Source organism: Bubalus bubalis, chromosome 8 (assembly GCF_019923935.1).
Source record: "Bubalus bubalis isolate 160015118507 breed Murrah chromosome 8, NDDB_SH_1, whole genome shotgun sequence".
In the NCBI taxonomy this organism is placed as follows: domain Eukaryota; kingdom Metazoa; phylum Chordata; class Mammalia; order Artiodactyla; family Bovidae; genus Bubalus; species Bubalus bubalis.
Window position 1 is genome coordinate 70,631,270 of NC_059164.1, and position 118,263 is coordinate 70,749,532.

At 43.4% G+C, this 118,263-nt stretch overlaps 1 protein-coding gene across 9 annotated transcripts; it reads left to right on the forward strand.

Moving 5' to 3' along the window:
- Positions 1 to 278: 278 nt before the first annotated feature.
- On the forward strand, positions 279 to 117,521 carry GSDME (gasdermin E). 9 transcript variants are annotated; one of them, XM_044946736.2, is made up of 11 exons: positions 280 to 563; positions 43,058 to 43,161; positions 51,996 to 52,225; positions 57,031 to 57,223; positions 92,106 to 92,277; positions 94,062 to 94,182; positions 100,652 to 100,816; positions 103,593 to 103,720; positions 104,615 to 104,810; positions 111,785 to 111,858; positions 115,460 to 117,521. In XM_044946736.2, exons 3-11 carry the CDS (start codon positions 52,015 to 52,017, stop codon positions 115,688 to 115,690), a joined length of 1,491 nt encoding a protein of 496 aa, XP_044802671.2. In that variant the 5' UTR covers positions 280 to 563; positions 43,058 to 43,161; positions 51,996 to 52,014; the 3' UTR covers positions 115,691 to 117,521. The 9 variants fall into 9 exon arrangements, with proteins under 9 accessions (XP_044802673.2, XP_044802671.2, XP_044802672.2 ...); XM_044946737.2 differs by lacking the exons at positions 43,058 to 43,161; positions 115,460 to 117,521 and adding an exon at positions 112,727 to 112,972; XM_044946735.2 differs by lacking the exon at positions 43,058 to 43,161 and having other exon boundaries at positions 281 to 563.
- The last annotated feature ends 742 nt before the right edge of the window (positions 117,522 to 118,263 follow it).

Genomic DNA, 118,263 nt, shown 5'->3' on the forward strand with positions numbered 1-118,263 from the left:
AATTTGAAGGTACGAGTTCTTAGCCTTTAGTTTATGAACTCAGTGGTATTATCTAGTAGAACTGATGAAATATCTGCATTAACATAATTAATATCCATCAGTGACCGGCAAATCAGGACATCAGGGCCCTAGCTGGTGCCAGTCAGGAGTTTCTTATTATGGACTAATTAGTTGGAGTTCCTTCAGGAAAGAGAAGCCAACTCTATAGCTCAGGAGATTTTAATGAAGGGTCCACTTGTGGGCTATTAGCAGGATTAAAGCATAATAGCAACATTGGAGAGTTGTAATCGCCCTGGCAGAAGTTGGAGCTCTGAGGAGAGGAGGAGCTGTAGTGGAGGGCCCTTCTGTCTGCCAGAAAATCCAGCCGAGTCAGGAAGAACTCTCCCAACCTTGGTCTTCTCCGGCCGCCATTCTCCCTGGTGGCTGAACCCAACAGGGCAGGGAGCCCCAAAGTGCAGTGCTCAGGCCCCAGGACAGGAGGAGGCCCTGGGCCAGCAAAAAACAAGCACCTGGACCTTATGTTTACCGCCATCTTCTAGTATGAGATTTTGGAGGAATTTTCAGTAAGTAAATAGGCTTTGGAACCTTTTTTTTCTTAATATAATTTGTTGTGGCACCCAGTTATCTTCCAAGGATGAATTATGATTAACTGTGCTTTTTAAAAACTGGTTCTCCGTGATGTTATTATTGTTGTCACACTTAAAATGAGTTAAGGGCATCCTCTCTTGTTTATTAAATGCCATAGTTTAAACAGATAGCAACCTGGGAAATACGTATCAGCTAAAGCAGTGATTTTTTAAATTGGCTAATATGTTGGGAACTTTACACACACACACACACACACACACACTCTTTCTCTTTTTCTTCCTCTTCAGCTAAAGCAGTGATTTTTTAAATTGGCTAATATGTTGGGAGCTTTACACACACACACACACACACTCTCTCTCTCTCTCTCTCTCTCTCTCTTTTTCTCTTTTTCTTCCTCTTCCTCTGAGGGTCAGACCTCACATAGTCTGTTGACCAACATTGCTCACCACAAAGCAGGAACGCCACTTTCTAATGTCATGATTGTTCCAGGACTTAGAAAATGGCACGTTGGTAAGCACTGTGTGTTTCTTTTCACAGCGTTTCATGCACTCCTTTTGTACTGTCTTTGGGATGTAAAGGTAGGGGCCCTGACACCTCCTAGGCTGCAGACAGGGATCGGGCAGCCACTGAGATGGATGTTTTCTCTGAAAAACATTTTCTGGCCCAGGAATGGCCCCAGACACTGGTGATACACAGCCTTCCTCCTTGAGAAGCTTCCAGTCTCCTGGGAGGCCAGTGGTCAGTGATTAATCGCAGAGTTTAAGCACGCCCCTGGGTGTGGTAAGAGGACGCCCAAATGAGAGGGGAGCGGTGCAGTGGATGGAGAGGAGGGCGGACCTCAGAGCTGGTGAAGGAAGGAGTGGGCTTGGCGGGCCCGGAAATCAGGGGGAGAGGGCTGGGGAACCACGGGTGACTCACAGCTGCTCTCCGTGCCAGCTAAACTGCAGCGCGGCTTCCCAACCAGCGTCCAATGAGATTTTTGAGGTGTCACAATACGTGGTGTTTCCTCAGCCTGGAGCCATGGGACAAGGGTTGGGAGGAGGCAGGCAGTGCTTAGGCGACCGAGCGGGCCAAGGAAATCCCCCTAGAGGACCCTTCTGCCTCTGCTGCAGAATCACATAAGCCTCCATGTCCCCCTCGCCATATATCCAAACACAGTTTATGAGAAAAAGGGAGGCCAAGCCTGGGAAACCTGAGAGTTTCACCATCTTTCCAGAAGTGACTGAGAATTGCCGGAACAGACTATCCAAATGATCAGACTAGATAATTTCTTTCCGTAGTTTTTTATTGTGGTAAAATATACTGATACATGGGCTTCCCTGGTGGTTCAGATGATAAAGAATCCACTTGCAATGCAGGAGACCTGGGTTCAATCCCTGGGTCAGAAAGATCCCCTGGAGAAGGGAATGGTTCCCCATTCCTGTATTTTTGCCTGGAGAATCCTGTGGACAGAGAAACCTGGCTGGCTACAGTTCATGGAGTCACAAAGAGTCAGACACGACTGAGTGACCAACACACATGCACACACACATATTGATACATAAAAGTTTTAACATTTTAACCATTTCCCCCTAGTTTTATTGAACTTTGTTAGATGTATGACACCTTGTAAGTTTAAGGTGTAGAGCATAATGGCTTGACTTGCATATCTTGTGACATCATTACCATAAGTTTAGTTGACATCATCTTCTCATATAGGTACAAAAAAAGACCCCCCCAAAAAATGTTTTTTTTTTTCCTTATGATAACTCTTGGGATCTACTCTCTAAACAACTTCCAATTTTACCATACGGCAGAGCTAGCTCTAGTCATGTTAGCTATTACATTTCCAGTAATTATAGCTCAAAGTTTGTACATTTTTAAGTGTAAAAGTCAGTGGCATTAAGTGCGTTCACACTGTTGTGTGACCATCACCATTCTCCATCTCCAGAATCTTTTTCATCATCTCCTACTGAGATTCTGTATCTATTTAGACTAAACAAAATGAAACCTTGAATTGTTTTTCTTGCTAACAAATAGGTGAAGGGCTCATGAGGAAGACCACATCAGTTAACCACAAGGTGAAAGAATTAATTTTTCTCACTTCTGATTTATAGTGTTACAGTTTTGCAGACTCACTATGGAAGTATTACCACAGCCCTAGTTAGGCAAGGGGGCTTCTCTGGTGGCTTAGAGGTTCAAGCATCTTCCTGCAGTGTGGGAGACCTGGGTTCAATCCCTGGGTCGGGAAGATCCCCTGGAGAAGGAAATGGCAACCCACTCCAGTATTCTTGCCAGAAGAATCCCATGGACGGAGGAGCCTGGTAGGCTGCAATCCATGGGGTCACAAAGAGTTGGACACGACTGAGTGACTTCACTTTCACTTTCACTTATTTAGGCAATCCCCATTTAATAGAAGTGTTTATTGAGAACCAGAAGTTAAGCAATTTGACCAAACTCTCCCAATTTCTTAATAGCAGTAAGGGGATATGAGTGCATGTCTGGCATGTTTCAAAATCCAGCTCCTCTTGCTACAGAATGAGAGGGAAACAGTGAGATCCCAACACCCTTTTCCCTTCCAAGTCCTTATTCTCTAATTTTAGTCCCAAAGGTCTTTGAATCTGACATAGGGAGCTCATTGAACAGGAAAAGAACTCTGGGATGAGACTTGGGGACTTAATTCTAGTTATTGGTAAAACTTGAGTAGGTCACTTATCCACAAATCTCACAGGGCCCCAACATCAAATGGACAAATTATTACTAAATTTCTCTCTGTGCTGCCAGATTGTGATCTTAAGACTAGGTAGGAATGTTCTTTGGTCAATCAATAAATATTCATGAGCCCCAAACACATGCCAGACATAACCCCTGCCCCCATGGAGCTTACCTACAGATGGGAGAATCTGCCCTAAATTATTATTTTCTATTTTATCCTGAAAATGGAAAGTATTTGGCCACATGGAAGAATTACATTGCTTATTTAGAAAACTGTCAGATTCTGAATCATCAAACTTTTGTAGAATCAAAATGATCCAAGTGTGAATAATAGGCTGCAAAGTCTATTGATATGGTCCTTTGCCTACAGTCAACAATACAGGGAATACAGAAGAGATTTTGAAAATTAAGTTTCTGTTCTTGTGGAGCATAGAGTCTGGTGGGGGCAGAGAGTGGTGGCTGGAGGTGGAGACGGTGAGCTCATAAGCAGGCAGATGAGTGGTGTGACGGATGTAAAAGTGCTATGGAGGAGAATACTCAGAAGAGTCGGGAGGGAAGATGAATCTTTCAATACAAATACAAGTCTGAAGCAGGGATGTGTCTGGTGAGAGGAAGGAAGCCAGCGCAGGTGGAGCAGTGTGAGTTGGGGAGAGGATGCAAATCAAAATTAGGGCAGGGAGGTACTTGGGGTCAGAAGATTTTGTTTTTTGCCAAGTGGGATTAAAAGCCGGTAAAGGGTTTTGAGCAGAGGAATGATATGATTTGACTTATAATTTTAAAAGGTCATCTGGCTGCGTGGCAGAGATTGCAGGGGCCATAGGTGAACACAAGGAGCTAGTTTGGAGGTTGTTGGGCTCATTCGGAGAGAAATAGTGAAGGTTTAGACCAGGGTGGAAATAATGGAGGGGGAGGGAAGCAGAAAGAAACTGGAAATACTTTGAAGATAGAATCAACAGGACTGGCCAGAGTTAAGTTTGGGATGTGGGAGGAGAGAAGTCAAAGATGACTCCAAGGTCTGTGGCCTGAGCCACTAGAAGGATGAAGTTTCTGTGAACTGAAATAAGGAAGACTATGGGCAGAGCAGATTTGGGCGCTCTGATGAAAAAATTAGGTGGTAACTTTTTTCGAGAGTCCTTTTAAGTAGGCAGCTGGATACAAGTGCAGTAAAGGGTAATGCATCAGGCTTGAGTTGTTCACACCCTGTACATTTGACAAAGAAAAGACTGGACCTCAACCATCTCTTTCTTGTGAGATACCCTCTAAGCCCTTGGAATATCCCTGGGACTTTTATATACCTGGGACTTTGGTGCTAAATAGTTTACAGTAAAAATGTGGTTATGGTGGGGACTTCGGGCCACACGGTATAAGTCTGACCTCTGGAAGGGCTGGAAACTATCATCAGCCACATTGGTGCTCCATGCCAAAGTGACCAGCCCTGGATACCAAGGCTTCCCTGGTTGATGATACTCTGAATATGTGGTCACACATTTTTGATAGGGTTGCTAAAGTGAGAAATGCCCGAGAGATTTAAGACTCCTCCACCTCCCTCATGCCCACATTCATGGGCCTGAGTCCTGCCCAGTCCACCACCTGAGAAGTTCCTCTTCCTTACCCACAGCACTGTCTCTGGCCAGCCCTTCCAGAGGTCAAACTGATACAGCATGGCCCAAAGGAAACTTAATGGTTCCTGCCTGGCCTAATGCAGTCACAGTGCCACCTCTCCATCCTCTAAGCCACAACCAGAGTGGTTTTCCTAAGCTCTGGTCACAACATTAATCTCTTTAAAGTACATCTCTGCTCAGAACATCTCAACACAGCATGTGTGCAACACAGCGGTCACAAGTCCAGCCTTTGTAGTCAGAGACTTGGGTTTGTACCCTGGCTCTCCTGTTTCCTCTGTTCTGCCCTGGAGCTCACCCCCAAGGGGTGTTACAAGGGTCACCTGCTGCTGCCATTTACTGATGGCTTACACCATGCCAATCACCACCCTTAAGGTTCCCTAAGTGTCCCCATGTCACTAAGGAGGAAATGGAGACCTAGGCTGAGGAACTTGCTTACAATCTCAGTCTCAGACTTGAAAAAACCATGATTCAAGTGTTCTTAGCCTCTAAAACAGCAGTTCTCAGAAAGTGATCTGGCATCCCTGCAATCTCTCAGTACCCATTCAAGGTGCACAAGGTCTAAAATATTTTCATAATACTATTAAGACACTCTTTTCCCTTTCCACTTTCCCTCTTGAATGTATAGAGGGGTTTTCCAGAGGCTATATGACATGTGAATGTGCAAGGTTAATGCAGAAGCAGACGAGAAGTCAGCTGTCTTCTTTTAAGCCAGACAGTCAGGATATTTGCAAAAATATAAAATAGTGCTATTCTTCCCTCTAATATTTTTTGTGCTAGAGATTCTGGTTGTATTTATTTAAAAGTATGTTTTTATGTTAACATATAATGGTATATTATCCATAGTTTTCAGAATTATTATTTCTCAGTTTCTCAGTTTGAACTTCATCAATAGATATATATATAACCTACATAAATAAAAGCTCTCTGGGGTTCTCTCTAATTTTTAAGAGCATGAAGGTCTTTTAAGAGCATACAGTCTTTAAGAGGATATTTAAACTTGAGACCAAATAGTGTAATAAACACAGCATTATGCTGTACATGATATATATAAATTATAGTGTCTGATGGAGAATGAGGGCTCAATAAGTTGTTTTTACTATTTTATATGGTGCTGTAAATGAATAATATGTGTACTGGCCCATGACGACTATATGCTTCACTTCCCCTCATGCATTATTCTCCCCTGTTTTATTGAATTGCCTATAGTCTCAGATCCCCAAGCTTTGCACAGTCTGTCCCTTTTTGAGAAGGATCTCTCCCACCACATCTACCAAACTCACTTTCTCCCTTTCAAACCTCAGCTTAGGCATCTCTACCTTTTAGAAGGTGCCTGGAGCTGGGTTCTAGAGCTGAGTTCTACCCTGGGTTCTATCTAACCCTGACCCTGACCCTAACCCTAATTTTTTTCTTTATGAGTTATGGCACTGCAGTTCAGTTCAGTCGCTCAGTCGTGTCTGACTCTTTGCGACCCCATGGACTCCAGAACGCCTAACTCCCCTAACTCCCTGTCCAGGACCTTTCAATATACGTACTGACTAGAGCAGAAAGTCATGGGGACTTTGTTGATTTCCTTGAAAGAGGAAGATTTTTGTTACTGCCCATTCACTGCAGTTGAGGAAGAGGCCTTCTTCTGGAACATAGCCATTTCCCATCACCAGAACGATAATTGCAAGATCATGGTCTAGGCCAATGCTTCCCCAAACGTGGCCTAAATCCCCTGCTGAGGTGCACATTAACATTCAGATTCCTTCCCCCGTCCATGACCTACTGAATCACACTCCCTGAGAATATGATTTTTTGTTAAACTTTTTTCTTTCTCTGTATTTGTTTATTTGTTTTAAAATTTTATTGGAGTATAGTTGATTTATAATGTCGATAGTTTCAGGTATATGGCAAAGTGATTCTGTTATATATATATTCATTCATTTTCAGATTCTTTACCCACATAGGTTATTACAGAATATTGAGTGTACTTCCCTATGCTGTACACTGGGTTCTTGTTGGTTATCGATCTTATATATAGTACTCTGTGCATGCCAACAACAAGCTCCTAATTTATTCTCCGCACCCCACCACATTTCCCCTTTGGTAACCATAAGGTGTTTTTTAATCTATGAGTCTGTTTCATAAATAAGTTAATATGTATTATTTTTAAAATTAGACTCCATGTATGAGTAATATCATATGATATTTGTCTTGAACTTCACTTAGTATAATAATCTCTAGGTCCATCCATGTTGCTGCAAATGTCATTATTTCATTCTTTTTTATGGTTGAGTAAATATTCTATTATATATATATGTACCAAATCTTCCTATCCATTCCTCTGTCAATAGAAAATATGCTTTTTTAAATAACAAAGTCTTATTTTGATTTGGTGATTCTTACATGTACAAGGTCTGAGAATCATGAGTTTGAGTAAACTCTGGGAGTTGGTGATGGACAAGGAGACCTGGCGTGCTGGAGTCCGTGGGGTCGCAGAGAGTCAGACACGACTGAGGGACTGAACTGAACTGCAGTGCCATCCATTAGGGAGACAAGGATGACTAAGAATTTTACCACAGTGAGAAAGGAAATAACTTACAGTGAATATTTATCATGCAGGTGATGTTGGACTTGGTTTGAATGGGCATTTTTAGGCAGAGACAGGCAGCAAAGCTATTCCAGGCAAGGAGAATGTCATGTGTAATGGAAAAGAAGCCCAAAATTGTGTGGCAAAGACAAAGAAAGACACAAAACCATCTGTATCCTTTCTTTGATGTTATGTACAACCAAGAAACTTTGGGGATATTAATTTGGCTATTTAACTGCTATGTGCTGGGTGGTAAGCATGAGCTTCCCAGCCATGAGAGAGAGATTTGTGCCTTTTGGACTACAAATCAATAAACTGATTTCCTGATTTGTAAACTGACCTTTTGATTAAGGTGAATCAATACCCCAGGGGCTTCCCTAGTGGCTCAGATGGTAAAGAATCTACCTGCAATGCAGGAGACCCACGTTTGATCCCTGGGTTGGGAAGATTCCCCTGGAGAAGGAAATGGCAACCCATTTCAGTATTCTTATCTGGGAAATTCCATGGACAGAGGAGCCTAGCGGGCTACGGTCCATGGGGTGGCAAAAAGTCAGACATGACTGAGCAACTAAGTACTTAACACCCCAGAATGTGTCAGGTGGCAAAATTCTAATTTTGTTTTCTAATACAGTTTTTAATCTGTAACACTGAGGCCTTAAATGTGAGAGGTACCCTTGGAGGTCAGCCAGAGAAGAGCCAGCTGACCTCATAGTGTCTTGTAGCGGACACGACAGTATACTTTCCAAAGCTGCTATTTTGTCCTCCTTCCTGCTGACAAAGAGCACTTTGATTCTGTTCAGATATGGACAACCTTGTATTTGAAGGGAAGCCAAGCCCCGTCCCTGGCCGTAGCGTCTCAGTCAGACTAAACCGATGTAGCAGTTTCTCCCTCTTCCCAATGACTGACTTAGGAATGGGCTTGGGATGATGAGATGGGGGAAAAAATCTTCTGGCAGCTTGAAACTAAAGAGAGGGTCATTTCCTTTCCATCCCTGACTAGCTGTGTGAATTGTTTCTGTAGTCAACCTGAAACCAGGAAGAGGCAAGTCTGAGGCCAGTACCAGGGGGCTGAGGATGGCAGTGAGAAAAGGCAGAGTCTGCCCTGTAGATGACACCACTGAGTCTCTGAGTTGGCCACCCTGGAACCTCTCCACCTGTGCACACCTTAACATATGAGATGACCAGTGTCCTTATTTGTTAGGCTATTTTAGGGTGGTTTTTTTCCAGCTGAATGTACACTAATGGCACCCCACTGACGCAGACACTCAGACACAACATACTATTGGTTCGGCCAAAAAGTTTGTTCATATTCTATGGAAAAACCCAAACAAACTTACTGGCCAACTCCATACTTAATCACTCCCCTAACCCACTCCAGTGTTCTTGCCTGGAGAATCCCAGGGACGGGGGAGCCTGGTGGGCTGCCGTCTATGGGGTCGCACAGAGTCGGACACGACTGAAGCGACTTAGCAGCAGCAGCAGCAAGCTGAAATTAAAGTGTTGCAGGGAATGTTGTAGCAGCTTACTGCTGAGCCTCTACAAACTGAGATATATTCATGCAACTAGAAGATGATTCAGAATCCCACCTACTTCTGTCGATAAGATTATCTTTTTCTGCACAGGGACAGGTTAATCCCCCTCCTGTGCACCTCTCTGTTGCTACCTCTGCCACTCTGCTGCTGCTGCTAAGTTGCTTCAGTCGTGTCTGACTCTGTGCGACCCCATAGACGGCAGCCCACCAGGCTCCCCCGTCCCTGGGATTCTCCAGGCAAGAACACTGGAGTGGGTTGCCATTTCCTTCTCCAATGCATGAAAGTGAAAAGTGAAAGTGAAGTCGCTCAGTCGTTTCTGACTCTTCGCGACCCCATGGACTGCAGCCCACCAGGCTCCTCCATCCATGGGATTTTGCAGGCAAGAGTACTGGAGTGGGGTGCCATTGCCTTCTCCCTGCCACTCTGCAGTTACCAACAACTTTGTTATTGGATGACCTTTTCTCTCTCATGGCTTCTGTTTGCTCATAGTTTCTGCTGCCTAATTTTTCTCTGGATATCTTTCAGCTTCTGCAACAGACAACTTAATGTATCTGCATTTCAATTTTTCTAGAAAAGAGTCACAGCCCAGTCATATAAGCCATGTCATCCATTGCTGACAACACTATAAGTTGACTGCACTTGGGTTCTAGGTCCAGCCCGATTCTACCTGGTGGTGCCCTGGGTGGATGGTCACATGGTACAATGTGCCAATTTATGCAGAAAGAACCATGTAGAAAGGAATTGTGGAGAATAGGGAGCATCATGAAGTGTTCTCTGTTCAGTACTAGGGCAGCTTGCCAGATGTCCTGCCTATACTAATTCTCCTGTTATTCCAAAATCATAGAAGCTTTGGCCGGATGTGTGTTTACCCAGCTAATGACACGTCCCAGACTCCTGCTAGGTATGGCCAAATGACTATATTCTGATTCAAATACTGTAAGTAGAAGTGTTATGTGCAGTTTCTGGGATGTGCCTTTAGAATGAAAAGTATGTTTCATCCCCCTCCTGGTCTCCCTTCCTGTTGGCTACACATGGAAAGAAGGATGAAAACAGGAGCAGCTTTCTTCCACCTCCAGACGGAAAGAGCATGTCTGGCAAACCAGCAAGATCTATGGACACTGGGACCCAACACTTAGAGTCACCAGTTTGTCTTAGTCTGCCCAGGACAGTTTGGGTTTTAGCATTGAAAATTCCACAAACCGAGGACCAATCCTAGACAAACTGGATGGTTAGTCACCCTACACAGTCAAACTACCACACCAACTCTGGACCATCTACTTAAATTCTTGTTAGAGAGCAAAAACCAACCAGAAACAAAACCCAAACCATTTTCTTGGTTTGCATCACCCTATCCTATCTTCTAATTCATACAGATACATTTGGTCTAATGAACCTTGTTGACCATGGTTTTGCTGTTGCTCAGCCTGACATCTGATGCTGAGGTCTGGAGCTCCTCAGCCGGGCTTCTAGACCCCATTGTCAGGGCTGCCATGTGTGGGTTCCAATCAGAATGGAGGCTCCTGAAGAGGCTGAGACCTAGTTGAATCCTAGCTCTAACCTGGTCCTTCTCCTTGGAGCTCTCAAACACACACAAACATAAATACACACATAAACACACATAAAAACACACATACACGGGCACAAACAGGCACACACATCCACACACACGGTCTCTCCTCTCTCTCCTCTCTCTCTCTCCCCACTCTCTCCCCCAGCTCCACCTCTTTTTTCATACTCAGTCTTTTAGAGGAAGCCTTTATGGGGAACAGATGGGAAGCTGGAGTAGATTCAAGGGCAAAATAGATTTTCTTTTCCTTTTTTGAAATCACACAATGCATGTTCCTTGAAAAAAAAAAAATTAGAAAATGGAGTTTGGTTTCATAAACTTATTTTTAAAGGCAAACTAAATGAGAACAATAAATATAACCCATGAGGATTTAATCCCCTTTGGACACAGCAAGTAACACCACTCTCATATCAAAGGGCAGGAACTTATCTGATTATGCGCGGAGAGAGGAAGGTGCAGGAGAGGGAGGGGGCGTTTCTTGGAAGCAGAGGCCTTCAGGCTCATTGGCAAAATATGGCCTTGCTTCTCCAGGAAGTCGCCTGCAACAATGGCCCCACCAAGAGTCAGTGACTCTCTCGGTGTCTGTTTTTTCCAGGAGAGCCTTAGTTTCAAATATCCTACCTTCTGTCCCTAAGAGCCATCTAACACCAAACTCAGTAGTTCAGTTCCTCAGCTCCATTTCCTATACTGCTTTCTGCTCCCTAAAGCAACCCTAAAACCCTGGGTCAGGCCATGGGTATGGGTTTTGTTCAGCTGATAGGCAAGACCACGTTTTGAAGTCCTGACTATAAGGGCACTTTCAGGGTATCCAAATTTTGTTGATTAGTTAAAAAATTTTTTTCATTTTCCCATTTATTCTGAAGAGTTCAACTTGTGTAGGGAAGCCAACTGTGTTATTTTCCAGAAAGTCTTTTTTTTAATTTCTATTCATGGTGGATGTTTATGTTCATTTTTTAATCATAAAAGTAATACATTACTTTTACCAATAGAAAAATGTAAGTAATTATAAGCTAAAAGGGAAGAATAAAATGGAACGTTCCTGATTTCATACCACCCCCAAAAAATTAGTGCTAATATTTTTGGCATACAATTTTAAACTTTTTAGCCTTATTTCTATTATATACATTTCTGTATTATACACATAAATGAATCTCTGGTCTTTTCAGAAATACAAGGACATGATTTGCATCAGATTGGTTTGGAAAATAAATTCTCTTTGGGGCAGGAGGTGAGAATAGTGACCTAAGAAAAGATAAAGTGAGGCATCTCATCAGGTGCATTTGTGTAATAGTAGTTAATATTGGCTCTAAAAGGTTTCAATTAAGTGATTTATTTATGTTTAAATTTTAACTGAAATGTATTTATGGTTAAATTTTAATTGAAATAAAAGCAAATCCTAGTGAGATGGTGAAAACCTGGTTATAAAATAAAACCTGTGATTGAAGGTGAATGAGAGCTGTTCACCTAGGTCCACCTCTTTGCGACCACATGGACTATACAGTCTGCAGAATTCTCCTCGCCAGAATGCTGGAGTGGGTAGCCATTCCCTTCCCAACCCAGGGATTGAACCCAGGTCTTCCACATTTCAGGCAGATTCTTTACCAGCTAAGCCACCAGGGAAGCCTGGGAAAAAAAAAAAAAAAAAAAACCCTATGATTAGCTTTAAAATAAAATGGTAGTGGTTATGGAGGAAGGAGTGGATATAGATGAAACAGGATTGCCCATAGTTGATAATTATTGAAGCTGGATGATAGATACAGGGAAGTTTATTGTATTACTCTATTTTCTTTGGTATAGATTTGATATTTTTGATAACAAAAAGTTAAGCAACAAGTAAACTCAGCAACTGACTCATAGCTCATTAAAGTCTGACTTAAGCCTTTCCATTTTTGAGACATCACTTTTCTCAGAAGAACCACCATCAGGAACACTGTCTTAGTCACATGAAGTTAGTCACAATGACCACCATGGCCACTCTTCCTTACCGCCATGCATCCTTAGCAAAGGTTACTAGAGACAGGCTGGAGCAGGTAGGCAGCAAGTAGAGGCAGCAATGTCAAAGAGTCCCTAGTACTTTTGTGAGTTTGAAATATCAGGGAATTCTAGTCATTTCACAAATTTGTGTTGATTTTGCAATCTAAACAAAGTGGTTTTTAGGCAAATTATTTCTTCTCAACCTGACACGCAACAGATGGTCCACATTCATCCTCCTTCCTTCTCTTTGAGTTATTAAGAAATCTGAAAGGAGGTCTTTGCCTTCTTAGACTTATAATAGAGTTATAAAGATACTGTGTCCATGTCATCTTTTGTAACATCATGAGAAAAAAACCCCCATAAAACCTAGTATTGGAATTCCACTTAGGAAAGGAACTGTCTTCACTGGGAAAACTAACTTGATAAAACAGTGTGGGTGAAAAATGACACTCTAAGAGTGTGGCTTGGCAGAAGACAAACCACAGAGATTGCAAAATCCCAGGACCTATTATGTAGTTTTTAGTTGCTTGCTTTGCTTTCTTATAAACACTTTCTGTTTCCCCAAGCATTCAGGAACATCTTCCACATACATATGCCTCATGTGGGTGGTATTTGTGTAAATGAGAAGTAGAGGCTGGATTCCATAGCTGTATCTCCTCTAAAGAGAGGATAGACTAGATGAACCTAGTAAGTTTGCAGACCTGGGGTCTTAAAGCTAGAAATGAGCAAAACATTTAAGTCCTGGGAAATGCTTGAAATCTTTGGGGGTAGTCCTGATTCTAGTTTGAGGACTCAGGGGGAGATACACATTGTTGTTGTTTTTTTTTAAATGTCAAGCAGGTAACCATGATCTGTTTGTTTTAAGTACAAATGAGTGCTGCCACCAAGAAATAGCAGGGAGAGATGGAGGAGGTATGAAGGAGATGGAGGATAAGCAGGGCCTGTCAGTCCCTCATAACTCAGACTAGTACCAGACAAGAGTGTCTCAGGAAGACAGATTTTAAAAGATACTTACTCCTTGGAAGGAAAGTTATGACCAATCTAGATAGCATATTAAAAAGCAGAGACATTACTTTGCCAACAAAGGTCCATCTAGTCAAGGCTATGGTTTTTCCAGTAGTCATGTATGGATGTGAGAGTTGGACTGTGAAGAAAGCTGAGCACCAAAGAATTGATGCTTTTGAACTGTGGTGTTGGAGAAGACTCTTGAGAGTCCCTTGGACTGAAAGGAGATCCAACTGGTCCATTCTAAAGGAGATCTGTCCTGGGTGTTCATTGGAAGGAATGATGCTAAAGCTGAAACTCCAGTACTTTGGCCCCCTCATGCGAAGAGTTGACTCATTGGAAAAGACTCTGATGCTGGGAGGGATTGGGGGCAGGAGGAGAAGGGGACGACAGAGAATGAGATGGCTGGATGGCATCACCTAGTTGATGGACGTGAGTTTGAGTGAACTCCGGGAGTTGGTGATGGACAGGGAGGCCTGGCATGCTGCAATTCATGGGGTCACAAAGAGTCAGACATGACTGAGTGACTGAACTGAACTGAAAGAAAGTGGGGTACCTTTTTTTATAACCTGGACCCCACACACTTTCCAAAGGATTTGTGGATCTGAGGGACACACATCTATATAAACAGGGCGGAATTAAAGACAAAAACAGGATCAGAAGCCACAAAAAAGAGCAAGGATCTGGTTGTGTACTGGGAACAAGAGAAGATGATGTGGTTATGGCATCTGAGCCTTCTGGTACTCCAGGAAGTAGATACCCACAGAGCTTTCCATAGCTGACAAAGGGATGGAGAATGCTTGCTTCCAGAAAGAGTTTCTTTCAAGGGATATTTTCATCTATGTATATGCTAATCTCTGCATTTTAGCTCTGCAAAACCCAAGGGACCTTGCTATCACTATTTTAGAAGACACAGTCTCTTATAAAGGGAGCTATGCTGATAAATGACAACATGACTATGACTGTTAACTGGTCTTAAAAATTCTTTAGATCTGCATAATATAACTAAAGCTAAGACTCGCCATAAAACATGAAAATAAGAACCGATGCCAAATCAGCAAATGGAAGAACAATATGCATTGCCATCAACTATGAACAATCAAAATGAATTAGTCATAAACTAGATTAAAATGAAGGCCACAGATCTGTGGATTTATGATTTGCCCTAAAATATGAAAGAATAATAATGGCACTTTATCTTAAGCTATCCAACTTCATTTTTTTCATTGTGCTTCAGGTACTGGCTATAAAATTTGAGATGTCTAAATCATAAAATAGAATTATAGCCCAAATGATTTAAACAGCAGCTAAGACTAAATGCTAAATTTGTTTATACCCAAGAGCATATAAGTGCCTGAATGGAATTGAGTTTAAGAAGAAAATACAGGCACACCTCGTTGTATTGTGTTTTGCTTTGCTGCACTTCACAGATATTGTGCTATTTACAAACTGAAGGTTTGTGGCAACCCTGCCTCCAGCAAGCCTATTGACACCATTGTTCCAACCAGATTTGTTCACTTTGTGTCTCTGTGTTACATTTTGGTAATTCTGACAATATTTCAAATTTTTTCATGGTTGTATTTGTTATGCTCATCTGTGATCAGTGATCTTTGCTGTTACTATTATAATTTTGGGGTGCCACAAACTGCACCCACATAAGATGGCAAACTTGATAAATGTATTTTGACTGCTCCACCAACTAACCATTTCCTCATTTCTCTCCCTCTCCTTGGATATCCCTTTTCCTTGAGACACAATATTGAAATTCAGTTCAGTTTAGTGACTCAGTCATGTCCGACTCTGCAAACCCATGGACTACAGCATGCCAGGCCTCCCTGTCCATCACCAACTCCTGGAGTTGACTCAAACTCATGTCCATTGAGTTGGTGATGCCAGCCAACCATCTCATCCTCTATTGTCCCCTTCTCCTCCCACCTTCAATCTTTCCCAGCATCAGGGTCTTTTCAAATGTCAGTTCTTCGCATCAGATGGCCAAAGTACTGGAGTTTCAGCTTCAGCATCAGTCTTTCCAATGAATATTCAGTACTGATTTCCTTTAGGTTGGACTGGTTGGATCTCCTTGCAGTGAAATTAGGCCAGCTAATAACTCTACAATGGCCTCTAAGAGTTTAAGTGAAAGAAGAGTCACATGTCTCTCACTTTAAATTAAAATCTAGAAATCACTAAGTTTAGTGAGGAAGACATGTTGAAAGTCAAGACAAGCTGAAAGTAGGCCGCTTGCACCAAACAACAAGTTGTAGAATGCAAAGGAAAACTTGGAGGAAATTAAAACTGCAACTCCAGTGAATGCATGAACATTAAGTAGAACAGCCTTATGCTGTTCTGTGTTTCTGTAAAGAAAGTTTTGGTGCTCTGGATAGATCAGAGCAGCCACAACATTCCCATAAGCCAAAGCCTAGTCCAGAGCAAGGTCCTAACTCTCTTCAATGCTATGAAGATTGAAAGAGCTGAGAAAGCTGCAGAATAAAAGGTTGAAGATAGCAGAGGATAGTTTATGAAGTTTAAGGGAAAAAAAGCTATCTCCATAACATAAAAGAGCAAAGTGAAGGAGCAAGTGCTGATGTAGAATTGCAGCAGATTATTTAGATGATCTAAGGTAATTAGGGCTTTCCTTGTAGCTCGGTCGGTAAAGAATCTGCCTGCAGTACAGGAGACCTGGGTTTGATCCCTGGGTTGGGAAGATCCCCTGGAGAAGGAAATGGCAACCCACTCCAGTATTCTTGCCTGGAAAATCTCATGGACAGAGGAGCCTGGTGGGCTGCAGTCCATGGGGTCGCAAAGAGTTGGGCACAACTGAGTGACTAACCCTTACTTATTTACTTACTTAAGGTAATTAATGAAGTTGGCTACACCAAACAGGTCTTCAATGTAGATAAAAATGCCTTCTATTGGAGGAAGATATCATCTAGGACTTTCATAGCTAGAGAGGAAAAGTCAGTACCTGGCTTCAAAGCTTCAAAGGATAGGTTGATGCTCATATTAGAGGATCATGTAGCTGCTGACTTTAAGTTGAAGCCAGTACTCATTTATTATTTCAAAAGTCCTAGGGCTCTTAAGAGTCAGGCTGAATCTACTCTGCCTGTGCTCTGTAAATGAAACAACAAAGCATGGATTACAGCACATCTGTTTACAACATGGTTTACTGAATATTTTCAGCCTAGTATGGAGACCAATTGCTCTCAAAATATTACTGTCTATTGACAATACACCTAGTCATCCAAGAGCTCTGATGGAGATGTATAATGTGATTAATGTTGTTTTCATGCCTGGCTAACACAACATCCATTCTGCAGCCCATGGATCAAGGAATGCTTTCAACTTCAGAGTCTTATTAAGAAGTACATTTCGGAGCTTCCCTGGAAAGCTTCACTTTCCAATGCAGGTGGTGGGGTTTGATCCCTGGTTGGCAAGCTAAGATCCCACATGCCTCGTGGCCAAAAAAAAAAGAAAAAAACCCATAAAACAGAAACAATGTAACAAATTCAATAAAGACTTTTAAAGAAGGGCCTGTATCTTAAAATAATAAAAATAAATACATTTCATAAGGCTATAGCTGCAATAGGTAGTAATTCCTCTGATTTTGGGCAAAGTAAATTGAAACCCCATGAAAAGAATGTATCATTCTAGGTGCCATTTAAGAACATTTGTGATTCATGGGAGAGGCCAAAATATGGACATTAACAAGAGTTTGGAAGGCGTTAATTGCAAGCCTCATAGATAACTTTTAGGGGTTGAAGACTTCAGTGGAAGAAGTAACTGCAGATATGATGGAAATAGCATGAGAACTATTGAATAGAATCATAACTGGAACCTGGAGATGAGGATGAATTGCTGAAATCTTGTGATACAGCTTAAGCGGATGAGAAGCTCTTATGCACGAGCAGAAAAAAGCAAAACAAAACAATGGTAGTTCCTTAAGAAGGAACTTATGCCTGTGAAAATACTGTGACTGTTGTTGAAATAACAACAAAGGATTTAGAATAGTGCATAAACGTAGCTTATAAAACAGTGGCAGAGTTTGCAAAGGACTGACTCCAATTTTGAAAAAAAAGTTCTACTGTAGGTAAAATGCCATCAGGCAGCACTGCATACTACAGAGAAACTGTTCATGAAAGGAAGAGTAAATTCAGCTAACATAATTGTTATCTTAAGAAGTTGTTATAATTGCCCCAGCCTTTAGCAACCACTATCCTGGTCAGTCAGCAGCCATTAAGCCAGGACCCTCCACCACCAAAAAAGATTAGGGCTCCTTGAAGGTTAGATGATGGTTGCTGCTGCTACTAAGTTGCTTCAGTCGTGTCCGACTCTATGCGACCCCATAGACGGCAGCCCACCAGGCTCCCCCGTCCCTGTGATTTTCCAGGCAAGAACACTGGAGTGGGTTGCCATTTTCTTCTCCAATGCATGAAAGTGAAAAGTGAAAGTGAAGTCGCTCAGTTGTGTCCAACTCTTTGCGACCCCATGGTCTGCAGCCTACCAGGCTCCTCCATCCATGGGATTTTCCATGCAAGAGTACTGGAGTGGGGTGCCATTGCCTTCTCCAACTTTTAAATTAATTTATGTACATTTTTTAGATGTGCTATTGAACACTTAATATACTACAGTGTAGTATAAATACAACTTTTATGCAAGTTGGGAAACAAAAAACTTGTGTCACTAGCTTTATTGCGATATTTATTATGTGATCTGGAACTCAACGTACAGTAGCTCCCAGGTATACCTGTAGAATGAAAAAAAAATCTATCACTGACGAGTTTCCGGGAGACCAAGGACAGATTCTTCAGGAATGAAGGTGGGTGAAAGAAAAGCATATGCTGTTGCTGAGTGCAGACTTGTACACCATCTGTGCCTACAGCCTCTCAGACTAGGAAGGCAGTTCAGGTCAAGAGCGTGGTGTTCCTTGAAAATGCAATCCCATAACCTAACCAGCACCTGTTAGCTCTGCCTCTCCCCATCCCAACAGGTCCTTAAAAGCTATTGAGTGTTTCATTGTTTGAAATAACCCAAGTTCCAAGCAATTAGATTCTTCATCTTTGAAGGTCAAGTCTCATCGAATGGCCTCTTTTATAGGTAAAAGAGACATTAGCACATAGAAGGAGAGGTAACTAGCCAAGAAAAAAAAACCCAAAGAACAAATCTATGTGCATGCTCAGTTCTGTTGAATTTTTTGTGACCCCATGGACCATAGTCCAGGCTTCCCAGTAGCTCAGGGGTAAAGAATCCACCTACAATGCAGGAGATGCTGGAGATGCGGGGTCAATCCCTGGGTTGGGAAGATCCCCTCAAAGAGGGCATGTCAACCAATTCCAGTATTCCCATGGACTGAGGAGCCTGTGCTTAGTTGCTCAGTCATGTCTGACTCTTTGCCACCCCATAGACTGCAGCCCATCAGGCTCCTCTGTCCAGGCAAGACTACTGGAGTGGGTTGCCATGCCTTCCTCCAGGGGATCTTCCCAACCCAGGGATCAAACCCAAGTCTCTCACACTGAAGGTGGATTCTTTACTGTCTGAGCCACCAGGGAAGCCCAAGGATCCTGGCGGGCTACAGTCTATGGGGTTGCAAAGAGTCAGACACGACTAAAGAGACTGAATATGCATAAATGCATGGACTGTAGCCTGCCAGGCTCTTCTGTCCATGGGATTCTCTGGGCAAGAATACTGGAGTGGGTTGCCATTCCCTTCTCCAGGGAATCATCATTATCATCACCATACACATACACAATCTTTTCTCTAAGTTCTAGTAATTGGATTTCTGAAAAATTATGGAACTATATGAAACTCTTTTATAAAATCCCAATAACCTTTGCAAAGACATAAAACCAAGTTAGTCATGGAAACTACTAGCATCTGATGAAAAGTATGTCCATGAACTCAACAGCTATCATTTACTAGGCACCAAATAGATGCCAGGCACTGTGCCAATCACTTAATCTTGAATTCATAACACTTGACTTCATTTATTCATCTGTGCATCTGAAAGATACTTCTGGAGTGCGTACTCTGCTAGACATTGTGAAAAGTGCTCAGGAGGCAGCAACAAAGACAGCCACAACTTTCCTTCTTACAGAGCCTGCACCCCAGCAGGAAAACCAGACATTAGATAGACAACCGACTAATTAATTAGAATTGAGAAAATTACTATGAAGGAAGATAGGAGACTAAGATAAGCCTTATTAAATCTGTGGGTTGGGGAATGCTGCCAGGAGAAAGTGAAGTTGAAGCTGAGACCTGAAGATAAGCCAGAGGCCGCCACAGGAGCAGCTGGGGGTAGGGTGGTCCTTGCAGATCTAAGTCCTTTAGGAAGAAGCTCAGCTCTAGAGATGAAACAGAGGCCCAGACGGATCACCTGCCTGTGCTCACACAGCCAGTGGGGGTCAGAAAAGAACGCCATCCTAGTTAAACCTTTTCTACTGCACCAAGGGGCCTGTTACACACTCCAGATAAAGAAAGGCATTATTAATGTGTCCACCATGAATTCCAGTTGCTGTTCAGTCGCTAAGTCAGGTCCAGCTTTTTGCAACCCCATGAACTGTAGCACGCCAGGCTTGAGTCTGCTCAAACTCATGTACATTGAGTCAGTGATGCCATCTAACCATCTCATCCTCTGGCACCCCCTTCTCTTCTTGCCCTCAATCTTTCCCAGCATCAGAGTCTTTTCCAGTGAATCAGCACTTCACATCAGGTGGCCAAACTGTTGGAGCTTCAGCTTAGCATCAGTCCTTCCAGTGAATATTCAGGGTTGATTTCCTTTAGGATTGATTGGTTTGATCCCCTTGCTCACAAAGGGACTCTCAAGAGTCTTCTCCAGCACCATAGTTTAAAAGCATCAGTTGTTTGGCACTCAGCCTTCTTTATGGTCCAACTCTCACATCCATACATGACTACTGGCAAAACCAAAGCTTTGACTATACTTTTGTCATCAAAGTGATATCTCTGGTTTTAAATATGCTGTCTAGGTTTGTCATAGCTTTCCTTCCAAGGAGCAAGCGTCTTTTAATTCCGTGGCTGTAGTCACCATCTGCAGTGATTTTGGAATCCAAGAAAATAAAATCTGTCACTGTTTCCACTTTTTCCCCTTTATTTGCCATGAAGTGATGGGACTGAATGCCATGATCTAACCATAGATCCAGGGAGCTCAGAGGACACAAAGCTGGACAAATACCAAAGAAATTATACCTAGACATGTCATATCCAAACTGCGGGAAGTCCAAGAGAAAGGAAGAAATCTTGAAAGATGAAAATATAATGCTCATCAGATAGTGGTAAATGCTAAGGGGGAAAAGGGGGCTAAGAAATTGTCCCGGGCAGAGGGCATGGTGATTCTCTCCTAGTCACTCTATGGAAAATTCTGAACTTCACCCTACCCCTTTTCTTCCCTTTAATTTTGTGGAAATTTTCAGTTGTTACTGCTTCAGGTATTTCTTCTGGCCCTTTTTCTCTGTCGTCTCCTTTTGGTATTCTCATTGAATAGACATCATCTTTTTTCATTGTCTCACAGTTCTTAGATATTTAGTTCTATCTTTTTCAGTTATTTTGCTCTTTGTTTTTTGGCCTTGGATGTTTCTATTGACATTTCCTCAAGCTCAGAGATGCTTACTTCAGTCATGTCCAGTCTACTAATTAGTCCACCAAAGGCATTCTTCATTTTTCTTATAATATTTTTGATCTCTAGCATTTCTTTCTCATTCTTTCTTAGAATTTCCATCTCTCTGCTTACACTACTCTCAGGTTCTGTCAGGAGTGTTTTCTGATGACAACCAATTCTCCAGTTATCTGATTTTAACAGGGTGCCCAATAATTCAATTCAACTCTGACACCAAGTCCTGAATTTAGAGACATAAGAGATACAGGTTCCATCCTTGGGTCAGGAAGATCCCCTGGAGGAGGGCATGGCAGCCTACTCTAGTATTCTTGCCTGGAAAATCCCATGGACAGAGGAGCCTGGCAGGCTACAGTCCATAGCGTCACAAAGAGTTGGACACGACTGAAGCGACTTAGCATGCATGTATACCACAGGTTAAGGGCTCAGTTCCACAAGATTGTTTCCACTGCAGACACCAATCCAGGTATCAAGGCTCCAGGGTACCCGCAGTTTTGTTTGACTTGACTACAAATTTGGAGAGTCCTACAACTTCCTCCTACAAGTTTGATAATTTTCTAGAATAATTCATAGAAATCAGAAAAACATTTTGCTTACTATTACCAGTTTGTTATAAAGACACAGCTCAGAGACAGCCAAATGGAAGAGATGCATAGGGCAAGGTATGGGGTGAGGGTCATGAAGCTTTCATGCTCTCTCTGGGTGCACCACTTTCCTGGCATCTCAGTGTGTTCACCAACTTGGAAGTTCTACTAACTCTGTTGTTTACTGGGGTTTTATGGCGGTTCTATTACAGAAGCATGATCATTTAAACTGTTGGTGACTGGTGATTGAAAATAATATCTAGTCCCTTTACCTTGCCAGAGGTCAGGGATGTGACTGAAATTTCCAACCCTCTGGTCACATGAGTTGGTATTTCTGGTGCTCAACCTCCGTCCTGAAACCATCTAGGCATCACTCAGCCAAGAGTCATTTTATCAACACAACAAAGACAACATCATCACTCAGGAGATTCCAAGAGTTTTAGGAGTTCTGTGCCAGGAGCCAGGGACAAAGACCAAAAATTTTTTTCTTCTATCACAGTTATCTATGTTCTTATATATTATTTACTTTTAACCATTAGAATCCTTAGCATATAAAATAGAGTAGTTTTAAATTCCTGGTCTGATTACACCACTATTTCTGCCATATTTGAGTCTAGATCTGATGCTTACTCTGTCTTCTCCAGTTGTTTTTGGTTTTCAGTATGCTATGTAATTTTTTGTTGAAAGCTGGGCATGATGTATGTCTTAGGTAAAGGAACTGGGGTAAATAGGCCTTCAGGGATGTGGTGAAGATGGCAAGGAGGGCAAGTGTTCCATGATCCTAGGTTAGATCTCACTCTTAAAGTTTTTTTAGTTGAAGTAGAGTTTATTTACAGTGTTGGGTTAGTTTTAGGTGTACAGCGAAGTGATTCTTTTCTATTATAGGAGATTACAAGATATTTAATATAGTTCCCTGTGCTATACAGTAGGCCCTTGTTATTTTTTTATATACTTGTTTATTTTTTATATACTAGTGTGTAGCTGTTAATCCCAAATTCCTAACTTATTCCTCCCCCCATTTCCCTTTTGACAACTATAAGTTTGTTTCTGTTTTATAAATAAGTTCATTTGTATGAATTTTTTTAAATTACACAAATCAGTAATATATTGCCTATTCATTTTTGTCTGACTTACCTCAGTAAGTATGATAATCTTTAAGTCCATCCATGTTGCTGCAAATGGCATTATTTTGTTCTTTTTTCTGGCTGAGTAGTACTCCATTGTATATATGTATCACATCTTCTTTATCCTTCTGTCTGTCAGTGGACATTTAGGTTGTTTCCATGTCTTGGAGATTGTCAATGATGCTGTTATGAACATTGGGGTATATATATCTTTTCAAATTAGAGTTTTCTGCAAATATATGCCCTGGAGTAGGATTGCTGGATCTTATGGCTGCTCTGTGTTTAGTTTTTAAGGAATCTCTGTGCTGTCCTCCGGAGAAGGCAATGGCACCCCACTCCAGTACTCTTGCCTGGAAAATCCCATGGACGGAGGAGCCTGGTAGGCTGTAGTCCATGGGGTCGCTAAGAGTCGGACATGACTGAGCGACTTCCCTTTCACTTTTCACTTTCATGCATTGGAGAAGGAAATGGCAACCCACTCCAGTGTTCTTGCCTGGAGAATCCCAGGGATGGGGGAGCCTGGTGGGCCGCCATCTATGGGGTCACACAGAGTCGGACACGACTGAAGCGACTTAGCAGTGCTTTCCTCCATAGTGGCTGCACCAGTTTACACTCCCACCAACCGTGTAGGAGGGTTCCTTTCCTCCACACCCTCTCCAACATTTATTATTTGTAGACTTTTTGATGATGACCATTCTGACTGGTGTGAGGTGGTACCACATTGTAATAGTTTTGATTTGCATTTTCAAATAATGTGGAATATCTTTTCATGTGTCTTATGGCAATCTGTACGTCGTCTTTGGAGAAATGTCTGTTTAGGTCTTCTGTCCATTTTTTGATTGGATTGTTTAATTAAGCTGTATGAACTATTTGCATATTTTGGAAATTAAACCTTTGTAGGTCACATCATTTGCAAATATTTTCTCCCATTGTGTAGGTTGTCCTTTCGTTTTGGTTATAGTTTCCTTTGTTGTACAAAAGCTTGTAAGTTTAATTAGGTCCCATTTGCTTATTTTTGCTTCTATTTCTTTGGCCTTGGGGGCCTGTGATTAGCTCTCAGACCTTTAGTGAACCTCTCAGTTTCTTTCTCCTCTCTTGGGTAGGACAGGGTGGCTAGAGTGGGCTGAAGTTGGGATGTCCCTCCTCCCAGGTCAGTTAGTGTCTTGATAAAATCTCACTAAGTTAGGTTCTGGTAAAATAGTTTCTGTCAAAGACAGACCTCTTTGTGAGGAAGCAGATGCATTTCAGAATGATTCCTTTTTTTTCTGCCTGTGCTGGAGGCATGAGATTTCCCTCTGGTACTCACAGTGAGAACCTGGCAGGGCCTGGAGGTAAAGCTTGCAGATGTGGAGTTTCTCACTTTTGGACTTGTCCACTCTGAGCTCCAGCAATTGGTCAATTCAGTTCAGTTCAGTCGCTCAGTCATGTCTGTCTCTTTGCGACCCCATGAATTGCAGCATGCCAGGCCTCCCTGTCCATCACCAACTCCCGGAGTTCACCCAGACTCACGTCCATCGAGTCGGTGATGCCATCCAGCCATCTCATCCTCTGTCGTCCCCTTCTCCTCCTGCCCCCAATCCCCAATCCCTCCCAGCATCAGAGTCTTTTCCAATGAGTCAACTCTTCGCATGAAGTGGCCAAAGTACTGGAGTTTCAGCTTTAGAATCATTCCTTCCAAAGAAATCCCAGGGCTGATCTCCTTCAGAATGGACTAGTTGGATCTCCTTGCAGTCCAAGGGACTCTCAAGAGCCTTCTCCAACACCACAGTTCAAAAGCATCTATTCTTCGGCGCTCAGCTTTCTTCACAGTCCAACTCTCTCATCCACACATGACCACTGGAAAAACCATAGCCTTAACTAGACGGACCTTTGTTGGCAAAGTAATGTCTCTGCTTTTCAATATGCTGTCTAGGTTGGTCATAACTTTCCTTCCAAGGAGTGAGCGTCTTTTAATTTCATGGCTGCAGTCACCATCTGCAGTAATTTTGGAGCCCCAAAAAATAAAGTAAAAGTAAATTGTAAACAGGCAATACAGTTTTTGGTAAATTGGTAATTGGCAATTTGTAATTGGTCAATTACAGTCACGTTTTCCTACCTCAGCACTGGTTCCTGCAGAGGTTTCTGCTCTAGTAAATTGGGATTCTTTCTATCTGCAGGTCTTTTCCTCCAAGATAGCATTTTGCCCTATGGCCTCACCCCTCTAACAATTCTAAGAAGAGCTACTGAATATTTCAGTTTGTTCAGTTTTTAGTTGTTAGGATGCAGTAGTGACTTTCAAACTCCTAAAATGCGAGAGTAGAAATGTACATATATTTCTTTATTTTCCTATTTATTGTCATTTCAATAAAAAAAAGTCCAGTAACCAAGCAAAAATCTACATATGTAGTTCAAATACAAAGAAAAAGATCTGGGGTCTAAATTTTGTTACATAAAGTTAGGGAGTTAAGGGTCCTTGAAGGGGACCATTTGTGCATGTAGCCAATACAAAAGTATTTGTGAAAGGGGAAAGAAACTAGATCAAAGGGGATATTATACAGAAACCTGAGATGGATATTTTAGTATATGTCACCACCCTTTTGTTAATATACATATTATTTAAATAGTGCCATGACAGTCCTGGTTAGACGATAAAGGGTTAAAGGAGGGACTAATGATGTAAGCCTTGACATCTACCCAAGAGTGAGAAAGAAGGTGATCTTCTCCCCTCCCTACTTTAGCTTTGATAATAAATACGTAGCCCTCTTTGTTCTGTTGCCATGAAAACAGAAAAGAGTGAACAGCCTTCAGCACATACCAGCCAAACAGACCTGCAAGAATTAAACAATCTTGGTTATTCTTTAGCTGTTACTATTAGGTTGGTGCAAATTAGGTTGGTGCAAAAAATTAGGGTTTCAGACCATGAATTATAATCATCATAACTAGGTTCAAGCATCTTTAGCAATCAAAATAGGAACCATTACAATCAACACATTTTTGTCAATAAGAAATGTTTGCTTGTTCCTACAGTGTAAAAATTCATGCTTAGGATTCAGTGAACTCTTGGAAAGCATTTTCTGCATCCTGATGGTGTGGAAGCTTTTTCCCTGCAAAAAGTTGTCAAAATGCTTGAAGCAATAGTCAGTTGGCAAGAGGTCAGGTGAATATGACAGATAAGGAAAAACTTTGCAGTCCAGTTCATTCAACTTACGAAGCATTGGTTGTGCAATATGTGGTTGGACACTGTCATGGGGAAGAATTGGGCCCTTTCTGTTGACTGATACCCGCTTCAGGCAATACAGTTTTTGGTGCATCTCATCTATTTACTGAGCATACTTCTCAGATGTAACAGGCAAGTTTGGTCTTGGAGAACAAAATGAAGCAGGTCACAGGCTAACAGAGTTTTGTCAAGTGAGCACACTGGTCATAGCAAACAACATTTTCTAACAACACAAGAGACGACTCCACACATGGACATCACCAAATGGTCAATACTGAAATCAGACTGATTATATTCTTTGCAGTCGAAGATAGTGAAGCTCTATACAGTCAGCTAAAACAAGATCTGGAGCTGACTATGTCTCAGATCCTCAGCTCCTTATTGCAAAATTCAGGCTTAAATGAAGAAAGTAGGTAAAACCACTATGCCATTCAGGTATGATCTAAATCAAATCCCTTATGATTATACAATGGAGAGGGCAATGGCACCCCACTCCAGTACTCTTGCCTGGAGAATCCCATGGACGGAGGAGCCTGGTAGGCTCCAGTCCATGGGGTCGCTAAGAGTCAGGCACGACTGAGCGACTTCACTTTCACTTTTCACTTTCATGCACTGGAGAAGGAAATGGCAACCCACTCCAGTGTTCTTGCCTGGAGAATCCCAGGGACAGAGGAGCCTAGTGGGCTGCCGTCTATGGGGTCACACAGAGTCGGACATGATTGAAGCGACTTAGCAGCAGCAGCACCATGATTATACAATGGAGGTGATGAATAGATTCAAGGGATTAGATCTGCAACACAGAGTGCCTGAAGAACTATGGACAGAGATTTGCAACATTGTACAGGAGGCAGTGACCAGAATCATCCTCAAGAAAAAGATATGCAAAAAGGTAAAATAGTTTTCTGAGGTGGCTTCACAAATACCTGAGGAAAGAAGAGAAGTGAAAAGAGAGAAAGGGAAAGATATACCCAACTGAATGTGGGGTTCCAGAGAATAGCAAGGAAAGATAAGAAGGCCTTAAGTGAATAATGCAAAGAAGCAGAGAAAAACAATAGAATGGGAAAGACTGGAGATCTCTTCAAGAAAGTTGAAGAGATCAGGGAACATTTCATGTAAGGATGGGCAAATAGATGGGGGAAAAGTGGAAATAGTGACAGATTTTATTTTCTTGGGCTCCAAAATCACTGTGGACAGTGACTGCAACCATGAAATTAAAAGATGTTTGCTCCTTGAAAGGAAAGCTATGAAAAATCTAGACAGCATATTAAAAAGCAAAGATATCACTTTGCTGACAAAAGTCTGTATATTCAAAGCTATGGTTTTTCCAGTAGTCATGTACAGATATATGGACATGACTGTCCATATGTGGAGAGTTGGACCATAAAGAAGGCTGAACACTGAAGAATTGATGCTTTTGAGTTGTGGTATTGAAGACTCTGAGAGTCCATTGGACTGCAAGGAGATCACGCCAGTCAATTCTAATGGAAATCAACCCTGTATATTCATTGGAAGGACTGATGTTGAAGCTGAAACCCCAATAGTTTGGCCACCATATGCGAAGAGCTGATTCATTGGAAAACACTCTGATGCTGGGAAAGATTGAGGGCAAAAGAAGAAGAGGTAGTAGAGGATGAGATGGTTAGATAGCATCATTGACTCAGTGGTCATGAATCTGAGTAAACTCTGGAAGATAGTGAAGGACAGGGAAGCCTAGCATACTGCAGTCCATGTGGTCACAAAGAGTTGGAAATGACTTAGCAACTGAACAACTTCTCAGATGTATTGGTTTTGCCAGGATTCAGAAAGTTGTAGTGGATCAGACAGGCAGCAGACCACCAAACATTGACCATGACCTTTTTGAGGGGGGTGCAAGTTTGGCTTTTGGAAGTGCTTTGGAGCTTCTTCTTGGTCCAAACACTGAGCTGGTCATTGCCAAGTGTTGTATAAAATCCACTTTTTGTTGCGTGTCACAATCTGAGAAATGGTTCACTGCTGCATAGAGTAAGAGAAGACAGCACATCAAAATGACTGTTTTTTTTGATTTTCGGTCAGCTCATGAGGCACCCACTTACTGAGCTTTTTCACCTTTCCAATTAGCTTCAAATGCTAAATGACTGTAAAATGTTCACTGATGAGTTCTTCTGCAACGTCTTGTGTAGTTGTAAGAGGATCAGCTTTGACCCTCTCAATTGGTCACTGTCAGCTTCCAGTGGCTGGCCACTACGCTCCTCATCTTCAAGGCTCTCATCTCCTTTGCAAAACTTCTTGACCCACCACAGCACTGTACCTTCCTTAGCAGTTCCAGGGCCAAGTGTGTTGTTGATGCTGCAAACTGTCTACTGCTTTACCACACGTTTTGAACTTGAATAAGAAAATTGCTCGAATTTGCTTTTTGTCTAACATCATATCCAGAGTAAGTAATAAGCCTTTAGCAAAAAACCATAAAGCAAGAAATACACATTAAAATGATGTATAACATAACCACATTTATTGAGAACGCATATCAATATCAAACAGCAAATTTCAAGAATGCAAAAACTGCTATTACTTTTGCACCAACCTAAAACAAACATTTGTAGCTAGACTTGTCCTTCACAGAGCTTCAAAAACACTAATTACTCTCTGACTCCAAAGATTATACTCTGCACCTGGCATTCTTCTCCCCACTACACTCTCTTGTAGCATTCTGCAATTCAGAAAAAAGGTTATGGGCTGATAACTTTAGGGTTACCACACCTGGTTGCTGAGTTGCCTGATGCCAACTGTGGTTTTGAAACTCTACAAGAGAAAAACAATGCAATGCCTTCATGAGGATATAAAACCTCTCTATTCCTGAGAGATGGGGGCACAGTTCCTGAGGCGCTAGCCTGCTGTGTTTCCCTTTTGACTAGCAAAAATCATGTAGGCACTCTTTTCTATTTCCTCCAAACTCTGTCTCTGTGTTTCTATTTGGCATTGATGGGAGCCAAGATTTTGGCAACAGTTCTCAGGGCTCTGCTTCCTTATCTGCTTGCTTACATCTCTCACAAATGTCTTACACTCATAAATCCACTCTTTGCCTATCACTTAGCCCCACATTGAACTGTTTCTGCATCAAGACAAAAGAACCTGAGCTTCAACAAGTCCTGACACCAGGTGACTGGTTTCAATTCAGATAGTAGGTTTGAGTCCTCTTCTAAGTCAGGGATTAAGAGTTAGAGTCCCATCTTAGAGGATTCAGTGAGAACCCAATTCCTGATTCATAGATGGTGGACTTCTTTTTGCTGTGTCTTCAGGTGGCAGAAGGGGAAGGGAGCTCTCTGGGACCACTTTTAAAAGGGCAGCAACTCCATTCACAAGGGCTCTGTCCTCAGTACCTAATCACCTTCCAGTGGCCCCACCTCCATTCACTGTCCCACTTGGAGATTAAATGTCAACACACGCTAGTAAAGTAATGCTCAAAATTCTCCAAGCCAGGCTTCAGCAATATGTGAACCGTGAACTTCCTGATGTTCAAGCTGGTTTTAGAAAAGGCAGAGGAACCAGAGATCAAATTGCCAACATCCGTTGTATCATGGAAAAAGCAAGAGAGTTCCAGAAAAACATCTATTTCTGCTTTATTCACTATGCCAAAACCTTTGACTGTGTGGATCACAATAAACTGTGGAAAACTCTGGAAGAGATGGGAATACCAGACCACCTGATCTGCCTCTTGAGAAATTTGTATGCAGGTCAGGAAGCAACAGTTAGAACTGGACATGGAACAACAGACTGGTTCCAAATAGGAAAAGGAGTTCGTCGAGGCTGTATATTGTCACCTTGCTTATTTAACTTATATGCAGAGTACATCATGAGAAACGCTGGACTGGAAGAAACACAAGTTGGAATCAAGATTGCCCGGAGAAATATCAATCACCTCAGATATGCAGATGACACCACCCTTATGGCAGAAAGTGAAGAGGAACTCAAAAGCCTCTTGATGAAAGTGAAAGTGGAGAGTGAAAAAGTTGGCTTAAAGCTCAACATTCAGAAAACAAAGATCATAGCATCCGGTCCCACCACTTCATGGGAAATGGATGGGGAAACAGTGGAAACAGTGTCAGACTTTATTTTTCTGGGCTCCAAAATCACTGCAGATGGGGACTGCAGCCATGAAATTCAAAGACGCTTACTCCTTGGAAGGAAAGTTATGACCAACCTAGATAGCATATTCAAAAGCAGAGACATTACTTTGCCAACAAAGGTCCGTCTAGTCAAGGCTATGGTTTTTCCTGTGGTCATGTATGGATGTGAAAGTTGGACTGTGAAGAAGGCTGAGCGCTGAAGAATTGATGCTTTTGAACTGTGGTGTTGGAGAAGACTCTTAAGAGTCCCTTGGACTGCAAGGAGATCCAACCAGTCCATTCTGAAGATCAGCCCTGGGATTTCTTTGGAAGGAATGATGCTAAAGCTGAAACTCCAGTACTTTGGCCACCTCATGCGAAGAGTTGACTCATTTGAAAAGACTCTGATGCTGGGAGGGATTGGGGGCAGGAGGAGAAGGGGATGACAGAGGATGACATGGCTGGATGGCATCACTGACTCGATGGACGTGAGTCTCAGTGAACTCCCGGAGTTGGTGATATACAGGGAGGCCTGGCGTGCTGCGATTCATGGGGTCGCAAAGAGTTGGACACGACTGAGCGACTGATCTGATCTGATCTGTGAATGTTGGGGTGATACATTCAGGCTATAGCAATGTGAATTTAATATATCATTTATTATTCATTAGATTATATCATTATATATTATTCAATAATATTTAATATCATAAACATATCATATTATATATTATATATATTAGTATATAAAAACAATATAAATGCTGTTTTGTTTGAACTGATGATAAATAACATTAGCTAAGCAAATTAATTTGCTTAGAGTAGTGCTCCCAATCTTTGTCATATCGTATCGCACATAGAAAATATAAGTATTCATGTATAACCGATTCACTTTGCATACAGTAGAAACTAACACAACACTGTAAGTCAACTGTGCGAATGTGCTCAGTTGCTCAGTCATGTCCGACTCTTTGCAACCCCATGGACTAGAGCCCACCAGGCTCAGCTATCCATGGAATTCTCCAGCAAGAATACTGGGACAGGTTGCCATTTCCTACACCAGGGGATGTTCCCAATCCAGGGATCAACTATACTCCAATAAAAAAAATTAAAAAAAAAGTATTCGTACAAGAACCAGCCAGTAAGTGACTCACACCTCCAGGGCTGAAGGCTTCAATTTTTAGCTCCACTTGTCACTGCATGCTGCACCGTTTGGGAAACTCTTGCTTTAGGGGTAATGTTTAAAGCACTGAAGAGACCAATCTGTTTGACTAGACCTATTGGAATGACTGGCTCCCAAGGCCTAAAGATTGTTGAGGCCAAGAAGGGAAGAAAGTTATGTGGAGAAAAGATGTAATTGACAATTTCTCATTGTTAGGAAAGCCCTTCCCAGTCTGTTCTCAGCCTGTTTTTCCTGTCTCAGGTCCCCACTCCTGCCCCAAACTTCACCTATTACTTCACCTGGCTCAGGATATGATGGTCCCTCTCTCACCTGTCCTAAATCTTAACAATTCTTTGTTAGGCCCCAGGTTATAGCCAGGAAGTTTACATGTCTTCAAATGCAGAATCCCTCCCCCGTGCTTCTGGGATTTTTGGCCTACAGCACTGCATTTGAGCTTCCGACCCAGAATTTTAAAGTTTGAAGTCGTCTTAGAGACTAAGTGCAACCTTCAGTTGCCACGTGAAACACGTGGGGCCCAGAGAAGGCAGAGGGACCGTGGTGCCAACACCAGCTGGGGGCAGCCTTGGCACATGGGTGTCCTGTTTTCCTAGGCTTTCCACTACCTGGTGGTTTCATCTCTCTTATGCTAATGATGACACTTAATAATTTATTAATAGGTGAGAACTGACTCATTGGAGACTCTATATAATCTGTAGCAACAGCCAGATGGTCCTTAATAAAACATTAATAAAGCAAAAGCAGATGGCATTTAATAAAGACTCATATAAACATGCCCAAGAGCCATCAAAAGCATTTTTTTCTGGACTCTAATGGTGGAGAGTTATCAGACAAGACATAAAAGAGGAAATCACCCTCTAACTTGTGATCTGAGAAAATGTTTAAGGTTCTTGTATATATTATGAATAAGAAAATATTTAAAATGTAATTTTATCTCAGATTTCATATCCTTATAATGACTGTTCTGTGGCAATTTTAGAAGAAATGACAAAAGCTTGAGTAGAAACAAAAGGAAGTCCCTACAATTTCCTCCTCCCTTGAAAATCCAGCCAAAGCAAATTTCCATAAAAATAATATATTTTAATAGCAGAGTAATAGAAATCATTGGGTTGCAGAGGTTGTTTTAGGAATCACTATTTCAGAACAGAAGAAATAACAACCTGTTGTGAGTAAGTCAATACTAATTTTCCTGAAGGTGAAAAGCTGAACTTTCAGGATTGTGTTTAAATGTTTGACTTCCTCCCAAAATTCACTTGTCAGGCAGTAATCAAAAGCTAAGGCTTGGACTGAGACTTGAGTTTATTAGTATCAATTGTGCAAGACTTGTAGGCTGCCTCTTGAGGATTTTTTTTACCATCTGGAAAATAGGGATAATAATACTTTATAGAGTTGTACAAAGAATGGATGAAATAATGCTTATAAAGGACCATGCTGGACACAAAGTAAGAGGTCAAAAAAAGTAGCAATTATAGATATCAGAAGCTGGTATCTGCTGTTCTAACTAAACTAAAAGTAGCAAAGTTGTGAAATAGTGGTTTCCTATTTGTAAACCTTCCATGCATCATTCAAAATCCTGATGAAACTCTGTTATCCAAAAAGGATATCAACATTTATGCTTTAACATGCTTTTTTTTTTTTTTTTTTTGGTCTCATTTCCATGTGAATATCTTTAGGAATATTTACATTTCAAACTACTTCTGATTCTAGAATGTGAGGCTTATTTCATAGCTGGGGGAATGTTTGGTATTGCCCTGTGTGGGTAGAACTCCTTTGGTGAGGAGAAAGTGACGAGAAACGTAATCTAGAGAGATTTCAAAGATGTCTGGACTTTTCTGAATCCTTTGCCGCAAGGTCTTGATCAAAGGCTAATCTTTCCAGAACACATTTCCTGATAACCTTCCCTCCCAAGTCAAAATCACCGGGTTCTTTTTAAGTTTTTTTTCACAGATCATTCCCCTAATAGTTGTGAGCCAGGTCAGCGAATGCCTTTATTTAGGCACATAGCAGGCAGTCAGTGATGTTTGAAAATGAAATGGAATTCCAAGGACCCTAAAACTAATGATAGTTACCATTTTGAAGTATCTGCTGGGTGCCGAATGAATCACAGTCACCATATGAGTTAGGTGTTACCGTCACCACTTTCCAGATGAGAAAACTGAGGCTTAGAGGAGGAGTACCAAAGTATGACCAAGTAGGAGACAAAGATGGGACCCAAACTTAGTGATGTGCCAACTCCAAATCATGAAACAGTCCAGTCTTAATCAACCACCTAAGTGACCCTGGAATTTGCTTATTTGGTTGGTTTTGGTGTGTGTATTAGTCAGGGTTACATAACAATATATCTATCATATAGAGATATATCTGATAGATATATAAAATTTTCTGGGACCATTTTTTCTGTATATCTATATAGATATACAGAGATATAGCCTATTGGTTTTGTTTGGTGCTATATACAGATACATAGATTATATCTTTGTACAAGGAGGTTTATTATAGAAATTGGCTCACATGATTTATGGAGGCTGCAGGTCCCAAGATGTGCCATCTATGATCTGGAAAACTGGGGAGGTCAGTGGTACAGTTCAGTCTGAGTCTGAAGGTGGGAGAACCAGGAGCATCGCTATCCAAGGGCAGAAGAAGATGGACGTCCCAACTCAGGCAGTGAGAGTAAATTCCCCTTCCTCTATCTTCATGTTCTGTTCAGGTCCTCAAGAGACTGGCTGATGCCCCCGCCCCCCAACTAGGGAGGGTGATCTTCCTTTCTCAGTCTACAGGTTCAAATGCTAATCTATTTCCAGAAAATCCTCATACACCCAGGACAATGTTTTACCAGATATCTGGGCATCCCTTAACCCAGTCGAGTGGACACATAAACCATCAGAGCATTGATGTTTTTATTATTTTTAATATGAGAACATTAGCAGAGGAAGATGGATTTACCCTCAGAAAGCAAGCCTACCTGAATTCTGAAGTCCCTGTGTATCCGTTTCCTACTGGCTGTCTAGATTCCTCATAGAAACCCAACCTTGCAGGGAGATGACAGGTAATCTGGGGTTGCGGGGGGCAGGGGCGGGGGAAAGAAGCTTGAAGATTTCAAAGCATGTTAGTAGAAAATAAAATCCACTTCTACCAACAGTTTGAAAGAAAGTAAAATCATTCATGGTGTCAAAGATGCACAGAGGGTGGCAGGGGTTGAACTTCTGAAGCTGTTTTCTCATCATTCAGACTGACAAATTTATTGTACTGGCGCTTCTAGCAAACAATCAAGAAGGAATCAGATGCCAAGATAATTTTTCCTTGCCAAATTGTTTTTTCCCATTGCAATTAGCATTTTTAAGGACCTCATCAAATAGCCAATGTGTATTCAATTCCCTCTCTCCCTCTCCAATTAAAATTCAGCTAAGAAGTTGTATCAGTAATAATTGTTAAAGATAAAATACCACCCTTACCCACTCTATCATATTTCTCCATGTTTTCTTAAATATCCTTTAAACCAGGCATAGGATTTTAAAAGGTTTATTTTCTTATTAGTATGCATTATATAATCTGAAAGTAAATTATTTAAACTAAAAGCAGTTCAGCTGTTTGGGTTGCCCTCATTTAGATTCTTTATAAAATCTTTGAGCTCATCCTATACCTACTTGTCCTCTAAAAGCATTTTGAAGCTGAGCCTGCTGCTGCTCTCAGAACCCCATTTCCTCTTTTTATCCTGGGCACAAGGTCTACGTCCTTCTGCCTCCCTTGCAATGAGGGGGGACATGTGGTTGATTTCTGGGCAGAGGTGGGTACACAGGCAAAGTGCCAGGTCCATGAAAGTCTCTCATGAGAGAGTCTCTAGGTTATTTCCTTCTCAGCCTGCTGAAATTGCCCACGCCCAACACCCTTGGCAGCCCTGAGCTGCGAATAGCAGAGCCTCCACCAGACTGCTTCCTGAAGGAACAGAGGGTACCCTTCTCCATCCCTACTTCACACACTCTGAAACTACCCTAGAGTGTTCACTGAGAAAAAATGAACTGCTATGGTGTTTGAGCCATTATAATTCAGGGTTTTATCAGTTTGAGCAGTTAGCTTACTCTGACTAGTTGCCTTTTCCTTGACTGGGCTAGCTTTCCTCCTCCACCATGCTACATGCTCCAGCCAAGCCGTCCTGTGGCATCTGATCATGGAACTTCCCAAACTTCCTCCTTATTGTCTGTCTGCCTTCCCAGACAGACTCTCAAGCTCTATGAAGTCATGGACCATACTTCCCTCGCTCTCCAGTATATCTTCATATAGTGCTTGGTACATGCATGTATATGTGCTCTTCAGTCCTGTCCAACTCTTATCAACCCCAGGGACTGTAGCCTGCCACGCTCCTCTGACCATGGGATTCTCTAGGCAAGAATACTTGAGTGAGTTGCCATTTCCTTCTTCAGGGATCTTACTGACCCAGGGATCTAACCCATGTATCCTGCATTGGCAGGTGAATTCTTTACTGCTGAGCCATTGGGAGTAGATCCTTAATAGTGAAGTGAAAGTCACTCAGTAGTGTCTGACTCTTTGTGACCCCATGGACTATACAGTCCATGGAATTCTCCAGGCCAGAATACTGGAGTGGGTAGCCTTTCCCTTCTCCAGGGGGTCTTCCCAACCCAGGGATCGAACCCAGGTCTCCCACATTGCAGGTGGATTCTTTACCAGCTGAGCCACAAAGGAAGCCCAGGAATAATGGAGTGGGTAGAAGATCCCTTCTCCAGTGGATCTTCCCAACCCAGGAATCAAACCAGGGTCTCCTGCATTGCAGGCAAATTCCTTACCAACTGAGCTACCAGGGAAGCCCTGATCCTTAATAAATATTTGTTAAATTAACAAGATGTTGGATACATGGACTTTGCTTTTCTCTATGCTGGGTACATCATGAGAAATGCTGGACTGGAAGAAACACAAGCTGGAATCAAGATTGCCGGGAGAAATATCAGTAACCTCAGATATGCAGATGACACCACCCTTATGGCAGAAAGTGAAGAGGAACTCAAAAGCCTCTTGATGAAAGTGAAAGTGGAGAGTGAAAAAGTTGGCTTAAAGCTCAACATTCAGAAAACGAAGATCATGGCATCTGGTCCCACCACTTCATGGGAAATGATGGGGAAACAGTGGAAACAGTGTCAGACTTTATTTTTCTGGGCTCCAAAATCACTACAGATGGTGACTGCAGCCATGAAATTAAAAGACGCTTACTCCTTGGAAGGAAAGTTATGACCAACCTAGATAGCATATTCAAAAGCAGAGACATTACTTTGCCAACAAAGGTTCGTGTAGTCAAGGCTATGGTTTTTCCTGTGGTCATGTATGGATGTGAGAGTTGGACTGTGAAGAAGGCTGAGTGCCGAAGAATTGATGGTTTTGAACTGTGGTGTTGGAGAAGACTCTTGCGAGTCCCTTGGACTGCAAGGAGATCCAACCAGTCCATTCTGAAGGAGATCAGCCCTGGGATTTCTTTGGAAGGAATGATGCTAAAGGTGAAACTCCAGTACTTTGGCCACCTCATGGGAAGAGTTGACTCATTTGAAAAGACTCTGATGCTGGGAGGGATTGGGGACAGGAGGATAAGGGGACGACAGAGGATGAGATGGCTGGAGGGCATCGCTGACTCGATGGACGTGAGTCTGGGTGAACTCCGGGAGTTGGTGATGGACAGGGAGGCCTGGCGTGCTGCAATTCATGGGGTCGCGGAGAGTCGGACACGACTGAGCAACTGATCTGTTCTGATCTGATGCTGGGTATAGCAAACTTAGATGCTGAATAATCTTTAAGAATAATGGTAATGGAATGAGAAGAATGTGTTTGGCTATAAATTGTGGTATTTCTGTATGTTTCTAGAAACCTGACCTCTTGTGGATGACTACCAGTCTTCATTGCAAATCTCCTTTATGCTGAGGCTGATATGTGTTTCTACATGAACAGAAAACATAGGATTTTTAAAAAACTGTATTTAATGGCATTCTCTTTCATAAAAATTAGTAGAATAAAGGTATCTGGAAACTCTTTGCTCTTTTTCCCACTAAGAGGTAGAGTATAATTCCCCTGTCTTTGAATCTAGGCTTGTTTCAATACTAGAATGCTGTGGAAGTTACATTCTAGGTTTCCAGGGACCAAATCATAGGACTTACAGCTCCTGCTTTGTTTCTTGGAATACTTGGTTTTTGTAGCCCCAAAGCCTTCACATAAGAAGTCTGACTCCCCCAAGATCACCATGATAAAGAGGCCACATGTAAGCTGTGTGGTTGAGACTACCTTCTAGACCTCCCTGCCAAGGCAACAGACGTGTGGGTGAAGTCATCCATCCTGGACTTCCAGACGAGGCTATTCTCTAGCTAAATTTTGATGAATGATCCTAGCCAATGCAACATGGTATTGAAAAATCATTGAGATAAGCCCTCACCTGAAATTCATGAGATGTGATAAGACAATTGTTGTTTCAGCCCACTAAGTTTTAGGGCAATTTATAGTGCGATAAATAACAACTGAACAGCAAATTATTTTATTTCCGTATTTGTCCAATAACATTTGCTTCAGTTCAGTTCAGTCGCTCAGATGTGTCTGACTCTTTGCGACCCCATGGATTGCAGCATGCCAGGCCTCCCTGTCCATCAACAACTCCTGGAGTTTACTCAAACTCATGTCCATTGAGTCAGTGATGCCATCCAACCATCTCATCCTCTGTTGTTCCCTTCTTCTCCCGTCTTCAATCATTCCCAACATCAGGGTCTTTTCAAATGAGTCAGTTTTTCACAACAGGTGACCAAAGTATTGGAGTTTCAGCTTCACCATCAGTCCTTCCAAAGAATACTCAGGACTGATCTCCTTTAGGATGGACTGGTTGGATCTCCTTGCTGCCCAAGGGACTCTCAAGTGTCTTCTCCAACACCACAATTCAAAAGCATCAATTCTTCTGTGCTCAGCTTTCTTTATAGTCCAACTCTCACATCCATACAAGACTACTGGAAAAACCATAGCTTTGACTAGACGGACCTTTGTTGGCAAAGTAATATCTCTGCTTTTTAATATGCTATCTAGGTTGGTCATAACTTTCCCTCCAAGGAGCAAGTGTCTTTTAATTTCATGGCTGCAATCACCATCTGCAGTGATTTTGGAGCCCCCAAAAATAAAGTCAGCCACTGTTTCCCCATTGATTTGCCATGAAGTGATGGGACCAGATGCCACGATCTTAGTTTTCTGAATGTTGAGTTTTAAACCAACTTTTTCACTCTCCTCTTTCACTTCCATCAAGAGGCTCTTTAGGTCTTCTTCACTTTCTACCATAAGGGTGGTGTCATCTGCATATCTGAGGTTATTGATATTTCTCCCGGCAATCTTGATTCCAGCTTGTGCTTCATCCAGCCCAGCATTTCTCATAATGTACTCTGCATATAAGTTTAATAAGCAGGGTGACAATATACAGCCTTGACATACTCCTTTTCCTATTTGGAACCAGTCAGTTGTTCCATGTCCAGTTCTAACTGTTGCTTCTTGACCTGCATACAGATTTCTCAAGAGGCAGGTTAGGTGGTCTGGTATTCCCATCTCTTTCAGAAGTTTCCACAGTTTATTGTGATCCACACAGTCAAAGGTTTTGGCATAGTCAATAAAGCAGAAATAGATGCTTTTCTGGAACTCTCTTGCTTTTTTGGTGATCCAATAGATGTTGATAATTTGATCTCTGGTTCCACTGCCTTTTCTAAATCCAGCTTGAACATCTGGAAGTTCATGGTTCATGTACTGTTGAAGCCTGGCTTGGAGAATTTTGAGAATTACTTTCCTAGCGTGTGAGATGAGTGCAATTGTGCGGTAGTTTGAGCATTCTTTGGCATTGCCTTTCTTAGGGATTGGAATGAAAAGTGACCTTTTCCAGTCCTGTGGCCACTGCTGAGTTTTCCAAATTTGCTGGCATATTGAGTGCAGCACTTTCACAGCATCATCTTTTAGGATTTGAAATAGCTCAAAGGAATTCCATCACCTCCACTAGCTTTGTTTGTAGTGAAGCTTCTTAAGGCCCACTTGACTTCACATTCCAGGATGAGTGATCACACCATTTTGATTATCTGGGTCATGAAGATCTTTTTTGTACAGTTCTTCTGTGTATTCTTGCTGCCTCTTGTTCATATCTTCTGCTTCTGTTAGGTCCACACCATTTCTGTCCTTTATTGTGCCCATCTTTGCATGAAATGTTCCCTTGGTGTCTCTAATTTTCTTGAAGTAGTCTTTCCCATTCTATTGTTTTCCTCTATTTCTTTGCACTGCCTTGAGACTTTAAATTTGGGCAATTTTGGTTGATCATTTGCTAACCACCAAGTAAGCTTTAGTTTCTGTCTGTTTCTATACCTTGTAATTGAACAAGAGATGGTTTGGGGCACTGAGAGAAATGGGTTGTTAATTCTGGGCCATATTTAACCTATATTAGAATAGTAATTGGTAATATGCATTGGCAATGTAGTCTCCAGTCAAAACAAAACAAAACACACACACTTTGGGGACTCAGGGAAATAAGTTAAATTGGTTTAAAAATATATATATCAATGTATGCCAAATTTTATTTTAATTTATGTTAGCAGCTATGTTCCTCTGGAAAGCAGTCTATATGGTAAAAGACAAAATTATACATAGGTAAAAATTTTAGTCTCAATTTGTTTATTTATTAACTTGTTATTTTGTATTGGGTACCTGATGTGAAGAGGAGACTCGTTGGAAAAGACCCTGATGCTAGGAAACATGGAGGCAGGAGGAGTAGGGGGCAACAGAGGATGAGATCGTTTGATGGCATCACCAACTCAATAGATATGAGTTTGAGCAAATTTTGGGAGATAGTGAAGGACAGCAAAACCTGGTATGCTGCAGTTCATGGGGTCACAAAGAGTTGGACCTGAGTGAGTGACTGTACAATAAGAAATAGTCGATTAACAACATTGTGAGTTTCAGATGAACAGTGAAGGGACTCAGACATACATATATATATAGGTATCCCTTGACCCCCAAACTCCCCTCCCATCCACATAACATTGAGCAGAATTCTATGCTATGCTCAATTTAAAAGTGACATTAACTGAAAAGTAATTAATAAAGGAAAGGAAATGAAATTTTATTTAGGGCCTACTATGTGCTGAGTGCTTTTCATACATTTTAAAAAATCTCATGATAATGCTACAGGTAATTTGTAAATGTGAAATTAAAAATTTGCTTAAGATCATTCAGTTGGTAAGCGGTAGGTTGGATTTGACCAAATCTAACTGGTTCAAAGCCTGTGTGTGTTCTTTCTCCTCCATGGAGGCTATTTATCTAAAACAGTGCTGCTGCTGCTAAGTCGCTTCAGTCGTGTCCGACTCTGTGCGACCCCATAGATGGCAGCCCACCAGGCTCTCCTGTCCCTGGGATTCTCCAGGCAAGAACACTGGAGTGGGTTGCCATTTCCTTCTCCAATGCATGAAAGTGAAAAGTGAAAGTGAAGTCGCTCAGTTGTGTCCGACTCTAGCGACCCCATAGACTGCAGCCTACCAGGCTCCTCCATCCATGGGATTTTCCAGGCAAAAGTACTGGAGTGGGGTGCCATTGCCTTCTCTGCCAGAACAGTGCAGGTCTCTCCAAACGTAGCTCTCAAAGAACTTGGAAGTAATTAAGGCGGAGGTGGTTTGTTAGCATGTTCATTTATGAAATATACCCCAGTAAAACATTTTATCAATTTTTGCCCACCTTTACAAGTTGCTTATTCAGTAAGGATCTGGAGGAAAGAGTAGGAAATACACAACACCCCATGGATGTATTTCAGAAGTTCTGTAACTTGAAACACAGCTTATAGAGTGAATCTTATTAAAAGCAAGCACTTTCCATCACTATGACTACCCCAATTTATCTCCTGCAAAATTCTGTTATAGCTTCATTTTCTTAATGGGATATATCTACAACGGGGTGAGAGGATTGGGGTTGGATGTTTTCTTTCTATTCATTTTTTCCCTAGTTGGGCTAAAATTCCCATCTTGCATTTGTCTGTCTGAAATCTTCAAATACTTTAATAATAATAATAATAATAATAAACACAACTGTTCAAAAAAAAATACAACAGAAAAGTTGAGACTCGCAGTTTGGGCTAATCCCAACCATCTGGGACAGGATAAGTAGCCATGGGGAATGGGGTGGGGGTACTTTCTTAAACACAATTCATCCCCCTCTCCCAATACTTACATGTTCAAACACTGCTTGGTGGACTGACTCTTGTGTTTCTTATTTTCTGAAGAGTCAGCACTGTCCAGTGGTTTTAAAGCTCAGATAGTGTTGTTACTGAACCAAACTTGGGTTCTTTCACTCGTGTGCAGTGAAATCAATCTACTGACATTGGGTTGTATGAAGGAAAGTACAGTATTTATTTCAGGGCATGCCAAGCAGCCAAACTCCCTGAATTCAACAAAAAACTTAAGCAAAGCATTTTTAAAATCCAGGTGAGGGAGGGGTGTCCCAGGCTATGTGATCAGCTCATGCATGTACCCTGATAGGCTGATGGTGCTAACAGGGTGTCATCACAGCACTTAACAGTATCGGTCCTTAGTAGCTTCTGGTCATGGTCATCAAGTAGTTAATTTCTTCCATTTGGTGGTGGGTTTTGACTTTCACTTTTTGCTTTCATGCATTAGAGAAGGAAATGGCAACCCACTCCAGCGTTCTTGTGGAGAATCCCAGGGACGGCAGAGCTTGGTGGGCTGCCATCTATGGGGTCACACAGAGTCGGACACGACTGAAGCGACTTAGCAGCAGTAAGCATATGACGGAGAAGGCAATGGCACCCCACTCCAGTACTCTTGCCTGGAAAATCCTATGGATGGAGGAGCCTGGTGGGCTGCAGTCCATGGGGTTGCTGAGAGTCGGACACATCTGAGCAAGTTCACTTTAGCATATGTAAAACAAGTCAGGAAATGTGCATCAGATACTATCATTTCCCTTCTGCTGAGAGGAGCTACAACAGAGGATATGGGGGCAGGCCCCAAAGGATCATTTTTCAGCAGGATGGGCTTCCCATTCTTTGCCTCAATTTACTCATTTGTAACTTGGACTTCCAGCCAGTTGCTGTGAGAAGTAAATGAATCAGTCAATGCATGTGAGGTACTTAAAACCATGCTTGGTGACAGTAATTGGAAAGTGCTATATAAATACTAGCTGCTGATCTCATACTATTTTCCTCAAGCATTTACTTGAAAGGCAGGGGACAGGACAAAAAAGAAAGGGAAGACTTTGAAGACATTGAGGAATTTGCACAAAAAGCTCCTGTACTCTCAATTACAGGTGGTTACCTATCTAGGCAGAGGACTGGCTTCTTGGTGGGAACTTCACTAACATACAACTTAGAATGATGCTCTTGAGGTTAATGGCTAAGGTCAGGAGACAATAATCTCTATAACAAGCCAGTGCAATTTTATGAGGACAGAGAAACAACAGCATGGATACAAAGTCTCTTGACAGGACCAAGACAGTGATTTTTTTTTTCTTCCAAACTCTCTAATCAGTGTGGCCAGGCAGAGGACAAAAAGGGTAATTCTCTCTTGATCATTTCTATTCATTCATTCGTCCAACAACCATTACTTAATTATTCACCTACCCTGTGCCAAGCAAAGCAAAGATGAGTGAGACCTCGCAGTCTAGTTGGAGAAATGAACAAGAGGATGCATTAATTAACTCAATTACTATTATCCATCAGGTACTGTATTAGGTGTGGGGTATAGTGAACAAAACAGAAAAACTCCACCACGCCCACCCCTCGCATTTGTGGAGCTGGCATTCTAGGGAAAGACAATGCTTCAAGTAAGTATGAAATCCTAAAAATAAAGCATGCAAGGAACTAGGGCGTGTTTCTGTAGGGCGGTGGACTGGCTGTACTTTTAATTGGAATAGTCAGGGACGGTTTTACTGATAAGGAGGTGGGGTAACTCAGGATATGCCCAGAGCATATGGGAGCCCAAGGGGAAGCCCCGCGTCTCTCCATGCCCTGCTGAGGGCAGCCCCAGAACTCAACACTCTCCAGTGCCACTTCTGGAGCTCACTCCTCCCGCCGCCGCCGCGCCGGGCTCCAAGGGGCGGGGACCGAGCAAAGGTCCTGCCGCCCGCCCTCTTCCCTCGAGATCCCCCGCCCCGACTCGGCCCGGCCCGAGGGCTCCTCCGACTCGACCGGCGCGGGGCCTGAGGCAGCTGCGAGGTAAGTCCGGTATCTGGGCTCGGCTCTGTTCGGGATCCGGCCTTGACCTTGGGGAGCCGAGCCCGCGCGGCCCTTTCTCTCTGGGACACCCTCTGGCTTGCCCCTTAGTCCTAAGGGGGACGAATGGGTGGGCTGCCCGCAGCTGGACCGCCGGCCCCATGGCGTCCCCCCTCTCCCCCGTTTCCAGCCCCCGTCCCCCCACACCACCCCTTTCCCATCCCGTCCCCTCTCCTCTCCTCCTCCACTCCATTGCCATTTCCTTCTCTGGCTGTTGCTAGGGCAGCGGGTACCCACTGCCCCCCTTCTTCGCGCCCCCTCCCCATTCCTTCTTTCTTTGTCTTCCGGTTTCTCCTGGAGATGGCCGTGTGCCGGGGCGCGTGTGCGCGGGGAAGGAAGGTGGGGGCGGCGTGGAATTCTCTCTCCTGCATGGACCGAGTCCCCATCCCTGGCGTCGGGGATCCTGGGCCCCGAGGTTACGGAGGAGGAGGAGGAGGAGGCCAGGCCCCGCCCGGTAGTTCTCGGCCTGGATGGGATGACATCACCGCGCTCACGGGGCCTCCACGTGCGACCCGGACCGCTTCCCCTCTGCACCTGACCACGTTCTAAGACCAGGGCCGTCTTAGAACGGCGTGGGTTCTAGCGGGTTTGGAAAAACCCTCTCACTGAGATTCTACTCAGTTCAGAGGACTGGTGAGAAGGAAGGATGCGTTGGGATCGATGGATGCCTATAAGAGGCAAATAGACAAACTAGTTGAAGTGGAATGAAAAGTGCTGCGGGATCAGAGAACAGCTGAAGAAGTGTAGAGGAAATCGTTTTCCAAAGCCACCACCAATGAGCTCTTTTCATAAACGAAAACCTCCGGGAAAAGATGAGGCCAATTAGATCTGAGAAATACCGCCCAAGCCCTCAGAAGCTCCTTAGGTTTTCCAGAAGTGCTTTTGTTTTTGTTTTTTGAACCCGCAAGGGGAACCAGTGGGTTCTTTACTTAATCAGTCTCCAGTTATTTATTTCACTTCTCCCAAACCTTTGCTGACTCACCCTCCTTTTACAAGCTCATGCGTGCCCTGTGACCACCTTTTTTTTTTTTAATTTCAGATTTTTATTTTAGAAAGAAATGATAGAGTTCCTTGTCTTTAATTTGCTGCTGCTGCTGCTGCTGCTGCTGCTGCTAAGTCGCTTCAGTCGTGTCAGACTCTGTGCGACCCCATAGATGGCAGCCCACCAGGCTCTCCTGTCCCTGGGATTCTCCAGGCAAGAACACTGGAGTGGGTTGCCATTTCCTCCTCCAGTGCATGAAAGTGAAAAGTGAAAGTGAAGTCGCTCAGTCGTGTCCGACTCTTAGCGACCCCATGGACTGCAGCCTACCATGCTCCTCCGTCCATGGGATTTTCCAGGCAAGAGTACTAGAGTGGGGTGCCATTGCCTTCTCCCCTTTAATTTGCCTTACTATACAAATGAAGGCACTGGGCTGTAAGCATTGGAAGATACAGAAGAATGACACCCAGAGTCAATTTCACTTTGTTGTTTAGAAAACTAAAAACAGTTTGAAATGTGCTGAAGTTGTTAAGAGACAATAGTACTAATAGCAGTGTCTTGTTTTCCTAGATAGTGAGGAAATAGCATGTTTTATAGCCATGGTTTTTGCTTCTACCGTAACTGAAGTTTACCCTTTTGAGCACATTTTCTTACTCTAAAAATGAATCATATGTGGTTCAAAAAAAATAAATAAATAAAGCTGACTAGGGTGTCAGCAGAGCAGGTGGTCCAGGACTCAGGCTTGGGAGACAGGTGGACCTCAGTTGGAATCTGGGCTCAGCACTAATTCTCTATTTAAGGTTCACTGCCTTCTAGTCACGGAGAAGGCAATGGCACCCCACTCAAGCACTCTTGCCTGGAAAATCCCATGGACGGAGGGGCCTGGTAGGGTGCAGTTGCAAAGAGTCGGACACGACTGAGCGACTTCACTTTCACTTTTCACTTTCATGAACTGGAGAATGAAATGGCAACCCACTCCAGTGCTTACAGCCCAGTGTTCTGGCCTGGAGAATCCCAGGGATGGGGTCGCATAGAGTCGGACACGACTGAAGCGACTTAGCAGCAGCAGCAGCAGCAGCAGCCTTCTAGTCAAAGACCTCTGGGAACAGCAGGTGGAGTTGAAGGGGTTGGGTCAGTTCCTTGCTGAATGAGGGAGGCTTTGCTCCATGGGCAACCCTGGGCTTCTCCATATCTGGGTGTCAGAAAGGAGTTATAGGATTTGGGCTTCTAGGCGATTTGGAGGAGAGTTTAAGGAAATAGGACTTTACTCTGAATTGGATGCTGCCAGAAAGTGTGGGAAATTCTCTGAAGTATCCTTGTAAATCATGTCTGAAAGGAGTGAGGCTAAAACTGCTGTTGACTGAAAACCACAGTTACTTATGTGTCAGGGTTGGTGGGGGTAGTGGGAGTGTTTGGTCATTTTTGTGGTTTGGACAGTGTTCACATTCTGACTGTGGTCAGATAAGACTATAAAAGGTCTTGTTTTGGTCTTGATTTATCATGGCCACTGAGTGGCCTTGCCTGATGTTGATGTCCTGTGACATTGTTCGTGCCAGCCAGGAGAATGCCGGGCCAGTGCTGGCAACCCCAGGGCTAGCTGATTGTACCAAGCCAGTTCCTGGATGTCAGGGTTGCTGCTTTTTTTCTTGTGTTCTTGAGCAAATAACATCTTTGCACTTTAGTTTCCACTTCTGCAAAATGCAGACAATACCTCCTGAGGGTTGTCGTGGAGATTCAGTGAGGAAATATGTAGAAAGGAGTTAGCCGGTACCTGGCACATAGCAGGTACTCAGCATATAGTTACCCCCTCTTTATCTAGTGGATGTTGAGGTTTCTTCCTTAGAATTCAAGCAGAGGCCCATTGATCAACTGGAGCTGCTCTAGAGAAGAATCCTGAATTGGGAAGAGGTAGGTTTTTTGCAACTCAAAGATGTGATCATTCCATCACACTGAATCAGTCTTGAGGATGGTCATGAGCAATTGTAGTATCTTCTGATGCCGTCACCATCTTGGCAACTATTTTTTAGATTCTTTGGTCCCAGTTGGCGGTGTGCTCTTCTGACTTTGTGTCGTTGTCTTGCTTTTTTGGTCTCTTCCTTTAATGTCTCGTCCAGGAGTCTGAGCTGAACTTTCATGTCATTACTGCCTTGACTTTGACTCTCTGAGTTCTAATCTGATTCAAGTTGGGGAGCCGCAGAGGCTGATGAGATGTTTGCTAATGGAATTCTTCAGGCCCAAGTGAGGGAGCCCAGGCTCTTTGGTACAGCTGTAAAGTGCAGTGGAGTTTTAGGCCATGAGCATTTTGACCTTGACCTCTAGGGAGGTCATTTTCATCTTCTTTCGGATTGGAGCATTCTGGAAATTTGAATCTGACGTCTGGCTTCTAGTTGAGGCATTATTGCACTTGTCTGTGCCAGGCAGCTTGAGTTCTAGATCTTTTAGGGGACTCTGGGCATATTATTTAATCTTTCCAGGCGGGACAGTTACTTTAGTTGTTTGAGAATCAGACAGCAACTTATTGGCTTCCGATGCCACATGATAAACTGTATTGTGTTAAATTTTTAGCTTATATCTTGGTTCATCTCTCTGATTTATTGAAAGCTTCTAGGAATAAAGAAAAAGCAATAGAAAATAGGCTAAGGACACAAACAGTTAAGAAAAAGAAATATAAAAAGGCTGCAAACAAAAGATGCTTGAATTCATTTATATTAAAATGTGTGTTAGTTGCTCAGTTGTGTCCAACTCTGCAACCCCATGGACTATAGCCGGCCAGATTCCTCTGTCCGTGGAATTCTCCAGGCAAGAATATTGGAGTGGGTTACCATTCCCTTCTCCAGAGGATCTTTCCGACCCAGGGATCGAACCTGGGTCTCCTGAATTGCAGGCAGATTCTTGACTATCTGTGCCACCAGGGAAGCCTCTTAAATTATATATTATATTAAAATAACATGACTTAAAACTATACTGAGATACTATTTCTCACCTATGACTAGCAAAAATACAAAGATTGATAACCTACTCTTGTTGCTGAGACTGATACTTTCATACCTTATTGGTGAAACTGAAAAATGGTACAACCTGTAAATTATCCATGCATTTACCCATTGGTCTAGCAATTCTTGAAATCTCTCTTCAGACACTCTTGCCCAGGGGTCCCTGACCTTTTTGGCACCAGGGACCTATTTTGTGGCAGATAATTTTCCCATGGACCAGGGGTGGGAGCATGGTTTCCTGATGATTCAAGTGCATTACCTTTATAGTCCACTTTATTTTTAATGTAGTGCTGCCACTGATCTGACAGGAGCTACCGGTTCATGGCCTAGAGGTTGGGGACCCCTTCTCTTGCCCATATAGGAAGCGGACATACATTCAGAATTTAGTATGGCATTTTTATAGTAATAAAAATTTAGACGTAACCCAAGTGATCAGCAATATGGGACAGGTTACATAAGCAATGGTACATCTTCTGGAAGGGGTATTATCAACTGTATTATGTGGAGGGTACTCACCATGGAGAGATCTCTAGGATATATTGCCACATAACAGAAAGCAAGATGCAGAACAGTGTGTACATTCCTTTTATATTTGTATAAAGAAATATGAAGGTGATATACTTGAAGGGGGGAGGGGTGAAAAGGTAGATGGGACCTGGGTAGGGATGGGATTTCTCAGTGTGTATCCTTTCCCATGGTTTAGATTCTTGAGCCATGTAAATGTATTGTGTATTCAAATATAGTAATTAAAAACCCCAAACTCTCTAACTTTAGCTTCACAAGGAAAATATCCCCAGTTCTTTGATTAAATAAGTCTGAATAAAAACCTCCAAAGCAGTAGTCACTACTGTTAACTCTTCTTCAAACAACCTACCTTGTCAAGAGGCTATGTTTGATGCTAGATTGAAAAAAAATTAAAAATTAATTTAGGAGTTCCCCTTCTTTATCCTCTAATCCCTCTAGGGAGGAGTGGTGTCATTACTAAGACTTTGCTGCCTGTAGCAGATGGGTCTTGTTACTATTTTTTTTATGGCTAGCCTGATGTATGTTCTTCAGAGACCTGTTTAATCTGAAGTCAAGGTAGTGAACTCCCTTCTTGGTTGGCCCCAGGAAAGAATGGAAACCATAGAAATGGAGATCCTGATACCCCCGGTGAACTGACGCAGGTTCTGCTGCTACTCTTCTCTTGGGGCAAAGCAGGGTGAAATCCCCCAGGTGACTGAAAGTGAGTGCTAGTCACTCAGTCATGTCCGACTCTTGGCAACCCCATAGACTGTAGCTTGCTAGGCTCCCCTGTCCGTGGAATTCTCCATTGGAGAAGTCTAGTGTTCAACCCAGAGATCAAACACAGGTCTCCTGCATTGCAGGCAGATTCTTTACCGTCTGAGCCACCAGGAAAGTCAGGTCATTGAGGAGACCGTATTTTGTTAAATGTTCTTTCCTTGTGTTTGACAAAATTAACTTTTCGTCTTATGCTAGACGCATGCTCAGTGGTAGTACTGCCTTACTGTCCCCACCAATCTGCTTCTTCCCAGATCCCTCTCTTGATAACTGGCATCTCCATCTCATCAGCCAAGCCAGGCCTGCGCTGTCTGCAGGCCATGCTGGGGAGTCTCCTTTCTTTCATCAGAAACCTCACATCCAACAGAGTTCTGGGGAAGCCACCAAACCAGCAACTTTTCTGCCCTTAAGGCACTGATGTAGTTCCTTCCAGCTGATCTCCTATTTCATTTCCAGAAGATCTGTTTAAGTGACTACTCTGATCACACTGCTCCCTATATAACCCCTCTCGTGGCTCCTGCTGCCCTGGCCCTCATCAGGGGAGGTACAGGCCTTCAGGACCAACTCTGAGTCTTCCTCATCCTTGTCTTTTGCCCCTCCCTGCTCTAGAACCTGGCAGTCCACTGCAGGAACCAATCCCAGAGCTTGCAGAGCAACTCTAAGTCTGTCAAAGGAGTGGTGATGGGCATAGCTACACAAACCCATGTCTCTTGATCATTACGACCTTGCTGGTCCCAAATCTTAGAAAATCTTCTCCACCTGTCCACCACTTCCTGCAAGTGCTGAGCCTTTATAATTGCTCATCTGCTAGAACCTCCTTTCAGTACTCCTTTGCTGACTTAGGCTCATTTCTACCTAGCCCACAAAATGCAGCTATGATGCTGTCTGCTTCATGACAACTTCTGCGACACTGTGTTTCTCTCCAGCTTGATCGAGATGACTTTTTCTTGGTTCATTCCTTTTCGCAATCTGTGTCAATATCTAGCATAAAACTTAACTGTTTATTTCTCCTTCTGGTCACCAAACTAGTAGCTTATTAAGGTGAGAGGCTGCCTTTTGTGTCTGTATCCTGAGTGCTTAAACACAGTACCTGGGTATAGTACATCAGTTCAGTTCAGTTCAGTCGCTCAGTCGTGTCCGACTCTTTGCGACCCCATGAATTGCAGCATGCCAGGCCTCCCTGTCCATCACCAACTCCCGGAGTTCACTGAGACTCACATCCACCGAGTCGGTGTTGCCATCCCACCATCTCATCCTCTGTCGTCCCCTTCTCCTCCTGTCCCCAATCGCTCCCAGCATCAGAGTCTTTTCCAATGAGTCAACTCTTCGCATGAGGTGGCCAAAGTACTGGAGTTTCAGCTTTAGCATGCTGAAGAATAATGACTGATTCAATAAATATTTTGATAAATGAGTTCTCTGATAAAAGAACAGGGTTAGATGGCTATAAAATAATCTAAGAGAAGGTACTTTAGAGAAGAATTAATGATAGTAAAACAAAATGTTTTAATGTTCTCGAGAAGATCCATGGTAAAGAAGGTGGGTTGAACTATTAGTAACTAAACATCCAAGATTATCTTAGCTCTTAAATTCTATAATTGTGTTTTCTGTGTGACTTCCAGATAGCAGGGTACAAGTATAAATAAAACACAGTTCTTGTGCACTAGACATTTTAACCTTTCTTGTGCATTAGACATTTTAACCTTTGTGGATAGTTATTTCAATTTGTGCGTTTTTAGAATAATGTCATGTATGTGTTCTCATATGTATTTTGCATATGTACAGCCATGTGCAGGTTATATGTTGTGAATTGTTTATAACCTTTGTCCATGTGTCTCCTACCATTTTTTAATCCTTGATGTACTTTGCGAAGGTTTTTTTTAATATGTTAAGTATTCTAGTTTTTGTATTATAAGCATTTTCTCAGTTTGCTATTTGTCTTTCTAACGGCCTTTCTTATTCTACAATTGTACAAATATTTGTTTGTCTTTTTTACTTTTATGGTTTCACTTTTCTTTAAAAACCCTCTAATCCCCTGAGAATTTGCTCTTGTATGTGGCATGAGATGGGTCTTCCAAGGTGGTGCTGGTTGGTAAAGAACCCTCCTGCCAACACAGGAGATGTAAGAGACTCGGGTTTGATCCCTGGGTTTGGAAGATCCCCTGGAGGAGGAAATGGCAACCCATTCCAGTATTCTTGCATGGAGAATCCCATGGACAGAGCAGCCTGGCGGGCTACAGTCTGGGAGGTTGCAGAGTCGGATGTGACTGAAGTGACTTAGCATGCATGCATGGCATGAGATAGGGATCTGACTTTTTTTCCCCCCCAGATGTTTAGCCAGTAGTTCTAACAGTTTATTGAAAAGTGTAGACATCTTCCAGTGAATATAGCACATTTATATCTTCCAATGTGTGTTTCTTTTTTTCCCCTCCAGCTGAAGAGTGACTGGGCTTTTCATTTCTGGGTTTAAAAGTAATAGCTAGTCACTTTACATTTATGGATAAGGGAAATCACACAATGTAAAGAAAAAGCACATTCAACCCTTCAAAGAAGTAGTCATAAGTAAGATGCAAATTTGGGTAGTCAGTATGCTATTCAACAGATATTCCCAGGTCTCTGCCTTCCAAATACTTGTTATTTCATGACCATTATGACTGGCTGAGGCCATGTGCTTAGTTCTTACAAATTGTGAGTGAATGTGATATGTGTCAGTTTTGGGCTAGAGCATTTAATACCTGATGTGAGACTTTTCTGGAACCTTATTTCCTGTTGGCTGATGACTGATGATGTTCAAGAGGGTGTCTGCCCCTTTAGCCTGAATCCCTGAATGACTGCAAGGAGCAACGTCTTCTGTACTGGGTGTGTAGTGTGAGCACTAAATATACACTTCTGATTATAAGCCACTGAGATTTGGAGGCATAACCTAGCCTATCCTGATTTATACTCATATCCTCTCTTAGTATTTCAATTTTTAATTTTTTAGACATCAACTGAACTCAAGCTAGATGCTTCTCTAAGGAGAAGATATTCTTTCATGAATACTGATCAATACTAGGAAGAAATAAGGTGATTTCAGGAAAATGTTATGAAATAATAACTTCCTATATATATATATATATTTTTTTTTTTTTTTCAGGTAATCTGGAGTTCTCAAAATGTTTGCCAAAGCAACACGAAATTTTCTTAAGGAAGTTGATGCTGGAGGTAACCTGATCGCAGTATCAAACTTGAATGACTCAGATAAATTACAACTTCTAAGTCTGGTGACCAAAAAAAAGAGATACTGGTGCTGGCAGAGACCCAAGTACCAGTTTTTATCTGTCACTCTTGGAGATGTACTCACAGAAGACCAGTTTCTGAGTCCAGGTATGTTTCTTTGGTTATATTTACAATTAGTTCCAGATCAGGAGATGATTCTTCTTTTAGACACACGTTGTCTTGTTTTGTTGTTGTTGTTTAGTCACTCAGTCATGTCTGACTCTTTGTGACTCCATGGACTGTAGCCCACCAGGCTCCTCTGTCCATGGGATTCTCCAGACAAGAATACTGGAGTGGGTTGCCATTTCCTTCTCCAGGGGATCTTCCCCACCCAGGGATTGAACCCACGTCTCCTGCAGTGCAGGCAGATTCTTTACCAATGAGCCACTGGGGAAGCCACATGTTGTCTGGAGTGATTATAAAGCCATACCTTATAATCAGTTCTCCTGATTCTTTGCTTACTGTTTTAAAGACATATCCGTTCTGTTTTCTTTTTCTTTTTTATTCTATTTTTGGCTGTGTGGGGTCCTTTTTGCAGTGCATGGGCTTCTCACTGCAGTGGCTTCTTTTGTTGCAGAGCATGGGCTCTAGGGTGCACAAGCTTCAGTAGTTGTGGCGGTCAGGCTTAATTGCTCTGAGGTGTGTGGAATCTTCTCAGACCAGGACTAAAACACATGTCTTCTGTATTGGCAGGCAGATTCCTACCCACTGTTCTTTCTACCAGAGGAGTTCCAATAGTGCAATTTTTGGTATAAAAGTACAACATGCCCACTTGTAGATGTTGTGGCTCCTCAATATAAGTGGACTGAGGTTCTACCGCTCCCAATTTGGTTTAATATTGAGGTTGATGATGCCCCGTATCCATCAGGAGAGTGTGAAAGATTTTATTACTCACATAATGAAGCTTTTCTGGGAGAACATAGTAGATTGCCAAGGCTGGTCCAAAAATAACTAGAGAGAAGGGGGAAAAAGATGGGCTTAGTTGTTCTAGTGAATAGGAGGTATGGTGAGGGTTCTGTATGGGTGGGGCTTGCCAGGGTTCAGTTTGCTGCTGGTGCCAATGGAGAGAGCACCTGAAGTTTCTTACCCGATTGCCCAGATGTGTAACAGAAAGGAAAGGAGATAGTGAGCTTGAAATGTCAAACATCAAAAATACTCCTCATTATTACAGAGAAGTATTTATTAAATATAGAAAGGCAAGAAAACAAGTCAATAAAAATTCCTCCATTAAATGTTAATTTCTATTATATTGTATCTTTTTTATCTCTGCATCTAATTTTTGAAAAATAACATTGGAAACACACTACATGTAATTTTAACATGTTCCTCATTTATTTTTTATTTAACCTTATATGTTTAGATTTCTTAGTATGGTTTAAATATTTCTTAGTACTGTTTTCAATAAGCAGTGTGTATGCACCCTAATTTGCTTAACCAGTCCAATTTAGTGCTTTGTATATAGGGTTGCAATGAATATTTTTGTTGTTGTTTTTCCTTTAAACAATTGTTTCAGCGTAGATTCTTTTTTTATTAAAATTTTGTTTTTCTTGAGATATAGTGGATTTACAATATTCTATTAGTTTCAGGTGTATTACATAATGATTCAAAATTTTTATAAATTATATTCCATTTATAGTTATTGTAAAATATTCCCTGTGCTGTATAATATATTGTTGTAGCTTATTTATTTTATACATAGCAGTTTGTACCTCTTAATTCTCTACCCCCCTCTTACCCCTCCCTGCTTCTCTCTCCCCTCTGGTAACCATTAGTTTGTATCTGTGAATCTGTTTCTTTTTTATTATATTCACTGTTTGTTTTATTTTTTAGATTCCACCTGTAAGTGATAACATACAGTGTTTGTCTTTCTCTGATTTATTTCACTTGGAAAATACCCTCCAACTCCATCCATGTTGTTGCAAATGGCAAAATTTCATTCTTTTTTTATGGTTGAGTTTTATTCCATTATATATGTATGTGTGTGTATATATATGTATATATATATGCCACATAGTCCTTATATATTCTTCTATTGATGGACACATATGTTGCTTCCATATCTTGGCAATTGTAAATAATGCTGCTGTGAACATTGGGGTAGCACAGATTCTTAAATATACAATTACTGGACCAGAAGTTGGGAGCTTTTCAAAGACTTTTGGTACTGATTCCTACACAACTTGATGAAATAGAGTGATGTATGAAGGTACCATCAACTCTTAATTACTGGGCTAAATGATGTTCAAGTCTTCTTTTAGCTTTAAAGTTCTTTAATTTTGTAATTGCATTTCTCTTTAAAGGGTAAAAGTGACAGAGGGGATAATATGAGTTGACAAATAATCTCTAAACTTTCTTCCAGACCAGCATTCTAGACAGTGCTTTCTTCAGCCAGGCCCATTATCAGAGCTGTCAAGCAATGGGCAAATGAATTGATAGTGGTTTATGTCATGTTTTCCCCCTGGATATTGGGTGGAACATTTATTAAATGGTATAACAACTAGCTATGAGGAAAGGCAAGAGAAAAAAAAAAAAATCACAGAGCAGCCCATGAACTGCTGAGTAATTGAAATTCACCACTCTGTGCTGCTGGCCTCTTCGTGGTGTCCAGAGAGCTCCTGTTAGATGGGTCAGGCCAGTGGCAGTCCCTGAGATGAGCAAGTCCCACATATGTTCATCAGCTGAGGCCGGAGCTCACCCCTGTGTCTGTGCCCTGTGGGTGTTAGGGCTGTGATGGGAGGTGCCCTCTTCTTTGTCTACCGAGCAGGTTTGAAATGCCTCACCTTTGTCATCCTTGCCCCTGGCAACAATGCTGGAGTGTTGTGTTGTGTTCTGGGATGTGGAGGTTAGAGGACAGTGACTTGATTGTCCCAGTGACAGGCTGTTGGCTTTCTCACTTTTCCCTTCCACCTGCAGCAGTGGATGACTCAGTGCAGAGATGTGCACAGATGACATCTATTTCAGAACGTGTCTGTGTCTCTCATGGCATTTTGGAATACACAGACAGTCCTGATTATCCCCGGCTGCTGTGGGGGCCAGTCCTGGGGTCAGAGTTTCCAGGAGTGGTAATAAGCCTGATGGGGACCAGAACTGGAAACTGAAGGTAGAGTTTCTATCTGTGTAGCACTTTGTACAACTCAGGACAGTCCTGTTTATTGGGAAATGTTGTTGCTCTGGCCTAAACCCAGTGGATAAACTGAGCACTTGCTGTGTGCCAGGCTCTGTATTACATAATTTAGAGACACCAGCTTCCAGCAGAATCCATCAGGTAGGTATTATTAATTATCTCCAATTTGCATATGACAAACCTGAGGTTCAGGGAGATGGATGAGATACCTAGGTCTCCCAACTAGGAATATTAGAGTAATGATCAAATCTTGAGCTCTTAACAGCTGCTCCATGCTGCTTTCTAAATCAACTCCCAGAATGTTTGTATTCTCAAGATGTAAATAGGAAAAGGCTTTGATTTGGGGGCATTTTCCTAAACTTTTTATTATTTTTGGTGGAGATAGTCGTTTACTTTGTAAATTTCACAGATAATGAGTGGTAATTAATTCTCATTAACACTGGCTGAGGAATGGGTTTTCTTGACTGCAGTGATAGAAGTATAGGTGTTGGGGGTGGTGACTGGGTTTAAAGAAGCCTTTCAGACTTCCAGTAGATTTGAATCCATTATGAAGTATCACCAGGAGCCCAGGAGAGCCTTGGGTCAGGGGAATGAAAAGGGCCAGTGTCAAGTTCCTAAGAGACTCTCAGTGTAGCCTTCCTTGAATGATGGTGACTGAGACTATTTTTATGGTAGTATTTCAGTTAGTTCAGTTCAGTCGCTCAGTCGTGTCCGACTCTTTGCGACCCCATGAATCGCAGCATGCCAGGCCTCCCTGTCCATCACCAACTCCCGGAGTTCACTCAAACTCACGTCCATCAAGTTGGTGATGCCATCCAGCCATCTCATCCTCTGTCGTTTGGTTCAGTTAAAAATAAGAACAGGAGACATATAGAGGCGTGAGAAGGCTAAGATCCTCAGATGTGTTTACCTTGGTGTTCAGATTTAAAAAAAAAGGCAGATCCTAAAGGCAGTCTGGTATGACCTGATGAGGAACATGGAAATTCCTAGGGGAGCTAATTGAAGCTGGGACACCAGCTGGGTGGTGGCATCATTCTTTATTGTCTGGGAAGCCAGGAAGGAAGAATGGAGAGTCTGGAGCTTGCGTACTCCAGGATGGAAGCAGGGAGGAAGGGCATGCTCGCTGACTTTATCAGGAACACAGAGATAAGGAATTGCTTGATACGGAATTGAATGACTGGGTAGAGGTCAGATATAAACAGCTAAATATGGGGAGAACTGTTTGAATGGAGATGGTAATGAAAGCCAGGGGAGTGTTCTTCAAGGCCACGAGGGGAAACGGAAAATGCCCAGGGACAGGTTCAGGCGGCTGATCTGCCAGATACTGGGTCAGGCAGGCCACGCCCTGGGTGGGTGGGTGAGCAGAGTGCCAGGCTGCTGTTTTTTTTCTGCTTAGGTGTCATCCTCATCCAGTCCCTTCATCCTCAAAGCACACATTTAAAACATCCTATTTATTTATACTATTTATTTATCTGGATAGCAGTTAAACAGATGTTTACTTTAAAATAATTCATGGAACTCTAAAGATACTTTTGGTGCACATGTCTATATGTGTGTATATTGGACTTGAAAGATGAAAAAACAGTAGAGTCCTTGGCCACCAGTACGCACTACACTCTCAGTCAGCGTCCAGGTTCTTTTGTCCGTACAGCGTGGCCGCCGGCTCTCCGCTCTGAGTGCAGACCTTGTGTTTCCCATGGGTTTCCGCAGGATTGGAAAGCTAGGTGACCTGAGGCACAGAGTTGGCCGCTTTGTCATCAGATTCCTCTGCATGTCTTATTCACTGCAGTGGTCGTGGAGTCGGACTTTGTGAAGTACGAGGGCAAGTTTGAAAACCATGTGAGTGGGACCCTGGAGACAGCCCTGGGGAAGGTCAAGCTGAATGTTGGCGGCAAAGGCCTCGTGGAGAGTCAGTCCTCCTTTGGAACCCTGAGGAAGCAGGAGGTGGACTTGCAGCAGCTCATCGGAGATGCCCAGGAGAGGTAATGGGAATTCTGCTCTGCATTTTGACTTTGACACACCTCTCATTTAAATTTTTAAAAAGTTATTTATTTACTTTGGACTGTGCTGGATCTTCGTTGCTGTACATGGGCTTTCTCCAGTTGCGGTGAGTCGCGGCTGCTCTCTAGTTGCCGTGTGCTGGGTTCCTGTTGCGGTGGCTTCTCTTGTTGTGGAACACGAGCTCTAGGTGCGTCGCTTAGTACTTGTGGAACATGGGCTTAGTTGCCCTGTGACATATGGAATCTTCCTGGACCAGAGATCAAACCCATGCCCCCTGCATTGGCAGGCAGATTCTTAACCATTGGACCACCAGGGAAGTCCCATGTCTCTCATTTATAGGTCATTCTGGTGATCCAGTGGTTAAGACTCCAGGCATCCAATGCAGGGGGCATAGGGGAACTAAGATCCCATATGCTGTGTGGCCAAAAAGAAGGTCATTTGTATCAGCAAACATTACTGAATGCACATCGCTGAAATGTGATGAGCAGTTCATCCTTTAATCTGGACTTTCACTGTTTTTAGCCTGAGCGGGGATACTTGGGAAACACTTTATTTATTTTTTTTTAATTTTATTTTATTTTTAAACTTTACATAATTGTATTAGTTTTGCCAAATATCAAAATGAATCCGCCACAGGTATACATGTGTTCCCCATCCTGAACCCTCCTCCGTCCTCCCTCCCCATACCATCCCTCTGGGTCTTAAAACTTAGAGCAGAAATAAATGCAAAAGAAACAAAAGAGATCATAGCAAAAATCAACAAAACCAAAAGCTGGTTTTTTGAAAGGATAAATAAAATTGACAAACCATTAGCCAGACTCATCAAGAAACAAAGGGAGAAAAATCAAATCAATAAAATTAGAAGTGAAAATGGAGAGATCACAACAGACAACACAGAAATACAAAGGATCATAAGAGACTACTATCAACAATTATATGCCAATAAAATGGACAACGTGGAAGAAATGGACAAATTCTTCGAAAAGTACAACTTTCCAAAACTCAACCAGGAAGAAATAGAAAATCTTAACAGACCCATCACAAGCACGGAAATTGAAACTGTAATCAAAAATCTTCCAGCAAACAAAAGCCCAGGTTCAGACGGCTTCACAGCTGAATTCTACCAAAAATTTAGAGAAGAGCTAACACCTATCCTACTCAAACTCTTCCAGAAAATTGCAGAGGATGGTAAACTTCCAAACTCATTCTATGAGGCCACCATCACCCTAATACCAAAACCTGACAAAGATCCCACAAAAAAGGAAAACTACAGGCCAATATCACTGATGAACATAGATGCAAAAATCCTTAACAAAATTCTAGCAATCAGAATCCAACAACACATTAAAAAGATCATACACCATGACCAAGTGGGCTTTATCCCAGGGATGCAAGGATTCTTCAATATCCGCAAATCAATCAATGTAATACACCACATTAACAAATTGAAAAATAAAAACCATATGATTATCTCAATAGATGCAGAGAAAGCCTTTGACAAAATTCAACATCCATTTATGATAAAAACTCTCCAGAAAGCAGGAATAGAAGGAACATACTTCAACATAATCAAAGCTATATATGACAAACCCACAGCAAACATTATCCTCAATGGTGAAAAATTGAAAGCATTTCCTCTAAAGTCAGGAACAAGACAGGAGTGCCCACTTTCACCATTACTATTCAACATAGTTTTGGAAGTTTTGGCCACAGCAATCAGAGCAGAAAAAGAAATGAAAGGAATCCAAATTGGAAAAGAAGAAGTAAAGCTCTCACTGTTTGCAGATGACATGATCCTCTACATAGAAAACCCTAGAGACTCCACCAGAAAATTACTAGAACTAATCAATGACTATAGTAAAGTTGCAGGATAGAAAATCAACACACAGAAATCCCTTGCATTCCTATACACTAATAATGAGAAAACAGAAAGAGAAATTAAGGAAACAATTCCATTCACCATTGCAACGGAAAGAATAAAATACTTAGGAATATATCTACCTAAAGAAACTAAAGACCTATATATAGAAAACTATAAAACACTGGTGAAAGAAATCAAAGAGGACACTAACAGATGGAGAAATATACCATGTTCATGGATTGGAAGAATCAGTATAGTGAAAATGAGTATACTACCCAAAGCAATCTATAGATTCAATGCAATCCCTATCAAGCTACCAACAGTATTCTTCACAGAGCTAGAACAAATAATTTCACAATTTGTATGGAAATACTAAAAACCTCGAATAGCCAAAGTGATCTTGAGAAAGAAGAATGGAACTGGAGGAATCAACCTACCTGACTTCAGGCTCTATTACAAAGCCACAGTTATCAAGACAGTATGGTACTGGCACAAAGACAGAAATATAGATCAATGGAACAAAATAGAAAGCCCAGAGATAAATCCACGCACATATGGACACCTTATCTTTGACAAAGGAGGCAAGAATATACAATGGATTAAAGACAATCTCTTTAACAAGTGGTGCTGGGAAATCTGGTCAACCACTTGTAAAAGAATGAAACTAGAACACTTTCTAACACCATACACAAAATAAACTCAAAATGGATTAAAGATCTAAATGTAAGACCAGAAACTATAAAACTCCTAGAGGAGAACATAGGCAAAACACTCTCCGACATACATCACAGCAGGATCCTCTATGACCCACCTCCCAGCATATTGGAAATAAAAGCAAAAATAAACAAATGGGACCTAATTAACCTTAAAAGCTTCTGCACATCAAAGGAAACTATTAGCAAGGTGAAAAGACAGCCTTCAGAATGGGAGAAAATAATAGCAAATGAAGCAACTGACAAACAACTAATCTCGAGGATATACAAGCAACTCCTGCAGCTCAACTCCAGAAAAATAAATGACCCAATCAAAAAATGGGCCAAAGAACTAAACAGACATTTCTCCAAAGAAGACATACAGATGGCTAACAAACACATGAAAAGATGCTCAACATCACTCATTATCAGAGAAATGCAAATCAAAACCACTATGAGGTACCATTTCACACCAGTAAGAATGGCTGCGATCCAAAAGTCTACAAGTGATAAATGCTGGAGAGGGTGTGGAGAAAAGGGAACCCTCTTGCACTGTTGGTGGGAATGCAAACTAGTACAGCCACTATGGAGAACAGTGTGGAGATTCCTTAAAAAACTGGAAATAGAACTGCCTTATGATCCAGCAATCCCACTGCTGGGCATACACACTGAGGAAACCAGAAGGGAAAGAGACACGTGTACCCCAATATTCATCGCAGCACTGTTTATAATAGCCAGGACATGGAAGCAACCTAGATGTCCATCAGCAGATGAATGGATAAGAAAGCAGTGGTACATATACACAATGGAGTATTACTCAGCCATTAAAAAGAATACATTTGAATCAGTTCTAATGAGGTGGATGAAACTGGAGCCTATTATACAGAGTGAAGTAAGCCAGAAAGAAAAACACCAATACAGTATACTAATGCATATATATGGAATTTAGAAAGATGGTAACAATAACCCTGTGTACGAGACAGCAAAAGAGACACTGATGTACAGAACAGTCTTATGGACTCTGTGGGAGAGGGAGAGGGTGGGAAGATTTGGGAGAATGGCATTGAAACATGTAAAAAATCATGTATGAAACGAGTTGCCAGTCCAGGTTCGATGCACGATACTGGGAAACACTTTAAAAGGATGTTACTTCAGGCAAATGTGTACTTTTAAAGAATCATATGATTTATAAAATACCAACCATAAGAAAGCTCTGTTCTACATTTCGGAATATTAAGATCAGAAGTGGGAAAACCACACTCCTCTCTCTTGCTCTTTATGATTTTCTGATTAGGGAAAGAAGAAAGCAGGTGAAGTACTTTGGGGAAGAGCTGGTTTTTAACTCTCAAATCTTAAAGACAATTCCACATTGTTTCGATTCCAGTAAATACAATTTACTCCAGTAAAACTGAAACCTCCAACTCAGATTGGGACTTGAACCCGGCCAAAACCCATAATGTTCCAACTGAGATCACACACCTGTTTTTAGGACTTAATGAAGCTCAGGTTCTTGATGTCTCATCACAAAGAATTCAGTGAGAGAAAGTGATAGGTAAGAAGTGAATTTGGAGAGAAACACGCTCTGCAGAGTGTGAGCCATCTTGGGCAAAAGCTGTGTCAAAATATGGTGTGGTCAACCTTTATGAGCTGCGTAATTTCATAGGCTAATAAGTGGGACAGTATTCCAACTACTTTGGGGAGGCGGCAGAGATTTCTGAGAGTTGGGCCGCAGCCCACTTTTTGGTCTTTGTTGGCCTTGGGACTGTCATGGTGCCTGTGGGTGTATCATTTTGCCAGCTTGATGTGTTAGAATGAGTGTGTGCTGAGGCTCAAGGTCAAGTGCAAGTCAACTTGTCCACCATTTTGGACCCACTTGGTTCTAATCAATCTATGTTGTGTCCTCTGGCTATGTCATTTTTTCAAAGGTTGTGCCCTGCTCTCTTCCCTCCTACTTCAAAATGATTTGTTGTTATTTAGCCACTAATTTGTGTCTGACTCTTTGCAACCCCATGGACTGCAGCACACCAGGGCTGCCTGTCCGTTGCTGTCTCCTAGAGTTTGCCCAAGTTCATGTCCATTGAATTGGTGATGCTATCCAACCATCTCATCCTCTGCCACCCTCTTCTCCTTTTGCCTTCAATCTGTCCCAGCATCAGGGTCTTTTCCAGTGAGTTGGCTTTTCGCATCGGGGGCCAAAGTATTGGAGCTTCAGCTTTAGCATCAGTCCTTCCAATGAATATTCAGGGTTGATTTCTTTTAGGATTGACTGGTTTGATCTCCTTGCTGTCAAAGAGACTCTCAAGAGTTTTTTCCAGCACCACAATTCAACGGTATCAGTTTTTCAGCACTGAACCTTCTTTATGGTCCAACTCTCACATCGGTTTCAAAATGATAATACATTATTATTTTTACCTTGTGTTTCTTCAACATTCCTCAACTAACTGCTGAATGAATGCCTACTACATACTGTTCTACATCTTGGGGATTCTGAAGTGAACAAAACACCAGCATTTCTGCCCTATATTCTCGGGGGAGAGAGAGACAACATGTAACTAAGTGATATATATAGTATATTGATGGGCTCACTGGAATGGAGAAAAATTTAGCAGAGAAGGGAGATAGAGGATGCCAGGAATGGGATTTATGACTTGAAAAAGTGGCCAAAGAAGGCATCCTGGGGAAATTGGCATGAGAGAAAAGACTTGAAATTGGGGATGGGAGTGAGTGTAAAGGTGTCTTAGGCAAGAAAGTTGTAGGCAGAGGTGGTGTGGCTGGAGCTGAGGAATCTGGGCAGGAGCAGGTGAGGTCAGAGAGGGCCTGTAGGACCTTTGCAGGCCACTGAAAAAACTTTTCACTCTCACTCAGAACTTCCCTTGTGGTTAAAGAATTGCCTGCAATGCGGGAGACCTGGGTTCGGTCCCTGGGTTGACAAGTCCCATGGAGAAAGGAACAGCTACCCACTCCAGTGTTCTGGCCTAGAGAATTCCATGGACAGAGGATATGGCAGGTGACAGTCCATAGGGTTGCAAAGAGTTGGGCAGGACTGAGCGACTTTCACTTTTCTTTTCCTGGGTGAGGTAGGAAGACACTGGAAGACTTTGAGGAGAGAAGTGACGAGATCTAACTTATGTTTTAGGAGGATCATTCTGGCAGCTGAAGAGAGACTGAATGGGCGGAAGCCAGGAGTCCTACTGAGAGGTTATTGCAATAGTCCTGATCAGAGATGATATTTCTAATTGAGAGGTTATTATAGTAATCCTGATGGGAGATGATATATGCATTTGTACAGAAACATATGTGCATTTTCTTGTGTGGTTTATCACCCTTTTTTTTTCTTTGATAGAAATGTGTTTGTTTATTTGAAATTTAAATTACACTGGTGAACCTGCATTTAATCTAGCCATCCTGCTGCTGTTGCGGCTGCTAAGTCGCTTCAGTCGTGTCCGACTCTGTGAGGCCCCATAGATGGCCGCCCACCAGGCTCCCCCGTCCCTGGGATTCTCCAGGCAAGAACACTGGAGTGGGTTGACATTTCCTTCTCCAATGCACGAAAGTGAAACGTGAAAGTGAAGTCGCTCAGTCGTATCCGACCCCCAGCGACCCATGGACTGTAGCGCACCAGGCTCCTCCATCCATGGGATTTTCCAGGCAAGAGTACTGGAGTGGAGTGCCATTGCCTTCTCCTATCACCCTTTTTAAAACAGAAAATGCCAACCCAAATATATTGAGAAAACTCACTCGTGTAGAGAGAGGTAGCTTATCTCCTTTTTTCAGGATTATATGAAATATGTTTGCTCATTGAATAAAATACTGTTTAAAAATCAATAAAAACTACCATAAAACTCATGTATCAATCATTTGGTGGGCAGACTTTGTACAGATAATGAGGATACTTGAGCAACTGAGGTCTTCAAAACCCATCCACCTTTCCACTAAGCTCTGATGTTTAATGGAGTTGAAGGACAGGGGTTGTTATTTTACTATTGCCTCATGGCACTTTCTAGAACTCCAGGACTCCACTGCATTAGGACTCGGGGGCAGGAATTCCCTTTCTCAAAGAACTTTAAGCCCTCTCTGGTGACATGAGATGGAAGGGACAGCAACCTCTTTCTCTGATAGTCATGACCTTAATTATCTTTTCTCTACTGATTTTCTTCTTTGGTAAACAGGCATTTTCCTTCTCTACTACAATACCTACTGGGGGCATACTAGAAAAATATTTTCTGTTTATCTGAAAATGAAGTTTAACTTGGGGTCTTATATTTTTATTGGCTAAGTCTGGCAAATAAGGGGGAAGAGGGACAGAAGGGCTGGTGGTCCCTGTCTTTAGTCAGCCCCTCTATAGTGTGTTTCTATCTTGTGGTCTTGTTATTTCTGTTTGAAGATCCACAGTTTGGCATGCTTATAATCACATTTCCCAATATAGGTTTCTCGCTCATCGTGATTCAGGTGTAGAAGATTGTGCCAGTAGGAAGCATATGGGGAGAATCAGTAAGTAGAGATGGGAGAAAATATTCTCAGAAAAAGAGGCTAAGACCAGAAGTTATAAGTGGGGAGACAGGGAGAGAGGGAGGGGGAAGTATCTGTGAGCAGCTACTGTGTGCCGGGCACTTTATGGGCATCATTCCTTTCCTCTACACAGCTGTCTCCTTTTAGGCCTGAGGATCTAAGGCTCAGGGAGGAGAAGTGACTTGTTCTCAGTCCTGGAGCTCAATTTGGGTGCTGCAGCTGGGATTCATCCCAGGATTTTCTGACTCCAAAACTCCTGTTCTTTCCTCTATATCATTCTTGAAGTGACTGTGAAGCAAAGGAGTTGACTGAGATAAAAGTAGTTAAATTATAACAGGAGATGTAAAGGCAGAGGCGTGAACCCAGGTTCCCAGTGAGGGCACCTAGACACAGTGTTCCAGGCACCTATGAACAGCCGGTCCACCCACCTGGAGGTGCCCACACGAAGGGAGAGTTTAGACATTCTTTGTACAGGTGATGGGGAAGCAATGGCCTGTGTGGAAGGGACAAGGGAAGGGGCAACACCGGGAATACATTTAAAGTCTAGAGATGGAAAACTTATCACAGTCACCTCTTCCTTGTTCTGTTGCTAAGAGGTAAAGTTGAGCTTCGAGGGGAGGAAAGATGAGGACTTGACCACAGGATGGAGATCATGTCAATGTAACATTCTTGTTACTTCATGTTGGAATAATAAATTCTTATCTACGTAGTCTGCCTGTCTTTGGACTCCCACAGCATCATCATGACAATGAGACTGGCTGTTTGATACATGCATGGCCTTGGGAGTGGTGATTAGTAATGCTTAAGTACTGTATGTTCTTGAGGGTTCATTTGCAGTCATTTTTATTTCAGGTCATTTAGATAAGTTATCATCTGTATACAAGTTATTTTAGTCCTAGGAATTCAAATTATTTGTTCTATTGTCTGTGAGATGTGTGCACATCTCAAAAACAAGCTTCATCTAGCATTAAAAAAAACCCCAGGTACACGCATATATAACAGTTATCCAGCATTGTTGGGCATAAAGGCTATCCCTAGGACCACAGGACTTACCTTCCAGATGTTGGAGATGACCCCTTTGAATGAGAGCTCTAGTTTATTGTAAAACATTTTTGATGGAAAACAGTCTAAGACCTTTCCATAATGACTCAGCTTCACGTTTTATTCTTAAGACCGAGTATTATTTATTCTATGATAAACTCGTTAGTCTTTCCTCCTTGTCTTCTGTTGTCAGCTGCTATTTATGGATGCTTTAAGTATAATTGCCACACCCATTCCATCTCAGCACTAATCTCCTGGTGTTTGAAGAAGTTTATTCCTGGTAAATAACTTCTGCAGACCCTGAAGTCAGGGTCACTTCTGGCCCTGGCCTCAGTTTCCCCTAGTAGGTGGACTAGCCGGACTAGAGGTTCTATAAGAGCTTTCTGTGGACTAAATGTAGAAGTGAGTGGACTTGAGTGCGCACATCAGTTCCTTCTCCTTGCATTCAGAGCCATGGTTCCAGCTGATTTACAGAGACGGTGGCGTATTGTGCTTTTCTGACTGTTTGGGGTTTAAGGACGGTTGGCTATAACTGTACAATCACATCTCACTCTCACTCTTCGGTGTATTGTAAAGCAAATTTTGTTAAAAAAAAGATTACATTTTTCCATGAATACATACTAATTAGAAGTTTGGTTCTTCATTAAGCATCCCAACTTGTAAACTATATGAAATTAATATATCATGCAAACAATGTGTATGGCAGTGATAAACCTTCATAATTATTTAAAGACTTTTAAAATTATATCCAAATAGTCTTTTTATTGGAGAAGGCAATGGCACCCCACTCCAGTACTCTTGCCTGGAAAATCCCATGGACGCAGGAGTCTGGTAGGCTGCAGTCCATGGGGTCGCTAAGAGTCGGACACAACTGAGCGACTTCACTTTCACTTTTCACTTTCATGCATTGGAGAAGGAAATGGCAACCCACTCCAGTGTTCTTGCCTGGAGAATCCCAGGGACGGGGGAGCCTGATGGGCTGCCGTCTATGGGGTCGCACAGAGTCGGACATGACTGAAGCGACTTAGCAGCAGTAGTAGCAGCAGTCTTTTTATATCTGAATACAAATTCCACAAGTTTTACACACAAGTGTGGTGGTAGTGTTAGTCACTCAGTCCTGTCTGACTCTTTGTGACGCCATGGGCTGTGTAGCCCGCCAGGCTCCTCTGTCCATGGGGTTCTCCAGGCGAGAATACTGGAATGATTGCCATTCCCTTCTCCAGAGGATCTTCCCGACCCAGGGATGGAACCCAGGTCTCCTGCATTGCAGGCAGATTCTTTACTGTTTGAGCTACAGGGAATTTAAATACTACTATTTATTATGGCCTACACATGGCCTCTAAAGTTACTGTGATAGCTGTCCTGAGTGCAATTACAATGATATTTCAAAATATATTGCTGCGACTTATGCCAGAGAGTGTTCTGCCTGTGTTGTCATCTAAGAGTTTTATAGTATTTGGCCTTATATTTAGGTCAATTTATTTTTGTGTATAGTGTTAGGGTATGTTCTGGTTTCATTTTTTATGTGTAGCTGTCCAATTTTCCCAGTACCAGTTACTGAAGAGACTGTCATTTCTTCATTGAATGCTCTTGCCTCTTTGTCATAGATTAGTTGACCATAGGTGTGTGGGTTTATCTCTGGACTTTGTATGCTGTTCTGTAGATCTGTATTTCTGTTTTATGTGCTAGTACTATAGTGTTTTGATGACTGTAGCTTTATAGTAAAGTCTGAAGTCAGGGAGCCAGCTTCCTCTGGCTCTGTTTTTCTTTCTCTAGATTGCTTTGGCTGTTAGGGATCTTTTGTGTCTCCATTCAGATTTTTAAAACTTTTGTTCTAGTTCTGTGAAAAATGCCATTAGTAATTTGATAGGGATTGCATTGAATATGTAGATAGCCTTGGATATTGTAGTCATTTTGAAAATATTGTTTCTTCCAATCCAGGAACATCGTACATCTTTCCATCTATTTGTGTCATAATTCGATTTCTTTCATCAGCATCTTTTAGTTTTCTGAGTACAAGTCTTTTGTGTCCATAGGTAGGTTTATTCCTATGTATTTTATTCTTTTTGATGTGATGGTCAATGTGTTTGTTTCCTTAATTTCTTTTTCTGACCTTTTGGTGTTAGTGATAAAAATGCAGCAGATTTCAATGTATTAATTTTGTATCCTGCAACTTTACCAAGTTCAGTGATGAGTTCTAGTAGTTTTCTGGTAGTGTGTTAGGATTTTCTGTGCATAGTATTATGTCATCTACAGATGGTGAGTTTTACTTCTTTTCCAACTTGGATTCCTGTTATTTCTTTTTCTTCTCTGATTGCTAGGACTTCCAAAACTATATTGAGTAAAAGTGGTGAGAGTAGACATCCTTGTCTTCTTCTTGATCTTGGAGGAAATGCCTTCAGTGTTTCACCATTGAGAATGATGTTGACTTGGATTTGTCCTATATGTTCTTTATTATTTTGAATTAGGTTCCCTCTATGCCCACTTTCTGGAGGGTCTTTTAAAATCATAAATGGATTTTAATTTTGTCAGAAGCTTTTTCTGCATCTATTGAGATGATTGTGTGTTTTTTTTTAATTTATTTTTAATTGGTTTACAGTATTGTATTTGTTTCTGCCAAACATCAACAGGAATCATTGTTGGTATACACATGTCCCCTGCCTCTTGAACCTCCTTCCCACCCCTTGCCCCATCCGACCCCTCTAGGTTGTTATAGAGCCCTGGTTTGAGTTCCCAGAGTCATACATCAAATTCCCATTGGCTATCAATTTACATATGATAATGTATGTTTCCATGTTACTCTCTCTGTACATCCCACCCCCTCCTTCTTCCCCCTGGCACTGGGTCCATAAGTCTGTTCTTTACATCTGTGTCTCCTTTGTTGTCTTGCAAATAATTTCATCAGTACTGTCTTTCATGAGAAACACTGGGCTGGAAGAAGCACAGGCTGGAATCAAGATTGCCAGGAGAAATATCAATAGCCTCAGATGTGCAGATGACACCACCCTTATGGCAGAAAGTGAAGAGGAACTAAAAAGCCTCTTGATGAAAGTGAAAGAGGAGAGTGAAAAAGTTGGCTTAAAGCTCAACATTCAGAAAACGAAGATCATGGCCTCTGGTCCCATCACTTCACGGGAAATAGATGGGGAAACAGTGGAAGCAGTGTCAGACTTTATTTTTTGGGGCTCCAAAATCACTGCAGATGGTGATTGCAGCCATGAATGTAAAAGACGCTTACTCCTTTGAAGGAAAGTTATGACCAATCTAGATAGCATATTCAAAAGCAGAGACATTACTTTGCCAACAAAGGTTCGTCTAGTCAAGGCTATGGTTTTTCCAGTAGTCGTATCGATGTGAGAGTTGGACTGTGACGAAAGCTGAGCACCAAAGAATTGATGCTTTTGAACTGTGGTGTTGGAGAAGACTCTTGAGAGTCCCTTGGACTGCAATGAGATCCAACCAGTCCATCCTAAATGAGACCAGTCCTGAGTGTTCATTGGAAGGACTGATGCTGAAGCTGAAACTCCAGTACTTTGGCCACCTCATTCGAAGAGTTGACTCATTGGAAAAGACCCTGATGCTGGGAGGGATTGGGGGCAGGAGGAGAAGGGGATGACAGAGGATGAGATGGCTGGATGGCATCACCGACTCATTGGATATGAGTTTGGGTGAACTCCGGGAGTTGGTGATGGACAGGGAGGCCTGGCGTGCTGCAGTTCATGGGGTTGCAAAGAGTCGAACATGGCTGAGCGAACTGAACTGACACAAACTGAACTGAACCATCTTTCTAGATTCTATATATATGCCTTAGTATACAATATTTGTTTTTCTCTTTCTGACTTACTTCACTGTGTGTAATAGGCTCTAGGTTCATTCACCTCATTAGAACTGACTCAAATGCATTCCTTTTTATGGCTGAGTAATATTCCATTATATATATGTACCACTGCTTCTTTATCCATTCATCTCTTGATGGACATCTATGTTGCTTTCATGTCCTAGCTATTGTAAATAGTGCTGCAATGAACACTGGGGTACATGTGTCTTTTCCATTTTGGTTTCCTCAGGGTATATGCCTAGGAGTGGGATTGCTGGGTCATATGGTGGTTTTATTCCTAAATTTTTAAGGAATCTCCATACTGTCTTCCATAGTGGCTGTATCAATTTACATTCCCATCAACAGTGCAAGGGGGTTCCCTTTTCTCCACATCCTCTCCAACATTTATTGTTTGTAGACTTTTGATGATGGCCATTCTGACCAGTGTGAGGTGATATCTCATTATAGTTTTGATTTGCATTTCTCTAATAATGACTGATGTTAAGCATCTTCTCATGTGTTTGTTAGCCATCTGTGTCTCTTCTTTGGAGAAATGTCTTTTTAGGTCTTTTGCCTACTTTTTGATTGGATTGTTTGTTTTTCTGGTATTGACTTGTATGACTTGTATGATTGCTTGTATATTTTGGAAATTCATCTTTTGTCAGTTGTTTCATTTGCTATTCTTTGCTCATTCTGAGGGTTGTCTTTTTTACCTTGTTTATAGTTTTCCTTTGCTGTGCAAAAGCTTTTAAGTTTAATTAGGTCTGACTTGTTTGTTTTTGTTTTTATTTCCATTACTCTAGGAGGTGGGTCATAGAGGATCTTGCTGTGATTTATATCATAGAGTGTTCTGCCTATGTTTTCCTCTAAGAGTTTTATAGTTTCTGGTCCTACATTTAGGTCTTTAATCCATTTTGAGTTTATCTTTGTGTATGGTGTTTGGAAGTGTTCCTTATTTTTGACAAAGGAGGCAAGAATATACAATGGGGCAAAGATAGCCTCTTTAATAAGTGGTGCTGGGAAAACTGGACAGCACATGTAAAAGAATGAAATTAGGACACTTTGTAACAAAATAAACAAAAATCATATGGTTTTTATTCTTCAGTTTGTTAATATGGAATATCATATTGATTCATTTGCTTGCATTGAAGAATCCATGCATCCTTGGGATAAATCCCACTTGATCATGGTGTATGGTCCGTTTAATGTATGGTTGGATTTGGTTTGCTAGTATTTTGAGAATTTTTGCTTCTATGTTCTATATTGGCCTGTAATTTTCTTTTCTTTCTTTTTGTTATCTTTATTTGGCTTTAGTATCAGGGTGATGCTGGCCTCATAGAAGGGAGCTGGGAGTGTTCCTTCCTCTACATTTTTTTTTGAAAGAGTTTCAAAAGGAAAGGTGTTAACTTTTCTCTAAATGTTTGATAGAATTCGTTTTGAAGCCATCTGTTCTTGGACTTTTGTTTGTTGGAATTTTTTAAATCACAGTTTCAATTTCAGTACTTGTAGTTGGTCTGTTCGTATTTTCTATTTCTTCTTGTTTCAGTCATGGGAGGTTTTGCTGTTCTAAGAATTTTCCATGTCTTCTAGGTTTTCCATTTTATTGGACTATGTGTTGCTTGTAGTAGTCTCTTACGATCCTTTGTATTTCTGTGGTGTCCATTATAACTACTCCTTTTTCATTTCTAATTTTATTGATTTGAGCCCTCTCTTTTTTTTTTCTTGGTGAGTCTGGCTAAAGGTTTACCCATTTTATTTATCTCTTCAAAGAACCAGCTTTTAGTTTCATTGATCTTTTCTATTGTTTTCTTCATCTCTCTATTTCTGCTTTGATCTTTATGATTTCTTTCCTTCTGCTAACTTTGGGTTTTGTTTGTTCTTCCTTCTCTAGTTGCTTTAGGTGTAAGGTTAGGTTGTTTATTTGTGTTCGTTCTTGTTTCCTGAGGTAAGGTTGTAGTTGGACTTCTGGTTTGTTGGAAGCTATAAACTTCCCTCTTTGAGCTGCTTTTGCCATGCCCCATAGGTTTTGGATCCTCATGTTTTTGTTGTAATTTGTCTCTAGGCATTTTTTTTTTATTTCCTCTTTGATTTATTCAGTGATCCATTGATTGTTTAGTAACATATTGTTTAACCTCCACGTGTTTGTGGGTTTTTTTTTTTTAACAGCTTTTTTTCTTGTAGTTGATTTCTATTCTCATAGTGTTGTGGTCAGGAAAGGAGCTTGATATGATTTCAGTTTTCCTAAATTTTTTGGCATTTGATTTGAGGCCCAAGATGTGATCTGTTCTGGAGAATGTTCCATGTGCACTTGAGAAGAAGGTGCTGTTTTGGATGGACTGTTCTATAAATACTAATTAAGCTCATCTGGCCTGTTGTGTCATTTAAGGTCTGTGTTTCCTTATTGATCTTCAGTCTGAATGATCAGTTCACTGGTGTAAATGGGATGTTAAAGTCCTTCATTATTATTGTGTTACTCTTTATTTCCCCATTTATGGCTGTTGGCATTTGGCATACATATTGAGGTGCTCCTATGTTGGGTGCGTATATATTTACAATTGTTATATCCTCTTCTTGGATTAATCCCTTGATCATTATGTAGTGTCTTTCCTTGTCTCTTGTTACAGTAATTTAAAGTCTTTTTTTTTTTCTGAGTATTGCTACTTCAGCTTTCTTTTGATTGCCATTTGAGTGGAATACATTTTCTATCTCACCTTCAGTGTTTGTGTCCCTAGATCTGAAGTGGTTCTCTTATATATAGGTCTTGTTTCTGTACGTATTCATCTGGTCTGTATCTTTTGGATCATTTAGTTCATTTAAATTTAAGATAATTATCAATATGTATGTTCCTAATACAATTTTATTAATTGCTTGGATTTATTTTTGTAGGTCTTTTTTCTTCCCTTGCTCTCTTGTTCACGTTTCTTGTGATTTGATGACTATTTTCAGTGTTGTGTTTGGGTTGCTTTTTCATTTTGTGTCTGTATCTATTGTTTTTTAGTTTGCAGTTTCCATGAGGTTTTGTAATAGCTGTCTATACATATAAAAGGTTATTTTAAGTTGCTGGTCTCTTAATTTCACATGCATTTCCCATTTCCTGCAGTTGTACTCTCATCTTTTCATAGTTGCTGCTTTGTGTGTGGATGACTTTCGACTTTTACTGTATATTTTCCTTTATTGGTGTGCTTTCCCATTTGTGATATTTTTTTTGTTTGTTTATAGTTGTGCCCTCTCCCTTGAGAAAACTAGGGAAATTCTTTCAGCATTTGTTGTAAAGCTGGTTTCTCTTAGTTTTTACTTTCCTTTAAACCTTTTGATTTCTCTGTCAAATCTGAATGAGAGCCTTGCTAGGTGGAATATTCTTCATTCTAAGTTCTTCCATTGCATTACATTAAATATATCATACCACTCCCTTCTGGCCTGCAGAGTTTGTGCTGAAAAACCAGCTAATGACTGTACAGGAATTCCTTTTTTTGTTACTTGTTGCTTTTCCGTTGTTATTTTTAATTTTTTCTCTGTCTTTTTGTCAACTTGATTACTGTGTGTCTTGACATGTTTATATTGGCATGTTCTTTCTTGGATTTATATTATGTGGGACCCTGTGCTTCCTTTCAGCTATTAACTCTTCAAATATTTCCTTAGGTCCTCTCTCCCTCTCCTTTCCTTCGTGGAACACTGTAATGTGAATATTGGTGCATTTCATGTTTTTCCAGAAGTCTCTTAGATTGTCCTCGTTTCTTTTCATTCTTTTATTTTTATTCTGTATTGCAGCAGTGATTTCTACAGTTCTGTCTTACAGTTCACTTATCCATTCCCCTGCCTCATTATTCTGCTACTGATTCGGTCTAGCGTATTTTTCATTTATTATATTGTTCATCTCTGTTCTTTAAATCTTCTGGCTCTTTTTTTTTTTTTTTTGGTATTGGTTTTGCCATACATCAACATGAATCCACCACGGGTGTACACGTGCTCCCCATCCTGAACCCCCTCCCACCTCCCTCCCCATACCCTCCCTCTGGGTCACCAGTGCACCAGCCCCAAGCTTCCTGTATCCTGCATCAAGCCTGGACTGCTGATTCGTTTCACATATGTTATTATACATGTTTCAATGCCATTCTCCCAAGTCATCCCGCCCTCGCCCTCTCCCACAGAGTCCAAAAGACTGTTCTATACATCTGTGTCTCTTTTGCTGTCTCTCATATAGGGTTATCATTACCATATTTCTAAATTCCATATATATGCGTTAGTATACTGTATTGGTGTTTTTCTTTCTGGCTTACTTCACTCTATATAATAGGCTCCCTCTGGGTCACCAGTGCACCAGCCCCAAGCTTCCTGTATCCTGCATCAAGCCTGGACTGGTGATTCATTTCACATATGTTATTATACATGTTTCAATGCCATTCTCCCAAATCATCCCACCCTCGCCCTCTCCCACAGAGTCCAAAAGACTGTTCTATACATCTGTGTCTCTTTTGCTGTCTCTCATACAGGGTTATCATTACCATCTTTCTAAATTCCATATATATGCGTTAGTATACTGTATTGGTGTTTTTCTTTCTGGCTTACTTCACTCTATATAATAGGCTCCAGTTTCATCCACCTCATTAGAACTGATTCAAATGTGTTCTTTTTAATGGCTGAGTAATACTCCATTGTGTATATGTACCCAGCTTTCTTATCCATTCATCTGCTGATGGACATCTAGGTTGCTGGCTCTTTTTAAGAACATTTCTTGTATCTTCTTGATCTGTGCCTCCATTTTTTCCCCAAGATCTCGGATCATCCTTACTGTCATTACTCTGAATTCTTTTTCAATAGATTGTAGTTGTACTTCTGGGATTTTTTTTCTTATTTCTTTGTGTGGGACATGTTCCTATGCTGTATCATTTTGTCTAAGTTTCTGTAATTGTGGTTTCCATTCTGCAGTCTGCAGGGTTGTAGTTCTTGGTTCTGCTGTCTGCCCCCTGGTGGATAAGGCTGGGCTCAGAGGGCTTAATGGAGAAGGAAATGGCAACCCACTCCAGTATTCTTAGCTGGAGAATCCCAGGGTTGGAGGAGTCTGGTGGACTGCTCTCCATGGGGTCACACAGAGTTGGACACGACTGAAGCGACTTAGGAGCAGCAGCAGAGGGCTCAAACATGCCTTGTGTGCACCAGGACCCAGAGACCCCATAGAGGCTGAGACAGAACTGTGCTTGGGTGTCTGCTGAGGAGGTGCAGGTCAGCAGTGGACTGCTGCGGTGGCAGGGGCTCTGGGTGCAGTAGACCTGGATATGGCATAAGTCCTCTTGGAGGAGGTCACCATTAATCCTACCATAGAGCCGCCAGAACTTAAATAGGACTGGGGAAGCAGATTCTTGGATGGCACAAACAGAATCGTGTGTGCACCAGGACCCAGGAGAAAGGAGCAGTGAGCCCACAAGAGACTGACCCAGACTTGGGCATGAGTGTCCAGGAGTCTCTGGCGGAGGCGTCAGTCGGCAGTGGCCTGCTGCACGGTTGGGGGCCCTGAGTGTAGCAGTGCTTGTATGGGACCTTTTGAAGGAGGTCCCCATTATCTTCATTACCTCTACCATAGTTTGGCCTCGGGTCAAACAGCAGGGAGGGAACAAAGGCCCACCCTTCAAAAGAAAATTGGATTACAGATTTACTGAGCATGGCCCTGCCCATCAGAACAAGACCCAGTTTTCCCTTCAGTCAGTCTCTCCCATCAGGAAGCTTCCATAAGCCTCTTATCCTTCTCCTTCAGAGGGCAGAGAGACTGAAAACCACAATTAGAGAAAACAAACCCATCTGATCACATGGACCACAGCCTTGTCTAACTTAATGAAACTATGAGCCATACTGTGTAGGGCCACCCAAGACAGACAGGTCATGGTGGAGAGTTCTGACAAAACATGGTCCACTGGAGAAAGGAATGGCAAACCACTTCAGTATTCTTGCCTTGAGAACCCCATGAACATTATGAAAGGGTGAAAAGATAGGACACTGCAAGATGAACACCTCAGGTCAGTAGGTGCCCAATATGTTACTGGAGATCAGTGGAGAAATAACTCCAGAAAGAATGAAGGATGAGCCAAAACAAAAACAACGTCCAGTTGTGGATATGACTGGTGATGGAAGTAAAGTCTGATGCTGTATAAAGTAATATTGCATAGGAACCTGGAATGGTAGGTCCATGAATCAAGGCAAATTGGAAATGGTCAAACAGGAGATGGCAAGAGTGAACATCAACATTTTAGGAATCATCGAACTAACATGGACTGGAATGGGTGAATTTAACTCAGAAGACCATTATAAATACTACTGTGGTCAAGAATCCCTTAGAAGAAATGGAGTAGCCATCATAGTCAACACAAGAGTCTGAAATGCAGTTCAGTTCAGTTCAGTCGCTCAGTCATGTCTGACTCTTTGTGACCCCATGAATCGCAGCACACCAGGCCTCCCTGTCCATCACCAACTCCCGGAGTTCACTCAAACTCATGTCCATCGAGTTGGCAATGCCATCCAGCCATCTCATCCTCTGTCGTCCCCTTTTCCTCCTGCCCCCAATCCCTCCCAGCATCAGAGTCTTTTCAAATGAGTCAACTCTTCACATGAGGTAGCCAATGTACTGGAGTTTCCACTTTGGCATCATTCCTTCCAAAGAAATCCCAGGGCTGATCTCCTTTAGAATGGCCTGATTGGATCTCCTTGCAGTCCAAGGGACTCTCAAGAGTCTTCTCCAACACCACGGTTCAAAAGCATCAATTCTTCAGCGCTCAGCTTTCTTCACAGTCCAACTCTCACATCTGTACATGACCACTGGAAAAACCATAGCCTTGGCTAGACGGACCTTTGTTGGCAAAGTAATGTCTCTGCTTTTCAATATGCTGTCTAGGTTGGTCATAACTTTCCTTCCAAGGAGTAAGCGTCTTTTAATTTCATGGCTGCAGTCACCATTTGCAGTGATTTTGGAGCCCCCAAAAATAAAGTCTGACACTGTTTCCACTGTTCCCCATCTATTTCCCATGAAGTGATGGGACCAGATGCCATGATCTTTGTTTTCTGAATGTTGAGCTTTAAGCCAACTTTTTCACTCTCCTCTTTCACTTTCATCAAGAAGCTTTTTAGTTCCTCTTCACTTTCTGCCATAAGGGTGGTGTCATCTGCATATCTGAGGTTATTGATATTTCTCCCAGCAATCTTGATTCCAGCTTGTGCTTCTTCCATCCCAGCATTTCTCATGATGAAATGCAGTACTTAGATACAATCTCAAAAGTGACAGAATGATCTCTGTTCGTTTCCAAGGCAAACCATTCAATATCACAGTAATCCACATCTATGCCCAGACCAGTAATGCTGAAGAAGCTGAAGTTGAATGGTTCTATGAAGGCTTACAAGAATTTCTAGAACTAACATCCAGAAAAGATGTCCTTTTCATTATAGGGGACTGGAATGCAAAAGTAGGAAGCCAAGAAATACCTGGAGTAACAGGCAAATTTGGCCTTGGGGTACAGAATGAAGCAGGGCAAAGGCTAACAAAGTTTTGCCAAGAGAATGCACTGGTTATAGGAAACACCCTCTTCCAACAACACAAGAGAAGACTCTACACATGGACATCACCAGATGGCCAATACCGAAATCAGATTGATTATATTATTTGCAGCCACAGATGGAAAAGCTCTGTACAATCAGCAAAAACAAGACTGGGAGCTGACTGTGGCTCAGATCATGAACCCCTTATTGCCAAATTCAGACTAAAATTGAAGAAAGTAGGGAAAACCACTAGACCATTCAGGTATACCTAATCAAATCCCTTACGATTATACAGTAGAAGTGAGAAATAGAGTCAAGGAATTAGATCTGATAGAGTGCTTGAAGAACTATGGACAGAGGTTCATGACATTGTACAGGAGGCAGCGATCAAGACCATCCCCAAGAAAAAGAAATGGAAAAAGGCAAAATGGGTGTCTGAGGAGGCCTTACAAATAGCCGTGAAAAGAAGAGAAGAGGAAGGCAAAGGAGAAAAGGAAAGGTATAAGCATCTGAATGCAGAGTTCCAAAGAATAGCAAGGAGAGATAAGAAAGGCTTCCTCTGTGATCAATGCAAAGAAATAGAGGAAAACAATAGAATGGGAAAGACTAGAGATCTCTTCAAGAAAATTAGAGATACCAAGGGAACTTTTCATGCAAAGATGGGCACAGTAAACGACAGAAATGATATGGACCTAACAGAAGCAGAAGATGTTAAGAAGAGGTGGCAAGAATACACAGAAGAACAGTACAAAAAAGATCTTCATGACCAAGATAATCATGATGGTGTGATCACTCACCTAGAGCCAGACATCCTGGAATGTGAAGTCAAATGGGCCTTAGGAAGCATCACTATGAACAAAGCTAGTGGAAGTGATGGAATTCCAGTTGAACTATGTCAAATCCTAAAAGATGATGCTGTGAAGGTGTTGCACTCAATATGCCAGCAAATTTGGAAAACACAGCAGTGGCCACAGAACTGGAAAAGGTCAGTTTTCATTCCAATCCCAAAGAAAGGCAATGCCAAAGAATGCTCAAACTACCGCACAATTGCACTTATCTCACACGCTAGCAAAGTAGTTCTCAAAATTTTCCAAGCCAGTCTTCAGCAGGATGTAAACCGTGAACTTCCAGATGTTCAAGCTGGATTTAGTAAAGGCAGAGGAACCAGAGATCAAATTGCCAACATCAATTGGATCCTTGAAAAAGCAAGAGAGTTCCAGAAAAACATCTACTTCTGCTTTGTTGACTTTCCAAAGCCATTGACTGTGTGAATCACAACAAACTGCAAAATTCTGAAAGAGATGGGAATACCAGACCACCTGACCTGCCTCTTGAGAAATCTGTATGCAGGTCAGGAGCAACAGTTAGAACTGGACATGGAACGACTGACTGGTTCCAAATTGGGAAAGGAGTACAATATACAAGGCTGTATATTGTCACCCTGCTTGTTTAACTTATATGCAGAGTACATCATGAGAAATGCTGGGCTGGATGAAGCACAAGCTGAAATCAAGATTGCTGGGAGAAATATCAATAACCTCAGATATGCAGATGACACCACTCTTATGGCAGAAAGTGAAGAAGACCTAAAGAACTTCTTGATGAAAGTGAAAGAGGAGAGTGAAAATGTTGGCTTAAAACTCAACATTCTGAAAACTAAGATCATGGCATCTGGTCCCATCACTTCATGGCAAATAGATGAGGAAGCAATGGAAACAGTGACAGACTTTATTTTTGAGGGGGCTCCCGAATCACTGCAGATGGTGACTGCAGCCATAAAATTAAAAGACACTTGCTCCTTGGAAGAAAAGGTATGACCAATCTAGACAGCATTTTAAAAAGCAGAGACATTACTTTGCCAACAAAGGTCCATCTAGTCAAAGCTATGGTTTTTCCAGTGGTCATGTATGGATGTGAGAGTTGGACTATAAAGAAAGCTGAGTGCCGAAGAATTGATGCTTTTGAACTGTGGTGTTGGAGAAGACTCTTGAGAGTCCCTGGGAGCAAGGAGATCCAACCAGTCCATCCTAAAGAAAATCAGTCCTGAATATTCACTGGAAGGACTGATGCTGAAGCTGAAACTCCAATACTTTGGCCGCCTCATGCAAAGAACTGACTCATTTGAAAAGACCTTGATGGTGGGAAGGATTGAAGGCGGGAGGGGCAGGGGATGACAGAGGATGAGATGATTAGATGGCATAACTGACTCAATGGCCATGAGTTTGAGTAAACTCCAGGATTGGTGATGGACAGCGAGGCCTGGCATGATACAGTTCATGTATTGCATGGGTTGCAAAGAGTTGGACACAACTGAGTGACTGAACTGAACTGAGAGGCTGCAGGTGGCAGGAACTGTTTACTGCCCACTGATGGATGGAGGTGGGTCTTGTCCCTCGGTGGGCAAGGGCAATTCAAGGAGTCTGTTGACTCTGCAGCTGTGGGCTCAGGAAGAGTTTGCACAGCCTGTCTACTAATGGGTGGGACTGTGTTCTTCCCCTCTTGGTTGGTTGGCCTGAGAGATTTCAGGAGTGGAGGCTGTTGAGTGGGGCTTGGTCTTGGTGAGCAAATGGTGGCCTCCAGCAGGGCTCACGCCAAGGAGTACTCCCCAGAACTGCTGCCACTAGGGTCTTTGTCCCTGCAGGGAGTCACAGTTGTGTCCTGCCTCTGCAGGATACTAGCACGTAGGTCTGGCCCAGGCTCTTAGAAGGTCACTTATTTTTTTCCCTGGGTCCTAGTGTACATGAACTTGTGTGCACCTTCTTAGAGTGGAGTTCTTGTTTTCTCCAGTTCAGTGGAATTCCTGCAATAAAATGCCTCTGGGCATCAAAGTTAGATGCTCTTGGGGTTCCTCCTCCCAATGCTTAAGATCCGAACCCCACCAGGTTCGGAGCCCAACTTGGGGCTCAGAACCTTCATTCTTTTGGGGGAACCTCTGTGATGTGATTATTTTCCCATTTGTGAGTTGTCCATTCTGGGAGAGGAGGTATGGGATTTGATTTTATCACCATTGCACCCTCTGACTGTCTCATGGCTTCTTCTTTGTCTTTGGATCTTTTGTGGTATGTTTCAGTGTTTTTTTTTTGTCAGTGGTTGTTTAGCAGTTAGTTCTCATTTTGGTGTTTTCATGAGATGAGGTGAGCTCGTGTCTTTCTCTGGCATTGTTATTTTTAATAGAGTTTGTGCCTAACAATTTAAAGACCTCTAGCCACGTGTACTTGGAGAAAGAGAGTTTCCTGAATCTTGTTCTTTTGCTTACTCTCTCATTTTTCTCCTACGGGGAAAGTCTTTAAGTAGGCAAAATAAACCAGGGGAAGGCATCTTAGGGTCTGGGAATGTGAGTATCAAGCAGCCCCTCTTCCTGCTCTTCTCTTGCTGGTGTTTTTGGTGGTGGTATTTTTAGGCTAACTGGTAAACTTCAGGTTCATTTTTTTGAAATAAAAAATTTCATTAGTGAAATGGGGTTCATGTTCTGAAGGAGTTTTTGTAAGAATTAAAGAAGAACATATAAACAAAGCATGGCCCATAGCAAGTTCTCAAAAATTGTAGTTATTAGTGTGAACACTTCCATAATTATTGCTATTCTGAGCAGCCCCCAGTAGAGCCTGGCTATAGAAGATGGCAAAGGTCAGAGCTGTGGGAAGGTAAGGGGTGCCCTAGTGTTTTGTGATGGGGCAGAAGATGCAGTTTCAGAAGAGAAGTGAAGCCCTTCGGGTTTCGGGTGCTGACGTCTTGCAGCCTTGTTTCGCTCCTCTGTGGAGGAGGCAGGCAGCCATGTGGTCTGCACTGTGAACCCCACCATGGAAGGACTGACTGTCTTCAGTGAGTCAGACTTGCAGGTGCCAGCAGCCTGGCTTCTCCAAAATGAGTGTAGACCTAGACGTGTTTCTTGGCATATGAAAGTCAGGAAAGCACACGGGTTATTCTTACAGAATGTTCTGTTTTTTTACAGGAGATGCTTGTTCAGTTCTTGAATGAAAATGTATGCAATTCTTTTTTTTTAAAGGTTGTTTTTTAAGTATTTATTTTTGGCTGCGCTTGCAGCTAGTGGGCTCTAGAGCATGGGCTCAGAAGTAATGGCTCATGGGCTTAGTTGCTCCATGGCATGTGGAATCGTCCCAGACCAGGGATCGAACTCGTGTGTCCTGCATTGGCAGGTAGATTCTTATCCACGGCACCACCAGAGAAATCCAAAGGTGTATGAAATTCTTGAGCAGTATTAGTAAGCTATTACCATCTCTCATCATATCCTTTTTGGAAAGAGCAGCAATAAAGCTCTCAAGGCCACATCAGATCCTCAGACCCACTGTTTTTTAAAAGATATCTTTCCTGAGACCTCCAGGCCATACCCATCTCTGTGGTGTCTGTAAGTCAGTCAGTTTCTTGCTAGTAGTTGTTTTTTTTCTTTCTAGATTATTCTGTCTCCTGGTTTGTGTTTTAGTTCTCAGGTTTGGGGGCTTCGGGACGCTTGTTTGACCTCTTGTTTTTATTTGAGCCGAGCCCCTCCTGTGGAGGAGTGGGTCTTCTGAGGATTCTTTTCAATATTTGATCCCAGGGGTAATTTTTGTTTTACAGAAATCATTCTGTCCTATGAACTTTATTTTAAAGGCTACTTCAGATCTTTCTGGAGCTAGGTAGGACTTATGTCATAAGGAGAGAAATTCATGTACTATTTTCTTGTAAGGTTGATAGACATAATTTCATCAAATCCAAGATTTCATCCTTTGTGTATACTACCCTTGTATATACCACTAAGAATACTGCCAACTAAACAGGTCACCTGTTCATTTACAAACATCCTGATTTCAGAGAAGTGAAAAAATATGTTTAAAAATTGGCAAGATGTGATGTACAAAATTGGGTCGGCTGGAATTAGGAGTTAGAGTTTAGGCGAGCAGACGTTTATTCCCGTGGAGCTTTCATACCGTGTCTGACACCCAACACTGAACTTCTCATTGTCTCTCGATACCCGCTTCACTGCCTGACTCCCCTCCAGGTGCTGGTTGGTACAGCGTTAAGTCCAGTTGTCTCGGCCAGAAATCTGCTGACACAGCTCCCTCCTGGCCTTCCCTCCCACACCTAGTCTCCCACTAGTTGATTCTGCCTCTTGAATATCTGTTCAGCTCTTCTCATGCCCAGCCTCACATTGCCCTGCTGCAGGCCACCACCATCTCTCACCTTGATGTCCCAGGAGTCTCTGGCTGGTCCCTCTGCACCCAGTCACCCTCTCCATTTGATTCTCCGCATGGCAGTCCGTCGGATCATGTCTGTGCCTGGCGTGTGCCCTTCTGTGCTCTTTGCTGTCTTAGGGATGATGTCCACGCTCTCCTCCGCTCAGGCCCAGCCCCCTGAACTTCTTTCAGTCCCTGGCATCAGTGCCCCAGGCTCTTTCTCACCCCTTCCCCAGCCCCCGCCGTGTTGAAGGCTCTACCAGTCCCCTCCACACACACGAAGTCCACATGCAGACTCCCTCCGTCAGCTTCATCAGATTCCTTCCCACTTCTTCAGCAGCCACGTCACTGATTCCCCTATCGGAGCACCAACCCCGTTGTGGGGTGACTCTTGTCACTGCCTGATTTCGCGTCTGTGTCCCTCCTGGAACGTCCTGTTTTGCTCACCTTTGGCCCCACGGTGCCTGCAGCGCCATCAGCACTGTTTGGTGGAAAGACTACTTGGTTCGTCTTGATTTTGCAGCGGAAGTGCAGAGGTTCACTAGTTTGCCTGGACTTAAGATGGAAGCCCAGGTCCACCAAACCCGTGTTTTCCATCTAGCTGCAGATGCACAGAGCTTGGAAGGCAAAAACTGGCCCATGGGCTTCTGCATGAGCTCACCTCCCTGCATCAGCCTCATTCGGTTTTAGCATCTCTCAGACCTGCTGCATCACCTCTGCAGGTGGCAGTGAATTAATTACTCCATCTGCAAGGTTGACAGTCCGTAATTGCTCAGTCACTTTTTCCTTTCTCTCCCTGGTTGTGAGTGAGTGAGATAAGGTGTTGAATAGCTGGCAGTGTCCCCAGAGCTGGGGGCATCCACGCTGTGGGGGTGGCCCTGTCGCTTTGCTTATAATGTGTTGTTAGCGTTGTGCCTCGATTTTTTTTTTTTCCAGCCAGCTTACAGTCCTGATGTCACAGTCCTGTGACACAGCAGGGCTTTCCTCAGCAGATGGAAGTGGTGGCCCTAGGGTACAGTTTCTGGTGACTTCCTGCCCTGGCTCCGGGTTGAGCATCTCTGGTGGACTGTGTGGGAAGTTTTTTTTTTTAATGGTTGAAATGGAGTGTTGGTTGGTATGGAGACCGCCAGTGGTGGCTGCTTGGGTTTCTGCGAGGGTCTGCTTCCAGTCTCTGGGAAGTTTTCCCAGGGAACTGAGCAGAGAGACTGCTTGTTTGCTATCAAGCACATATGAAGCAGCTTCTGTGTACAGGGCCCAGAGGAGGCCCCACAGGGAGAGGGAAGATGGGAAGACACAGGGCTTTGGGGTTGGACAGGCTCAGCTGTGTTCTCCTCCTGGCCCTGGTTAGCGGCATACTGTTGTGTCAGGGGCTCATGAGCTCGCTCTGTTTCTGTCCTCTGTGAAAGAAGGGTGACAGTAACTTCATGGACCAGGTAGAGTGTCTTTAGTTGTAAAGAGAATCTGTCATTACCTCCCCTAAAAAACTTCCCCAGGTAGGATGAGTCACCTTCACCTGTGGTTCCCAGTGGCTGGTTCGTTCGGTGGCTCCGTGGGACCCCCTTGTGGCAGCCTCCATGCACTGCTTGTCCCAGCCACCCAGTTTTCCTCTTGGTGCCCAAACGACTGCACTGCAGACAAAGCCCAAAGTCAGAAGAGCGGTCTCTTCCTTGTGCCTCTGATTGAGAGAGAGAAAGATCCTCCCAGGAACCCCTAATAGACTTTTCCTCAAGTCTTAATGGACAGAATGGCCACGGATGGCCCATCCTATCCAATCCCTGCTGAGAACAGTGGAGTTACCAGGATTGGCCAAGACTTACCTGTGGGGCTGCGTCACCCCCTTCCTGCCCTTGTACCAGGCTCCCAAACCTGAACAAAACTGAAGCATGCAGCTAGTGGTACATCACACTCAGGGGACGTCAGTGTGGTGCCCACAGGAACAAACCAGACACAGTGGAAGGGCCAGCCCTCCTCCCCTGCCCTCTCTGGACAGATTCTGCACAGACTCCACCTGGGAAAGGACTGTCCCCCTGGGGGTTAAGCAGGCCATGGAAGCGACAGAGTCACGTTCCTTTCAGGGTTTGAGGAGGTGGCTGCTGAAATTAAACTCTAGTCACGGCCTTGGTGGGATGGTTTTGCCAGGTCTATAGACTGGAGGAGGCTGACTATCAAAAGAGAACCTGACTTTGCTGCTTGATGAAATGTCAGGAGAGCAAAGCCAAGTTTACAAGCAATGTGCATGGACCTGATCTCCACAGCCTTTCTAATTTTTCTGCTATACAACTGGTTGGCGAACACGCACTTCTTTTAACTGCAGCATTAGCCAATAAATCAAAACCCTTTGGGAGAAATACTTAAATTGCTAAAGCCTTAATCATCAGGATGTAACTAGGTTCCTGTGGGTTAGTAATTCTTGCTTAATACTCTCGCAGTAACAGTCCTGCCACCATCTTGGGGCTCTGCATGATGTCCCAATCTCTGTTCCTAGAGAGATGGTAGAACCAACCCCCACAGTCTTGCACAGTCTCTTCAGAGTGCCTTTGCCTTTAGCCTCTTGCATCAGTCTTTAGAGCTACATAGTGGAAAGAGCACTGGTCTGATAGTCAGAAGATGTGTGCCATGGGATTCAAGCCAGTCTGTAACCTCTGAAGGGTCCCAGGCCTGTGCAAACTTTGCCAATCAGTTGTGGTTCTGTTGTTTCTCACTGCTTCCTGGCTTAAGGATTCTAAGACTCAGTCTCAGCCTTAGAATCCTTTCCTGGTGGGTAGACAGCATCAGAGGCTGTATTCAAGATGAAACTGGTTTCCTACCTCAGAACTAGTCATCCCCTGGGGCCCTTGTAGTTTCACATTCCCCCAGAAGACTGGATCAGAGCCGATTGTGCCTACTCTCTTATGACATACTCTACTTTTTGGAGCAGCTTATCAGAGCTCTGTTTGAAGCCCTGTTCCTCTAGGACATATTACAAAGGAGGGTCGTAGCAACAAGGACGCCTTGGTCTTGCTCACTGAGAATCCCCAGCATTTAGCCCAGACACAATAGGACCCAGTTATCTGTGGAGTTACAAGAATGAGTTTGGGGGTGACGAGTCTGCTCAGAAAGCATGCCCTCCCCTTGTCTCCATGGGAGGGGTCCTGGGGGCTGCATTATGCTTTAGGAAAGAAAACCGCTTTCCTCTTTCTTTTGGATATTGTTAGAGTCTTAAAAGTCTTCTCTGGGTTTCTTCTCTGTGGGTTGCATCTGGTTTTCAAAGCCTGAGAAGTAAAGAGAATGGGAATGAGCGCTTCAGCCTGCGGAGGCGGCGGCTTCACGAAGGCTGGGCCTGGGGAGCTGTCAGGTGCCCTAGGAGCGGAGCCCGTGTTCCTGCGGTCTCCTCTGGCCCACGGCCGCTCCCCAGCAGCCTCGCTGGGCTGGAGCCACACTTTTTACTCCTCTTCCCTCCTTGTCCCCCACCTCCAGCAGCTCCTGCCTGGTGTCCCCCCTACCCCACCCCTAGAATTACTGGCTTGTATCCCTGTAGCTGGTTTCTTAGTTGCTTGGAGGGTCTGCTCCCCAGCCTGAAGGCTTACCTGAAAACTCTGGGCATATTTCTGGCCAGCTGGTGGGGGGAACTTGACTTGGCTTCCCCATAATTATCGGAAGGAAAGAAATATTTTCAGATAAGTACAGCGTGGGTCACTACAGGTGGCCTCTTACCCAGCCCTCACTTGACAGATGTGCAAACAGGCTCAGGAATGAGAGGCAGTGGCCCAGCAAGGAGACAGGAAGCTGGGCCCACTGCGGGCTGGCTCTAGGTGCTGGCATTGCCCGGAGCTGTGGGCACACAGAGGAGGGTGATCTCACAGGAGAATGGCGGGGGGCAGCGAGTCTATGGGGTCAGGAAGGGGTGCTCTTCTCTCCCCCGTTTAGCGTGTACTCCTTTGCCTTACCTCCAGACCTGTTCCTTTGGGTCCAGCCCTTTGATGTTGACCACACTACTGCCTCCATGGCCCCCTGTTCTAGCATCAACTTTCCATCTGCAACCTTGGGCGGTCCTTAAAAATGTGTGACGAGGCCGAAGAGCATCGAGCTGCTCATTTTCTTGTGGGAAACCTTCTGCTCCATTTCTCCGGCTGTGGCATTGACCCCTGGCTGGACTAGGGAGTGAGTTTTATTCCAACCCTGCCCTCTGGGATTTATGTGATAAATTATTCATTTCTCCACCAGCTGGATAGGTAGCATAACACTAATGACAAATTTTTGAATAATTGATATGTTCCTATGATTTAAATGCTAAAGGTCAAAACTTAGAAGGTGAAACCCCCTGACCCCTGATCTCCCGGCCATCTAGCTCCCTTGTGTCTCTCTCTAAAGAGCTTCTGTCCGTGTTGTTCAGTGGTTCTTAATAGAACCCAGGAGAGATGGAGCAATAGGGATGACTCCGGGAAGGATTTCCTAAGAGCAGCCATCAGAAGATGGGATCAGAAAAGAGAGATTGGCACGGATACTTGGAGGTTTCCCAGAGGACTTGGATATGGTCCCTCCTTCCACTCCTCAGCTACCGGTCTAGCCAGACAGGCAAGATACTGATGTGTAGACATGGACGTACTAGAGATAAAGGTCAAATTCCTGGTATAGCCTTCAGGAATGCTCACCCAGGGAAGGGAGCCTGCATTGGTGGGCCTCCTGTGGCTGGCGGGGCCTTGTGAAAGACCAGCCTGGGTCTTTCAACTGTGACTTTGGTTACTATCTGCTACCTCTCTGGGCCCCCTTGTTCTTCATCTATGAAACCTTGCTCTAGGATTTTAAACTTTTTGTTCTTTGAACTTTAGTAATCTGAAGATACCCGTGGATCTCTTTAAATGCATACAGGACACGGCTGAGCACACACACACACGCACATAAAGTAAATGAATTACATGGAAATACTGCTAGCTTCCCCACTTGGTGGGTCGAGGTGAGTCCCATCACACAAGGACTCCTGCTCCAAGAGCGCCGGGACCAGGCTCCTATGAGCTATTCTGTGTCCAGGCCCTGGAGGACCAGTGGAGATGGGGCAGAATTCACTCCAGAGGTTGCTTTGTGAAGACTCCTGTATGAACAGTCCACTGCCTCTGATAATTAGCTTCCCCTCTGTCTACACCAGCCTCCTCTCTTAATTGAGAATGAGCTGGTTTGTCCAGTATTCGGTTTCCAAAAGGTGGCAGCACCGTCCTGGGAAACAGAATCCCAGCGACCTGGGTGGGAAGTGCCTGCCTGTCCGCTGAGCAGCTCTCAGCCGGCCTGCCAGAGGACGTGCCCTGTGACACCCTCCTCCCCAGTCACCCAAATCTCAGCCTGGGAGGTGCACCCTGTCTTTGGTCAGGCTTCTGTCCCCTGTCCAGTGGTGAGGTCACCCCTCAGCTATTCAGAGGTCAAGAAGCCTCCCATGTGCTTGGCTGGTCCCCACAAGCATCTCAGGACTGTTCTGTTCTCAGATGCGTAAGGAAGTTACGTTTAAGGAAAGGTGACCTTTTCCCCTCCTCTTTCTGGTGTTTGAGGTGGGGGTTCTGGAGGGAGGTGGGCATTTTAAGCAATGGAGTCTTGGGGGTCTAGGCTGAGGTTTAGGAAATGGCAACCCACTCCAGTATTTTTGCCTGGAAAATCCTATGGAAAGAAGAGCCTGGCGGGCTGTAGTCTGTGGGGTCGCAAGAGATGGATACGACTTAGTGACTAAACCACCACATATATGTATGTGTTTATTTTTGGCTACATCGAGTCGTCATTGCTGCTCGGGGACTTTCTCTGCTTGCAGTGTGCGGCAGTATGTGGGCTTCTCATTGCGGTGGCCTCTCCTGTTGCAGAGCTCAGGCTCAACAGTTGTGGGGCACAGGCTTAGTTGCCCTGTGTCATGTGGGATCTTCCCAGGCTAGGGATCGAACCTGTGTCTATGCAGTACATTGGCAGGTGTATTCTTAACCACTGGACCACCAGGGAGTCCCAGAGGTTTTTCTTTTCAAACAACTGAACATTGGTTAAGGCAATATCAAGCACTCTAGTGGATCCATTTAGGCCGTGAAGCACTGCAGTGATTTTCACCAGTCACTTCAGGTGCCTCAAGGCAGCCTTCGGTTGTTCCTCTGCTGTCAGTTCTGGGCTTGTGGGTGGGAGTAGCTGCTTCTGATGTACTGCTCACCAAATGGGGAGGAGCCAGAACCTGAGCTGTAATTGAGGGAGTTGCTTTTCAAGAACTGGCTAGAATAGGAGATGCTGTGCAACAGAAGGAGGTCAGCAAAGCCTGGTTCAAATGTACGTCCTGCTGGTGAACATGCTGGCCCTCATCTTCCAATCTGCGTCCGTAGGCCTCACACAGTCTACAGGAAGAGTCACAGCTACACATCATTCTCTAAACCACACTGCCTATCCTCCAGTTCCTCCATCTTCCTGTTTTCTTCCTTCCCACAGATGCATACCTACTCATACATTTGCATGTTCATTAAGGCAGATACACAAAGAGGAAAAAAACACCCCATGTTTTATTTATTCATTTATTCCAAAACTATGTCCTGTGCCCTTGGCATGCACAACCCCTATTTCCATGAGTTTAAGAATTCTATGGACAGGGGAGCCTGGGGGGCTACAGTCCATGGGGCTACAAAGAGTCGGACAAGACTGAGTGACTAACACTTTCATGGTCTTCAGCCTCTGGGCCACAGGCCAGGATCTCCTGCCAGATACAGGCATTAGATTAGAAATAAAGTGCTCGGTAAATGTAATGCACTTTAATTATCTGGAACCTCTCTCCCCCCACCGCCGGTCCATGGAAAAACTGTCTTCCATGGAATTGGTCCCCGGTCCCAAAAAGGTTGGTCTAGAGGGAGGAGGCAGGCAATGAACAGATAAACGAAGGATCTGGAAGAGTGTCATGTGGAAGTGTGCTGAGAGTATGTGAATGTCATGTCCACATGCTAGGGTGTCACAGTGTGAGCGGGTGTCGCTCTGTACAGGGTGAGCAAGGAACACTGGCCAGCCTGAGAAGTGACTTGTGTCAGATGTGGGGACCCTGGGGACATTGGGTCAAGGCCTCGGGGCAGGCCTGTACCTGGTGTGTTTAAGGTGCAGAGAGACAGCAGGAAGGTGGGGTCCCCAGAGGCAGGGGTCCGAGCTAAAGGCCTCATTGCCTGCAGGGAGAATTTGAGGTGAGATGTGTCCACTGGAGGTTCTAAGGGCATGAGAGATGTGAAAAAGCACCTGAGACCCAACTGACTGTCATTCCCATCAAGTGCACACCCTGGGGCTTTGTTCTGGGGGCCTCGGTTAGGGGGATATACAGGATGGTGGCCGGAGCCGGCCAGCATTTGGGGGGCATTTGACTGTGTGCTTGGCACATGCTGACTGCTCACCATGTGGCCTCTCGAGTAAACCCTACAGCGATCATAGCAAGAGACAGCATTACTATCAGTGTATCCACAAGGATAACAAGGTGCGGGTGGAGCCATTCGCTCCCAGTCACCTAGCTGGAGGGGCAGAGCTGGGATTGGAGCCCCCGCCAGGCAGGATCCCCCTGCTCTATCTGCCTTCCTGGAAATGGAGCCCTGCGCAGCTTTTTTGTTGTTGTTGATTTATCTTTATTAGTTACTTAATATGTGTGAAACATTGTTATAATTTGCATTTCTTTGACCATTACAGAGATTGAACAGTTTTTTCCATGTCTTTATTATTATTATTATTTTTATTTCTTTACAGTGTTGTACATGCATGTATGCTAAGATGCTTCAGTTGTGTCTGGCTCTTTGCGACCCTATGGACTGTAGCCCACCAGGCTTCTCTGTCCTTGGGATTTCCCAGGCAAGAATACTGGAGTGGGTTGCCATTTCCTACTCCAGGGGATCTTCCTGACCCAGGGATCAAACCCACATCTCTTGAGTCTGCTGCATTGGCAGGCGGGTTCTTTACCACTAGTGCCAGCTGGGAAGCCCATGTGCGACCAAGTGAATTGACTGTATCTACATACATATCTGTGAAGTGCCCCTCCTTCTTGGCTCTACCGCCTACCCCCACCCCTGTCCCACCCATCTAGGTCACCAGAGAACACAGAGCTGAGCTCCCTGTGAGCTCAGCTCACAGAGCTAGCTCAGAGATAACAGGTCTCCACTAGCTATCTGTTTACACGTGGCAGTCCTGTAAATCAATCTCATTCTCCCAATTCAACCCACCCCCAGCCCATGCTCTTTTCTTTGTATCTCTATTCCTGCCCTGCAAATAGGTTCATTTGTACTGTTTTATAAATTCTCTGTCCATGGGATTTTCCAGGCAAGAATACTGGGGTGGGTTGCCATTTTCTTCTCCAGGGGATCTTCCTGACCCAGGGATCGAGCCCAGGTCTCCTGCATCTGGAGGCAGATTCTTTACCATCTGAGCCACCAGGGAAGCCCCTAGATTCCACATATATACATTAATATATGATAGTTGTTTTTTTCTTTCTGACTTACCTCACTCTGTGTGACAGACTCTGGGCCCATCCATGTCTCTATAAATGACCCAATTCTGTTCTTTTATATGGCTGAGTAATATTCCATTGTATATATGTGCCACATTTTTATCCATTCATCTGTCGATGGACATCTTTACTTTTTTAAACTGTGATAAAATATAACATAAATTTTATCATTTTAACCATTTTTAGGTGCATAGTTCAGTGGTTTAAGTACCTTCACACTGTCATGCAGTCATCACCACTATCCATTTCTAGAACTTTCTCATCACCCTACATAAAAACTCTGTAGCCATCAAACAAGAACCCCCGTCCCCCATTCTCTCTTCCCCAGCCCCTGATAACCTTAAATCTACTTTCTGTGGCTGAGAATTTGCCTGATCTAAATATTTCATATGTGTAAAATCATCCAGTATTTCTCCTTTTGTACCTGGCTTCTTTCATTCAGCATAATGTCTTCAAGGTTCGTTTGTGTTGTAGCATGTCAGCTTCGTTCCTTTCTGTAGTTGAATAATGTCCCATTGTATGCATGGACCACATTGGTGTATCCGTTCATCTGTTGATGGATATGGGTTGTTTCCAGCCCGGGCAGCTTTTTATATGGAGACAGGATCTTTCCAGCTACTTGCCTCCATTCTGGGGATGCCTTCTGAAGCCTGGAGAAGCTGCGTCTGCCTGGGGGGTGGGGCGACAGCCACTGCATGGATTGGTGACCGGGCCAAGCTTTTGAAGGTAACTCACCTTGGACCGTTTAAAAAGCACAGGGTGGACACTGTAATTGTTCTTGTGCCGCCACTAACTCCAATCTGGTTTTCTTCCTGTCCAGCCATAGACTCATAGCATTGAACAGGACTTCCAGAGTGGGCACTACATCATTTGCTTCTAATCAGCACATCATCTTCTGTAGATGGGAACTGACCTTGTTCTTGAAATTCCCCAGAGTAGCCACCTGGGAGCCCCAGGTCTCTGCTGGGAAACCTGGGCGGGCCACACCTTACTAGGCTCAGTTCCCCATCTGTAAAGTGATGTAAAATCCCTTCTGTAAGCATGTGCAGTCTCTTCAGTTGTGTCCGACTCTTGTGACCTCATGGACTGTAGCCCACTAGGCTCCTGGAGAATCCATGGGATTCTCCAAGCAAGAATACTGGAGTGGGTTGCCATTTACTCCCCCAGGGGATCTTCCTGACCCAGGGATCAAACCCACATCTCCTGTGCCCTGTGCATTGGCAGGCAGATTCTTTACTACTGAACTAACTGAGAAGCCCTTCTAAAATCCCTTCTAAGAGATTACCTATCCTTCCTGGACAGACAGATTAAAAAATACTTTGAAAATTAAAATCCAAGTTTCCCCTTGCTATTCATTCCTCAAGCCTGTCCCCTTCTCTTCTGTGAGAAGCACTGGTCAGCATCGCCCCCCGCCTCAGTCACCCTGTATTTATTGCCCATGCCTGTGATGGTCCCTTGGCCTCTGGTTAAATGACAGAGTGGAGTTCCCAGGGTGTGAGCAGATGGATTGCAGCTCCTGTACCTGTTGGGTGTCTTTCTTTTTCTGTGACAGTCAGCATGGCTGTTTGACAGGAACCCCATCCCTGTGGTGCCAGCCTTTCTCTGGAGGCCTGGCAGCTCTGAGGTGGCCTCAGGAGACTTTGGTTTCTGCCTCTCTGGATGAGCTGGCCCCCTCTAAGCACCAGGAAATAACGGATGCTGGCTGTCACCTGTTTGCTCCTCACCCACCAGCTGTGCAAGAAGTGATAGTTCACGCTGCATCCACCTCCCCAAGGCCACTCACGGGCCTTTTCTTTTTTCAGAACAATCAACCTGAAGAACCCGGTACTGCAGCAGGTGCTGGAGAGAAAGAACGCGGTCCTGTGTGTCCTGACGCAGAAGATCGTGACGACACAGAAGTGCGTGATATCCGAGCACGTCCAGATCGAGGAGAAGTGTGGTGGCATGGTGGGGATCCAGACCAAGACTGTGCAGGTGCGCGCCTGGCCCAGGGAGGCGCCGGGCCCTCTGGGAGTGGGGTCTTCATTCATCAGGACTCTTGTAGGGAGTTCACAGAAATCCAACTCAAATTGGTTTAAACAAGAAAGAACTGATTGGCTCCTGTAACTGAAACATTTGGAGTGATCTAGGAGACTTCCCTGGTGGCTCAGACGGTGAAGCATCTGTCTACAATGTGGGAGACCTGGGTTTGATGCCTGGGTCAGGAAGATCCCCTGGAGAAGGAAATAGCAACCCACTCCAGTACTCTTGCCTGGAAAATCCCATGGACGGAGGAGCCTGGTAGGCTGCAGTCCATGGGGTTGCAGAGTCAGACATGACTGAGCGACTTGTCTTCACTTTACTTTATTCAGTCACTGCTGGATCCAGGACTTGAGAAGCTGGTGAGCTGCCTTCTCTGAAGGTGGATTGCCTCTCATATAAGCTCGTGGGTGGCAGCTCCTGGCTTTCATCCCACCCCATCCCTAGTGGAAGGAGTGCTTCAGGGCAGGCAGGCACTGGACCATCTTGGGCTGTGCCCATTCCTGAAGCAGACCCAAGGCCAGGGCAATGGGATGCTTAGATTGGCATACTGGGGTGAATCAGGTGCATTCCCCCTTCAAAAAATGGATCAAATGAACACTGGCCAGACCAATGCACAGATAACTCCTAGAGTCCCTAAGAATCAAAGGTCTCAGAAATGACAATTTTGAGATTATCTGCCTTAAATCCCCAGTGGATTGAGTTAGGAAAGGTAAAGATCAGCACATGTGTCTTTAATATACATAAACAGATGTTTCTGGATTAAGTTACAGTCCTACCAAGCTGATCCCTGAGCTTCAGTGGAACTGAACAGGAGGCTCTAACCCCAAACTCCCTCCCCTCCACAGTGCCTAATATTCTGGTCTTAGAAGTTTACTTCTTGGGGTAAGTTTCAAATTATACCAGAGGACCCAGTAATGTTATATTTAGAAGGAGGTGGAGATTCAGATCTGGAGCTGGACTCTCCCTGGGGTGGGCAGGCTGGACAGAATGATGAGGTCTGATGGGAGATGGCTTTAGCTGGCCCTGCCAGTATTTCTGTCCACAGTGAACCCCACCAAAGGCTTGGAGCCTGCTGGGGTGTCTGGAGGTTGGTAGTTATCACACTCTGACCAGGATCAAGTCACTATAAGGGCCTCTGATCTCCAGCATCTGAGCCACTTCTCATCCTCCCCAGGCCATGGTGGGCAAGAGTCAGATTTGTGACAGGGTCTGGAGAGAGCTTTGCTGCTGACTCGGCATTTCCTGGCCATCCTTCTCTCCTGGTGCCCCTTCCTTCCAGCCTCTCCCCAGTTTTATCTGATGGCACGGTGTCACATACCTGGTCTGGGAAGACGTGCTCAGGGGATCTTGCTCTCAGCTAGGTTCTCCTAGTCAGACTCTTACCATTGATGATTTTCTTAGGATTTCAAAGTTGTTTCCATAATCTTCCATGAGGGAAATGGGAAGTTGACTTATCTTCTTTACTCAGCACCATAGACCTAACTTCACTATCTCCCAAACTCTGGATTCTTGCCTTTGTGCTACAGGTTGGCCACTGACTTTAGAATATGTGTAGGACATGATGAGGCCAACAAGGATTAAATCCTGACCCCTGCTGGCTGGTTCTCCTTTCCCCCCAGTTATGTGGGCATTTTCCCAGCACTTCTTGGGCACAGGGCCTAGGCTGGCTACATGGGAGGCAGGAGAAGCCTAGGGGAGCCTGAGCGCACAGGTGGGAGCATGCACCCTTCCTGCAGGTGTCAGCAATGGAGGATGGGAACATCATCAAGGACAGCAACGTGGTGCTGGAGATCCCAGCTCCCACCACCATTGCCTACGGTGTCATCGAGCTGTACGTGAGGGCAGACGGCCAGTTCGGTGAGTGTGCCTCAGCTCTGGGCTCTGGAGGTGGGTTGAGTCATTGAGGAGGGACACCCCATTTTACCCTGAGGCTCATCTTGTAGAGGATTCCCTGCTGCTCTGGGGATGAGAGGAAAGAGGTATCAGAAGAGTTGGGGGATGTCCCGTGGCAAGTGAGATGGCCGGCCGTGGTCCGAGGGTGTTGGTGCAGGATGTCTGCATGGGGCGTGTGTTTCACATACAGGGCACAGCCCGAGTGCCATGGGGTCCTGTGAGGTCTCAGGCAGCTAGCTGAAGCCTGCTGAGCTTCGGCTTCCTGTGTCTGGGAGAGGAAAGACATTCCCTCCCAGTGGCTTATTAAGTACTCACCTTGGCTATTATAATACTGTCATCATCCTAATTATCTTACCTCCCTTCCCCCAGCATGAAGCCCAAAAAGCTGCATTTGACCTTTCTGTCTGATCACCAGTGTGTTCAAAGCTGGAAGTTCACTGCGTCACTTGAAGAAAATAAGGCTTTAGCTGGTGTGACTGATGCTCTTAGGTGCTCAGGGCTCTTCCCTTAACACTCTTTCCAAGAGGTTGTGGGAGGCCAAGAAAACTGCCTACTTCTTGAGGACAGAAATGAATATATGTAACATCATAAATAATTAACTTTTTAAGGTATGGTCATATTATTGTGGCTTTGTTTATGAAGAGTCGCCTTAGTTTTTAGAGATTTACAGTGCCCTCCTCACAGATGAAAAGAAACTGTGTGGTTTGCTTCAGACATGGTGGTGGGGAGCGTGGTGTGAGTGTGAGGGCGGAGACGAGGGAGGCGGCCACAGCTGCTCAGTGTCTGTGCGGAGGCTCGCTGCACGACTCTCGCCGTCCTTGTGCACTTTCAGTTTTCCACGGTGATAGCGCTGTAAGGGCGTGCTCGGACGGGCCACACACACCCACGGCTGCCTCCTGCCCTCCTGGGTTGTTTTCTGTCAGGTGGGGGACCAGGCCAGGGATGAGGGGTTCTTCTGGGACTCAGGCTTCTGCCCTCACTTGGCCACTTGCGGAATCATGGTTCAGCTTCCATGGGCTCTCAGATTGCTGACTGTCCTGATGGGACGGTAGACAAGTGGGCACGTGAGGGGCATGGGGCGCTGTCACTGAGCCTCCCTCTTTCTTTCACACACGGAGCATTCTGTGTTTCAGGGAGGTGACGAAAAGTGAAGCTGCCAGTTGTAGGAAGCTGGTCCAGGTGTTGGTCAGGGATGCACAGGATACCAGGAATACCAAGAATTGTGATCAACATCCTTTAGGTCCAAGGTTCCAAAATTGTGTCATTCCAGACGTGATTATTATTCTGTTCTTTCTTTTTGAAAGACTCTGTCCACTGAACACACTGCCTCATTAGATTAAGTTCTCCCTTCGACTTTTGTTATAGGGCTTCCCTCATAGCTCAGTTGGAGAAGGCAATGGCACCCCACTCTAGTACTCTTGCCTGGAAAATCCATGGACCGAGGAGCCTGGTAGGCCGCAGTCCATGGGGTTGCTAAGAGTCGGACACAACTGAGCAACTTCATTTTCACTTTTTACTTTCATGCATTGGAGAAGGAAATGGCAACCCACTCCAGTATTCTTGCCTGGAGAATCCCAGGGATGGGGGAGCCTGGTGGGCTGCAGTCCATGGGGTCGCACAGAGTCGGACATGACTAATCGACTTCCCTTTCACTTTTCACTTTCATGCCTTGGAAAAGGAAATGGCAACCCACTCCACTATTCTTGCCTGGAGAATCCCAGGGACAGGGAAGCCTGGTGGGCTGCCATCTATGGGGTCGCACAGAGTCAGACATGACTGAAGTGACTTAGCAGCAGCAGCAGCAGCATAGCTCAGTTGGTAAAGAATCTGCCTGCAATGCAGGAGACCCTGGTTCGATTCTTGGGTTGGGAAGATTCGCTGGAGAAGAGATAGGCTACCCACCCCAGTATTCTTGGGCTTGAGCCACAAGGGAATCCCTTTCCCTTGTGGTAAAGAATCTGCCTGCAGTGTGGGAGACCTGGGTTCGATCCCTGGGTTGGGAATATCTCCTGGAGAAGGGAAAGGCTCCCCACTCTAGTATTCTGGCCTGGAGAATTCCATGGACTCTATAGTCCACGGGGTCGCAGAGTTGGACAGGACTGAGTGGCTTTCACTTTCACTTTCGGCTTTTGTTACCAGCGCGTGATATGCTGTGTCACCACAGGGGCCCACAGGGGCTTGTGTGACTCCAGCCCTGGCCGCTGAGGCCTTGGTTGTCCCGTGCAGATGGACTGGTGGTGGGGGTGTCACTTTTGTCAGGCCTTTTGGAAACTTGGCCTTCAAGGAGGATATGCCCATGAGGGTTCTGAGAACCCTTTGTTTTGGGGACCAACGGGAGCCCCTCCCTGTTTCTCTGAGGAGGTGTCCGTGCTGTTGGTGGCCGCCGGACAGAGGGGTTTGGAAAGACAGTTTGCCTGGGGAAGCTCTCCTGTTTGCATTTCCATTTCAAGCCTTTCATCTTGGCTTGCTTCCTCTGTCTTGAAAATAAACTCCTCTTTGTGCTGCTGAGCAGAGGTGCCCTGGGGGGTTCTCAGGTTCCTTAGGCTCACTTCTCATACCCCGGCCTTCTCCTGCCGCCTGCCCTGCCTATGCAGCGTGTTGGTCAGGCTCTTGTTCTGTGCAGCTCACTGATTTTTAAGCCGGTTCTGCTTCTTTTTCCCATCTGTGTTTTTCGTTGCTCTTCCTGCACAACATTCTAATCTGGTTTCATAAACACCCCTGCAGGCGCTGGTCTGACCAAGAGGCTGTCTGATCTCTCCTCCTACCTTCAGGGTGCGAGTACATTTGACAACCGTCCTGTCTTTTGAAACTTTGCCAGGAGGTTACTCCCTCTGTGTCCCTTGGGGGAGACATCAGTGGGCCCGTCTTTGCCAAGGGATTCCTTCAGCCATGACCCCTCTCTTTGCCAACAGCTCCCCTCTTATGTGGACATTCAGAAATATCATGTTCTCGTCTTGAATTTTAGTCCTTGCATTTACCAGTGTCCTTTCAGCACAAACAATTTTTTTTTTTAAACTTATCTTGTATTAGGGTATAGCCAGTTAACAATGTTGTGATAGTTTCAGGTGGACAGCAAAGGGACGCAGACATACACGTGTATGTATCCATTCTCCCCCAAACTTTCTTCCCACCCAGCCTGCCACATAATATTGAGCAGGGTTCTCTGTGCTATATAGTAGGTCCTTGTTGGTTATGCATTTTAAATATAGCAGTGTCAGCAAGAACTTACTGGGCACCTGTGGACGAGAACCTGTGCATTCCACCCTCCTGGGTCTGTGCACTTCTCTGCACATCCAGAGGCTGGTATCAACATCCCCTGCCCTGTTCCCATCATAGGCCTTTAACTGGCTCCTCCACTTCGAATCTTCCCCATTTTAGCAGTGTAGCTAATGTGATTATTTAAAAATGCACGTCTGGTCATTTCACTCACCTGCTTGAATGCCCTTCTGAGGCTCCCTTTGTCCTAAGATAAAGTCTGCACTCCTAGGCACGTTGTGTCCAGCCTTCCTGCTCATCTCTGGCACCTCCAAAGTTAACCCACCGTCTGGGAACTCTCCACTCTTGCTTACTGTGAGCCTTTGTTTGGAGAGTGCTTCCTTCTTCTTGGCCCAGCTAATTCCTACCAGGTTTCAGGGGGCTACTTAGTCACTGCTTCATACAAGAAGTTCTTTCTTCATCCACTGGTTCTTTCTCTGCACCTGCCAGTCTGGCTTCAGTGACCCCCTCCACCTTTTCCACTTGTATCTTAGTCATTGTCAAAGCCTAGGTTGTAGCCGTTTTGAATCTCTGGCTCCGTGCAACATGTCTGATGCTGCCGAGTGAAGGAGCTGGTACTGCCCGCAGAGGAGCTGTGCATGTGTACAGGAAGAGCACTGCTGGGGCTGTGGACTCCCAAAATACCGTTGGCCCCACAGGGATCTGGGCAGCATTTGAGGCTGTGTTAATGGTCGTGGTCCTTGTTCTTTGGGAGCATGACCTGGGGGTTCACACTTATCCACCTTGGTGCCTGGTGTATCGGGGGGAGTGATCCAGGGGCATCCTGGATGCCCAGGAGTGTGGGTAGGTTGAGTGAGTAAGTGAAAGCTTGTTTCATTTGTCTTTTGACAACCGTCCTGTCTTATGGATGTCATTAGTGCCCACACCAATTCAAAATGTGTTAATACCCACACCTTCCACATGTCATGCAAGTACTAGCTCAGCCACATCCTCATTCCATAGCCTGTACACAGATTATTAAATAGAAGCATAAAAAGAAGGTGCATTCCTTTTTAAAAAATGTTTTATTGAAGTGCAGTTGGTTTACAATGTGGTGTTAGTTTCAGGTGCCTTCTAACAAGCAGATTCCTGCCCCCATGCATGATCTACTGACACCTACTCTCCCTGAGAATATGATTTTTTTTTAAACGTTTTTCCCTCTGTGTTTATGTGTGTATGTATTCATTTTAAATTTTTATTGGAGTGTAGTTGATTTACCATGTTAAGTTTCAGGTATACAACAAAGTGATTCAATTATACATAAATTCATTCTTTTTTTAGATTCTTTTCCCGTATATGTCATTACAGAGTATTGAGTGGAGTTCCCTGGGCTATATAGTAGGTTCTTATTAGTTACCTGTTTTATATATAGTAATTACTATATGTTAATCCCAACCTTCTGGTTTATCCCCTCCCACTGTTTTCTTCCTTGTTAACCATAAAATTGTTTTCTCTATCTGTAAGTCTATTTATGTTTTGTAAATAAGTTCATTTGTACCATTTTAACAGATTTTACATATAAGCAGTTATCATATATGTCCTTTCTCTGTCTGACTTCACTCAGTATGACAATCTCTAGGTCCATTCATGCTGCTGCAAATGGCATTATTTTATTTTTAATGCCTGAGAAATACTCTGTTGTGCATATGTACCACATCTTTTTCTGTTCCTGTTGATGGACATTTAGGTTGCTTCCATGCCTTGACTATTGTAAATAGTGTGAGCGTGCCTGTATCTGTTTGAATTATGGATTTCTCCTGCTATGTGCCCAGGAGTGGGGACTGCTGGATCATATGGTAGTTTTATTTTTTAAGGAACCTCTATAGTGGTTGTACCAATTTACATTCCCACCAACAGTGTAGAAGGGTTTCCTTTTCTCCACACACTCCTCTGCATTTATTATCTGTAGATTTTTTGATGGTGACTCTTCGGACCAGTGTGAGGTGCTATCTCATCACAGTTTTGATTTGCATCTCGAGTAATCAGTGGTGGTGAGCACCTCTCACGTGCCCTCTGGCCATCTGTATGTCTTCTTTGGGTGAATGCCTGTTTAGATCTCCTGCCTGTTTTTGATTGTGTCATTTTGCTGTTATTACTGAGCTGTGTTGAGCTGTCTGTGTTTTGGAGATTCTTTGTTGATGACTTCATTTGCAAATATTTTCTCCTGAGGGTTGTCTTTTCATTTTGTTTATGATTTTCTTCGTGCAAAAGCTTTTAAGATTAATTGGGTCTCATCTGTTGTTTTTATTTTCATTACTCTAAGAGGTGGGTCAGAAGGAGAATCCTCATTCTTAAGTTCACACACTGTTTTTGCTTAGCAAGAACACACCGTTGCATTTTTACCTACACCTTAGTTACCCTAGTTGGGCTCTCAAATGTGCAAGTATTTAAGGAGCATTTCTTTTTATTATTTTAAAAAACTTTTTATTTTGGGAAATTACACACATGTTCAGAAGTACAGATAATAATATACTGAACCCTATGTACCTACCATCCAGCTTCATTAACTTGGACAATTCATGTTTCATCTTTAAGTTCCCCACCTTCCTCCATCCCTACTCAAATTGTTTTGAAACAAATCATAGGCATTATATATTTTTGTTTATAAATATGGAAACATCCCTAAAAGATAAGGCTTTTAAAAAGACTTATTTTCCTTCATATGGATTCATGTAGAATATATTCTTTTGTGTCTGGATTTTCCCACTCTATATTTTCATTCATATAATTGCAGTAAAAACTTTACTACTTGTTAATGAAGAAAAATTGACTCTCCAAGAGCCATGTAACCACTTGTGCACCTAAATATATTGTCAATAATTCTGTAATATCAGTTCAGTCAGATCAGATTTATCAATCAAATTCAAATTTCCTCACTTATATATCGTGGGTTGTTTGTTGGAGTTGGTTTGTTCCACTCAGGCTAAGGAAATACTTCTGATGATTGGAAGATTGCTTCCTGCCTGTTCAGAGAGCCTTATGCTAGGAATGACCATTTCTCTGGCATTTGTAGGAAGTGGCTGAACTTTGGTCAAACAGCTTTACATGTACGAAGTGGGTTTATGGGGAAGAGGGTGGATGTGCCTCCCTGCCCTCTTGACTTAGGTAAAGCTGGGACTGGGATGTGCCAGTGAGGCTGACCCTTCTGCCTGGCTTGTCCTTTTCTGCTCCATTACAGAATTCTGCCTCCTACAAGGGAAGCATGGTGGCTTTGAACAGGAAAGGAGAAGCAACTCTGTATTGCTGGACCCCCTGCCCTTCCGAGAGTTTGTGTTCTGGGACATGCCGGATGCCGGACAAGGGCTGCCTGCCCAGGATAAGCCACTGAGTGTTTTAAAACAAGGTACTGTCACAGGATGGGGCATGGTGAGCTGACGGGCAGTTGACTGCTCTGCCCCCAGGAAGTGGTGTGCCCTTCAGGAGGGCTGATTCCCCAGAGATTCATGGAAAACATCTGAGAACAGAGAAGATGGTGCCTGAGTCAGTTCTGGTTCTCAGCAGGACCCACCTTGGTCAGATCTTAGGCAACCTCTGGTCTTGGATGGTCTGTTTTAAGGAAGCGGTGGGAGGCTGAGGAGGGCAGGAGTCGGGGCCTAGCATTTTCTTTCATTTGAACCATGGCAGTCTTGCTGACTACCAAGAAGAACTATTCAGCAGTGAGGAGAGAGAACCCGAGTTTTGCATCTGTTTCATTTATTCCAGGCTTCATTGCCAAGATAAGCAATGCTTTGTCAGCACTGCAAAATAAAATGCTCCCTTGGAGGCCCATATCCACATGGCATGAAGCCGTACGGTGCCCAGGCATCCAGCGACGAGGAGGGCAGGACGTGTGGTGTGCCTGCAGCAGTTCCTTTTGCTCTCCACAGCACTTTGTGTTTTAAAAAGTTTTTGTGGGGGAGTAGGTTGGGAATTAGTAGGAGTACAGTATATGGTAGAAAAGGAGATGGGCAAGGAAAAAGAGAAATGAATAATTAATTAAGAGCGACTTTCACTTCCACTTTACTGAAGAGTGCTAGGAGCAGCTCAGAATCTCTGGCTTGGAGGGTAAGAAGCCCCCATCAATGGGGCTTCAGTGAGTCCCAAACCAGAAGATAGATGCTTTTGTTTCTGTAGCAAAAATGTCAGTGTTGACAGAATTGGCAGTGAAGGCCCACTCTGAAGGCTTTCCTATCTAACGCCAGGCTGCAGGCCTCCTCCTGATGTTGGGTGTGATTTTCAGCTGCCACTTAAGATTAGAACCACTGCAGCCTTAACTGCATGCGCTACAGGGAAGTGACAAGACAGGATGAGCTTTCTTATAATTTCCTTTCCCATTAGTCTACCCTGCAAGCTGGCCATTCTAGTCAGCCTGGGGTGGAGTAGGGAGGCTGGGTGGTTTAGGCGGGAGTAGGGTGGGGGCCCGCTTCTATGCCCTTAAACTCTAGAGCAGCCAGGACAGCCTTTCTATCCAGGCCGGGGGTGGTGAGGGCTAAATTGGGTTTATAGGGCAGTTTTTTAGTATAACTGTTGTTGGAATTTGACATCAGCAGAGGTGGTGCATTTATGTATTGCTATCCATCCCTGTATATGGAAGCTTTGGGTTATCAAATCTTGTTTTCAAATTCCCACTGGGCTTAAATTACTAGAAGCTTCTGACTGTCTTAAAAAAGGAAGATTTTAATGGGAGCGGCTCAGGCATCCTGAAGAGGGTGTTGAGTGATCCAGCTGGGGTTCTAACCCATTCTCCAGGACAGGTAAAAAAGAATGGGGAAATTGGCTATCTTGTGTTTGCCTAATGAAAATTATGCCAGCCCCTTGAAGAGCAGAGTACATCATGAGAAATGCTGGGCTTGAAGAAGCACAAGATGAAATCAAGGTTGCCAGGAGAAATATCAATAACCTCAGATATGCAGATGACACCACCCTTACGGCAGAAAGTGAAGAACTAAAGAGTCTCTTGATGAAAGTAAAAAAGGAGAGTGAAAAAGTTGGCTTAAAGCTCAACATTCAGAAAACTAAGATCATGGCATCCAGTCCCATCACTTCATGGCAAATGGATGGGGAAACAGTGGCTGACTTTATTTTTCTGGGCTCCAAAATCACTGCAGATGGTGATTGCAGCCATGAAATTAAAAAATGCTTACTTCTTGGAAGGAAAGTTATGACCAACCTAGACAGCATATTAAAAAGCAGAGACATTTCTTTGCCAACAAAGGTCCGTCTAGTCAAGGCTATGGTTTTTCCAGTAGTCATGTATGGATGTGAGAGTTGGACTATAAAGAAAGCCGAGCGCCGAAGAATTGATGCTTTTGAACTGTGGTGTTGGAGAAGACTCTTGAGAGTCCCTTGGACTGCAAGGAGATCCAACCAGTCCATCCTAAAGATCAGTCCTGGGTGTTCATTGGAAGGATTGATGTTGAAACTGAAACTCCAATACTTTGGCCACCTCATGCGAAGAGCTGACTCATTTGAAAAGACCCTGATGCTGGGAAAGATTGAGGGAAGGAGGAGAAGGGGATGACAGAGGATGAGATGGCTGGATGGCATCACCTACTCGATGGACATGGGTTTGGGTGGACTCCAGGAGTTAGTGATGGACAGGGAGGCCTGGCGTGCTGCGGTTCATGGGGTTGCAAAGAGTCAGACACGACTGAGCGACTGAACTGAACTGAAAAGCATGCATTTCATGTTAAAGGATACAAAATCTGCAGTGTATTGGAAAGATATGAAAAATAATGCATTTTGGAATTTCTGTGGCTCTGAAGCTTTGTAAAAGTCTTAACTGATGTTTAGTAAGTTAGACTTGATAATTTAATAATAATTGCAAATGACTTTTTCAGGAAATTGATTAGACTTAATTACTGTTTAGTGAGTCATCAGGAAAAGGTCTGAGACAAAACTTGGCTTCCCTCTTTGCTGTCCTCCCTTTCCTTCCCCCCTTCTTTCTTCCTTTAATAGTCTGGTTAGTGAAAAACACACAGGGTGGTATTTAACACTCTTTATTTCTGAGTTCCACTATTGACCATGCAGCTGGAAGTGTCTATGAAAGAACAGAGGACAGTTCTCTCTGAAAAGCCTGAGTTGCTGTCCTTAGTTCTGGGTTAAGTCATGAGACCTGGTGTGTTCTGCTGTGTTCACAGCCACTCTGCTCTTAGAGAGGAATTTCCATCCCTTCATGGAGTTGCCCAAGCAGCAACAGACAGCCCTGAATGACGTCCTCCAAGTGGTCCTGTTGGATGAAGAATTACTGGTGGTCCTGGAACAAGTGGTAAGACTGGAGACACCTCGAGGCAGTGTCTCTGCCTGTTTTTCTGGGCTAGGTCTCTTGGGATAAGAGACCTTGAGCTAGGGTAAAATTGTGTTTGAAATTTCTTCACCTCCTTTTAATCCTAAAGCTGCTTTTGTTCTTAGTCATAGCCCCTTAGTTATCTAACTGTAGAAGGGTAGCTGAGGTGCAGAGTAGAAGGGTGTATTGGTTTCCTAGTGTTGTTGTGACAGATTACCACAAACTGCAATGTATTTTCTTACAGTTCTGGAGGCCACAAGTCTAAAGTCAAGGTGTCATCAGGGCTTTGCTTCCCACAGACTCGAGGAGAGAATCCGTGTGTGCCTGCTCCAGCTCTGGGGGGCTCCTGGCACCCCTCTGATTGTGGCCACATCGCTCAAGTCTCTTGTCTTCATGTGGCCATCTCCTTTTCTGTCTCTTAATGGACACCCACCCACCCCTGGATTTAGGGTCCACTCCAATCTAGGGTGATCTTGAGATTTACCTTAACTACATCTGCAAGAACTTCAAATAGGGTCTTATTGTGAAGCTCTGGGTGGACCTATATTTGGGGACCACTGGTAAAGAAGCCGCCTGTCAATGTAGGAGACATAAGAGACACGGGTTTGAGCCCTGGGTTGGGAAGATCCCCTGGAGGGGAGGGCATGGCAACCCACTCTAGTATTACTACCTGGAGAATCCCATGAACAGAGGAGCCTGGTGGGCTACAGTCCATAGGGTCGCAAAGAGTCAGACAGGACTGAATTAGCATGTATGAATGCACCAGCTCGCGGTGAGGGTTGTACATCGTGAAGGCAGAGGCTGGGTTGTACCCAGCTTCACCTCTGGCTTTACTACATCTGTCTCTCTCCCCATCCCCCCAACCTCATCCCGCAGTGTGATGACATCGTCAGCAGCCTGTCACCCTCACTGGTGGCTCTGGGGGAGCTGAAGCCATCACAGAAGCACAACCTCACGACCTTCCTGCGGCTGGCGGGGTGCAGTGTGCAGGGCGAGCGTCTGGGCTCAGAGGATGTGGTCAACAACCAGAAACTCTTCTCTACAGCCTACTTCTTGGTCAGTGCGCTAGCAGGTATGGATCAAAGGAAAAAAAAGGGAAGAAATGCTGTTGCCTTGAAATTGCTTTGCTTACTGTGTGGGAGATTTGGTTCCCACCTTTTCAAGCAGTGCAGGGAACATAAGCAGGAGAGTTTACAGCACTGCCATGAAGTCATGGACTTGCTGCTAGCCGCCTCCACTCTCTTGGAGAGGACTTTCTTTCCCGTCCCAGGGAGGGCTGTCTGCAGGCACACTCCCTCACCCAGACAGGAAACCACTTCCCCAGACAGCCTGTGATTCACACTTGAAAGCCACGCTACTCAACATTGCCAGGCATCATTTGGCAACTGCTATCTCCCCATGTTTCGGTCCTTCTCATCCTCTTGTTCCTCTTTGAAAACTTATGGTCCTATCCTGAGTGCAGCATTGTGGCCATGAGAGCAGGCAGGCTGCAAAGAGCATCCCAAAGCACTAGGATGCTGAGCCCAGCACCTTCACGACCTCCACACCCATCCTGGCCATCCAGTTATCAGTGAGCTGTGGAGCCCGCCCTACACTTCCGTACCAACTCCCACCCAGAATGCAGCATGCCAGAGGGTCTGTGGTACCAGAACGAGGTCATCCTATATGAGGAATTTATTTGTCTGCACTGGGTCTTTGTTGCAACATGCGAGATCTTGAGTTGAGATTTAGTTCCCTGACCAGGGATTGAACCTGGGTCCCCTGCATTGGGAGTTTGGAGTCTGAGCCACTGGACCACCAGGGAAGTCCCAGAAGCTGGACTTTTACTTCTCAGAGAGGCAAGAGCTGACAAACTAGCCCAGTCTTAGTCCCTGCAACTTCTTTTCAAGGTGGACGTTGAGTTCCTGATACATTTCAAGAGTTCCTCCTTAGCACCACCCTGGAACAAAAGCCCAGGAATCTTCAGTTTTTGAATAACAGGGGCAAATGCCTCTTCCAGCTCCATATGCCAATGAATGTATGCTCTGTATCTTATTCCATTCATGGGTAAATGTTTTGACTGGGACAGGATATAAGACGAGAACCCTGTGGAACTCCACTAGAGACCTTTCCCCCAATGTTAATCATTATATAAGAGAGTCTAAAAACAGGCATTTTATCAGGAGCTGATCTACAGGTCAGAGTTCTCTAGCTTTTGAGAAGCCTTTCCTTCACAATTTACCTTGACTTTTGTATGTTAGGAGGTTTTTGATTACACTGATTTCAGTCTACCTAGTGGAAATCAGTCTTTTCCGATTTTCTATTTCTTTCTGATTCAGTGCTGGTGAGTGGTATGTTTTTAGGAGTTTATTCATTTCTTCTAGGTTGTCCACAGTACTCTCTTATGATCTCTTGTATTTCTGGGGAATCAGTTGTAACATCTATACTTTCATTTCTGATTTTATTTGAGGCATCTCTTTTTCTTGGCAAATCTAGCTAAATGTTTGTTAATTCATCTTTTCAAAGTACTAGCTATTCATTTCATAGATTAAAAAAAAAAATCTGTTTTTAATTTCCACCCTCATCTTAGTGATGTCCTTCTCTCTACTAACTCTGGGTTTCATTTGTTCCTTTTGAGGTATAGAGTTAGGTTGTTTGAGATTTTTCTTGTCTCCTGAGGTACCATTTATTGCTGTGAGCTCTCCTCTTATTTTTTTTTTTTTTTAATTTTATTTTATTTTTAAACTTTACATAACTGTATTTGTTTTGCCAAATATCAAAATGAATCCGCCACAGGTATACATGTGTTCCCCATCCTGAACCCTCCTCCCTCCCCATTCCATCCCTCTGGGTCGTCCCAGTGCACCAGCCCCTAGCATCCAGTATCGTGCATCAAACCTGGACTGGCAACTCATTTCATACATGATATTTTACATGTTTCAATGCCATTCTCCCAAATCTTCCTGCCCTCTCCCTCTCCCACAGAGTCCATAAGACTGTTCTATACATCAGTGTCTCTTTTGCTGTCTCGTACACAGGGTTATTGTTACCATCTTTCTAAATTCCATATATATGCGTTAGTATACTGTATTGGTGTTTTTCTTTCTGGCTTACTTCACTCTGTATAATAGGCTCCAGTTTCATCCACCTCATTAGAACTGATTCAAATGTATTCTTTTTAATGGCTGAATAATACTCCATTGTGTATATGTACCACAGCTAGCTCTCCTCTTAGAACTGCCTTTGCTACATCACATAAATTTTGATGTGCTGTATTTCCATTTGTCTAAAGGTATTTTTGAGCCATTCTTTCCTTATTGGTTTTCTGTCTGATCTAGCCATTGATGAAAGTGGAGTATTAAAGTCCCCCACTATTATTGTATTGCTGCCCATTTCTCTTTTTAGGCCTATTTGCTTATATATTTAGGTGCTCTTATGTGCGTGCATGCATGAGTGCTCAGTTGTATTTGACTATTTTGCGAGCCCATGGACTGTAGCCCGCCAGGCTCCTCTGTCCATGGGATTTTCCAGGCAAGAATACTGGAGTGGGTTGCCATTTCTCCAGGGGATCTTCCTGACCCAGGAATTGAACGTGCAGCTTCTTTACTGCTGAGCCAAAAGGTGATGCTGTGCCGGATGTGTACGTATTCACAGTGTTGTATCCTCTTGTTGGCCTGACCCCTTTATCACTGTGTAGCGCTCCTGTCTCTCATTACAGTGTTAAAGTCTGTTTATGATATAAAGAGGCCTAGTAATCCCAGTTTTCTTTTGGTTTCGGTTTGCATGGACTATCTTTCCTTTCCTTTTGTTTTCAGTCTGTGTATGTCCTCACATCTGAAATGAGTCTCCCATAGGCAGTATAATGGTTTTTTTTTTAAATTTATCCATTCAGCAACTCTGTACTAAATTCTCCAATCAAAAGACAATTAAAGTGATTACTGACAGATATGTACTCACTGCCATTTTGTTAATTATTTAGTGACTCTTTGGTAGTTCTTTTGTTCCTTTCTTCTCTTGCTCTCCTCCTCTGTGACTTGATGATTTTCTGTAATGATACGCTTAGATTCCTTTCTCATTTTTTTTGTGGTTACCATGAGGATTACATGCCAACTTAAGTTGTTACCAACATAGTATGTGTAACAGTCTAAGTTTAACCACATTCTAAAGCTCTACATTTTACTTTCCTCTCCTGCCATTTACGGTTTTGATGTCACAAATCATATCTTTTTATCTTGCATGTCCCTTAAGAAATTACTGCATTTTTACTGCTTTTGTCATTTAACCTCATACTAGTTTTGTAGGTGATTAATTTACCCTTCAACATTAGATTATTATGAATTTTACTATATATTTACCTTTACCAGTGAGACAGATTTATTTTCATATGTTTTCTTATTATTAATTAGTACTCTTTCATTACAGCTTAAACAGGTTCCTTTAACTTGTCTTGCATGGTTGGTCTGCTACTGCTGCTGCTAAGTCACTTCAGTCCGACTCTGTGCAACCCCATAGACGGCAGCCCACCAGGCTCCGCCGTCCCTGGGATTCTCCAGGCAAGAACACGGGAGTGGGTTGCCATTTCCTTCTCCAATGCATGAAAGTGAAGTCGCTCAGTTGTGTCAGACTCTGTGTGACCCCATGGACTGCCACCTACCAGGCTCCTCTGTCCATGGGATTTTCCAGGCAAGAGTACTGGAGTGGGGTGCCATTGCCTTCTCCGAAGGTTGGTCTAGTGGTGGTGAATTCCTTCAGCTTTTGCTTGTCTGGAAAGTTCTCTCCCCTTCAATTCTGAATGACAACTTTATCAGGTAGAATATTCTTGGTTGCAAGTTTTTTTTTCTTTCAGTACTTTCACTATATCATACCACTCCCTTCTAGGATGCAAAGTTTCTACTGACAAACCTAATCTGCTGATAGCCATATGGAGGGGTTCCCTTGTAACTGTTTTTCTCTCGCTGCTTTTAAGATTCTCTCCTTGTCTTTATGTTTTGACATTTTAATGTGGTCTGGGTCTCCTGGGTCTGAGTGTTTGTTTCCTTCCCCACGTTAGGAGAGTTTTCAGCCCCTTTTTTCTTCTTCTGGTATCCCTATGGTGCAAATGTTGGTTTGCCAGATGATGTAGCCTAGTTTCTTGAGCTGTGTTCGCAAAAAGATGCTGCTCCAATTGGGTGAATTCCACTGCTTTGTCTTTTGAGTTCGGTGATCTTTTCTTCTACTTCAACTAGTGTATGGTTGAAACCCACTAGTGTCTGTTTTGGTTCAGGTATTGTATTCTTCATTTCTTTGACTTAATATTTGGTATTTTCCTGTATTTTCTGTTTCTTTGTTGAAGTTCTCACAGTGTTCATCCGTTCTTCTCCCAAGCTTGTTAAGCAGCTTTATGATCATAAAGCTGCTTTTTGAACCCTTTAACAGGTAAATCACTTATATTCTTTTCATTCAGGACCTTTTTTGAGATTTTTATCTTGTTCTATTTGGGACATTTTTCTGTTTCTTCATTTTCCTTGCTTTTCTATGCATAAGATAACACAGTCACCTCTCACAGTCCTGAGGGAGTGGTCTCTCATAAGAAAGAACCTTATTGTTCAGCCTTGCCCTAGCTCTCTGTTGTTTCTCAAACCTCTGTGATTGTTCAAGCAACTTATTTTTAGTGGCTCCCATGAGTTGAGGGTTTGTCAACACCTGTCAGTGTCCCAGAGAGGGGCTCAGACAGCACCCAGATTCAGGCTGGTTAGAGGCCAGACCTTGAGGCAGAGCTTTTAAAGTATATAAATATATATAGACCACAAGTGTAAATCCCACAAGCCAGAGCCTGGTGACCTGGAAATGTCATCTGGGTGGCAGTCACAAAAATCACAAGTTCCTTTCCAGGAGATGTCAGCACCCTGGAATGAGGCAGATAGAGCATAAAGTGTGGGGTTCAGGCCCTCCACCACAGGGAGAAGCTCGGGGTTTGAGTTCCCTCCTGAGTGTGGGTCGTGGCACCAGAAGGGTGCTTTACAGGGAGATTGTGCTCGGCCTCTCCTACCTGCTGCCGTGGGCTTTTCTTCCTAGTTCACCTGATGTGCAGTGAGTCGCTCGGCAGTTTGGGTTTTTTTCAGAGGAAACTCGTCCGTGTGCTGCTGTAGATTCAGTCTGTCTGTGGGAGGTGGTGAGCTCTGGGTCTTCCTGTGGTGCTGTCTTGGACCTGCCTCCTCGGCCTTGTTTAAAGCACTGCAGTCTCAGCATCTGGCTGGTCTCCTGGAACACTTTCTCCACCATTCTGTGACCTTAAGTATGAACTTCCCAGATCTCATCTGTTAAATACTTAGAATATGAAAGATCAAAAGTCATTTCAATTCCAGAAACAACTGAAGAAGCCTCTACTGTGTTTCAGGCACTGCCAGATGCTGAGGTAGGAGAAAAATCAACATCCCCACCCTCAAGGGAATTAATCAAGGGAAGTAAAGTAGTAAAATCAGATGGTAGGCTTCTCACGTGGTCCTAGTGGTAAAGAACCCACCTGCCAGTGTGGGAGACCTAAGAGACGTGGGTTCAGTCCTTGGGTCAGGAAGATCCCCTGGAGAAGGGTATGGCAACCCACTCCAGTATTGTTGCCTGGAGAATCCCATGGGCAGAGGAGCCTGGCAGGCTACAGTCCATAGGGTTGCAAAGAGTTGGACACGAGGGCCTAAGTGCTGAGTTGCTTCAGTCAAACTCTGCAAAGCATATGCTATTTCTTCATCCCCATGCCCTCAGCCAGGTTCAGGGTAGGAAATGACCACTGAGTAACATGGAAATAAAGTATTTCCAGGAATAAGGGATGATGATGATTACAGGGGACTCAGGAGTCACCTGAAAAGTGAGGAGATGGAAACATGAACAGGTGAGATGACCGTGACAGTAGCTCAGCCAGGACGTCATGTTCCAGGTGACTGTGTTCCTGCCCTTCACAGCTGTGGGGATCTTTCCACAAGGCAAGGCTACGTGTATTTACCATCTTCATCTTCCTGACTTGGAATCAGGGCCTCCTTGAGGATTTGTTGAAAATGGTGGAGCCTCTCTGGAGATGAAAGCACACACAAGCTTTAAATGCAGTTTAGGGGGTTCACTGGTAGGGACTGTATCTTCAGGGCTGCCCCATGCACCCAGCAGCCTTCCTCTTCTGGGACCAAGCTATGTTTCATTGTCCTCTGCTGGGTTCCAGCCTAAGCAGCACACTGCCCTTTATAAATAAGGCTGCTAATTAACGCAGGAGATGGAGGAGTTCATGAGTGTTCCCTGGGCCAGATGATAGAGCAGATGACTCTTCTCTTTTGCCTTTTCAGCTCAAATGTTGTATCTCAAGGGATTGGGTCCTTTTAGCAATCTCGTCTGTTCTATCCTGGGAGGTATTTAAAACCAGTGTGGATAACACTGATCTGGATTCCCTGTTCCTGGGGCTGGGAAGGACCCTTCTGGTGCAGCCCCCAGGCTTGCGCAGCTCTGTGTCAATCCTGATAATCACCAGTGCCGGGCCGGGGGCCCTGAACAATCCTGGGCTCAGGAGCTCTGATGTGCCAGCCCTTCAGAATAGGTTGAAACAGGCTGCATTTCCCCCCCCACGACATGACTAGTGACCTAGGTATAATCCTTTATAGTTTATTTAGTTGTCTGACATAGGCTAAGAAAAAACAAACAAAAACCCCACATTTATAGTACTCAAATGAGGAAACATGCTAGGAGAGGTATACCAAAGATCACTCCCCAAATATTTAGTGGGGTGAAACATAGCTCTTTTGTCACTAAATTTGTCACTAAATTTCTGTGTTGACTCATTTTTCCCTGAGTCTGTACAGTTCTTTCTGATTGGAGAATTACATGCAAGAAATATCCTCTGGTGAACACAGAGCTGGTTACTTGGTCCCTACATCTATTTTGTAAAAGACTGTGCTGCTTGTGTAGCCCCCTTTGTTCATTTATTCTACAATAACTGAGCATATCCAGCTGGCAGAGGACATCTAAGTTAGGTACAACTCAGGGAGGGGTTGGCTCTGCTTCCATGTATGCTTTCTTTGGGCAGTGACTGATTCTCTTTTTCTCCTGCAGAAATGCCAGACAATGCAGCAGCTTTGCTGGGCACTTGCTGTAAACTCCAGATTATCCCTCTGCTGTACCACCTGGTAAGAACCCTCCCCGAGGGGACCTGGGGTTGGTAGGAACAGGGAAATGAGGGGATGAATACCCAGCAGCTGATAAAACTTGTTAGGCTTTCTCAGCCACAACAGCCCTTCAAAATAGGTTAAAACAGATATTAGTAACCTCACATTCTTTTTTACCCTGCCTACATCACACACACATAGGAAAACCAAACCTCAGAGGGAAAGGAGTTATCTGGAGAATTGGCTAGCAGGGCTAGGACTCGAACCTTGTCTTTGTACTCCAGGTCTCATGATTTCGGCCTTTCTTGGAGAGAATTTTGGCCAAGGCTTGTTGCAGCCAAGGGGCCTGACACCATATTATTTGCCATGCCAGTTCTATGGCTGGACCAGTCTGATTCAGCACTGAATTCAACAGAGAGGTATTCAATAGGACTGCTTTGTCTCAGGGAGACTTTCCTTTTCTCTTAGGAATATCATTAGCTTCATGCCCTCGGGAAATGTCATGGCAAGAGTAAGAGTTAGTAATGATGAGCTTAGCCCTGAAAGTCAAGGTTAAGTTTTCCTTTTTAAATTACAAATTGGGTCATTAACAGAAGGAACCATCGACAGACAGGCCGGGGCAGCTCCTCTAATGTGGCTTCTGCAGGTGTTCCTCAGCCTGGGGCAGACAAGCAAAGCATACCTGGTTACTTATTTTGAGGCCTGGTTCCTAAGGGCTGATGCCAGCATGCTGTTTAGACCCAAAGAACTAAAGCCTGGAGCTCAGCAGCCAGGTCTGTAAAGCAGGTGCTGGGGTAGACTGCCTACATAGGACTCTGCAGTTTGTTACTCATCTGCCCTGGGAACTTGTCAGCATGGTGGTTACTGCCTTTGGTGCATCTTTGTGTAGCAGAGACCTGTGGAAACTGCGGCAAGGCATCATTCCAAGAAGCAGTGTAGATGTCATTCACAACTGAAAGCAGAGCCTCACCACCCAGAGGAATGCTGTGTTCTGGTACTTTGACCACAAAACTGAACTACTTGAAAATGAACCGGCATGAGATTGTCCTGCAGCCAGCTGTGGGTAACTGCTGATGGTGCAGTTTGGTTATGGAAATGGTATATATCAGTATCTAATTGTCTGCAACGACAGCAGTTCTGCTTTCATAGCTTAGCTCCCTTTCATAGCAACTGAATATTTAGTATTTCCTAGGTCAGCCCCTTACCATGTATTTACAAAGCCATCAACTGCATTCAGGAAGTATATACAAAAAGAAAATACTACCAAGACCACATTAGGTAACTTTCTCTCCCAACTAACTCACACTTGGTCGTCATATTCCCTGCAGGTCTGCTCTAGGATTTGATCCCACATCTCATTCACCAGAATTCAGCTGCTGGTGTTCTAGGAGTAGCTCTTAGAATGCACTTGGAGTTCTAGCACAGCTGGTATTCTACTTCGGCGTAAAACTATCCACCCATAGAGTCATTTGTTTATATTCAGTAGCCCCACAAAAGTAAACAAATAATTTTTCTTTAAAGACCTTCTAGAGTGTCTTCATATAATCTCCCCTAGATATCGTAATAACATTTCTTAAGACAGCAAGGCTCCTGCTGGAACTTGGGTATCTTATATTTCTTATAGGGATTTACTTAGAGCAAGGTACAAAAATCTACCTGCATTCCTGTCTTGTCTGGTGGCCAGAGTAAGTTTGAGAGGCTTTCTGAAAGGCTTTTGAAAGAACAGTGTCAAATACACTCATACCTTTGCAAACTGGTGAAAGAAATGTTAAGAAGGTGAGTTTATAATCATCTAGAGAGAATGTTAATTTCACACCTCCACTCCTTCAGGTGTGACTGTAGGCTCTCTCATACCTAGAAGTGCCTCTGGGTACCTGGGGTTGGCAGATGTTCAGAGAGGCAGGCAGGGTTTTGCTGGGCACTTTTCCACCAGACCCAGGACACAGCAAACTGTGCTGCTGGCAGGCTTCAGCCTTCGCCAGTGGAGCTCATTCTTATGTCACCAGATGTGGTCATGCTTAAATAAGAACAGACCAGATCCACTCTCTGGGCCACATGGTAAGGGAAGCCTCTGCTTACACTGGGTGAATCTACAGGTGTATGGATCTGTAAGGCTGGTTTTGATAACAGACACAAGTAGGTTTATATGCAAATGAGTGCCATCCTTCAGCCACTGGGGCAAGCTGCATCTTTCTTTTAGTAAGGCTGTCAGTGCTCAGGACATGTTTGGAATTCTTTTGGATTCCCTTCAGATTCAGTTAAAATTCATGCATACTTTATAAGGCTTACTTCATTTAAAATTTTACTCTCATTACTAATTTGATCAGGTTCTGAGTGCCTGTTTAAAATTCATATCTACTGGCAAATTTGTAATTACTACAGACTAAAAACAAATGTATCAGAGGCATTGCTCAAGACCCTAAAAGCAAAGGTTCCAATGTTCTGAGCAGTTGTGATTAGAGCAGCGTCTGATGTGACCTCTCTGAAGAAGTGAGGGTCTGTGTTCCAGGTGGGGTATAAGATGAGCATGCTGGACAAGGTCCCTGTTCTTCTGGGCAACTTAGGTTTTAATACACAGAGCAAACAGGGAATAGCAAGAAGATAATGTCAGATACAGTAAGTAAATGAAGACAATAAGATAATGTAATAATAGTGGCTGGGAGGTGGGAGTGAATGAATCGATGGAGAGAGGGGTAGGAGAGACCCGTTATGTGGCATTTCAGCTGACAACTCAGAGATGAGAAGGAAAGTTCTATGGGAACTCTGGAGGAAGGTGGAAGGAAGAGGAAGGTTGAGGCAGAGAGCATCAGTAAATAAACTATGGTACCTACCTTTGAGGAGTTTATGCAAATATACATAGGAAATTCTAACACTTGGATTAAAGTAAAAAAACAAACTTTATGCCCTGTGTATGAGAAAATTACATTCTGACCCTTCTAATCTACTGGAGTTAATGGATCCAATAGAAGGTAGAATCCAGAGAGTAGGGGTTTGGTCAGAGGACTACTTGGACAGTAAGGAGATCAAACCAGTCAATCTTAAAGGAAATCAACCCTGAATATTCACTGGAAGGACTGATGCTCAAGCTCCAATACTTTGGCCACCTGATGCGAAGATGTGACTCATTAGAAAAGGCCCTGATGCTGGGAAAGATTGAAGGCAGGAGAAGGGGACGACAGAGAATGAGATGGTTGGATGGCATCACCGACTCGATGGACATGAGTTTGAGCAAGCTCCGGGAGTTGGTGATGGACAGGGAAGCCTGGGGTGCTGCAGTCCATGGGGTTGCAAAGAGTCGGACATGACTGAGTGACTGAACAACGGACGACTCCAGGCAGAGTGGATAAAGTCAGGCCTGAGGTCCTTGCCTGAGCCAAATATATCCTGTTACAGCTCAAGGGTTTTCCCTGTTCTACTTGGAGAATTTAAACAACTTAACTAGTTTTTTTCCCCATAATTAGCTAGAAGTGCTAATGGTATTATCTGATAATGTGGACTTTCTATAATGTTTTTTTTTTTTTTTTTAATTTTATTTTATTTTTAAACTTAACATAACTGTATTAGATTTGCCAAATATCAAAATGATGTTTTTTGGTGAATCTGTTTACATGTGTCATTTTAGCTCCGTGCTCTGTCTCATGATGGTGTGTCTGATCTTGAAGACCCAGCTTTGGCTCCTCTGAAAGACAGAGAAAAGTTTGGGATCGTGCAGCGTCTGTTTGCCGCAACTGACATTAACCTGGAGAGAATGCAATCATCCGTGAAAGCTGCCAGCAGGGAGGATCCTAACGTCTTACCACTGATACTTTACATCAGCCTGAGTGGACTCTGTGCTTTGGGCAGAGCACAGTAACAGTGTCACGTGAGGATTACAGGTACAGGCACACCTCATTTTATTGTACTTCATAAAGTGAAGTCGCTCAGTCGTGTCCGACTCTTCGCGACCACACGGACTGTAGCCTATCAGGCTCTTCCGTCCATGGGATTTTCCAGGAAAGAATACTGGAGTGGGTTGCCATTTCCTTCTCCAATTGTACTTCATAGACAATGCATTTTTTTTTTTTTTTTTAACAAATTGAAGGTCTGTGACAACCCTGTGTTGAGCAAGTCTATCAGCACCCTTTTCCCAACAGCATTTGATCACTTGTGTCTGTCACATTGTGGTAACTCTCCCAATATTTCAGACTTTTTCATTATATGTATCATGGTGATCTTTGATGTTACTATTGTAAAAAGATTACAGCTCGACTTGCTGAAGGCTCTGATGATGTTAACATTTTTTAGCAATAAAGTATTTTTAAGGTATATACATAGTTTAGGCATAATGCTATTTTACACCTTAAAAGACTATAAGATAGTATAAAAATAAGTTTTATATGCACTGAGAAACCAAACAAATTTGTGGTGGTCTGGAACCAAATCTGCAGTATCTGAGATCTGCCTCTGCGTGTTATCAGCTAAGGCTGGCTACTTTTCAGCATCACCAAATACTGCCTTTGGGGCTTAGGTCACCATGGTAAACGATCAAGCAGATGAATTTATCTAATAGTTTAAGAAGTGGTGGCTTTTTGCATTACAAATCACCTTGAATTCAGCTACCAGTTACTCTGTACAGGGTTTTTTCGTGGGAGGCCCTCCTGTGCTGCTAACCCAGTGTCCGAATTATAGACCCCAGCACCCCCGCTGGAGGAGGGTGGAGAATTCCAAGCCAGAGTATTCAGACCTTTGCAGGAAAAAAAATAGGTCCATCTATCACTTTATTTTCCCCACTTTCTGTTAAACAAAAAATAGATGAGGCTGACACTTTGATCCAAAAATTCATTTTAAATTATGGATGCTGTGGGGAGGCAATTTCTCTTCATAGAAGGCTACATTTTGAATGTGCTATATGCTATGCAGTGACTGAAAAATGAACTGTAAATACCACTAGAGAACATAGTCGTCTGCTAAACAAAATTATGCTAAAAAATAACCTAACTGCAGGACACACTTCTCCTTAGGGCCTAGTATATATATGCATTTTATTTATTTGACTTTGCCGTGCTTTGATCAATGTACCAATCCTATGTCTAGAGCAGTGTGCTGATTTTGCATGCATGTTGGATGTTTAATTTGTAAAATGCTACATATTGTATCGAAGGAACTTTGAACTGTGTGTATTTTTCTTGTTTGTTCTATTTTCATATTCTTCTGCTATAAATAGCCTGAACTGTCTTCTGAGTGCTCCTAATGCCAATGCTAATATCCACTGGGGACCTGAAGCCACTTCTGCTTTCCCTCGGCAAAAAGTCACTGCTAGAATTCGACTTACTTGAGGGGCAGGAGGCAGTGGGGATGAGGGCTAGCAGCTGGAACATGCTATGTTACTCAGCACCTGTTTTTCTCTCAACATCGCCTACATTCCCTTCCTGTGCTTCAGATTTTAATGAACGTTAATAAGCAAGAAATGAAGAAAATAACCCTTTCATCACCTCTATTAAAAATCAGACTAAATCATGTGCTATTATGCAAATATTTAAGATATGTAAGAAAGAAAGAGTTGCAACTGTGGTGGCAACAACATAAAAAAGCAGCACCTTATACACAAACTGGAAAGGAACACGCAAAATCGTTGTGCTGAGATGGTGGCACTATATCTACCTGTTTTTTCCTGCTTTTCTGAAATAAAATGAGTATAAAGAACATTCTGCAGATAGAATGCGTGATATGAATCTACTTGTATGAAAAACAGATATCCATGTATCTCAATGCCTGGGAAATCTCATTTAAGAGGTCACAAGAAACCCAACAGGGTCTGCTTTGAGGAAAGGATTTAGAGGTTGGGACAAGAGGCATTGGTTGGGGGCGGGGGGTGAGATGGGGTGGTTCATCTTTTAGAATTTTGTATGTATTATCCTGAGTTAAAAAAATAACAAAACCCTCCAAACATTAAAAACTAGACACAGACTTAAGACAGAAAGAAAAGAAGCCATCCAAGCAAGTACTGAAAATTTGGGTTACATTAAACAGCAACTGAGGCAGTCTCTTTCCACAATGGCCCTAAGATTGGCCAGTAATCCTGTTGGACTGTGTTGTAAACATTAGCGACTGAAAAAGATGTGGGGATATGCTGCTACAGCAGATTCCCACGGGGATGTGGTGGATGAGGTAGTGTTGGGCTCCAGTGAGGGTGAGATAGATTCTTCTAACTAACTGGTATCCTCACATTAAATATTAACTTTAAATGTACCTTTATATACTGCTTGACATTCAGAACCATCCTTCTTTTAGTAATGAGATTTGGAATTAAGTCCTAGTATCCCAGAACACCTAGAAAACAGATAATAAATATAGTAGTATTTCCTAGAACAGAACAGCTGCCTTAACTCTATTTCCACAACTACTTGTGTTTCATAAATGGGGATAGAAGAAATGCTGACACAGTTA

Excerpts from the sequence above, each read along its gene's own strand:
- GSDME (XM_044946736.2), top strand. The coding sequence starts at position 52,015 with ATGTTTGCCAAAGCAACACGAAATTTTCTTAAGGAAGTTGATGCTGGA. Across the intron at positions 52,226-57,030 it reads AGACCAGTTTCTGAGTCCAG|TGGTCGTGGAGTCGGACTTT; the intron begins GTATGTTTCTTT and ends TATTCACTGCAG. Across the intron at positions 94,183-100,651 it reads GAGGGCAGACGGCCAGTTCG|AATTCTGCCTCCTACAAGGG; the intron begins GTGAGTGTGCCT and ends GCTCCATTACAG.